Here is a 117,320-nt window from a genome sequence, read left to right on the forward strand (position 1 = left end):
GAGCTTTCAAACTCCAGAGAGCTCTTCTTCGGGTCTGGGAAAGGCACTCACAGTGTACCAGGGAAATACAAGGTGGAACAGAGTGTTAAGCATAGGTGGCAACACATATTTGCAAGGGACCATTCAAAATAAAGTGGGCTATTAACATTACTGCAGTCAGAGGTCAAAGGAGGGCTAGTGGGTTACAGATTGTGATAAAGAGACATAAAACCAGTACCCCTACTGAGTCCGTGATTTTTAGCATCTGGCAAAGTTATGAATTTGAGGTCGCAGGGGGAGGGATAGTTCAGTGGTTTGAGCATTGCCTTGCTAAACCCAGGGTTGTGAGTTCAATCCTTGACGGGGCCATTTAGGGATGTGAGGCAAAAATTGGGGGTTGGCCCTGCTTTGAGCAGCGGGTTGGACTAGATGACCTCCTGAGGTCCCTTCCAACCCTGATAGTCCATGTTTTGAAGGTGGTGCCTAGCGTCCTTTGGGGGCGAGGACTGAGGTCAGATATGGAGGGATCATTTGGAGATGCGCTGACATTTGACAGTCCTGGCTGAGGTGAGGTGTGGTGCAGACCCTGGATTTTAAAATAATTTCCCTTCGTGAGTTTATAAAGACAATATAAGCATTAACGCGGTTCGCGCTGGGGGATCTGCCCGGGGTACGAGCAGCCCGGGGGGCTCCGGCTGGGGGAGGAGGGGAGAAGTTCAAGTCCCCTCAGATCTCCCCGCAGCCGGCGGCCAACCCGCGAGGGGAGGGAGGAAGGTCGGCCCGGCCCCGGCCCCGCTCGGAGGCCCGCCCGGCCCCGTTGCTATGGCTGCGCTGGGTGGTGTCCGGTAATGGCGGCGGCGGGAGCAGCGTGGGGGCCGTGAAGCTGTCTGGCGCGTCGAGCCATGGTGCTGGGTGAGTGTCCCCCTGCGCCGCCCCGCTGATTGGGAGCGGGGCTGGGCCCTGCCCAGCCGCCTCATCCCCGCCCCCATGATCCCCCGCCACCGCCACCACTCATCGGCTCCCGCATCTCCAGCCACTATCCATCTCCCCCGCCACCGCCCATCGGCTGCCTCCCTCCCTGCCCTTCCCCCCAGCCCCCGCCCATCGGCTCCCCCGTCTCCCTCCCCTTCCCCCCCAGCCCCCGCCACCGCCCATCGGCAGCCCCCTCTCCCTCCCCTTCCCCCCAGCCCCCGCCACCGCCCATCGGCTGCCCCCTCTCCCTCCCCTTCCCCCCCAGCCCCCGCCACCGCCCATCGGCTCCCCCGTCTCCCTCCCCTTCCTCCCCAGCCCCAGCCACCGCCCATCGGCTCCCCCGTCTCCCTCCCCTTCCCCCCCAGCCCCCGCCACCGCCCATCGGCTGCCCCCTGTCCCTCCCCTTCCCCCCAGCTCCCGCCACCGCCCATCGGCTCCCCCGTCTCCCTCCCCTTCCCCCCAGCTCCCGCCACCGCCCATCGGCTCCCCCGTCTCCCTCCCCTTCCCCCCAGCCCCCGCCACCGCCCATCGGCTGCCCCCTGTCCCTCCCCTTCCCCTTCCCCCCCTGCCCCAGCCACCGCCCATCGGCTGACCCCTCTCCCTCCCCTTCCCCCCAGCCCCCGCCACCGCCCATCGGCTGCCCCATCTCTCTCCCCTACCCCCGCGGCCCCCGCCACCTCCCATCGGCTGCCCCCTCTCCCTCCCCTTCCCCTCCAGCCCCAGCCCCTGCCCATTGGCTCCCCCATCTCCCGCCCCTTCCCCAGCCACTATCCATCTCCCCAGCCACCTCCCATCGGCTCCCCCATGTCCCCTCCACTTCCCCAGCCACAGTCCATCTCCCTAGCCACCTCCCATCGGCTCCCCATCTCCCTCCCCTTTCCCAGCCACTATCCATCTCCCTAGCCACCTCCCTCAGCTCCCCCATCTCCCTCCCCTACGTTCCCATCCCCAGCCACTATCCGTCTCGCAGCCACCACCCATCGGCTCCCCCATCTCCCTCCCCAGCCACTACCCAGCTCTCCAGCCTTCCCCCCCATCTCCCCAACCTCGCTTTCCCTCCTGCAGCCTCCCCTACCCCTTAATCCCCAACCTTCTTTCCCCTCCCCCCCATCCCCAGCCACTACCCATCCCCAGACTCCCCTCCCTGTCCCCCCATCCCCAGCCACTACCCATCCCCAAGCTTTTCTCCCCTTCATCCACAGCTTCTCCCCTTCCCCCTCCTCCATCCCCAGACTCCCCCTTCCGGCCCCCCCATCCCCAGGCTCCCCCAGACTCCCATCCCCTCATCCCATCCCCAAACTTTCCTCCCCTTCCCCCTTCTCTATCCCCAGCCACTGCCCATCCCCAGGCTTCCCCATCTCCCCTCCTGCCCTCCTCATCCCCAGCCACTACACATCTCCATGTTCCCCCAGAGCCTGGGGAATCCTACTTGCAACATAATTGTGCACTGCTCGATGGAGGGAGTTTGTTTACCTTTTTAGCATTTTTTCCCCTATTGTTCAGCAAAAGTGGTCAGTTTCAGAAAATCAAACCCTGTCTCCACAAGGACATTTGCTAATGGAAGAACTTCAGTGTAGGGGAGAATGTACATGTTGTGGCCTAAAGATATGATACTGACTTTATAAACATCTCTTTTTCTTCTTCCAAACCAAAAAGAGACAGCACTACATCATAATTAAAAATCTTAAATAAAAGTAAGGAAAGAAAACTGTTATCATTAATTCATGGAAATAACCCGAAATAGGTTCCAGTCCATGTATTTAATGGCATTCAAAGTGACTGACATTAAAAGTGACTCTGTGTTATGAGATCATAATTTTTGAGGAGTAAAATGGTGCACTCTGAAAGGTGGTACCCTTGATTACTCCTGAGAGAATTCTGCACCAAAAATTTAAAAATTATGAACACAATATTTTAAAATTCTGCAAAATTCTGCAAATTTTATTTGTCAGTAAATAAATGTGGCTCCAGTATGGCAGTGGGGAGCACAGGACACTGACTGCATTGAAGTGGGAGATCACCCTGAAGCCCCCACCTCCTCCAGTACAGGGACTCGGTAGTGGGTCTGCCCCAGAAACACCCTGGGGCCCTGCCCCTCTGTGCCAGGTGCACCAGGTGTGCCTGGGCAGGCTCAGACCAGCAGGATTCAAGTGTGGAGTGGCTTAGTGTGGGGAGATCCAGGTGTGGGGTGAGAGGTTTCTGTGGGGGGCAATCTGGGTGCAGGTGACTCGGTGGGAGATCTGGATGCACAAGGGCTCGTGGGGTTCCGAGTACAGGGGTAATGGGACTCTGCAGGAGATGTTGTGCTCAGCGGGGGGGTCTGGGTGTGGGGAGATGGGGCTTGTTGGGGGGGGTCTGGGTGCAGGAGCTCAGTGTGTGTGGGGTGCTGGGGGAGTGCAGCTTGATGGGGTGGGGTCCAGGTGCAGCTGGTTGGGGCTTAGTGGGGTTCGGGGTCTGGGTGTGGGGAGCTTGTCGGTGGGGTCCAGGTGTAGGGGGGTAGGGCCATTTTCTGCAGGGAACCACAGGAATTCTGCTGGGCGGGGGGCATTTTCTGCAGGTGCGCAGTCCCGCAGAATTCCCCCAGGAGTAACTTGATCTAGACCAATTAGGAACAGGGACACTGGGAGATTCTAGACTTCCTGGCTTTCCCTTACTCTATGATTTTTCACTTTCTCTTAATCTATTTTAATTGTATATTGCCACTGCTGTTATCCTGCCAGTCCCCTGCTGGGCTAAACTAGTGCTTTGGAAATCAACATCTCAGCATGGCACATGCATGCTGAGACAAGACATTGCTGTGTGAAGTAGTGTGGCTTCATTTTCTGAACCTGTGGTATTTTCAGTCTTAAAATAATGTTTGAAAAGTTTACTGCTGCCTTAACTCTAGGCTTCTCATTGTCTTTTGATTTACCTGCAGCCCAACACCTGCTTCGATTTCTTTCAGCTTTCTCACAGCACTCCCTGATGTCTTCTCCTCTATGAATGAAAGCATCTCACTACTGGAACCCCACTCTCAACCACCTACAGGATAAATAGTCACCTGTTGTCACCAGTTGACATCAGCACTCACTAGCTCCAATGGATCTTTGTCTGGTGTCACCATTTTCAGAATAAAACCCTCACTTCCTAACTACCTTCCAGTTTCCAATCTCTCTGATATTATTAAAGTTCTGAGGGAAATGTTTCTGATCACTACTTTTACTGGTTTCAGTTGACTTTCAACTTTTTCACAATACCGAGACTGCTTTTTCTTGGGATGTTAGTGAACTAATTGCCTCTGGACAGAAGTCTCTCTCTTTTTGATCTCATCGTGATTTTTGACATTATCAATCTCTCCAAGCAAGATCAGGAAGCCAATAGGCCCAATTCGTCATTGACTTGCACTTTGTGTAGTCATGTACACTTGTGCAGTAAGCGTAAAATGCTACCAAGTTAAGAGTAACTATAAAATGTACAAGGCAGTGGAGAATCAAACTCTGTATCTCCAGAATTCACCTCTCTTGGTACCAATCTTTCTTTTTCGTTTTTTATTTCTCAAAGAGGCTTTATATCTTTCCCCTTTCTTAATTTGACCATACCTCTGCAGATATCTTTATCTGTGCCATAATCTTCTGATCTTGGCTATTATATTGCCTTTCCTTGGTTTTTCCAAATGTATACCCTTTAATCTTCAGGGTATCCTGTATGCCAGTGGTTCTCAAGGTGTGGTCTGCAGACTCCAACTGCTCTGCAGACTATGTCTAAGGCAGGGGTTCTCAAACTTCATTGCATCGTGATCCCCTTCTGACAACAAAAATTACTACATGACCCCAGGAGGGGGGACCAAAGCCTGAGCCTACCCGAGTCCCACCACCCTGAGTGTGTGTGGGGGGGGCAAAGCCCAAGCCCCACCGCCCTGGGCGGGGATGAGGGGGAAGCCGAATTCCCAGGGCTTCAGCCCAAGGCAGGGGGCCTGTAACCTGAGCCCCGACGCCCATGGCTGAAGCCCTTGGGCTTCAGTTTCGGCCCTGGACAGTGGGAGTCAGGCTTCAGCTTCAGCTCGGTGGGACTTGGGCTTCAGCAGGTCTAAGCCAGCCGTGGTGACCCCTTTAAAGTGGGGTCATGACCCACTTTGGGGTCCCTACCCACAGTTTGAGAACTACTGGTCTAAGGCGACCATGAAAGGTTGTCATTACCATAAAACAGTGGTTTTCAACCTGTGGTCCACAGACACTATGTCTAAGATTTCCAAAGGGGTCCCCACCTCCATTTGAAAATATTTAGAGGTCAACAAATGAAAAATGATTGAGACCCACTGCTGTATGCTACCGCCAGCATTCCACTCTTACTATAGGAATTGGACCCATATTGCCCTCCTCTTCTGTCATCTTCACTGGTTTTCTAGCCATGTCCAAACCCAATTCAAAATTACCCTACAAGTATTCAAATCTCAATTAGTTTGGTCTACCCTATCTCATGTCTACCTGCTGCCTCACTCAGTCTTCTCCAGTTTTGACCTCCTCTATGTTAGACTCAACATTATTATTTATTTATTTGTATTACAGTAGTTTCTAGGAGTCCCAGTCATGAACCAAAAGCCCATTGTGCTAGGTGCTGTACAAACACAGAACAAAAAGATGGTCCCTGCCCCAAAGAGTTTACAATCTTTAAGACAAGAGACAACAGATGGATACAGACAGTTGGTGGAGTACAAGGAAACAATGAGACACTATTGGTCAGCATGATTGGCAGTGGTCTCAGCACACTAGTAGACTAATCTTTATCAAGTTTTTTTTAGGAATCATGGAAAAAAAGAGTTTTATAACGAGTTAGTTTGCAGATGTTTATGGGGAGCACCTCCCAAGTGTAAGGGGTAGCGTGGTAGAAAGCACAAAGGTGCTTGTTTGAAAATGTAACAAGCGGGTGATGGAGACTGACATCTCAATAGTGAATGAGAGATGATTGGTAAGGTGAGCAGAGGCCATGGTGGGCCTTGAAAGTGAAATCAAGTAGCTTATATTTGATGCAATAGAGAGGGGTCAGCCAGTGGAGGGACGTGTAACCCTCAGTTTCTCAGCTTGCAGTGTGAAATTCTGACAAATGTTCCTTTAACATGTCACTCCCCTCTCCCTCCACTGCACTCCACTCACAGTTGCTGTACTTGGTCAGCGAAGACCAAGAGTTCAGAGCAAGCATACAACACCCCATTCCTCCTTTGCACTGCTGCACAAATCAGCCCACAGTCTGGCCTATATTGAAGACAATAGGACTTGTACCAGTTTATGACAGGATCAAATTTTGTCCCCAGGGAAGACCGCCAACTTCATTATTTCTCTTGTGTCAAAAATAATGTCAATTTGATTCCTACAGTGATAGCTATCATGGCAGAATTTGCTGAGGCATCATGTCTCTTGCTAATTTTGTAGTGGTAGGTATTATTATTGGTGTTTGTGTTGAATGTCTGTTTATTAAGGACAAAGAAAAGATTTAATTAACTTCCTTAGTAGATTACAAGTAGATTACCAGAAAATTCCCTCCATAAAATCAGTTTCCATTAAATGGTAATGTGTCTTGCAGTCACTGAAGAACTTCTTAGACAACGTGCAGAGCATAACAACCGTGAACTTTTTTCACTGGAAGAAATCTCCTTGCACCAGCAGGAAATAGAAAAACTAGAATACATTGACAAATTGTGTCGAGATTTAAAAATCCTCTATCTTCAAAATAACCTGATTCCAAAAATAGGTAAGTGTTTTATTCATAGTTGTTTTTTAAACTGAGTTACATGCATGTATCTGAGGTCAAGAAAATGGCCGCAAGATTTTGAGTTTAAGGGAGTGGAAAGAAATGAGCAACAAGGGAATCAGTAAATATCCCAATCCTGAAAGATTCTGAGCACCCTCAACTCCTATTGACTTAAGTGGGAGTTAAGGTGCTCAGCATCTCAGAGGATTGGGTCCTAATAGCTGAAAGAGAGAACATACAGTTAAGAATTATCAACAGTATATAGGTCTAAAATGATCTTATTTAAAAAAAAAGTTGATAGATAAAAAGGCATGGATCAGTTAACTTATTTTTCTAAAGATTTATTTTTTACATCTTTCTTGGAATGAATAAAGCAAACATTCTGATACACAGAATGAATTATGTTATCAGGGAACTAGCACACTCTATACCAGAGGTGGGCAAACTATGGCCCGTGGGCCACATCCGGCCTGCGGGACAGTTCTGCCTGGGCCCTGAGCTCCCGGCGGGGGAGGCTAGACCCCGGCCCCTCCCCTGCTGTCCCTCCTCCCCTGTAGCTACACCGCCACGTGGGCAGCGCAGCTGGCTCTATCTGGGCGGCAGGGCTGCGAGCTCCTGCTACTCTGAGCAGCATGGTAAGGGGGCAGGGAGAGGGGTGGGGGGGTTGGATAAGGGGCAGGGTTTCTGGGGGGCAGTCAGGGGACAGGGAGCAGGGGGCGGTTGGATAGGGGGTGGAGTCCCGGGGGGCCAGTCAGGGGGCAGGGGTGTGGATAGGGGTCGGGGGGGCAGTCAGGGGACAGGGAACATGAGTGGTTGGATGGGGGTGGGATCCCAGGGGGGGCAGTTTGGGGCATGGGGTCCCAGGAGGGAGCGGTCAGGGGACAAGGAGTAGGGAGGTTTGGATTGGTCGGAGGTTCTGAGGGGGGTAGCCAGGGGGCAGGAAGTGGGATGGGGCGGATAGGGAGCGGGATAGGGATAGACAGCCTTCCCTATCCAGCCCTCCACCCAGTTTTGCATCCCGATGTGGCCCTTGGGCCAAAAAGTTTGCCCACCCCTGCTCTATACTGATGCCAAGAAATCCTCCAGCTCAAGTACAATCCTAAAAATAATTGGTTTGACCCCACTTGTTTCTTCCCTAACTCATAAGAGATGTCAGAGGATGCTGATACTTAAAGGTGTACAAAAAGTTCACTTTTAGCATGTGTGAGTGAAAAATGTTATTTCATGAGTTCTTATAAGAATTCCTTTATATATTTTATAACGAAACTCACATTCATCAAGAAAAACAACTCTGCAAATGAGTGGCAAAATATTGCCCATAAGCATCCCACAGATGGATATGAAACTACACTAGGCCTGGGCTTTGTAGACCTGGACCTACTTAGAATCTGTTATAACTGAAATAGCTTCAAATGTTTACCAGGCCCTTTACAGCCAAATATAAGTCAAAGTTCTTGGCTAAAAAAGCTTAGAATCCAAATAGAAGGTATATCGGTGAAGGATGAGGGATAGACAGCAACAAAAGGAAGTCATTAATTAGAGGTGATTAGCATGTGTCTTATAAGTTTGTTTTTTTTAAATGAGGAAACAGCTCAAGATTACTTTAAGACAAACAGCTTTGTGCCCTCCTGATCCTGGGCTGCTCTGAGGGCTAGAGAGGCTCCCAGAGTAATTTGGACAGACCTGGGGCCTAAATTATAGTAGCTTTCCCAGGCTGCCCTGTGGGCTGCAGCACTGCATGAGATTTCTGCTGTGCTGTGTATTGTGGCCCTGCACCTGACACTCCCTTCCCACCCTCATCCCCCCAACCCTTAGCACATCCCCATGGGGTCTTCAGAGGGCCCTTTATGTGATTGTGTCTTCAGAGAGCATCCCTTACAGCTATCTTCTGCAGCACTTATGCTAGGATAATGATCCCCCAGTCAGAATCAGGCCTTTTGAGTCTCTGTTATATTGCTTTAGTGCATCAAAGGGCCAGAGCAGGGATAGTGAGGATCTCATCCTGGCTGTTGCTGTGTCCAACTCCTACAAGGATTTATCTTGTCCTTCTGATGGGCCTCGCATTTCTGGTAGGCTAGTGTGGGGTATCACAGTGCTCTTTCAATTAATTATCTTACAGAACGTCAGTTGCACAACAGCTCCTTGCATCTGATCTCACTTTTAATAAGATGCACATTTATTCTTTAATTATCTTAATGTAGACCAATAGTAGATGGGAGTGCATGTGATTTCCAGATAGAGTTTGCACTACTATGCAACTGATTCCCAAGAAAATCACATTGTTGGCAATGGTGGCTATCCCTTGATACAAGGATGATGTCTGCCAGGAGGAAAAAAGTCATTGATGAGACTTAAGATGGCTGAGGAGTCCAATCCATGCTTTACAGATTTTTCCACATATCTGACAGGTGGTTGCTTGGAGAAAGCACAACTGCTGGCCAGGATGCTGTACACTTTCCTTCCTCCTCTGTCATTTCTCAGCTTCTTGAGCAAGGTGATTTTCTTCAAAACGGGCTGAGGCTTGATGTATGATGCAACAGCATTGCAGTCTATTGCCAGCCAGCTCTTCTCAATTCATGGGGTCAATGCCTCCCTTAAGATATACTTTCAGGGTGTCCTTGTAGTATTTCCTCTCTCCCCTGCGAGTCCTCTTACCATTACTAAGTTGAGAAAAGAGGAATTGCTTCGGAAGACAAGTATCAGTCATCCACACACACTGGCCAGCCCAGTGAAGTTGATGTTTCATAATCTTCACCTCAACGCTGGTGATATTAGCTGCAAAGAGAGCACTGGCATTGGTGTGACGATCTTCCCATCTGATAAGGAGAATCTTCCTAAGGTAGCACTGGTGGTACCACTCCAGACGCTTAAGATGACTTCAGTATGTCATCCATGTCACACACCCTTAAAGAAGAGTGGGGATGACTACTGCATTGTAGACCAGGATCTTAGTTTCCTTCCACAGATCCACAACAAAGCAACTTTCCGGAGGATGCGCTGGCACAATGGATCCTATGTTCAATGTCCACATTAAGATTGGCTGTCTGGGAGAGGTGGCTAAGGGAAATGCTCAACATTTTCCAGGAGTTCACTACTGATGACAATTTGAGGGAGAAGGGGGGGAACTTGTGCTGGAGCAGGCTCGAGGAGCACCTTAGTCTTCCCAATGTTGAGGGAAAGTCCCAGGCTATGATAGGCGCCTGAGAAAAGATCTAGGGTGGATTGCAAGTCAGCCTCGGTGTGCGTGAGGATAGCACAGTTGTAGGCATACTGAAGGTTGGTAATAACAGTCCTGGTGACCTTAGTTTTAGAATGAAGAGGCTGAAGAGCTGTCCGTCCATACAATACTCAGTCCCAATTCCAGAAGAAAGGTGGTCATGAATAAGAATCAAGATCACAGCAAGATAGATGGAAAAAAGGGTTGGGGCAATAACACAGCCCTGTTTAACACCAGTACAGCTGGTGAATGGATCTGTCTCCAACCCATTACAGAGGACGGTGGTGGTCACCCCATCATGAACTAGCTTGAGAATGTGAACGAACGTCAATGAATAATGGAACCTAGACAGCACCTACCATAACACTTCACAATTGAAGGAATCAAAGACCTTAGGTCAATAAATGCCATAAACAATGGCTGGTGTTGTTCTCTACACTTCAGTTGGATCTGACATGCAACAAAAATCATGTCAGTGGTGCCCCAAGACAGTCTGAAACCACTCTGGGATTCCAGAAGGATGTCTTTGGCAAGAGGGAGGAGACGGTTCAAAAGGATGTGAATAAGAACCTTCCTGGCAACGGAGAGGCGGGCAATGCCTTGGTAATTCCTGTATATTCACTTGTCTCCCTTCTTAGAAATGGTCACAATATTGGCATTCTTTAGGTCGGGTAGAATTTCTTCATTAACCCAAATTCTAACAAGAAGTTGATGAAGTTTTTGCATGAGTGCTATTCCACCAGCTTTGAAGACTTCCATAGGGATGTCATCTGGGCCTGGTGCCTTGTTGTTTCTAGTCTGAGTGATGACATGCCAAACTTCCTCAGAAGATGGGGAGTCAACAAGAGGTTCTTTTACTGGATGTTAAGGAATGGACTCGGTGGCAGCTGAGACTTCAGATTCATGGTTCAATAGAGTCTCAAAGTAGTCCTTCCAATGTTGCTTGAGGGCTACATTGTCTTTAAGAAGGCTGGATCTTTCCTGAGATTGCAGAACGGTTGTGCCGCTTGTGCTTGGCCCGTATATGGCTTTCATTGCTTGAAAAAAGCTTCTCATATCATATTGATCAGCAAAGCTCTGGATCTCCATGGCTTTTGCTTGCCAACACTAATTCTTGATGTCATGCAGCCTCCTTTGAACTACAGTTTTAAGCCTTACTTACCTAGCACATGAAAGAGGTGAAACGTCCATGTGACTATGGACCAAAATCATCAGAGACACAACCTCTCCAGCACTGCAAAACACATCTAGTTGTTTCTCAAGAAACCAACGCTCTTGGCCAGTGAACTTGCCAGCTACCATACTGTTTCAAACCTCCCTTTCCTCAGTGAAAATCACCAATGTGGTGATGATTAAAGTCTAATACCTGACCTTGCTAACGTTCTGGACTCATCTCAAGTTTGGTCTACAATACAGAGTTAGTTGCCTTACTTCGATCTAACTCTGTAAATGTCTATATTACAGTGTTACTCCCACCTGTGTAAGTTGCCCACTACATCGACCTAATAACTTCACCTCCATGGGAGGCATAGCACTTAGGTCGATGTAGTTAGGGTGACACAGTGTCTGTGCAGACACTGCATTACTTACATTGCCTGTTGGCTGTCAGCTCCATCAGTGGGGATGGATAGCCAGGGATGTCAGCCCTGGAGAAGCAGAGGTGCTCTCCAGCTGTCAGTGCCCCAAAATGCCCCACACAGTTAAGTCAGTGAAATCGCTCCTGGTAAGAGAGGACCACCGACGGAGGGGATGTAGTGTGGATGTGAACCACCGTAGTAATTACTGCAGTGGCTGTATATTGACCTAACTTAGGTCGATTTAATTTTGTAGTGTAGACAAGGCCTTGTAAGTTAGGCTTTAGAACACGACATGAAGATAGCTGTGGTAGAGTTCATGAATAATTGTTTGATGGCTATGGACATAACCTTATTGCTTATACTGTTAGATCCATCTTCAACCTTAAGTAGAGTAAGGTGATAATGAGCAGCATGAAACACATAATAGGTTTGGTGGTGCAACTGGCCAATGATTCAGTGCTTCAGGGAACAGTCTTGTTTCTCTTGTCTTCAACACACATATATGGAAGAGTTCATGAGATGCCATGGGCTCCAACACCATTAATATGTTGATTACACCCAACTTCACATTTTCTCAGCAGATGCAATTAGTGCCATCACATAAATGTCTCAGTGCCTGAAAGACATAAGCAGCAGGCTGAAGCTGGTAGGACAAGGGAATTACTTCAAGAAGTAGCTGAAAAATTATCCTCATCCACTATGAATGGCATCTGAAATCACAACAAAGTAGTGTCTTCACAGGGTCCTATTAGACCTATTACTGCCTCAGCAGGGAAAATATGTATGACAATTAAATGGTTCAGCTTACATACATTTTTAGACATTACAGGGTGGATTTTATGACTTAATGGGATGCAACTTTCAGCCAGAGGTGCTCAAGATGTTGTAGACCTATGATACGTATGACATATATATTAAAAATCCATGGCTTTTGCCTTTTTCTTTCCCTCTTTCTGGGATTGGTGTGGTAAAGTTTATTTGCTGCTCTGTTTCTTTTCCTCTTTCCCTCTCTTGTATCTGAAATTATCACTATTAGTTTCCACAAGTAAGGATTGCCAGACAGTCTCATAGGACAAAGATGACCTCCTAATTGCAGTTGTTTGTGGAGAAAAGAACCATTTTCTGGGACCCAGGTTGTTGTTTTATCTTGATTAGTTATCTTGGAAGCTCATTTGGGGAATGCCCAGCAAGGGGGGAAAGGACTTATGGGACACTCTGTTGCTTGACTGGCTGTCTGTACTATCTTTGATTTGCTCAGCTGGTGGAACAACACATGAGTGGCAAAATTGCTGAATCTACTGAGTTAAATTCATCCCTGTTGTAACTGTTTTTTCCAGCAGAATTACACCTGGGATAAATTTGGCTTGGTATCTTGGAAAAAAATAAGTTAGAAAAAGTTATCCATTTCTGTCACATTGTCACAATCTATCAGGGATGATTCTTGGACACCATGTCCATGAAGTTTGTTTTTTGCCTCAAAGGAAACAACATAACACCTTCTCCTGTGCCCTTTGCACTATATAGGTTTAATAATCTTTCTGTCTAGTGCACTTCTTTGTAGGATTATTTTACAAAAAAACTCTCTGCTCCATTCTCTTCTGTGAACTCAGACAGAATCTCTCTCCTGCACATAGTATGCTCAGTGAAATGCAGTACTCTGCAGTTTGAAAAGGACATGCTAGGTAATACAAATGACCTACAGAGATTACACAGTACTTTTTCTGCAAAAAAAAGTCTCTAGAGTTTAGAGGGCTGTTACAATTTCTCTCACCTAAATGGGACTTCATTTGGAGTCAAGGAAAGATTCTCAGATATGGCCTTGAAATCTTGTTCAATATAAAACACACAGCAGGATGTGAACGCTTTTGACACAAACAATGATCATCTCCAGGTCAGCAGGAGGCTATAATTCTAACTCCTCCCTAGTTCTTCAGCATTTATACTTAAACTCATAAAGCTAAACTTCTTTCTGAGCACCATCTGTCTGGCCATGTGCTGGGAATCTATTGCCATCAGCATTACATGTCTGAGCTCCTTTCTCCACTTCCTGGGTAGCATCTCAGTTTCCTGATTCACTATCACATCAAACAGTTCTAGAAGTACTTATTCAAGCTAGTTCTCCAATAGATTCTAATAGAAACATTAGAATGAAATTGCTTCGTCTTGTTACTCCATGGAAGGTCCCCATATAATGTGTGAAATAAGCTGTCCTATTTCAAACTAGTTTTGCTAAATTACTTGAGAAGGTTTCGAAGCTAAATCTGCAACCACACAAGCATCCTGCATTATAAAAGCCAGCTAATGTACTGTGAGATGGAGAATTTTCTGTGGATAAACAATTAACTTACTTCAGTACATATTATATCAAATGATCAAGTACAGCAACTACAAAACACATTAGTGAAATGACTTGACATTTTGCTTACAAAATGACTGTGCTTTTTACAGGTTTAGTTTTCAGTCTCATGGTGGATAAGCAGTCTAGTTTGAAAATAATTGCTGTTGTGTTCACCATTGTTATTTTTAGCAAAATTGCATGTTCTCGTGACTGATTTGTTTCCAGGACATTGGTACATTCACGAAAGGAAATGGCCATTAGGTGTTTGTGAGTATCTGTAAATGGTCACTACTGTTTAGTTATGTACATGAACTTAATCCCAAGAGAAAATCTCGTTCCATGATTCCTAACTTCCTCACCCATAGCCCACAGCATCACAGATCTAAATAAAGAGCTTTGGAAGCATCAAATGTAGCCTGTTCAGAAAGTTGAGATACCACAAAAGAAATGGCAAAAGGCAGCTTCCCAGACCAGTTTCTTAGTAGTCTGTTGTCATGACGTTTTATGAACAAAACCTAAATGGGAAGGTAATCATGGTTACATGGGGCAGGCCTAGGAATTATTCACAAACAATCATAATTCTCTGGGTCTGGTATAATATGGACTTCTGTATTCCCAAAGTGGGTTATATTAATCTTTCAAAAACCTACAAACAAGAAATATCCTGAAAAGTATATACATATAGGTTAAGGAGGTCACTCTTGCGCCCATGGAAGTCAATGACAAAACTCCCACTAATTTCAGAGAGTAGGAGTGGGCAGTATGGGCCTGATCCATAGTTTATTGAAGTACGTGGGAATCTTTCCATTGCTTCAGTCGGCCTTTGGACCAAGCCTTTAATTTTTGAATGATTAAATAGCTGAATAGATGTCTGTGTTCATTGTCTTTGCCATTTGATTTTTATTACACTCTCCAGGATAAATGTTTTGTTTTCTGTCCAAAGGAATTACTTTCTGTGCATTAAAATGTTAATATTTGCTATCTTTTTATATTTATTCTGTTGTGAATCTCCCACTTTGCACATAATTTAATTTCTTTCAGAAATAAATTAAACAATCAGAGTAAAAAATGTTATGCCTTTCCTGGCAGATAGAATTGAAATAAAATATATATGTTTATTGCAGAAAATGTAAGCAAACTAAAGAAGCTTGAATATTTAAATTTAGCTTTGAACAACATTGAAAGAATTGAAAATTTGGAAGGTATGTTTTTTTTAATACAATTTTTCCCTTTTCATATTGAAGTATGAGTGTGGAGTATGAAAGTAAAGGATAATGTAGATTATCAAATATACCCACCAACTAAGGGAATTTGTAGTTACTCAGACGTGCATTTTGTGTATGTTGTTATAAGTAGTTATATCAAGGAACCAGAGCCAATGCCCTGTGACTTTTGTAACCAGTCTCAAGCAACCCATCTCTAAATGTGAGTCTGAATAAATACACCACAAAAAGATTTAATAGTAGTCCAACTAGCAATACTTTTTATAGTTTTTTTCATGAATTGTGAATTTTACTGAAACTTATGCCATTTCATACACATTTAAAACTTTTTTTTTAAAAAAAAAACTAAATGAAATATGAAAGAAACAAATGTAGACAAATCAAAATGATTAGTTATGAATTATTCTCCCAAATCTGGTTCTGAGAAGCAACGTATGGTGTGTGTATTTGTATAAATGAGATAGAGGTAACAAGTTTGTGCCCAAGTGTGTATGTGTATGATATGCAAGGTGAAATAAGAATATATTTTTCCATACAGGATGTGAAGAACTGAAGAAACTTGATCTGACAGCAAATTTCATTGGAGAACTGTCCAGTATTGAAATCCTAAAACACAACATACATCTTAAAGAACTCTTTCTGGTGGGGAATCCATGCACTGAGTTTGAGGGTTACAGACAGTTTGTGGTGGCAACTCTTCATCAATTAAAAGTATGGGTTTTTAAAAGTATGGGTTTTTTAAGATCCAAATGAGTATCTAAAAGTGATACATTCCTCCTTAATGCTTCGAGTCAGAATTGTTCACTGAACACACTAATACAAAACAAAATTATTGCTTCGATTATTATTGAATGCCCTACTTATTTTCCATAGGAAATTAAATTCTCCCATAAAGGAGAACTGATATTGATAAATAACAAGGTTATGATAATGGCTTAGCCAAAATATATTTTTGCTATCTTTTATGTTTTTTTATCAGAGATCTTTGAATGAAGTCTTGGTTTTTTTTTCAAATAATTCCAACTCTGAGGAGGGAAAATGTAGTCAAGGGGTTCTAATTTTTGTGTAAAAAAACCAGTATATTTTTAGCTGATTTTCATGCATGAGAAAAGTGCTGGATTGATAGTACCAGAAAATAACACTTCTGTAAAACCCTTTTGAAGTCAATAGAAAGATTATAACTGATGTAAACGGGAATTGGATCACACCATATATGAGATGGGTACTCTAAGCAACAGCAGAAATTACAGTATAGACTCCCAGATAGGATAACGTAAATATAAGCAGACCTCCCTACCCTCAACCACAGTTTCAGGGAGAAATGTCATTACAATCCACATATAAGCTCAGGATTTTATACACAAAAATACACAGTACCAGAAGACTTGCAGCAATCGGATGCTGGTCCCTTGTAATGTTTCTAGCTAACTCCCTAGATGGCTGAAGATGAAACTCATCCAGGCTTAAACTCTATTGACTGCAGAACTTGAGCACTTTTTCTGGCACCCTAGAGACCAGCATCTCTGGGGGCAATTCCCTTTTACAACATGGGGTTTGGGCACTCCAGGCCATACTGAATCATATATAAGTGGAGCCTTTAACCCTTCCTAAAATGTCAGAAATGGTCAGCACATATACAAGTGTTTACAGTATTTTCAATAGTATACTACAGATGTTGATCCAGTTTAAGGTACTCTGACAGCATGAACAATTTATTAATTACAATCTTAAATATTTCTGCTGTAACCTAACTTACATAATACTAAGAAGTTACTGGAAGTCTTGTAAAGTCTCTATTTGTATATTAAGATGATATAATCAAAACTAACCCAATGCTTGATGGATTTATTGATTTGTGTGTGAGGTTTTAAGTTTTTGCCAATTGTATATTTTTTTTATTGTTTTTTTGCTCTTTTGAGAAGTGGTTGGATAGTAAAGAAATAGAACGTTCCGAGAGGATTCAGGCATTGCAGAACTATCGACAGGTAGAGAAGCAAATTAGAGACCAGGAACAGGTTTACCTTCTCAAAAGGGCCAGAGAAAAAGAAGAGGCCCTAAAAAAAATACAAGAAAAGCAGGAGAAGAAGAAAGAAAAACAAATAAAACCTAAACCTGGATTTGACGGACGTTGGTACACAGACATCAACAACATCAAGTAAGTAAATTGACATCAGTACTCTTCTCTTTTCTGTGTTTGATAAGGGAATTTCTTTTCCTGAGGAAATAATAATTACCTGGTACCAGGGCCGGATTTCCCATTAGGCACAGTAGGCACATGCCTAGGGGTGCCAGCATTCTAGGAGTGCCTAAAAATTCATATTTTGCCACTTCTGGGTCCCGGCAGGGGCAGGGCTGGCTGAGGGGGAGATGGCCCCACGCAGCCCTGCTGGAGCACTTCTTGCTCAGCCCGGTTAACAGAGTGACCTCCTAGCTGGGCCGGAGAGTGCAGCCAGGGGCAGGGCTTGGGAGAGTGGGTCTCTGGGGGCATTTGTGGGGGGGTTCTGGGCAATGGGGGTTTGTGGGGGGTATTGGGGTGTAGGGGAGGTCTGTGTGTGTTGGGGCACTGGGCAGTGTAGGATCTGTGTGGGGCACTGGGAAGTGGTAGCGGGGGGCGCTGAGCAGTGGGGAGTCTGTGGACGGAGGGGTGCTGGGCGGTGGGATGCCTAAAAGTTAAAAGTGGCGGGGTACCCCCACCGTCCACAGTGATTAGGAGCTCTGAGCTGCTACAGGTGGTGGGGGTACCCCACAGCTCCCAGCCACTGCAAGCAGCGGGGTGAAAGCTGCAAGCTGCCGTGGGTGGCAGAGGCACCCTGCAGCTCCCAGCCTCTGTGGGGGCGGGAGGGCTCTGAGCCTCTGCACCTAGGGGCGCCCAAGGTGGAAATCCTGCCCTGCTTGGTACATTTACTTTTTTACATTCTGCTTTTAAAATTGTGTATGTTTATCTTCATTGCTGATCTCACTTCTAATAGTTTACCCTCTTCAGGCACTGATCCCCACAATAGGAGAGCAGAATTGATCAGAGAACAGAACAGAGGATTTGGGAATCTTTTTACTGGGAAACGCTGTAGATTTTTGTTTCCTGAACCCAGTCTACTTTGTGGCTCTAAAATTATTTGCACTGCGGAAGGAGTTTTCTTAGATTAGATGGATCCAGATGGTGGAATACCTGTTTAGAGTGAGAAACATTATAAAAGAACATTTGCAGTCCAGTTGCCATTCTTGTTTATGGATAGTAATGTAGTATCTTCTGTTCCACGGAGACGGTATTATGGACATTTGGGCTCATAAATGATAATTCAGTCAAAACTTCAGTGTTCACCGGTCATAGATCCAAAAGTCCTGAAGGTTATAGTGGTTTAGGCTCTAGAGAAGATTATCAGTGCTGAAGCCATAATAGATTGCTTGGCTACAGTTGCTATTCAGTAACTGGTCAGGTCTTGGAAGCATTATGGCTTCATTTTGCAAGTATTTGCTCTCCAGGAACACTTCCTGTCTCACACAATATCCCTATTTCTTCATATTGTTTTTATTCACGGTTCCCCTCCCCATTTCATTTTCCTAACTTTATTTTGAGTCTTCTCATGTGTCTTGTGTGTCTTCTCATGTGTCTCATCTTTCGGTGTCACACATAACACACACCCTTTCTTCTTATATTTACACATACTTCTCATCCCTCTCCTCAGACAACTGTTATTAGTAGGCTATTTAGGTTTTTATAAGGTCAGTGTGGAATCTGGGTGACCACTTCTTTCTTGGTGAATGAGACATATTCTAGCTGAGGATTTGCATTCCCAATGGAAATTTCCTGCTCTTCATTCTTTCTTTTGAGCTATTCTATTGTTTTAGCACTTTAATAAAGTTCTCTGCTTTTTTTTTTATACTGAAGAATTATGCTCCTCCAAGGTTATCTTTGCTGTAATGTCACATTTGTAGCTATCTGATGTAATTAGGGTTAGAAGATGGATATGGTTCAGGCTAGTGAGTCATTGATTCTCATCCAAGAAATCAGTCAACAAGACCCATCCAATGAATTACGAATGCAATATAGTGTGCTTATAGTTGTCTGATGTTTGTCTTTGACTTAATCGGTGTCTGTGCATATGTTGGCATTGTCATGCAGAAGAATTGAAGGAAATCTGAAGATCTAATGGTTTAAGCACAGGACTGCATGTTAGGAAAGCTGTGTTTTATTCCTTGGTCTGACATAGACTTGCTGTGTAGTCATGGGCAAAAGTCAAGATGACAAGAAGGAACCACATATTGCCATTATTGAGTCCAGCTACTTCAAAGAAAATTAACAAGAAAAGTAAATGAAACATTAAGGGAAAAACAGAACAGTTAGGTAAGCTACCCTGAGTCTTATGGAATATTCTGGTATTGGTAGAGTGATAATTAATTATACTACTATATAAATTGGTGTGAAGACAAAATTGCAGCAGGATCCATTGCCAAGCCCTGCTACTCTTTCCACATTTCAAGGAATACCATTCTGTGTACTCTTTTCTAGCCCAGATCCTCTAGAAGACAAAGAAAACCACCAGCAGAAAGAAACAGAAAAGGAATACCAAGAATGGAAAATAGATACAGATGATGAAGAGGACAGAGCTTTTTGGGAGGAGCCCACACCTTATACTCCAGAGTCTAGATTAGAAGCTCACAGACATCTTGAAGAAAAACGGAGAGTTAAAGAAAATATTAGGTATCTTAATTTTTACATAAACCCTAAATTGGTTAAGGGGTAGATTTTCAAAGGCATAAAGTCCAGGTAGTCACCCCAATCCTATTGAAAGTCCAGTGAAAGTTGGGTGCTTAATTCCCACTTATGCCAAAATGAAACGCTGCCTACTCTGTGCATTGTTCGCTTTTGTTTCTTTATATTATTCATGATACCTGATACTGTTTTTCTCCAAATAGTTTTTTTTTTATTTTAATTGGTTGTTTCTATATTCAGCCCCAGTTTATGTTTTAGAAAGTTCAGTGTTCAGTTATCTAAATGCTATCTTCATTGCACTTGAGTGCTTACTTCTGCTATTAAAGGCATTTACTATGAGGGCATGCAACAGAATTCTATAGAATTTTTTCAGAAGCAGCACTTCATACACCTTTTCCATATGACTTACAAAATTCCATGCATGTCTCAACATGAAAATTGGTTCTCGAGTAACAAGATCCTGCATGTTGTATGTGCTGTTCGGGTCAGGAGAACAGTCTTAATGCATAATCCCTGAAAAGTCATCCAAGGCTTGGTCTATACTATGGGGGGAGATCGACCTAAAATACGCAACTTCAGCTATGAGAATAGCGTAGCTGAAGTCGACGTATCTTAGGTCAACTTACCTCGCGTCCTCACGGCGTGGGGTTGACTACCGCCGCTCCCTCATCGACTGCGCTTCTGCCTCTCGCCGCGGTGGAGTACAGGAGTCAGTGGCCGAGCGATCGGGGATCGATTTATCGTGTCTACACTGGACGCGATAAATCAATCCCCAATAGATCACTACCCGCCGATCCGGCGGGTAGTGTAGATGTACCCTAAGTTTTTGTTTGTTTGTTTTTTAGGATGCCACTGGAACTCCACATAAACTGAAACCAATGCATGGATATTTTACTAGATTTTTTTTTATAGCTATAGGCCGCCATTTTCAAAGATGGTGGATGCCCAAAGTTAGTGTCCTAAATTCATATTTAGGTACCTGAATAAAAGTGACCTGCTTCTCAAATGAGCTGAGCACCTTAAGCTCCCTGTGATTTCCCTGGGGCCTGTGGGTACTTAGCTGTTCTGAAAATCGGGCCACTTATTTAGGTGTCTGTAAATGAATTTAGGAATCTAACTTTAGGCATCCAGGTTTGAAAATGTCAGCTACAGTATTTACACTAATATTCATTGAAAGATATCATAATCACTTATTTAAGACTTGAAACTATGCTACGTTGGGTTATGATTCCGTCACATCTAAAACACTAAAGATGTTTGGGTTTAGTCAGTACTAGGGAGATCTCCAAGGAAAATTTAGATTCTGTAGAAAGTGGTGTTGATGTTCATTAGATAATACTTTTCCTACTGCGCCAATATTAAATCAATGCCCCAAGATAGTGTTAGAAGCACTCTTCTGGTACTTTAAGTACTGTCTTTGGGATGAGAAGTAATAAGTTCTAACCACTTCTCATTAAAAATCCAGTGGCGTTTTTGAGTATTAACTCCAGTGTCTAGTCCAAATTCCAGTTTGAATAATTATATTCTGCCTTTCTTAATTTCTCATGGAATTTCAATGAGATGATGAATCCTTCCTGTCCTAAACTAATGTCATGTTTCATTTCACTAGTGGCTAGAGTCACTCATATATACACTGTGAGGGGAGATTCTTATAGCCAGGGAATATTGGGGGATATAGTGACTTCAAGGTATCTGGAAGCAGTTTAAACAACTTCCTACTTTCTTTTGGATTTTTACAAATTCATTACATTTTATATGTATACCACATCAACTAGGTGAATATTGACAAGTTGTGGACTAAGAGAAAAAATGTGATATTTACAACATGATATTTAAAAAAAAAAATCTAGTTAGATTTTTTTCCACTAGAGAGAAGCAAATTCTTCCCTGTTGTATTACTAAGATTTCTAGCTGAAAGCAATAAAAATATCCATTAAATATGTAGGCATCTTAAATTATCAAGCAAAATACTAATGACGGAGATTTGGACTCTTTTAGGATGAATTGGTTTGGTCAAAAGTACTCAAGGGGTGGCTTGTTCATTGCACTAATCAAAAGGCTAGGTGCAGTTTCACTACTAGTATGTGGGATTGGGAAGGGAAGGTTGTAGGAGACCTGATTTTATCGTAGATATGTATTATGATAACTTTGAAGGAAGAGGAGAACAGTAAACATGTGCCAAAAATACCCCAAACACAAACACCAGATAATTGTTTAAATATTTACATGGATTCACTTTGGTCATATTCATGCCCTTTTTATGTTTACTTCCTGCAAACATTTGAGTAGTCAAGTATGACTATCACAAAATATTCTCAGGAAGCATATTTCAAAGGTTCATGCATAAGTATTTGGGGAAACCAATTTTAAATTTACACACACTACTATTTGCATCAGAAATGCCTGCAGATAATAGTAATGAGACCACATAATTTATGTGAAAAATCATAACTAGCAGCGTACCTTACATTTCAAATATTTGAGATCCATCCATTAATTAAATTTTGGGGAAAATATATATACACGTCAGACAAAGCTGAGGAAATTGCAAGCTGCTCACAGATATTCTGTGAAAAGAAAAAGAAGTTAAGCTCAATGAATAAGGAAAATGTTTGCTGAAAATTATTTGCTCACCTTTACTGGCAAGTTAAAATAACTTTTCCAGAGCAAAAGACAACATTGTATAACCTGTGTTGTTGTTAGGGGAGCTTGTAATTTTAAAATCAAAAACTAAATCACATTGAACTTGCTGCCATGTTTCTCTTCATTCTTTCTTTGCTGCTTCACAAAAGGATAAGAATGTGATAATAAACCTTTGTTTCCTTTTCTTTCTCTCTTTTTTTTAATTAAAGAGGGCAAAAAGTGAAAGAGAAGCCACCTAGGACTTTGATCACTGCAGAAGGAAAAGTTCTGAATATGAATGAGCCAAAGTATGTGAGGAAAAATAATAACTTTAAATGAATGAACTAGTACTTTGCTTTTTATAATAGGTTTGTTGAAGGTATTAATGTAACAGGTCTGACAAATCCTAAAATCCAGTGCTGTATTTTGTTTCTGTTGAGGACGCAATGTTAATTATAGCAATATCTTGAAGTTAGGGAACTAATGAATTATCAGTCCATTCAAAAATATTTAGCCACTTGTTCTTTAACATTTACAGAACTATTTATCTATAAAGACATCAGATATTTTACTATTTTCCCTTCTAAGGTGTAGGGATCTTGCTAATTGTGGAAACGGGTTAATTATGTTTGACCATTGAAGGTAATTGTATGAACAGGTGCTTTAAATGTAGAAAAAATACATCAGAGTAATGTTTCTGGACCAAATATTTGCTTCCACTTGTAGGTGGGATGGAAACCTGGCCGATCTGGGTGATGGAAACCCCCTCTATTGGAATCAGGTTCAATAGCAGGGGAGAGAGTGGAGCTGGGGGAAAACTCACCTACATTTTATTGCTGACAAAGTTATTATGTGATATTGAAACTTTTCTGGAAGATGTTTCCAGAAACATCAGCAAGGTGGGGAGCCAGCAGCATGGTTCTATTGCAGCTGTGCTTCCTTTTCATTGGGAGAGGGGTAGGAAATAGAGTTGCGGCACAGAGGTTCCCTACAGATTGCCTTTGTCCCCAGCAGCTCCCATAAGATAGCAAGCATCTCTTTCTCCTCTCCTGCTGGAGGGAATGAAGAAGCCCTGTGAAGGAAACCTCATGATATTTCCTGACCCCTAGACAAGTTTTTCTCATGTTGGGGGTGAAATGACACTGTGTATTTTTCCTAAGACCAGGTCAGCTGCAAAAAGCAAAGCTAACGTAGCTTTTGATGATTAGTGTGGAGAGAATGTTGTTACATCTTTGGAAGGACAATCTAAAGCCATGCACATTTAAGGGCCTTGGAAACTGGCATTTTGATTTTGAGTGGTATGAATGGAATGAATAGTAGTGGCAGAAGTTTTGGTGTTTATTCCGAGTACATCAGAAGAAGCTCACCATTGTATTGATGTCTTCACTTTATTATAAAAATGTGTTGACAGCAATACAAAAAAGAGTAATTTTCTGTGCAAAGACAAGTCTATAATAGCTTAAAATTTTGTGTTGACAGTACTGAATTATGGTTCTGAGAGGTACAGACATTTAGAATAAAGCTCTAGCACTATTCCTTTAGAAATAATGTTGCCCAGAGTTTTGCGTTGTCAATAGTTACTAGTGGTATACTATTCATACAGGTCTTCTGCCTTGGAATTTATTCAGTGGATTTATGTATATAGGGCCAGATTATGATAGGCAGTTGCACAGGTGTGTGGGAAGCACACAAGGAGCTTCCACCCCCAAATTTCATGGTCTACACCAGGGCCTGTGACAGTTCCGGTGCTCATTGCACCCCTGGTAGTGAATGGTACCCAAAAGAGAACATAGGAAATACATTCACAGCAAAGCACCTGGAAGGCACATTCCCTCCCCAGCATGGCTTCCACATTGCATTGCAGAAGCCTAGTAGAGCAAAGTCAGACTTCCCTCAGTGTTGTCTTTGACTATCTACCAGGAAAATAGCTACATCCTGCATAGAAAGGAAGGATATTTCTTTGCTAGATAGGCTGCTATCAAGAGAATGTTGCACTTCATTTTTCAGCTCTCCATGTGTTGGGGAAATCTGCCTTATAGGAAAGAGACCTGGAAACATCTCTAGTGCTCATGGGGAAAAAAGGCATGGAGATTTGGAATCATTCTTTTGTAGTCGTCTTCTCTGCACCTTCCCTTCAAAAACACTCCTAATCTAGACAGCTCACTGCTTCATAAAGCCTCTTCAGTCTGACAGTACTGAAATAGAGAAGACTAAAAAGTAACAAATATTACTGGCGCATACATTTTATAGTTGAGAGACCCATTTATTAAAACTTTTAAGAGCTGAATTTTTCCCATCAATTACCTGAAACCCCGTGTATCCGAGCTAGCGTGAGTCTAGACAGCGGCGTAGCCACAGTAGCATGGCTACTGGCAGCAGAGGCACCGCTTAGTTGTGCCATGTATGTGCCCAATGTTTCACGTGGGTTTGTGCTCAGCCTCCGCCGCCACTACCCATGCCACTGTGACAACACTGCCATCGAACTAGTGCCAGCATGTGTACCGGAGCAAGGGATTACACTCCTAGCTCATAGTGTCGATGAAGCCACAGATGTACCCACATTTTCTACACCCACTAGAAAAGGTTTCACCAGCAGATGTCTCTGTTCCTACAGTGAGAGCTGGATTTTAATGAAACTGACCTTGTACTCTACTTTTAATTAGGTTTTCAGTTAAGAAGAAAAAAAACCCGAAAAATAAAACAGAGCCCAGTTCAAACATCAGTAGTGTACACATTCATGTAGCGAAGCTGTAGATGATTCTAAAAAGACCACATGAAGTATTTTCAAAATTATGTTGATATTAATCTAAAAAATGCTAGAAGTTGAATGTAAAGTTATGGAATTATATGCTCACACAAATCAGTTGTATTTATTCTGAAGGTTTTCTTTTATCATTGTTACTAGGCTTCATTTCTTTTTGAAAGATGATGAAGAAAACAACCAGTTCATCCTGGATCTTGCTGTTTATAGGTCAGAATTATTTATTATCCTGATATTTGGGAGCAGTTGTCACTGCTGTCATACACTGATATGCAGTATTCAAAATTCACCCTTCCCCACACACTGGGACTTTGTGAACGGAACAAAGCATGGGGGGAATGGAAGGAATGGAATCCACCCCTAAAACTGTGGGCAGGTGATGGGGTCCTTCATATCCTGAATAGCCATTGTCCTGTATACTTCTTTTATAGGCGTTCTGTATTGTTGGATCCATGTAAGCCCAGTTGCAATGGGCCTTTCCTGAGTCCACAACAGGGGTTCCTTCAGCACCAGCCTATTTAGAGTTATGCAAAATCTCCTCTGCCTTCCTCACCCCCGCAAAACCCCCACTCTTTAGCTCTTCTATTCACGATCACTACCCTCTGCACTGCAGTGGAAGAATTTTGCCCCATGTGAGCACCTGGTAGAGTAAAGCTTGTGCAGTTATTAGTTATACAATATGAACCAAGATACGCGCCAGGAATTATTTTGAGGAAGTACTCTGGTCTGTGTTATATAGGAGGTCAGACTAGATGATCACAGTGGTCCCTTCTGGCCTTGGAATCTATAAAATACTCTTGTTGTGTTGGAGGACTTTTTCCCCTTATACTCTGGTATTTCTGAGTTATCAGAATACAACTTTGTTTTAAGCTGTGGAAACGCTGTTCAAGTGTTGACGACAATAAGACTTTGAAGCTGGTATGTAGTACTATGTGCTCTTCAGTGAGGATTGCAAACTTCACAAAATTTGAAAAAGTTAGCCAAGAAGTAAAGAAGTTATAATAGAAGGAAGAAGAGAAAGTGATACATTGTACCGTCACTGATGGGCTGAAGAGTGTATAGATTGCTCAGTCAATAGCAGATGTTACTCGAAGTGGATTCTTTACAGCTTACAAACCTTATTTAACAATATTGAAACGCAAAAATGCTGACTCTTGTGTTGGTGTAGGCCATTACAGTTCATTGAGTTCCTGAAAATTGAATGAAAAAAGTTATTCTTCATATGGAAGTCAGTGTAGCCTAGTGGATAGAGCACTGGACTGGGACTCGAGAGACCTGGGTTGTATTGTGAGCTTGGCCACTGGCTTGCTGGGTGACTTTGGGCAAATCACTTCACTTCCCAGTGCCTTAGTTTCCCAATCTTAAAATGGGGATAATGATATTAACCTTGTTTGTAAAGCACTTTGAGATCTGCTCATGAATAGCGCTTCATAAGAGCTAGGTATTAATAATAACAATTATTAATAATAATTATATTACTAGCTTACAAATTAAACCTCTATAAAGGAGAGTGGCAAGATGGAAGATTTTCATTTGCAAATTAACTAACATCTATTAGGCATGAAACAGGGATAAAAAATATGAGATTAATACAAAAAGCATTCCCACTTTTCATTGTAATTTCCCCAATTATTGTTTATTATTTGTATTGCTATAACAATCCAATGTCCAAATAATAATCTGGGACCCATTATGCTGGCCACTGTAAAAACACTGTCCCAGTCCCAGAGAGCTTAAATTCTAAGATTCTCTCTAGGGCTGTCGATTAATTGCAGTTAACTCACGCGATTAACTCAAAAAAATTAATCGTGATTAATCGCAGTTTTAATCACACTGTTAAACAATCAAATACCAACTGAAATTTATTAAATATTTTGGATGTTTTTCTACATTTTCAAATATTTTATTTCAATTTACAACACAGAATACAAAGTGTACAGTGCTCACTTTATATTATTATTTTTATTACAAATATTTGCACTGTAAAAATGATAAAAGAAACAGTGACAGGTTTCAGAGTGGTAGCCGTGTTAGTCTGTATCAGCAAAAACAACGAGAAATACTTGTGGCACCTTATAGACTTACAGTATTTTTCATTTCACCTCATACAAGTACTGTAGTGCAATCTATCGTGAAAGTGCAACTTACAAATGTAGATTTTTTTCATTACATAATTGCACTCAAAACAAAACAATGTAAAACTTTAGCGCCTACAAGTCTACTCAGTCATAGAATCATAGAATATCATCTTTGGAAGGGACCTCAGGAGGTCATCTAGTCCAACCCCCTGCTCAAAGCAGGACCGATCCCCAATTAAATCATCCCAGCCAGGGCTTTGTCAAGCCTGACCTTAAAAACTTCTAAGGAAGGAGACTCTATCACCTCCCTAGGTAACACATTCCAGTGTTTCACCACCCTCCTAGTGAAAAAGTTTTTCCTAATATCCAACCTAAATCTCCCCCACTGCAACTTGAGACCATTACTCCATGTTCTGTCATCTGCTACCACTGAGAACAGTCTAGAGACATCCTCTTTGGAACCCCCTTTCAGGTAGTTGAAAGCAGCTATCAAATCCCCCCTCATTCTTCTCTTCCGCAGACTAAACATCCCCAGTTCCCTCAGCCTCTCCTCATAAGTCATGTGTTCCAGTCCCCTAATCATTTTTGTTGCCCTCCGCTGGACTCTTCCCAATTTTTCCACATCCTTCTTGTAGTGTGGGGCCCAAAACTGGACACAGTACTCCAGATGAGGCCTCACCATTGTCGAATAGAGGGGAACGATCACGTCCCTCGATCTGCTGGCAATGCCCCTACTTATACATCCCAAAATGCCATTGGCCTTCTTGGCAACAAGGGCACACTGTTGACTCATATCCAGCTTCTCGTCCACTGTAACCCCTAGGTCCTTTTCTGCAGAACTGCTGCCTAGCCATTCGGTCCCTAGTCTGTAGCGGTGCATTGGATTCTTCCGTCCTAAGTGCAGGACTCTGCACTTGTCCTTGTTGAACCTCATCAGATTTCTTTTGGCCCAATCCTCCAATTTGTCTAGGTCCCTCTGTATCCTATCCCTACCCTCCAGCATATTTACCTCTCCTCCCAGTCCTACTTCTTGTTCAGCCAATGGCTGAGAGAGTCAAGTTTGTTTACATTTATGGGAGATAATGCTGCCCGCTTCTTATTTACAATGTCACCTGAAAATGAGAACGGGTGTTTGCATGGCACTGTTGTAGCTGGTGTCGCAAGATATTTACATGCCAGGTGTGCTAAAGTTTCATATGCCTCTTCATGCTTCGTCCATTGTTCCAGAGGACGTGCTTCAATGCTGATGCCGCTTGTTAAAAAAATAATGCATTAATTAAATTTGTGACTGAACTCCTTGGGAGGGGATTTATGTCTCCTGCTCTGTTTTAACTGTATTCTGCCATATATTTCATGTTACGGTAGTCTCAGATGACGACCCAGCACATGTTGTTCAATTTAAGAACATTTTCACTGCAGATTTGACAAAATGCAAAAAAGGTGCCAATGTGAGATTTCTAAAGATAACTACACCACTTGACCAAGGTTTAAGAATCTGAAGTGCCTTCCAAAATCTGTGTGGGATGAGGTGTGGAGCATGTTTTCAGAAGTCTTAAAAGAGCAACACTCTGATGCGGAAACTACAGAACCTGAACCACCAAATAAGAAAATCAACCTTCTGCTGGTGGTATCTTACTCAGATGATGAAAATGAACGTGCGGCGGTCTGCTCTGCTTTGGATCGTTATCGAGCAGACCCCGTCATCAGCATGGACACATGTCCTCTGGAATCGTGGTTGAAACATGAAGGGACATATGAATCTTTAGCACATCTGGCTCGTAAATATCTTGCCACGCTGGCTACAACAGTGCCATGCAAATGCCTGTTCTCACTTTCAGGTGATATTGTAAATAAGAAACGGGCAGCATTATCTCCTGCAAATGTAAACAACCTTGTTTGTCTGAGCGATTGGCTGAACAAGAAGTAGGACTGAGTGGACTTGTAGGCTCTAAAGTTTTACATTGTTTTATTTTTGAATGCAGTATTTTTTTTACATAATTCTACATTTGTAAGTTCAACTTTCATGATAAAGAGATTGCAGTACAGTACTTGTATTAGGTAAATTGAAAAAGACTATTTTTTCTTTTTTACAGTGCAAATATTTGTAATAAAAAATAAATATAAAGTGAGCACTGTACACTTTATATTCTGTGTTGTAATTGAAAAGCAATATATTTGAAAATGTAGAAAAATATCCAAAAATATTTAAGTAAATGGTATTCTATTATTGTTTAACAGAGTGATTAATCGCGCGATTAATCACGAATAATTTTTTTAATCTCTTGAGAGCCCTAATTCTCTCACATAACTTAATTACATTAGAGGAATCAAATGGAATTTTTTCAAATTGCAAACTCGTAATTAATGAGATGCATAGTCTTAACTGCTTTCCCCTGAACAATGATGGTAACTTACTGAAACTAAATTCACTTTTATTTCATTCTGAAGACATCTGGACAGCTCTCTAATTGATGTTGATGTCCAGCCAACTTATCTCCGCGTAATGGTGAAGGATAAGGTTAGTATTTTCTTGTTACATTCATTTAAAATTGAGAATTCTACTTTTCACGTCTGTTGTTACTCATTTTCTGGGTTTACCTTTGGCTACTGTAGGGCCTAAATCTTTTCCCATTGAAATCAAGACAAAGCTCTTTCTTACATTAATAGAAGCAAGACTAGACTCTTAGGAACTGATCCAGTGCTTGGTAAAGTTAATTGGAATCCTGCCATTGACTTCAATGGGCACTCAGATCCTCAAAAGTATTTAGGTGCCTATCTCCCATTGAAATCAATCAATTAATTTCAATGGAACTTAGGCACCTAAATATCTTTGAGGATTTGGGCCTTTCTGGCTTGTAACTTCAGTTAGACCAAAAAAAAAAAAAGGCATAGGTCTAACTGATTGGTAACCACATAGGTCTGAATAGAAATCAATAGTGTCATTAGGTTAGGAAATAAACATAAAAGTTCAAAAATACTCACAAATCCTTTTTAAAATGTATTACTCCAAGTGGTGTGTAACCACACAGAAAAAAGCCACTTTACCACACTGATGCTATTTGTGACTAAGACGTGAACTGGGGAGGTATGAACAGTGAAATATACTGGATTCTCCTCTCACAACTTTTTTACACCAAAATAACTTCACCGTTATTCAAGTAGAGATACTGCTTGTTTATGCCAGGTAAAGTGAGACTAGAATTATGCCTACAATTTGTAATTTACAGTGGACAGAGAAAACTGGATGTATATTCTGCTGAAAGTCCCTCTTAAGAGAGCTTCCATTTTCTGTCTTTTTTGGTGATTTTCAATTTAAATTGAAAACCAGAATTCCTATTTATAATTAAACCAATTGCACAAGCACAAATTTCAAAATTACTAAGACTAACAATCTGTTCACAAAAAGAAAAGGAGTACTTGTGGCACCTTAGAGACTAACCAGTTTATTTGAGCATGAGCTTTCGTGAGCTACAGCTCACTTCATCGGATGCATAGCATATCGTGGAAACTGCAGAAGACATTATATACACACAGAGACCATGAAACAAAACTTCCTCCCACCCCACTCTCCTGCTGGTAACAGCTTATCTAAAGTGATCATCAAGTAGGGCCATTTCCAGCACAAATCCAGAGGGTGAGAAAACCTGGATTTGTGCTGGAAATGGCCCTACTTGATGATCACTTTAGATAAGCTGTTACCAGCAGGAGAGTGGGGTGGGAGGAAGTTTTGTTTCATGGTCTCTGTGTGTATATAATGTCTTCTGCAGTTTCCACGATATGCTATGCATCCGATGAAGTGAGCTGTAGCTCACGAAAGCTCATGCTCAAATAAACTGGTTAGTCTCTAAGGTGCCACAAGTACTCCTTTTCTTTTTACGAATACAGACTAACACGGCTGTTACTCTGAAATCTGTTCACACATTCTCATTTAATTGCTAGTATAACTCAAACATCATTTCATATCTTTCTTAAAAGTGTTACTTTTCTATTACAGCAATTCAGGTATGCATATTATATATATTATGCACACACATATATTGTAAATGAAGGTTGTTTAACATGCAAATCAGTCATTTGGAATAGTATTATAGAATATATATTACATGATAGGATTCAGAGCTATTCTACCCTTCAGATCAAAGTATATGTTAATAGTATTTCTGTATGTTGTCTATCTGGGTAAACAAATATTTTAATATGATATATTCTATCCTATTTTCCTTTAGCCATTTCAACTTGTGCTTCCTGCAGAGGTGAAGCCAGATAGCAGCTCTGCTAAAAGATCTCAGACAACTGGACATTTAGTTATCAGCATGCCAAAGGTATGTAAATTCATTTGGACAGACACCATACAAAGCTACTTATATATCAACAGTACTTAGAGAAACATTTATAGATTGTACCTGAAATATGTTACTAGCTAATGGAATAAGGTCAACATTTACTGTCAGAACTCATATCTATTAGAAAGAGCTTTACATACACACAGAATAAATCATGTGGTTCAGACCTAAGATTGATTGATTGATTCCTTCCTTCCTTCCTTCCTTCCTTCCTTCCTTCCTTCCTTCCAAGTTTTAGAAAAAATAATCCTATTAGAACTGTTGAACTATTCATTTAAAACAAAAACTGCAGTATTTAGTATTTAAATATTTCATGAAGAATTTGCAATCCACACAGAGAGGAGTTGTGATCGCTCATGAGGACCAGAAAATTAAAAAAACAACAACGAGGAGTCCTTGTGGCACCTTAGAGATGAACAAATTTATTTGGGCATAAGCTTATGGGCTTATGCCCAAATAAATTTGTTAGTCTCTAAGGTGCCACAAGGACTCCTCGTTGTTTTTGCTGATAAAGACTAACACAGCTACCTCTCAGAAAATTTAAACTGACTATAGATAGACAAGTCTGCTTTCTACTCTAAGCTGAGTGAAATGAGAAAAATACTTTAAAACGTATGAATGCTTCACATATATATGATGCAGACTACGTTACGGCCCAAGTATGCTGGTCCAGCCAACCTTTGTTTGGCACAGGACTGCTGGGGTGGGGCAGAGTTACCTTTGTGCTCCCCTATCCTTTTAGCATAAATTAGAGCATCCCTGAAGCTGCTGTGACTTACAATAGCCAGGATTGAAGGATGACTGGAGAACTAGGTGCTCTGGCCACACCTCTTGCATCATATGACATGCTCTTATGCTGTGCAGCCAGTAAAAGATGGTGTTCGAACTGGCTATGCCAGCTATTCACTGTCCTGGGCATCCTCTTACACAAGAGGAATCCCCAGCTGCCCAACTAGGGCAGTTTTCCCTTTCCCATGATTCATTGCTAAGGGGATGCAAGTAGGGGTTGAGGATCTGGCCCTATATTTAAAATTCTTTCAGGAACCATAAGGTATGATGGTAGCCGTAGGATAAAAACTGTATTTTTTTAAATGTCTTTTATTCTAACGAAGTTCTTCTTAAATTTTTATTTCTCTTACTCTAGTTCCATGTCTTAGATCTAGTCTGTTTCCCTCAAGTTGCACGCCATCTGTCCTCCCCTGCCTGGAGAGCCCCTCTTTAACTCATATACTGTAGCTCTAACAACAAGCTTGCAGCTTCACCAATAGCTGGAAGTATGCCTATGATTTCACTCCCTTGATCAAGATTCACATCTTGGTAATGTTCAAAATGCACTTAGATGAAAGCCTGATAAATTTGTGCTTTTCTTAAATTGATTTCTTTGGAACTTGGGCTCTGACATTAGGCATCTTGGTTGATGCACCTTCTGAATGTTTGTTTGAACAGTATGACTTCTGCATAGATATTCACTTATCCTTTCAATTTTTTAAAATACTAATACATGCCTATCCTATGCCCTTGGTCTCCTTACAATATATTAAAAGGTACAATATCCCAGATAGTCTCTAAATATATTCAAATATACTGTCTAAAATTACCTGCCAAGAAAGCCAGTCCTACATATGCTATGTGAATATTCCCTCTTTAATATTACAGTTTGGATTGTATTTACCCTATGATTCGCTTTGTGTTTTAGCCAAGTTATTTAGATGAGGGTTTGGAATTACTAAGTGCCTTGATCATTAAGGGTGAAATTCAAGCTGCCAGATCACAGCAGAATTATGAAGAATGGGGAAGTCTGCTGAATAGAGGGCCAGAGAACAGGGAAGCTGCACGGCCCCCTCCACATTTCTGTGCCATGCTTATGCATTTGTCCGCTCCACACATGTGCATGTGAAACAGGAGCAGGATGCTGTAAGGCATGCTGACCCCTGTTGCCAGTGGGTCCAGAAACTGCATGGATCCACTGGCCTGAAAATGCATATATGATAGGAGCAGCTTCTCTGCCCATACCTTGCAGCAGTGGCTGCTCAGCAGATACACACTGGCTACTCTATGTTGCAGTGACAGATTTCATTCTTCATCCTATGCACATGTAGCAGAGCACATAGCTTGTTTAGCTGGGATGTAGACTATTTTCCAGAATTGCAGGAGCCCTACTGACACTATGGAGACATACCCCAGGAAGGCATCTCTGGGCTTTTTCAGGTGTTTTAAAAGCATAATTAATAAAGGTTAGCAACACTATGGAGAACACCAGCTAGGCTCATTTAGGCTAGTATAGCTGAGATCATCAGCATTACTTGTGAGTATTCATTTGGTAATATCTAGCTTAATATGCATTCCCAGAATAAAGATTGAGAGTTTATGCAGAGTTCTCTCAGAATGTGTCAGTGATAAGGCAAGCCTAATAATTATCCTGCACTATGTTTAACCTTTGTATTCTAGATTTACAATTATTTCCAAAAGAAAATGATTTGCAACTAGATTAAATGAGCTAGCAAATTCTTTACATTACTGAAACTTAAAACATATTATATAATCTAAGTAAATAGACTTCCTCCCTGTAGGCTTTCTGTAATACTCGGGAAAGGCCAATCACTTCTCAGTAGTGACCTGATCCAAAGCCATTTAAGTCAATAAGAATCTCTTCATTATCTTCAATGGGCTTTGAATCAGGCCCTAACACCTTTCAACACTCATCATCCTCCATTCTGTTCATAGCTTTCAGTTCTTTTAAAAGCAAAAATAAATGAGCCTTTGTCTTTCTCCTCTGTGACCTTGGTGTAACTCAGATTCTGGAGAGAATAAATTCCACATGAAGTAAAAGAAAACATTTCATGTTTCCAGTCACATTGCTGTTAATTCTGAGAATTATTATCCTTGCTTCTCTTGCAGCAAGGATAATAATTTTCAGTATATTTTCAGCTTGTACTTAGCAGATCCCTTTCTACATCCCTCTGAACAATTATATTAAAATAGCTCTCTTTTCTATTCCCTTGCAAAGTCCTCCGGCTGTCTGAATAGTCCAAATAATAGCAATAACAATTAACAGAAATCTCCTCTTTCAGAATCAATGTTGATAAAGTACAATAGTTAAGAATTAATTTTTAAAATTTGTGTGTGGTTATTTACAAACATCATAATATTTTTCCTCAAGTGATTGTCCACGTGTATTCCATAACTGGTGCACATGCGCCACATGCATGTAAGATTGGATTCTTTTCAAATAACAGCATCCGGTCGGACCGTGCCTTTGTTTTGAATACTCTCACTCTTCATAGCTGAGGGCATAGAGGACTGAGTGGCTGGACTGCCCTCCAAGTCTTTCTTACCACCTGTGGCAGAGAAACAGAACGCTTACAGAGTCCACATCTCTGCCCAATGTGTGATTGTTTATGTTTTCTGCTTGTTAGGAGTGTTCCATAGTAAAGTTAGTTTAGTTTAATTAAACTAGTTGGCCGAAAAGAAGACAAAATCTTCAACTTTGGGGATGCCTTTTATACCTGACCCTGGTGGACATGGCAGAGACGAAACCCCCAGCATTCAAATCCTGTCCTTCCTGTGAGGCAGCTGTTCCCATTGATGATGAACGCTCAAAGTTCCTCTTCTCTCTCAGTGAAGCACAGATTCCAGATAAGTGCTTGATATGTGCTTTTTTCAAAGAGGGCACACAAAGCGAGGGAATCCTGCCTAAAATTCTTCCACTTGGAGAGATTCATGCGGTCATCCTCTGAGCCCAAGGGGAAGAAGACTGACAAACAGACCCCGACCGTCTCTGTGAGTGCTTTGGTAAACCATGGGTCCACTCTGATCTTCAGGGCTTATTTCTCATGAAGAGAATCTCACCTATCTCAACCCTATCTTCTAAGAAGAGAGAAAAGAAAAATCACTTCTCCTAGGGTGGCCATCCACTTCAAGCACACCCAAAGATATCGGTCAGAACGTGCTCAAACTCATGGGTCATCTGGCCTCCTGCAACTATGTGAAGCAGTTTGCCCAATTTTACCTATGATGCATGCAAGGGTGGTTGAGATCAGTGTATCTACCCAACAGACACGACATAGACATGATGGTTGTGGTTCCATATGAAGTCCTCTCTTAGTTAAACTGCTAAAAGGATACTCTACACTTGTGCAGTAGAGTACCATTCTCCCCACCCCTACCTACCAAGCTGTTGGTGACAGACACTTCCTCTCTCAAATGGGGAACTCATCTGGACTACCTTCTGAATCAAAGCCTGTGGTCCTCCCAGGACATACATCTCCATGTAAGTTCCTGGAGCTAAGAGCCATTTGATTACGATACACGGTGTATCAGCCCATGCTTCAAGGACCTGCAGCAGTGTAGTACATCTACAAGCAGGGAGGGCGTGGACATCCCCACTCTGCCAACAAGCAGTCTGTCTATAGAAGTAATAAATTCATCATCGCATCACACCAGTGGCTCTGCAACTCTCAGGCTTACAAAACTCCCTAGCCAACAAGCTCAGCAGGCAATACTCAGACAATGACAGGTGTCCTGCGGAACATCTTTTGCAAGTGGACTATCCAAGAATCTGGCTGTATTTTAAAGAATCTTTATTGAGGTTACAGGGACAAACCATCCCGATGTGTAGAAAGAATAGTAAATATGGCAGGCGACCAGCTTGGCTTAACAGTGAAATCCTTGCTGATCTTGAACACGAAAAAGAAGCTTACAAGAAGTGGAAGATTGGACAAATGACCAGGGAAGAGTATAAAAATATTGCTCGGGCATGCAGGAGTGAAATCAGGAAGGCCAAATCACACCTGGAATTGCAGCTAGCAAGAGATGTTAAGAGTAACAAGAAGGGCTTCTTCAGGTATGTTAGCAACAAGAAGAAAGTCAAGGAAAGTGTGGGCCCCTTACTGAATGATGGAGGCAACCTAGTGAGAGAGGATGTGGAAAAAGCTAATGTACTCAATGCTTTTTTTGCCTCTGTCTTCACGAACAAGGTCAGCTCCCAGACTACTGCAATGGGCTGGATGAAAAGCTGAAAAGCTGGACGAGCACAAGTCCATGGGGCCAGATGCGCTGCATCCGAGAGTGCTAAAGGAGTTGGCGGATGTGATTGCAGAGCCAATGGCCGTTATCTTTGAAAACTCATGGCGATCAGGGGAAGTCCCGGACTACTGGAAAAAGGCTAATGCTAATGTGCCCATCTTTAAAAAAGGGAAGGAGGAGGATCCTGGAAACTACAGGCCAGTCAGCCTCACCTCAGTCCCTGGAAAAATCATGGAGCAGGTCCTCAAGGAATCAATTCTGAAGCACTTACAGGAGAGGAAAGTGATCAGGAAGAGTCAGCATGGATTCGCCAAGGGCAAGTCATGCCTGACTAATCTAATTGCCTTCTATGACGAGATAACTGGCTCTGTGGATGAGGGGAAAGCGGTGGGCATGTTATTCCTTGACTTTAGCAAAGCTTTTGAAACGGTCTCCCACAGTATTCTTGCCAGCAAGTTAAAGAAGTATGGGCTGGATGAATGGACTATAAGGTGGATAGAAAGTTGGCTAGATTGTCGGGCTCAACGGGTAGTGATCAATGGCTCCATGTCTAGTTGGCAGCCGGTATCAAGTGGAGTGCCCCAAGGGTTGGTCCTGGGGCCGGTTTTGTTCAATATCTTCATAAATGATCTGGAGGATGGTGTGGATTGCACCCTCTGCAAGTTTGCAAATGACACTAAACTGGGAGGAGAGGTAGATACGCTGGAGAGTAGGGATAGGATACAGAGGGCCCTAGACAAATTAAAGGATTGGGCCAAAAGAAATCTGATGAGGTTCAACAAGGACAAGGGCAGAGTCCTGCACTTAGGACAGAAGAACCCCATGCACCGCTACAGACTAGGGACCGAATGGCTCGGCAGCAGTTCTGCAGAAAAGGACCTAGGGGTTACAGTGGACGAGAAGCTGGATATGAGTCAACAGTGTGCCCTTGTTGCCAAGAAGGCCAATGGCATTTTGGGGTGAAAAATAGGGACATTGCCAGCAGATTGAGGGATGTGATCGTTCCCCTCTATTCAACATTGGTGAGGCCTCATCTGGAGTACTGTGTCCAGTTTTGGGCCCCACACTACAAGAAGGATGTGGAAAAATTGGGAAGAGTCCAGCGGAGGGCAACAAAAATGATTAGGGGACTGGAACACATGACTTATGAGGAGCGGCTGAGGGAACTGGGATTGTTTAGTCTGCGGAAGAGAAGAATGAGGGGGGATTTGATAACTGCTTTCAACTACCTGAAAGGGGGTTCCAAAGAGGATGGCTCTAGACTGTTCTCAGTGGTAGCTGATGACAGAACATGGAGTAATGGTCTCAAGTTGCAGTGGGGGAGGTTTAGGTTGGATATTAGGAAAAACTTTTTCACTAGGAGGGGGGTGAAACACTGGAATGCGTTACCTAGGGAGGTGGTGGAATCTCCTTCCTTAGATATTTTTAAGGTCAGGCTTGACAAAGCCCTGGCTGGGATGATTTAATTGGGGATTGGTCCTGCTTTGAGCACGGGGTTGGACTAGATGACCTCCTGAGGTCCCTTCCAACGATGATATTCTATGATTCTATGAATAGACTTATTTGTCATGAACCAGAACAACAAGTGTCAGATGTTCTGCTACTGAAGGGGTCCAATCCAGGCTCACTATTTGATGCCTTCCTCATTCCTTGGGCATCAGACTTCATTGTATGCATACCCACCTATTCCATTAATACTGAGAGTCCTGAGGAAGGTCAGACATGCTGTAGCATGATGATATTGGTAGCTCCTGCATGACCCACACAGTTTTGATATTCAGACATGATGAATCTATGAACACAGCCCCCAGCCACACTTCCAGAGCCACCTGATGTGATAATGCAGAGCAAAGGCCAGATTGGTTGCTGGCTGGCTGACGGCCATGGTCAGATCCTGCTCCATGGATGTCCATATCCATTCTTGTTTGTACTAGAAAAGATTCCACTAGACTGACTTGTGTAACAAAATAGAAAAAGTTCTCTATTTGGGAACACAAAAACACGTACTCCAGCTACAAACCTCAATACCAGCTAGTTTGGATTAAAGTCTTAAAGCATCTGAGACTTTCCATCCATTCCAGAAGAGTCCAGTCCACTTGGCAGCTATTTGTGTTCCTCCTCTTCCTATTGAAGGTCACACAGTCTTCTCACACCCCACAGTTGCTACATCTCTTAATTGTCTAATTCATGTCTTTCTTCCAATCAGAGAGACTCCACCTTCTGGAACTTCAACACTGTGTTATTGGCATTCATGTCAGCCATCTTTTCATCCTAAGACAACCTGTTCTTTATGTCACCTGTCTATGAAACCCACCCTCTTAGTGGATATCTCTTCAGCCCAAAGAATAGGAGAGTCCCAAACCCTCATGGCAGGACTTCCTTGTACAGTATTCCGGAAGGACAAGGTGACACAAAAGCCTCACCCGAAGTTCTTGCCTAAAGTTGTCTCTGACTTTTTCACCTGAATCAAGACATCCATCTGCCAGTTTTCTTTCCCAAGCCTCATACTAGTCAAGGGGAGGTGAAGCTTCACATTTTGGATGTTGTCCAGTCCTGTTATCTGGACAGGATAAAACTATTCAGGAGTTCCCTAGACTGTTTCTGGCCTTTGCTGACAGGATGAAAGGTCAGTCAGTATCTACCCAAAGACTATCTAAATGGGTTTCTGACTGAATCAGAACTTGTTATGTGATAGTTCACTTGAAACCACTGTAGATTAGAACCTACTTTTGCTCAAGCAGCCTCTGCAGCTTCCTAAGGGGCACCTTAGAGATTTGTAGAGCAGCTACTTGGAGTTCAAGTCGTACCTTCATCCAGCACTACTTGGTAGGTGGCTCCAAATCCAATGCTCAGTTTGGCAAAGCTGTCTTTATTTCAGTAGATTCTGAGCACTCGCTTCCAAACAGAGGTCACTGCTTGTGAGCCACCAGAAATTGAAATACACGTGGGCAATCACTCAAAGAAGAAAGAATGGATTACTTACTCTACAGTAACTGTAGTTCTTATAGAGATGTGTTGTCTACATTTATTCCATGATCTGCCCTCCTTCTCTGCTCTTATAGATTCTAGATCATCTGGATTCCATTTTAGTGAAGGAATTGGTTCAGATGTGATCACGTTGTTAAAAGCTCAAGACAGTCAGAAAAATATTACATAAAATGTTCGTGTTTCCACCGTTCTTTATTTAAAAGATTGTTTAAATGCTTTTGCGCATAAATCCCAGGATATGTTGTGACAGCTCTGGTTATGTATTTTTATTCCAGGTTCAAGAAATAATTATGGCTAACCGAAAAACACCCACTTTGGTCAAACCTTCTGACAGCAACAAACTGCAGACAAATATAAAAAGGTAACTTTGTTTTTTCTTTCTTTACAGCCTATGTGTTTTTGCACATTAGTTATTTACTCATCAGACTATTGCTGCCCAGTGAGTATATAATCGTTCAAAGTATGAAAATATTGATTTGTACAAAGTAACACTTTACATAAAAGCTTTAGACTAATGGTCTGTCCAGAACTGTTTATAAAGTGATCTGTTCCAAAAACAGAGCCAAAAAAGAGCTTATTACTACAGAGCAGTTGTGTTCCATCAACTGTCATTCAGACTATTAGAATGCAGTATGCTAGAATGCAGTAAAACCAAAATCTTTTCTCAAGAATTGCCTCTATAGATCCTCTACTCTGCAGCACAAGTCCTAGAACTACCCAGAAAGCAATTACTTTTGGGACTGTATCACAAATCCAAATGATCAGTGGAAAATTATGTAGGCAGTACAGTTGACCTACTGCACCAATCTCCACTTTTTTCCCCCTCCATCACCATAGGCAGTGGTTCTGGGAACCAATGCATCATACCAGCCCATTCTATGTTGTAATAAAAGCAGTGTTTGGTAGCAGTTCAAAAGTTCATTTTTAAGATTAAAAATAACTTGTTAGTTTGTAGTAGATGTTGTTTTGAGTTTAATTGCGCTATTGCTTGGTTTCATTCTGTTTTAACATGGTACATCCAGATAAAAAGTCTAGGTGTAAATAGTGTCTGTCATGATAATAGGATGTCTATCATGGACCTGCACACCCAGGTTTCTGAATAGTCTTACATAGGGGCATTCCCTATGATAATCTCATTTTGCACTGGATTTACCCCTTGGCTTGTATTACTGCTGGTAATGCGGGAAACCTTTAGTACCCAGCTGTCTTTCTTCTGTTCAAATTATCTCAACGGAATGAACTCCCTCCCAATCTGGGACAGCTGTGCTCTAGAATCCAAGAAGCCAGTGCTCTTACTTAGAAACCCAAGGGTTCAAATCTATTAGCAAAACCAATTAACAGACCTTCTGTTCTAAATTCGTGTGAAAAAGCAGCAGCATGGATCCTGGGCACTCTTCTTGAGACCAGCGTATGGAACCAGTGGCCAAATAGTACTGTAAGGGCAATGAATGTTTAATTGTCAAGTAGTAGTGGTGAGGTACAGCTGCAAAGGCACGTCTTTTTTTAGATTACATGCATAACGAGCAGAAGATAGAATCATTACAGAGAAGCTAAATACATCTAGACATTCCTTGTGAGCTGCAAGCTATGCACTTAGCAATCAAGCAAAAGTGTGGCAGTGGCTAGGACAATCTGTTAGCATTGATGACTGAGGACTTCTAATCTCTTTCAGGAGGTCCATAGCAAAGTGTATAGGACTTCCCTTTTTAGAAGCAATAGATCTTTTCAGCAGAAAGACAAATGAGACCCTAGAGACACTCAAGGAGCCCAGTCAACAGCCAAGTTTCTTCTTCAGGAAGAAATATACCATCCTTCTTTAGACACCTGCTAGCACAGTCATCTCAGTTCCAAGTGTTTCAAACCAGTCTTCCTAAGCACCATGTGAGCTTTCAACAGGTGGGTGATCCTCTTTAGCTCCTTTGGTTCTACCTGCATAGTAGAGCATTAGACAACAGTTGAAGTGGACATCCCTGAGGGCCTGCACTAAATCTGGGTATAGAATCCAGTCATTTTTCATTTGGAAACCATCTTTTTTTTCCTCACAGCATTAATTGAAAGAAGGTTCGTCGGTGGTATGGGAAGGAGGCATATAGTGTGGCCTTTCTATAATTTCTGATACCTGATGATCCAAAGATACTCCATGCCACAAGGATAACAAGTTGTGCCCACAAAAAGGGAATCTGGGACTCAATCCAATTCATAATATTCTCCTAAATCCCCACAATACTTTTTGTAAACATGCCTTTTCTGAGTGCAGATATTGATTTACTTTGTTGGAAGCAAACTACACATTTACAATCAAAACGGAAATAGGAAAGAGATACTTTGAATGTACAGAGCTTATCAAGAAAAGAAAAAGTTTTGACCCCTGTAGCTGACAAGTAGCTACAGTAACTATCCAGACATTAAAGAAATCCTGAATAGCTGTCTCTTAGATTACAGGAGAGCATTCATTACAACAATTACACTTGAGGATTACAGAACTCTCAGCTAAATTCTTCCTCACAAACATACAATCTGTTAGACCACAGTGTTTGAAAACCTCTTTAACTCTGCTATCTTGAATACATGATAATACAGTCATCACTTCTGCTACCTACACAAGATCTATTCTGAGATTTTATACAAAACTACTATTTTTAAAGGGAACATAACATTTTCAGCAATTAAAGAGACAACTTTTCCTTTTTGGTGGGAGGAGTCAGAGGGTCAGGTTGGAGGTAAGGCAAAAATAAGTTTTAACTCCCCTCTCCCCCCAAAAAACACCTTTGAACATACAAGCATGCACACCCTTGAATCTCCTTCAATATCCCATGGGAGGATTTATTTAGCTTGTTTCCCTGGAATTCAGGAAAATCCTGCGACTGTTTCTATTGGACTTTGGGTCAGTAACATTTTGCTTTTAAACATCCAAAAACCTTAATTTGGGGCCACATTTGACATGATACCATCTCTTTAATCAGAAGAGCAGATTGGGCAGGGGAAACCATAAAATGCTGCTTCAGCACACGAATTCCTCGGGGCAGAAAGCTTGCAGATGAGGCCTCATAGTAGCAGAGGAGCTGTGCACCACCAGCCACTTACTGAGTATTTGGAGAAGTATATTTCAGTCCAAGTGTGCTTGTTCCAGCCTCAACTGTGGAATGGTAAAGACTCCTAGAGCTGGGTCAGGGCCTTTTAAACAACAGGGTTACTGTTACAAAGTGATTACTTACCAGGTATATGAACTTGGACTCCTGGAGCGCCGGTCGGGCAGAGTGGGGCAAGCCCCTGTGTCCCGACCCTGTTCCCCAGGTGGAGCACCAGGCGGAGCAGAGCAAGCCCCTGCATCCTGACCCCGCTCCCCGACTGGAGCACCTGGCAGACAGGTGGAGCAGGGCAAGCCCCCTGCGCCCTGATCCCGCTCCTCAGCTGGAGTGCCAGGCAGGTGGGCAAAGTGTGCAAACCCCTGTGCCCTGACCCCGCTCCCTGGCAGGAGCATTGGGCAGAGCGGGTTGGGGCACTAGGGCGCCTAAATTTGCTGGGGCCATTGGGCACAGGCCCCATTTTCCCAGCGGCTAATCCACTACTGATCTCTGAAGGACTATATTAGAAGAAAATGGTTTATGAATCATCTGCCAAAATATGGAATACATACCATGCTTTGTTGAGTGGGACAATGAGAAGCCAGAAAGACTCAATGGTATAGAGTTGGTTTGTGTAACAATTTAAATACCTTGGTTCATTGTTGAGCCATAATGGGAATGTGGATGCAGATGTTAGGGGCTGCTTTGAAGAGCGCTTGGTGTAAATGTAGGGAATTGACAGAATAAGAGTATGCCAAGTAAACTAAGGAACAAAGTGTATAAGGTCACAATAAGGCGAATCATGACATGTGGGTTGGAATTCTGGCCAGTGAGGAACAGAGAAGAACAACTATTTCACACAGACAAACTGAGAATGCTCAAGTGGACGCTGACTAAGATTAGAGTTGAGAGGCTACACAATGAAATGGTATGATCCATGATTCAGTAGCCCCCCCCCATCACAGAGAAGCTGAGGGAGTAATGACTGAGATGGCTAGGTCATGTGAGACAATGAGGCGTGGGACATGTTGGCCAGAGACTACAAGAACTAGTAGTCATGGGACAAAAACCACTAGGAGCATCTAGAAAAAGGTGGTTCAAGATGCTCAAGGAGGACCTGAAGAAGGTTGGTATCAGCTTTGAAGACACACTTGGCAAGAACACTTGGAGATGAAGTACACAGAGCCTCTGATCCCAGTTAATGGGACTAGGTGAAGAAGAATCAATCACAAATTATTGGGAATGGGTTAGAGTTTTTCTGTTTTTTCTAACTGAGGGTGCCCCCTGCTCCCTCTAGCCCTCCCACACAGGAGGCATCCAGAATGTAGATGTAGTGCTCCTTTAAAGTTATAATAGGAATTAATTTACATCACACATCTTCTAAACATTTTCAGATGATTAATCCATAAAATAGTCTTCTTCTTAACCAATGTGCTCCAGTCCACTGATGTTTATTCAAAGGAAGAGATTTATTTCTATGCATGCCAACAAATTAGCTGTTTAATTTAATTAATTATTTTTAAAATGCTAGGTCTAAATACGACACTGCAGAAAGTATAAGAACACTTAATCTCTGCTGATGGAGTGATAATGATATCAATGGGTTCATTAAGAAAACAACAAATTATGCTAAGCGTTATTTCAAAAACATCCCTAACACGGATTGAATGAATGTATTATGCATTCTAGTTTTTACTGTGCTTTGAATAATGGCTTGCTATAAAGTTCCAACGCCCGTCAAAAATCGTTAAGAATCATATTGTCAAAAGTAATAAGCACCAGACATACACAGAACACTCAGTTTAAATATAATGTATTTGCTTGCTAAAAAAATGTTCTCTTCATTTCTGCTTTCCAGGGACTGCATTCCTGATCTGTTCCTGGCAAAAGCATCACACAGACAGACGAACCCTTTATTCCCCCCCCTCCCAATTTGAAAGTATCTTGTCTCCTCATTGGTCATTTTGGTCAGGTGCCAGCGAGGTTATCTTAGCTTCTTAACCCTTTACAGGTGAAAGGGTTTTGCCTCTGGCCAGGAGGGATTTTATAGCACTGTATACAGAAAGGTGGTTACCCTTCCCATTATTTTTATGACAGGTACCAATGTCTCTTCTGGTACCTGAATAGCTGGTGTGGACAAGATCTATGTCCTCTCAGCACTGCCAGTGGCACTGAGCCGGTTGGCACCACCGGATTTCTGGCACTCAAAGGACCTCTGCGTAACTGATGTTCTGGAATCTCCTCTCCTCGGTACCAGGACCTCCGCATCGAGTCTCCACCCGGCACAGGAGTCTGTCCTGCTTCCTTGCCATGCTCCCCCAGTCTCCAGTTCAGACTCAGATAGTGAACCAGAGAACGCGATATCACAGTACTCCTCCCAAGCCCTTTATGGTGCCCGATTCCAGCAGAGGCCCCGGGCATATCTTCAGATGGCACCAATGCTGCTGTCCTGGTACGGCCATCCATGGGCACCACCACCAGGCTCCGTGCCATACTAGGAGCCCTGGCCTGCATACTGCACCCAGGCCTCTCAGGCTTCTAGTCCCACCCATGAGTCCATGAGACACATTTCCTCGGCCCCAGCAACCAAGGCTTTGGAGTCCCTAGAAGGAATCTTGGAGAAGTGTGAGGGTGATGTTCAGAATGAGGGGAACCCAAAAACTATATCCTCCTCTTCCCCAGACGAGGCTGTCGTGCCTCTTCCACCATCCCTCTTCCACCATTCCTCTTCAGAAGTAGCCCTCCCTATGAATGAAGCCCTTCTTGACCCCGTGAGAACAATATGGCAGACCCCAGCATCGGTCGCACCAACTTACAAGCAAACAGACAAAAAGTACTATGTCCCAGTGAGAGAAACAGGGTTCCTCTTCTCCCACCCTCCACCCAACTCCATCATGGTGGACGCTGTCAATTCTTGTGGCCATCAACACCACATGAGGTCCACTCCCTATGATAGGTGCTGAAAGCATCTGGACCTATTTGGTAAGAGGGCGTAACTCCTCGGCCACACTTCAGTTTCAAATTGCCAACTACCAAGCACTTACAGTGAAATACCATTATATGAATTACTCGAAATAGAACAACTTTATTGAGCAGCTGCCCAAGACACATTGCGAACAATTTAAGGCCATCATCCAAGAAGGGCAGCTAGTAGCAAAGACAATGCCATAGTCTGCCCTCAACATGGCTGATACTGCAGCCAGATCCATCTCCACAGTAGTGGTGATGTGACATGCCTCTTGGCTCCGGCTGTCAGGTTGCCCAAAGGAGGTGCAGGCAACTGTCAAAGATCTTCTTCCCTTTGAGGACACTAAGCTCTTTGCGGAGAAAACTGATGTTTCCCTTCACACTTTGAAGGATTCTCAGGCCACTCGCCATTCGCTGGGCATCTACGGGACAAAAGAGAAAATTTAGTCTGCAGCCCCAGCATAAGCCCCGCACTTCCCAATATCCGGCTCAACAATACTACAAGCCACGGAGAAAGAAAACTAAATTCTCCAGATGTAAACCATCTGGCTAGCAATCCTTCTCGTCCCAGCCTTCCACATCTAAACACCAGTTTTGATGTGTTGGTCGAAGTGCTGATAGACCACTCCCCACAACTACTACAACCGACCATCACTATCCACCCATTTGACCACTGTCTGGCAGTGTTCTGCAGCACCTGGGAGCATATAACATCAGACCGATGGCTCCTAGAGATCATTTGCCATGGATACTCTATCCATTTTACCTCCCTGCATCTTCTACAACACCCTTCCCCGTCCCTCTTCAGGGAGCCTTCTCACGAGAGTTTACTATGTCAAGAGGTAGACTGTCTCCTCCAGTTAGAACCAGAGAACCAGTACCTCAACATCTATAAAGCAAAGAGTTCTACGCTAATACCCAGGAAGGAGAAAGGCTGGAGACTCATATTAGACCTTAGCGCTCTCAACAAGTTTGTCAAAGCTTAGAAATTCAGGATGGTCACATTAGCAACGATCATTCCAGCGTTGGAACAGGGAGACTGGTTTTTGGCCCTCGACCTCCAGGATGCATATTTTCACATCTCAGTCTTATCGACTCTCAGACGATTTCTCAGATTCACCCTGGGACAAGATCACTACCAGTACAGGGCATTCCCCCTCAGGTTATCTTCGGCCCCGAGAGTATTTCCAAAGTTCTCTCAGTAGTGGCAACCCACTTATGCTCACAAGGGATCATGATTTTCCCTTACCTGGATGATTGCCTCAGCCCCCCAGAGGCAATACTGCTTGGGAGTCACCTACAGTGAAGCACCCATAGAGACACTACTCAAAGAAGAATACCCGCCCCCAGTGGAGACAGTGCTATGTCAATGGGAAGGCTGCTCCCGTTGACAATAGCCACTACTTCTCAGGGAGGTGGTGTATCTATGCCAAGGAGAGAAGCTCTCTCTTCAGCATAGATAGTGTCTTCACTAAGCACTACAGCAGTGCAGCTTCACCAGTGCACGTGTGCTGCTGCAGCGCTGTAAGCATACACAAGCCCTGAGACTCCCTTTTGAATGAACAATCAATTCACAATAATGACATTTCTTAATCCTCCTCAAAACTCCTGGTGACTTCTATGGGAATTGGGGAATTTGGGAAGCAGTCCCAAATTTCTGTTGCTATATGTGATGTTGAAATGAAGTTTTATTTATTACCATCTGATCTCCTTTGTTACAGGGAACGAGTTGAGAAACTAGAAGTGGATCCCAGCAAATATTCATTCCCTGATGTGGCAAACATAATCCAAGAAAAGGAGCGAATTGGGCAAGGACCTATTAATCTGCAGCAACAAAAGGTTATAGACACTGAGAATAGTTGTGTTGACTTTGAAGATAACCAAGATGTTCCACCCTTAATATGAAATGTTACTGTAGGGTTCCATTGTTTGTTACCCATGTGACCCACAGATTACGTGAACAGTTTTCTTGACTCAAATTTTGCAGCAGCATCTTCTGAAGTTACAAAATATTATTTCAGCTCTTACTGTAAACTGACTTTTGTTATACTTGTGCTTTATCTTGCTGCTGCCTTTTGTTATATTAGGAACAATATGCCTTTAATAAACTGTTTTCCAATTATTTATTTATATAGTGGTATGGCTCAAATGCCCCGATCAGTACTGGGGTCCCATTACATTTGGCACTGTACAAACCCACAGTCCAATTTCAGATGAGATGTCAAATGAGTGTGACAATCAGTGAGAAGAAAGAGGAGGGCAACAGTAATAAGATCATTATAGGCTGAGCCACAGGGTGCTTAGAAGTCCCCAAGTGTTCTTCCACTTTCTTCCTTCTTGTGCAGAGAAGCAGCAAAGAAAGTCCATCAGTCGGCTATGAAGCATATAACCCTTCTGGATCTGGATCCAGGATCTGTTACTCAGCCATCAGCATGCAGAGGCACACCCAGCAAAGTTAAGTGAATGCTCTCCCAAGCCGCTCATTAACTGCATACAAGGAAACCCCAGCAAATCCCCCGCAGCCCCGGTCTTGCACCCCAGTGCGTCTTACCCTGCTCAAGACCTTCTTGATCAATGCAAGCTCATTAATTAGTTCGCCACTCCTTCAAAGGGTAGTGGACATGCACCAGCCTCTGTAATCTGAGCAGATCCCCTCTCCAAGCACTTTAATCTAAACCAATTAGTTTGTCTAAACCTCAAAATAAGTTTATTAACTAGAGAAAGATAGATTTTACATGATTATAAGTGGTAGGCATAAAGGTCAGAGTTGGTTACATAAGAAATAAAGCAAACACTCATTCTAAATCCTAAACTTTATCAGGCTAAGCAAGATCTGAATCAACCAGTTTCTTTCATCTTACTGGACGTTGCAGACACTTTTCAGTTCAGTTTATACTAACTAGAAAGCATTCTAGTTAGGATCATCCCTTCACCCCAGTTCAAGGAGACTTCTGTTTGTCTTCCAAACTATCTTGCTTCCAGGTGGGGAGGAGAGAGAGGCCCTGTGGTGATGTCACTGTCCCTCATTTATACTTTTTACCAGGTGCTGGAAAAATCCATGCTGTGTCATGGGCTTAGACAGTACCCAGGGTATATGTGAGCTGCTGACCATCCTTCATTATGAATGGTAAATTTTTGCTTGTAGCTTTTGTCTACATGAGGTTTGGCATGTAAGGTCTCTGTGTTCGCAGTTTCTTCGTCCTCTCTGAGGGGCTAGTCTGTGGGCATTTCCTAGACTCACAACATGTTTCAATAACTGTGACATTCTATACCTGGGGGAATGTCCTGTAACCCCCATATTCCTCATTTTCATATAATCATGGTCTTACATATAAAGCATGCCTTGTAAGGTATCAGGGGAAAGGTTATGATTTGCTGAAAGTTATTTCTCTATCCATATATGTATATCATTAATGCATATGAAATTATGAGAATTGTGTTGTTTGGTTGTCACTAAAACATGCTGTAAGTTGGGGAATCAGCCAGAGGCAACAGAAAGTAACCAACACCCGGGCAGGGTGTCAAACAACTCATCAAAAACCATTGTCCAGCAAGGGAGCTTCAAATCAATGACTCACCTGCATGAGGCCACACCAGAGGAATTGCTCAACCTGGCCTGGAGACTCAGCAATGTCCCCAGACATGCCTGGACTTGTGCTCCCCAAGCACATGGGACTGAGGTTATAGAACAGAACACAATGGCCATATGCGGGGCCTTTCTCCTGCCTCCACCTATGCTGCAAGCAACAAAGACACTGAGAAGAAGACAAGACTCCAACAGAGGAGACTGGCTCAGGTTTAAGGGACAGACCTGTATATTAAGGACTGCAATATCCAGTGGGGGGAGAAAAATTGCTTAAGCTAGATATTGCCCAGTCTAATAGGGTTGAGAGTTTAGACTGCGTGCTTATATTTTATTTTATTTTGGTAACTAACTCTGACTTTTTGCCTATCACTTAATATCACTTAAAATCTATCTTTTGTAGTCAGTAAATTTGTTTAACTGTTTATCTTTACCAGTGAGTTTGCCTAAAGTGTGTGGCAAATGTGCTCAGGTTAGCAAAGGCTGGTGTATATTCACTTTCCATTGATGAAGTGGTGAACCAATTAATAAATTTGCGCTGCTCGTCTTGAGCAGTGTAAGACGGTATATTCCTGGGGAACTGTGCTGGGAGCTGGTCGGATTTGGCTTGTGCCTTTCCCCGTGTGATTCATGAGTGGCTCTGGGAGCATTCATGAATCTAGCTGGGTGTGGGGCTCCACATGCTGTTGTGCTGAGTGATCACAGCGCCTGGAGGGGCTTGCTGCTAGTCACTAGCAAAGCATTGTGAGAGACAGCCCAGGCTGAAGAGAGTTAAGGGGGCACAGAGGTCCCACAGTCCCAGGCTGCACCCCGGGGATCCTGTCACAGTAACAAACATAGAAAAATGTCATAACTTCATATGGTGATACATAAATTTCAACAGGTTCATCAAATCAGAACTTTTCAAATATACCTCACAAGGCATACTTTGTATAAAACATATCAAAATCATATAATGGTGGTGAATGTGGTTACAGGAGGTTACATGGGGTACAGTATGTCACAATAGTATGATGTGACTGCCTACAATGGCATATAACTGATCTGTGACTGCCAGCAGCAAATATCTCCAGTGGCCGGGGATGGAACTCTAGATGGGGAAGGCTCTGAGTTACTTCAGAGAATTCTTTCACTGTTGTCTGGCTGGTGGGTCTTGGCCACATACTCGGGGCCCAACTGAGTGCCATATTTGGGGTCAGGAAGGAATTTTCCCCCAGGTCAGATTGGCAGAGACTCGCGGGGAGGGAGGTTCTCCTTCCTCTGCAGAATGGGGCACGGGTCACTTGCATGTTTAAACTAGTGTAAATGGTAGACTCTCTGTAACTTGAAGTCTTTAAATCATGATTTGAGGACTTCAGTAACTCAGCCAAAAGTTAGGGGTCTATTACAGGAGTGGGAGGGTGAGGTTCTGTGGCTGCAACGTGCAGGAGGTCAGACTAGATGATCATGATAGTCCCTTCTGACGATAAAATCTGAATGTATGAGAACAGTAACTCTACCAACACAACAAACAGCATTCCAGAGCTCGTGACATCAGTGGGGTTCCTGAGTCCTGTAAGAGTGCCACCTATTGTAATGATGGGAGGGGTCACTGCTGGGCAATGTGTCCCCAAAGATCTGGCAGTGTGGAAGGATGGGAAGAAATCAGCTAAACGCTTCCCCTAACCCCTGTTACTGCTATTCTCCCCTAGCTTCCCACAACTGCAGGATTCAAATAGGGGAAGGTGGAATTCTCCCCTGTGAATGGACTTGTGGAGGGAGTCAGGTTGGGGCAGCAGGAGTGAGTTGCTCCCACCCTGCCTTCCCGCAGTGTTCCAGTGACCATGGGATCCTGCCAATAGGTTTTCTTCAGCCAGTGGATTGCACCCAATGGGTTGGAACAGGCTGCATTTAAAAAATAATGCATTCTGGGAGATCATATCAGAATGAAGCTAGCTGCTGAAACTTGGCAAGACCAATTTAGTCATTTAAGGTACATTTACATTTGTGTTCTGAATGTCTCTCCTGGCCTTTTAGTTAAGGCATTGCGCATATATACCTGTAGTACCAGGCATTTACCATTTTTAAAATGTGCAGGTGTCCTCTACTTTAAAAGCTCCAAAAAGAATATAAATTGAGGACAGAGACGGATCTATATAAGCTTGTCACTAATTATCTCATAAAATAAATAATGTTGCTATGTAAAAGAAACCCTAACGATTTGCTCCATATAAACTGGAACTTGCTTCCTCTTGCACTGAAATTGCTTCTTCTCCAAAGCAGTGCAAAAACAAATGAAAATGGCTCTTGGTCCTTTCAAAATGAGATACTGTGAGCAAATTAAACAAAACCAGAAGAAATCAAAGAAGGTTTGTGTTTAGATGCTGCTTTGATCTTTAAGACTGAAAATTAAAAGATTAGCTGCATTCACAACTGAACCATCAAAGAAATCCTTTAAATTGATATACATATTTCCTTAAAATAGCAACTAGGTTTGCATAGCTCCCCTAATACCATCAGCAATCAAAGTGAATTTCTTGATCCCATAGTTTGAAACAAAAGTTTTGCTTTGAGCTTCTGAATGTACAGCACATCCTTACCCAAAAGGACAGTAAACGATAAATTCACATTTGGCTTTCCAGTTCGCAGGAAAGCATCGATTTATTTTCATTTATTTTCATGAATGGTGATAAACTGGATTCTGCTCTCAGATTTGTGGATGCAGCTTTCATTGAAGTCAATTTCTGGACATGGAATGCATGTTGGCAGCGTCTACTAAGTTCAATGTGAGCCTCTCAGCCAAGGGCAAAATTTGGCTTAGAAATATACCATATATACTGATATCAGCCTCACCTTTTAAGTAATGATTACTAGTCTAATCCACAGGGACAAATGTTAATTAATTACATTCTTATTAGATAACTGTAGTACTTTTTCCTCCCATGGAAACTCAGAAATTATAGGTTTCAGAGTAGCAGCCGTGTTACTGCTGCTGTTCATGCATCCGATGAAGTCAGCTGTAGCTCACGAAAGCTCATGCTCAAATAAATTTGTTAGTCTCTAAGGTGCCACAAGTCCTCCTTTTCTTTTTTCAGGAATTATACTATCACAGTCACAACCATGACAGAAACAGAGGAGTTTTTAGCATATCATCTGGATATGTTTTGTTAAACCTCAACATCCTAATTTTAGCCACTGGGTACTGCATACATATTTTACTGAAGTTAAGGACAGCCATGTTTCATTACCTTTCATTATTTTCAGAGATTCTCACCAAAGCCACTCTTCCCTTCATAGTTTGTTACAGCTGTGCAACCAGCACAGTCATCAAAATAGTAGATGGACTCGTGGTGGTATTATAACCTGATGACTCGTGAAATTGCACTGCATGCAGAAAAACCACTGATTTATGGTCAACTTTAACAAAGAGAGCTCCCCTGCCTCTCCACAGAGAAAATTCAAGAGCAAACCGACCCACTCACATGCCCTCTTTGTACTCGTACATACTTTTCTAATAGCCCAGGATGTCAATAATGAACAAATAATGATCACAATTTTGATAGTATAAAGTCCTTGATCATCCAAAAAGCTCAGACGATGGAAAGTAAATGTTGCCTCTGTCTGTGCGTAGGCTCTGATTATAAATAAAAATGCATTCTATCCTCCATAAAGTGCTTTCCAGTTTTGCATAGACTATAGATAATTTATGGATAGATGGTCTTTCTCAAATTGCTGTTTATCAACGAGAAACTGCGAGACTGTCCAGTCATCTTGGTTTGTGGGATGTAAATTGATATTTTTTTCCTCAGTTTTATTTGAAATGGATATAGGATGTAAGAAAAGGAGTTTCATACTTGTGCTCTGTACACTATTAGCTGAAAGGGAAATATAAGGATCACAAAGACATTAAGCCAAATTATTGGTGGTGTCAGTCCCTGGCCTATAACCAGCCTTGAATTTGCACACCATATAATCTATTGCAATCTCCTTTAGGATTTTTCCATTTCAGCCCTTAATTGACTTGATTTTTTCCAGTCTTAGATTTGTGTTATGTAACCCCCTCAACCCTAAAATCTCCTTAATCTGCTCTAATCTAAAAAATTAAGGCATAAAAATGGCACTTTCTTGTTCAATAAACCTCCTGTATCCTCTCTGTACATTCAGAGTCATATTTGCTGACTTTACTACCTAAAATAAGATTGTACTATATTTTACTCCAGGTACGTCTCTAATGAGAGAGCTGGATTTTTCTGGCTCACACATCAAAACAGTTCATGTTGTAGAATCTCTATTGTTGATGTGTGAGCTAGGAAGAACAGTTTACTCTCAGATTCTAGGCTGAGTAGTATGCAGATGGCAGGGTCGTTCACCATTCAGTATGTAGAGTGTGGGTGGAGATGATGATCGATTGCCATACTGGAAATATAGATGACATACGATGGGTAAGGTAAGGCATGGTTTTTGTTCTATAAAGTGGGGTTATTCCATGGCCCTGGAATTTGCCATGAAAGCTACCTCTTGCTCCAGAACTGTGCAATAGAATCTAAGCTTTCATTAAAAAATAATAATAATTCTGTTGATACATTACACAAAAAAATGTCCTGTTTGCTTTTCCAGAGCTATGTTGGTTCTGTTGGGCTGATAAGAATAGAAAGCAGAAAAGAATCTTATTTCCTAAACAAATTTGAAGTAAAGCTGCATATTAAGTGTTTCCTTTATTACAATTATATTGTAAAGTATTGTGGCAAATTGCCGGTATGATTATGATGGGTCCCGTGCTTCCTCTTCTTGAGAGTGGGGAGGGGGGGTTCAGGGTGCAATTTCTTGCCCCTGAGCTAGGGTATCTACTGTCCCACTATTAACCTAGGAAGGGTAGTGGAGAGGGAGGGACCCGGGCCCGCCCTCTACTCTGGGTCCCAGCCCAGGGGCCCTAGGGATAGTGGTAAACCACTTGAACTAGTGCTTCCTTCCCCTGGGCTACTTCCCTCTCCTGCTCTTCAGCTTGTGGGGCTTCCTGCCCTCTCTCTCTCTGCACAAGCCGGGTGTTTCTTTACATAGGGTCTTGGTCTTCTAGCCAGCCACGGCACTTCTCCAAACTGCACTCTGCTCCTGCTCCACTTCCTTCCCCTGGCTGATTGAAGCAGGGGGTTTTTTACCAGGTGACTAGCTTCAGGTGCTCTAATTGGCTTCAGGTGCTTTTAATTAATCTATAGAAACCTTTCTTCCCTCTACAGGGAATAAGGCTTCTCCTCATCCTGGGACTTACATATCTCTCCTCTATCACTCTCCTGCTGCCTTCTGGCCATGCTGTATCACATTATATACTAAAATATCAATTGACCTATCAAAATTTTCTGTTGTCTATAGTCTTAGAAGTTAGGCCATTGCGTCACTGAATCTATTTTAGGACACAAGGTGTCTGCTCATCCGTTTGTTTCTGACATGGCTTTCCTCAGGAACAAGCCTGTCAATAGCAAACAAACTTTTTGTTGGTTAATGAATTGTAAAAAGAAGCCTCAAGGTATCCAGACCATTCCTCTTTGTCGGAACACCCGCTGAAGACCAGCTGTTTGCTTTCAAAGCTATGCCAGGTTTGAAGCTGTAATCTCACTTCTACATTCCTGTTTACCCAAAACTTTTCTATTGATGTTTTCAAAGAGCAGTGTTTAGTACTTCTAAGTTTTGGACAGGTTCTTTTTCCAGGTTCTTTTTCGTACATTCTGCTTTATCGATATCATGCTCTGCCCAGAGATCTGAAGTCTAGTGTGTGCGAAGCAAGACACCAAAATAAACTCACCAAGATTGCTGTAATCCCAACTGAATCACAATGAGGGCCAAAGTCTGGCTTCCCAACCAGAGGTGAGCAGGGGGAGGAGGTGGCAGTTGCAATGTAGTGCTTGTGTGGTGGTGATCAGAAGTGCTTGGCCTGGACGGAGCAAATGCAGTCAGACTACACTGGGGGCTGAGTGGAGCATGCTGAGCAGCAGAAGCATTTCACAGAACTGTGTAGCCTGAGTTTGGTCACCAGCAGGTGCACAGGTGCACTGCCCCCGGGCCACCAATCTAATTAGCTGCCCCCCTTTGCAATAAAGAGCACTGCTATGTGTATCAACTGGCCATAGATCCTCAAATTCAAGACCACTGTGTCTGTATTCTGGAGTCCTCCTGTGTGAGTGGGCTAGGAGTGGGGACTTGAGGAGAGCTGAATATCTGGGCCTTACAGAGAGTGGGTAGTTGGTTCACTAGTTAGGATGTAGAGGTTACTGTATCTTCCTCCTCTCAATCCTCCGAACACACACACACACACACGGCCAGTCATTATTTATCCATAAATGATTTGGAAGTAAATGGATTTCTTCCTGTATTGCATCATCTCATGTACATTGGGCCTGATTATTTCCTCATTCTCACTAGCTGTACAGTGGTGGTTTAGTCGTATTTATCATTGCGTGCTCCCAGGACCAAGATACTCAGTCACTGTTAAACCACAGTGAAGTAAAAACCAGCAAAACATAGTATAAATTATTAAATGTGACCTCATTTTAAAAAATGTAGGCAAGGACCTACACAGAGGCTGATAGAACTGGAAATATATACTATATATATGTTTTAAATGGGGAGAGAATGAGATAAGCTTTTATTATTATTTGTAATAGAGCACCTAGGAGCCCTAGTCATGGACCAGGACCCCATTATGCTAGGTGCTGTACAAACACCAAGCAAAATGACAGTCCCTGCCCCAGAGAGCTTACAGTCTAAGACCATGAGACAATAGATAGATACAAACAGACGGGGAACTACCAGGAAACAACTGACAAAGTTGTTGTCTCAGCATATCAGCAGACTAACAGTTGTCAAGTTTTTTTCTAGGCATTACGGCAAAGGAGAGTTGTAAGGAGGGATTTCAAGGAAGATAATGCATTAGTTTTGCAGACGTTTTCAGGGAGCTCCTCCCAAACATGAGGGACAGCATGTGAGAAAGCCCAAAGGTGCTTGTTTGAAAATTTAACAAGTTGCTGAAAGAGGCTGGCATTGTGGGGCTGATCGGAGGTGTGAGTCGACATTTCAGTAGGGACTCATAGTGTATAACTGAATGATTGGTAGGGTGGGGATAGGCCCTGAGAGTGAAGAGAAGCAGCTTATGTTTGTTTTATACAATAGGGAAGAGGGGTCCAGGGAGGGATGCAAAGAAAGAGATGAAATAGTCAAAGTGATGGGCTAGGAAAATGACCTTTGCAGCTACATTATGAATGGATATCAGCAAGGCAAGATTTCATTTCTTGAGGGCAGAGAAAAAGATGTAACTGAGATGTGAGAGGATGAGAGCCCGAATGAGGGTTTTAGGTGTGTGGATGGGCAGGAGAAGTTGCATCTTACAGATATTATGCACAAAGAATCAATATTAGACATAGCCTAGATGTAAAGATCTAGAGAGATGTTTCAATCAAAGATTACGCTCAGATTATGGGTCTGAGTAGCACTGTTCACAGTGATCAAGAAAGGATGTAGCAGGGAGGATTTGGGAGAGAAGATTAAGAGTTCTGTTTTAGCCATTTTGCGCATGAGCTGACGGCTACATATCCACAAGGAGAGGTTAGAGGGACAAGCCAAGATTTTGATTTGGACAGAAGGACAGGTCTGGAGTAGAGAGGTAGATCTGTGAATCATCAATGTAAGAACATAAGAACAGCCATACAGAGTCAGAGCAGTGGTCCATCTATCCCAGTATCCTGTCTTCGAATAGTGGCCAATGCCAAGTACTTTGGAAGGAATTAACAGAATAGGCAATCATCGAGTGATCCACCCCCTGTCGTCCACTCCTAGCTTCTGGCAATCAGAGGCTAGGGACACCCAGAGCATGGGGTTGTATCACTGACCATCTTTGCTAATAGCCATTGATAGACCTATCCTTCATGAACATATCTAGTTCTTTTTTGAACCCAGTTATACTTTTGGCCTTCCCAACATCCCCTGGCAACGAGTTCTCCAGGTTGACTGTGTGTTGTGTGAAGAAGTACTTCCTTTTGTTTGTTTTAAACATGCTGCCTATTAATTTCATTGGGTAACCCCTGCTTCTTGTATTATGGGAAGAGGAAATAACACTTCCTATTTCACTTTCTCCACACCAGTCATGATTTTATAGACCTCTATCATATCCTCTCTTAGTCGTCCCTTTTCCAAGCTAAAAAGTCCCAGTCTTTTTAATTTCTCCTCATATGGAAGCTGTTCCATACCCTTAATCATTTTTGTTGCCCTTCTCTGTACCTTTTCCAATTCTAATATATCATCTTTTTTGAGATGGGGTGACCAGAACTGCATGCAGTATTCAAGGTATGGGTGTACCAGGGGTTTATAGAGTGGCATTATGATATTTTCTGTCTTATCATCTATCCCTTTTGTAATGGTTCCTAATATTCTGTTGGCTTTTTTGACTCCCACTGCACATTGATCAGATGTTTTCAGAGAACTATCCATAACTCCAAGATCTCTTTCTTGTGGCAACAGCTAATTTAGATTCTATCATTTTGTATGCTTAGTTGGGATTATGTTTTCCAATGTGCATTACTTTGCATTTATCAACATTGAATTTCATCTGCCATTTTGTTGCCCAGTCATTCAGTTTGGTGAAATCACCTTGCTAACCCTGCACAGTCTGCTTTGGACTTAACTATCTTGAATAACTTTGTATCATCTTCAAATTTTGCAACCTCACTTTTTATTCCCTTTCCCAGATCATTTATGAGTATTATGAACAGCACTGGTCCCAGTACAGATCCCTGGGGGACACCACTAGATATGACAGCTGAATTTGTGTATGCAAATGAGATTACACAGAGATAGAGTGTAGAGGGAGAGGAGAAGAGGACCAATGACAGCCCTGTGGAACTCCCACGGAAAGTTGGAGAGAGGATGAGGAGGTCCCTCCAAAAGACATGTTCAGTGAGCAACTAGACACATAGGAGAAGAACCAGGCAAGGCCAGAGTCATCAAAGCCAAGAGAGGACAAGATTTCAAGAAAAGCATGGTTGAGAGTATTGAAGGAGGCTGACAGTGTCCAAGGATGATGAGGATGGAGTAATGGTTCTGAGTTTTGGCTAGGAAGCATTCATTAGAGACTTTGGCAAAAGTAATTTCAATGGAGGGCAAGGGGCAGAAGCTGGAATGGAGAAGGTCTAAAATGGAACTGGAGGAGAGGAACTCCAGACAATGATTGCAGATAGTGCATTCATTGAGCAGAGATTTGTAAGTGAGATGAGGCAGTAGCTGGAGAAGCAAATGGTGTCAAAGGTGGGTTTATTTAATATTGAATCAATGGAAGTTACAAGCCTAACTACCTTTGTGGATCTGAACCTCAGATAGTACAGCAGTGAGGACTGTATAATACCTAACAGAATAGATGTCTGTCAACTGATTTTCAAAAGTTTCATCAGAAATCCTCACTGAGTGTTAACCTTGACCTTCATTTTGAGAAAAACTAGGAAATGCCTCCAGCATCAAGGGTCTTATGGGATTTTCCCAGAGGGATGATAGAAGTTTATCTCCCATAATTCCTCTGAACTCCCAGAAGGCCTTTCAAAATATCCCAGAAGCCAGTGCTTCAGGGAACTGTGGTATAAATACCTAGAGTATAACAGTTATAGTGTATACACAAGGTAAAATGTGAACTAACCTACACCCTAAACAGCATGTCTAGTGTATACACTTAGCATAATTGGTGCTGACAGTGGGGTTAATTTGCCAGTTCAAAGCACAATGGTTCAGTTCTTTAGTGATTGAGTCACTCTCACTCTTCTCACATGAGACCTGTCTAGAAGGGGGAAATTCCCCCCAGAATTCTAACCAGATTTAAAACCAGGTTGGAGCTATAGCATGCACCAAGCTAAAGGTGGCCTGAGAACCTTTTACTGACCTGGTTTGAAAACCACCAGAAATGTAATTAAAATGTTGGTCTGTGCTACAGCTCCAAATTTAGCTGAACTGGTTTTAAAACCAGTTCAAATTTTGGAGAAAATTTCCCTACTGTTGACCCATGGATTTATATAGTGGCTTTATATAATGGCTTTGTGATATTTTCTGTCTCATTATCTCTCTCTTTTCTCATGGTTCCAAACATTCTGTTCACTTTTTTGACTGCCACTTCACATTGAGCAGATGGTTTCAGAGAACTATCCACAGTGACTCTAAGATCTTTATTGAGTGGCAAAAGCTAATGTAGACCCCTTCATTTTGTATGTACACTTGGGATTATTTTTTCCAATGTGCATTACTTTGCACTTAACGTTGTATTTCATCTGCCATTTTGTTGCGGTCACTCAGTTTAGCAAGATCCCTTTGTAACTCTTCACAGTCAGCTTTGGACTTAACTACCTTGAGTAATTTTTTATCCTCTGAAAACTTTGCCACCTCACAGTTTACCCCTTTTTCTAGATCATTTATGAATATGTTGAACAGCACTGGGCCCAGTATAGGTCTGTGGGGGACGCTGCTATTTACCTCTTTCCATTGTGAAAATTGACCATTTTATTCCTACTGTTTGTTTCCTGTCTTTTAACCAGTTGCTGATCCATAAGAGCACCTTTTCTCTTATACTATGATTGCTCAATTTGCTTAAGAACCTTTAGCCTTGTCAGAGGCTTTCTGAAAGTCCAAGTACACTATATCAACTGGATCCCCCTTGTCCACATGCTTGTTGACCCTCTCAAAGAATTCTAACAGATTGGTGAGGCATGATTTCCCTTTACAAAATCCGTGTTGACTCTTCCCCAACAAATTATGTTCATCTGTGTGTCTGACAATTTTATTCTTTACTATAGTTTCAACCAGCTTGCCCGGTACTGTTTTAGTTAGATTAAACTGGTGCAATTTTCCAATGGAGCCAGTGCAAGAGACAGGATTTGAATGCTCCTGAAGTGCTAGAGAGGTGTGAAAGGCTCCTGAATATAGTTAATTTCTATCTTGTAGATGTGACTCTAATACTGGATTACTACCTGCTAACTGCATTCAAGTGACTGCTGTGCTGCGGAGGGTAATATCTCAGACTTTATCAGCTCTGATGAGGTGCTTTTACCACCTCTATGACATGAAAGGCAAATTCTCCTTCCTTATCAGTGTTTGACAGTGGACGCTTACCAAAACCCAGATTATGCTATCAGAATGAATGAGAATTAATTGAAAAAGTTTAATGACTAATGGAATCTTATCATGTAGGAGTTATTTAATTGAATAGTTGCCAGTGGTAGCAGAGGAAAATGTAGTACTATTGTTGTGGTTATTCATTTGAGTGGTTTTCTCTGGCTTGAGTCCACTGTGGTGCTTTGTACAATGGGGTTTACAAACCACACACTGGCCAAGAAAGGGTTAACAAACGGCTACAGGCTCAATCTGCCCCTCCCTGCTACATCTGCAGTAGGTGTCAGGCTTGGAGGGTGGAGTTAAAAGAGGGAGAGCACAAGTCAGTCGGGGGCTGGCCGGGAAGGAGATTAGATCTCTAGTGCTCACTCTGAGAGAAAGGTCTGACTAGGCTAGCTTGAGGACTGCTGATGGCTAGAGCCTCCCAGAGGGAAGGTAGGCCCGATGTGGGACTATTGTCTGGTTTGTCACCAGTGACCTACCTGCTGGTGCTAAGTAAGTCTGCTCGATAGGTAGTGGCCTCCTGGAAGGGGGTGACAGCTGAATAAAAGATCTGTTTCCTTATGTAAGCAGAGTCAGGATGAGCTCCACCCTGACATCTGGTGGTGAGTTGTGGCAAGTTGTGGAAAAGAACTTCAAGGGCTGATCTCATTTGCATAGGCACACCCACCCCGCCTAGCATGAGCCCATAGCTGCCCAAATGGTCACTTTGGCTGCTGTGGGATCCCCAGTTTCTCTGTTATTGGGGCAGGAAGAATAAATTGTTATTATCCTGATTATGTGAATCAAGGATAGTGGAACTGTACTTGGCCTTTTGTTATGATGGAGGGACTCGCCATCAACTAAGTAGCACTCGCTAGGAAAGGGACATGGGTTCCAAAATGCAGTTAATTAAGAAAGGTTGGGGACAGGTATTAATACCTGGTAGTATGGGCCCTCTGGTGAGGGTCCCATATGCTAATCGTATTCCCCCCACCCTTGTAGAATGGCAGAGCTAGTTTTGATTCTATTAAGAATCTAGTTACAAGCTGCTGAGCTGAATTCACTTTGGGCCAATAGTGTACTAGCACTGAGGCTCCCCTACTACAAGCTGAAATCACAAAAGAGCTGAAATTACTAAGAGCTGAAATCACTGAGTGTTGTGTTAAGTAGTAGGGGAGCCTGAAAATATATTGTGGAGCACTTTGTGGAACAGCTGGAGTGGCTCATGGGATGGCTGGTAGAGTGGAGCGGAGCCTCATGGAGAGGTGGGGCAATTGGCTTCAGACCATGTAAGGTATCCCTTAACCCTCCCACCTCTGCCCAGGTTGGGAGGTAAAACTCTGCAGATAAATTTTTGAACTCTGGGGCTGCACTGACCAGGGACAGAGACTTTTGGGTTGTTGGACTTTTGGGACTTTGGGTGACTTTTGGGTTGCTGGACTCAAGAACCAAAGGGAAAGGACACGGCCCATTTTTCTTGGGATGGGTTTTTGCTCATGGGTTGTGTTATGAATCCTGTTGGTGGTGTTCCCCCAACATAATGCCACATTGTTTATCTCTGTTATTAAAAGGCTTTTGCTACACTCAGACTCTGTGCTTGCCAGAAGGGAAGTACTTCCTCTTATAGGCACCCAGTGGGGGTGGTATATATTTGTCCCAGGTCACTGGGTGGGAGCTTAAGCCAGTTTTGCATTGTGTTATTGGAATGGAAACCCTAGATACTGAACCCGGCCCTTGTTGCTGCCAACTCTGATGGGCAGAAGGGTTACACTTATAACTGACTGGGGACCTGGCAGTAGTTTGTCCTGAGCTCAGAAGTGACCTGGACATACCTGGCTGTTGAATAACTTAGATTGCCTGTTCTTTTAGTTAGACACAAGCTTTTCCTCCTCCCCAAAGCGTGTACATCTATTCCAGGCTGTTGGGTGATACTGGCATTCTAGAATGGCTGTAGATACCAGCCACATGAATCAGGTTGGAAATCAAGTGGAAGGAAGTTGGAAAGAGAAAACAGTATTCAGTGTGATTATAATATCTGATGTCTTGTGAATTGCCAGGGCTAGAATTAACTGTTATATGCCCTTGGAAAATGGGGATTTCTGCCTTCATATGGCATAGAGCATTTGTTTCAGTCACTGGTGGTTCTTGAGATATCAGACCTAAAATTTGTCATTGGTTACTTTGATCATGGGGAAAAAGAACACGACTGTTACTGGATGGGTCAGGAGTCCAGTCTCTCCACTTTCTAAATAAACATTTTATGCAGCATCAGTTGTCTGTGGTCTTTTGCCAGGAAGCCCTGTTCAGGTTTAGGGGGAGTAGGCCATCTTTCCCCACCCCCTATTCTCCAGGCCCAGGAGCAGCAGCTGCGAATCAGCCAGACGCTGGCTAACAGAGCCCACGCCTTCCTTGCAGGTCTTAGACAGAGGTCTCAGTGACAAAGGCCAACAGCTGAGGAACTGACTTCAGCCAAAGATTGGGCTGAGCCTGAGTGTAATGACCTTCCAAACATTGCGTCTTTGGGTAGGTGTTTTCATAACAATTAGGCCTCACTCCTTTGAGAGTAGGACCTTTCGTAACTGTTGGCCTGGCTTTTCTCAGAGCAGGATTTTTCCAGTTAAAGGTCCTGTGGGTGGGTGGAAGGAGAGAGGAACTGCATGGATTTCATGGATTTGTTGTAAGTAGTAATATCTGTAGAGAGGCTATGAGATTGAGTGCATAGGGCATAAAAGTGGGAGCCAGAAGATCTGAGTTCTATTCTTGTCTCTGCCATTAATTATGGACATTATTATGACAGAGCCCCAGATACTATAGTAATGGCTGCTTTAGAAATGTATACATATTCATTGATACTGCTACACTCCGAGGAGAAAGGATTTAAATATCTAAGTGTAGGATTTACCCAGTATCAGGTGATAGTAAAGGCTTGTTCATTTACTTCCCAACATATGGCTATGTGTTGTTGGTTCTGCATGTCCAGTCATATTTCTAGCTGTCAGTTTCCCCACAACGTTGGTGTTCCTTTGTCATGGTTGTACCTTTCTACCTCCTCAGTGCTGATTTTAGACTCATTGTAACTGCAGGAAATTAATTCCATTAACTTCTGTCAAAGGAGGGAAATAGATGAGTAAACAGCTCTGTAGAAAAGCGGTGCCTCTTGCTGGTCGTTTTGGGAGTTAGCTCAACTCTAAATACAGAGCACCCTCTGCTGGCTGGTGTCTCACCTGCCTTAGGGCCCCCGGGTCCCTCCCAGACCCCAGTGCCCCTTTACCTCAGGGTTCTGCCCCAGTAGTACCCCCACTCTCTGGGTCTCCCCATCTAGGGGAACCCCCAATCCTTTATCCCCACTTTGCCTCAGTGGCTACTGCTAGTCATCATATAGCCCTCACTCACTGGGCCAGTCATCATTGGCAAGGGGTTAGGACCTGCTGCCTCAGCCTATTCCCAGGCTACACCTCTATAGCCCCAGTACCTTTCCTGGCCTTTAGCAAGGCCTGCAGCCTAGGGGTTTACCAGGCTGGAGCTCCCCAGCTCCCTTCCCCCACACTGCTGTGTGCTGCTTCAGGTACCTTACTACTAAGCAGCTAGCCCTTCCCACTCCAGAGCTAGAATGAAACTCCTCTGTCTCCTGGCCTACAGCCCTTTTATCAGGGCCAGCTGGGCCCTAATTGAGCTGGCACCTGTGGCTGCTTCCCCAATCAGCCTAGCTTGGCTGCTTTTAACCTGTTATCCAGGAGTGGGGCAGCCACCCCACTACAAGCTCCCATACAAAATAGCTCCTAAACTCCATGTGTGTGGCTTTACTGGGAGAAACCAGGCTCAAATGAGTTGCTCAGAGTAAATATGCTGCCTTCCAGAAAGAAATCTGCAGTTGGTCTCAGCAACCATGTACTGTCTCCTTTAATTAGTTGCTGCTGCATCCCCTGGGCTTCTGCCCGCATGATTTCTTTACCTTTGCCTGTTAGGGTTACTATTATCAGGGCCTTGTTCTGCCAGGGCCAATAAATGCAGCCAGTCAAGCATCTTTTGATCAGAACAGAGCACCTTTCCTCACCCTTCTACTCCCAGCCAGGAAATGGCCTGCTCTGGCCCTGCAAGTTCTTTTATCTGAGCCAGCTGGCCTCTGATTGGCTGCTTCCAAACAGCCTTTCTAGGCAGGCCAGGAGAACCCACCTATGCTCCTGGGGGCAAGGTGAGTAGTACCACAGGGGCCCATGAAGGGCCGATATACCCCATCACAGTAATGCACAGATCATCCTCACCTGAGGTTAGGAAGAACCTAGCATTCTCTTGAATTCTGTCCCTTTTGGACTATTCAGAACATGACATCTAGATTCTTTCCCTGCAGTGACAATTCTTTCCCTGAGTGACAATTTTCATGTTGAGCTAGCATGTAGGTCATTTGCATGTATCTGATTCTGTGACAAGTGAGTATACGTCTGATGTCTTTTAGAGGAAGTTCTAACAGGTCAATGAGACTTTACCACATTAATCAAAACATTAATTCACACTTGTGGGAGAAGCAAATTACAATCTTCCCATTAGATTTATTACTGTAGTTGTCAGATGACTTAGAGCATGACAATTTGCCCTTGACAACTCTGAAAGGATAACATAGAAATACTGTGTCAAAAAAACCCAAGAGCTTTTTAGTGTGTGTTCAAGAAACTCAATGTGGTTTTTATTTTAAAGATTTTTTTTAAAAAATTAAGTATGACTGCAAATACTAAAAATAACCTTTTAATGTCTCTGGAGTGTTTGTCAATGTTCCTAGTGAGGACGATAAGCAAGAGGAAGAGGAGTGGACTGAATTTGAGATTTGGAAACAAATGCTAATCCCAACTCTGTTGGTTTCTCTAACCTTAGAATATTTTTCCATCAGAAAATGCTGATTTGTCAAAAGCTAAATGTTTTTTTACATACTGATTTGTACTGAAATTTGATTTAGAATAAACATTGGAATAGGTAGCATTCCAATATGATCAAAAGGCTCCATTTTGATCTTTTCTGAATGGAACATTTTGACTTCCTGTTTCAAAACAACTTTTTGTTTCAGTTTTTTATTTTATACCATATAATTGAAGTAGAGAACAAAACACAGCTTGTTGAATGACCTGTAATTTTGGGGGAGGATATCATTTCCAGGAAATCTTGAAAGTTTTTGTTCTCGTTCCATTTTGGAATGGAAAAATATTCAAAATCATGGAATTTCCCACAAAATAGAATATCCCATTCCTGCCTGGTTTTAGTCACAATCCCTGGCAGTGCCACAAAAGGTAATCAAAGGCTGAGGCACTGAACATTTTATTAAAATCTAAAGAAAAGAAAATCTCACTTCCCTTACTCGCCAAACACCAACACTTTACAGTTAATTGTCCTGTCTTGAAACGTACACAGATAACAGAGATAAGCTGATGTAATTTATCTTTTATACATTTTTTTACTCTTGCTCTTTTAATATGTTAAGAGGGTCACAGAAATGTCCCTGTGAATAAGGAGTCACCAATCTGAAAATGTTGAAACCAGTGCACTAAAGAAATTAATAGGTGTCCAGCCTGTGTCGTGGGAGGTAAAAATCTTTAGCTGAGGGTGAAGGAACCTCTCATTTGAAATGTATAGGACTCTCATTTGACTTACAGATTTAACAGATTAGATTTTGAATGAGTACCGAAGATTTGCTCTGTACCAATTTACAGGAACAGAGCCCAGACTTGATAAATTAATTCGTTCTTTATGCAGACAAGCAGATAAAGCCTTGCTGCAATGGTTTGAGTTCAACACTGCATCCCAAATGCTGGTGCAAATCAAGGGGAAAATTCTCAGCAAATGTGGGTATTATATTCTGAAAATGGCTGTCCTTTACTTCCATGCTCCAGGGATCCATCCAATGTTTGTGACAAACAAAGCCTTTGCTGGGAATAATTAATCCGTTAATTATATTTGAATGGGTTCACGCATTACCAATCAAGTGATTAATTTAATCCTTAAGAGGGACTGGGAGGGATCTGACTTTTTTTCTTTGATCTTTCTGTCAGGCAGGGCATCTGTCTCCCTGAAAATCTCAAAGCATGTACAGTATACATAAAACAGGTGAAGCTCTGACTCTGCAAGAAGTCAGACTAGAAAATCTAGATGGTCCCTTCTGGCCTTAATATCTATTAATCAAATTAGGAGGGCAAACTCCACAACTCTGTGGGGATCAGGCTTAGAAATGGGCAAGATCTATTGGGTCTCTGGATCACTCCCCTAGCAAGAGCACAATATAGTCCCCCAGATACAGGACGTGTTAGATACTAACATGTTGCTTTAGCCTTCTGTAGAGTTTTAAATACATTTAGTGCTGAGGTGGGGTTCCAGCCTGACATCTCCAGGGACTGGAGATCTTAGGCCAGGTAAGTCATGGACAATAGCACTGCAATAGCTTCCATTGCACCATCTCAAATCCCATCTCCCCAAAACTCACCTTTCCATCTTTCCTCCTAACCCCACTTCTCCCTCCATTGGAAACTCCACTCTCCATCCTCACCCTGCAGCTCCACACCCTCTTTCTCACTGATTAATGTATCCAGACACTTGCTACGTCCTGCTGATTCTTTCCACTTCCAAATGGTCTCCACTGATAAAACCTTTATCTGCGCACTGCCTCCTCTGTCCTTGACTGGGCGGGGTGAGGGGCATTCTGCCTCTCACCTCCTTAATCTGTGTAACTGCTGCTGCCTAAGGCCTCAGTTCTGCAATTAAGACTGCAGTTATACCACCAATGCACACAGACAGCTGGTACTTCTGCTCTTTGCTCTTTGACAGTAGGGACTACTAGAGTCTAGGCAAGTTGCTCATACAAAATGATAACTGTGCATGCAGAACGAACCATTGCAAATATGAAAGATGTTGATTGCCACGCAGAATGGTGAGTGTGCATGCTCAGTTTACACGGAATTAAAACAAATATCTTGGGGGGGTGGATTGCTTTAAATTCCAGTTTTGTCACCTTTTTTTAAACAAAATCATGTCATTTATGTGAAACCTCTTTGTGACGGTGAAGGTCCAAAATCCCAATAAAATGTATGTAAGATCTTGACCACAGTCTCTGTTAAGATCACATAGGCCCAAATTCCACAGCTTGGTCTGAGGCATAAGGCCTAATTAACAATGGACAACACATGGCTAAAGAAAGCTAGAATAAGCAGGAGACAACCTTGCTTGTTTCAACTATACATAAAATATGCTAAAGCAGCATAACTCCAGGCAGAGAGCAGTAACTGGGAGGTTTATCAGGAGTATAGGCACATACTCACTGAAAGAAGCCTTAAAGTCTGCTCCCTGGTTCAGGAAGAAATAACGGTACATACTCCCCGAATGCTGAATGGGTTGAGGAAGAGGCCTAACATGATAGCATGAGTTATGGCATCCTCCCTCGTGGATGCCAGTCCTAGTTCACAGAAACGTAGTGGTAAACCACACACAATTGTCATTGCTGTGTACTGTTTACTGTTCTTTTTGCTTTAAACCCTCCAGGAATGTACCCGTGGGCCAACCTGTCTGGAAAGAGCCACCGTCATTTCTATGGACCTGAAATCAGGATTTAACTTACACATTGCAAAAGAAGAATTTTAAGAACTAACACCTGTGTACTACCAAACATGTTAACCTGAGCCATGGGCGGAGCCATGATGTAATCTTTTAGACTATTGACTTATTGTGCTAATTTTGTCTTGCTGCTAAAACCTATCCAGGGGCTCGGGAACTCCCACCCCGTCACTTCTCTCCGCCCATTGGCACCCTATATAATCTATTGTAATCAATTGTTTAGCAGTGTCTCACTGAGCTTAATAAGCGAAGTGACACTCCGCCAGCGCTGTGTTTAATAAACCCTTGTGCTTAACTCTACACGGTGTTGAACTTTTGTTCCTTCAGATGGGTTCCCCCCAGGGTGCCACATGGAACTGGAGTACCACTGAGGCCTCTGACCCACCAGCCTGGGCTTCCTCTCACACTGCGTTGCTGTGACAAGCTGCAAAGCCCTCAAGCCTGCACTTTCACCAGCATTCACACAGGTAGGGACACACGCAGCTGCAGTTAAATGCAGGCTCTCTAACCACCAGCTGCCCAGCCTGGGACCCCAGAGGAGTACCATCCTGCCCTGGTCAAATCTGGCCAGTATATAAGTTTAATACCTGGTCCACGTCTCCCTCAATATGAAGAGAACAATGCACACTGGTGGTAACCAAGCAGAGATTTTCCCCAAGCTCTCCAGTCAAAGCTCACTGGTTTGGATTAAAACATAAAATAAATTTATTAACTACAAAAAGATAGATTTTAAGTGATTATAAGGGATAGCAAACAGATCAAAACAGGTTACCTAGCAAATAAACAAAGTGCAAACTAAGCTTAATATACTAGATAGATTGGATATGAATAGCAGATTCTCACCCTAACTGATGGTACAGGCAGACTTGTAGATTCTTAAGGCACAATTTGCATTAGTTTTACAGCTTGGGTTCTTCATACACAGGCTAAAAATCTCTTTAGCCTGGGTCCAGCACTTCCACCAGTTCAGTCTTTGTTCGTCAGGTGTTTCCAGGAGTCATCTTGTGTGGTAAGTGAAGAACCTCAGATGATGTCACTCCCTGCCTTATATAGCTTTAGAATATGGCGGGAACCCTTTGTTTCAAAGCTTGGTTCTCAGATCAATTTGTGGAAAAATACTGACATCCCAAGATGGAGTCCAGAATCATATGGCCTGGTCACACGTCCTTGCAGACTCATAGCGGCCATTACTTACAGGCTGTCTGGAGTGTTCTCAGGAAGGCTCACCCAGTGGGGGATAAGCTTCTCCTAAGGCCTATTGTTCTTTCTAATGGCCCATTACCCTGAATAGACCCTTTAGAACCACCTATTTAGACTAGTGGGTGTTACCCAGGTGTGACTACATGTGAAATGCAGATACATAGTCAATATTCATAACTTCAGATAAAAAATGATACATACAAATAGGATAATTACATTCAGCAAAGCATAACTTTTCCAAAGACACTTCACACGACCCGTCTTGTACAAAACGCATCATAATTATGCCATGATCATATCATAATAATATCACTGTGAATAGTATGGGGTGCAGTGTCACACTCTTATTATTAACAGGCGCCTGACTGTCACACAAAATATCATCTCCCTGAAACTGAGCTTTCTGGAATATATAAGACTCAGGATACATTTCCTCCAGCCTTGTAATGGAATAAGCTATGCAATTAGTTCAGTGAACAGTGGCTTTTTTAATAGCTCAGCATATTTAGTTGCTGAATAAACAGAAGTCTTTATTTTTACTGCCCTCCAGGGTGCAATGGTCCATGCTCTGATAGCAGTGGATTTCAGTATTAACATCTCACTATTTTATGACTGCATCCAAGTCTGGCCAACACCAGCTATGTTCAGCACAGATCCCCATTGCTAATTCAGAGTCCAAATCTGTGAGATGAAAGCGTGCAATCACTTTATTTTAATGGAAGCCCCACACTTTTAAATACAGCTTCCCAGTTTTGCCTAGTTGTACTTACATGAAGTACAGTCTCAACAACCAGCTCTTCACATATTGGTGAGTCTGTCTTACCACCTGCACTGTGCATTAAAAATGTACAGCTCTCGGTTACAAGCGGTTTATCCCATGTCCCTTAGGACATCTTGCATGATCTTTTCAGCTGTACATTCATTCAGTGTACCAAGTGTCTCTCTTCTGATTATCGACAGCAGGAAGATCTAATTAATATCTTAAAACTAGACCATGGACCAAGAAAATTAAAAGCAACAAAATTAAAGAAATTAATGCAACATTAAGCTTGAAACATCAAGGAGTCAAAAGTCAGGGGATGCTGAAAGTTAGCCCAATAAGGTTAACTCATTCCCATTGCACATGTCTAATATGTTCTATTATTAATAGAATATAAACTATTGTTAATATATACCATTAAAGTGATAAGATGTGCAACATGGCTGAATTTATGTGGAAGAAGCCCTCTTCACTCTAGGAACTTCCTGATTTTATGCACTTGTCATATTATCCTTGAATTAATACTAGCTTTTAAAAAAATTAATTTGAAAGATAGCTTAAACTCGAACAATACCATAGAATAAGTAACAGCCGGTTATCTGCCTAGTGTTTGACATCCAGAAGAAACAGAAAAGAAGCCATTGAAACTAACTATGGACTGTGCCAAGGCTTCAAATGCCATCTCTAAAAACTAATTAAATCGTGGCATATGGAGCCCCTGGCACAATTGTTCCAATAAAAATGAAGGACAAGAAAAAAATAATTTGCTGTATTTAAAAAAATAACTTATAGAGCAAAACTCCTTGGTCTCATGCTGTTTGCAAGCTGTTGATATAAAGCATAGAAGGGAGTTTCCTAATTTAGCATCTTGGACTATCTTCCAAGGACTATCAATGTTTTTTGAAGCTATACAAAGAAAAAGGAAGTGCTACTGTCCAGGACAACAGAATAGGAATTGCTTTTGTCAGCCTCCAGTGAGTACCAGAAAACTACTCACAAAAATTAAAAGTAAAGCAGACATTCCTTTTTCGGAGTCTTAACATCTATGGTAATGTCCTGGCCTCATTGATATCAATGGGAGCTTTGTTATTGATTTCACTGGAGCCAGGATTCAAACCTAGGCCCTAATTCAGAAGTCATCCATATTCAGGAAGGGTGCTCAAGTACCTTCTTAACTTTAAGCATGTGCTTAATTACCATTCACTTCAAATCAGGGCCTGAATACTGGAAATATTACCTTCTGACACTTTTAATTAACAGTACATAAGACTGTTTGTTATATATGTAATTTTTCTGCTATAAAAATAGTTAAAGTTATGAGATTATCCATATCTATGAGATGAATCATATATAACAAATGGAAGATGGGGAAGTTGACAGTAATTAAAATAAATTAGACGTTAGGTACGTTAGCAAATTGATCAGGGAAGCTAAAGGACACAAGGAGAAATGTATGGCCAGCAGAGTTAGACAATAAGGAGTTTTTTTCAAATATATTTGGAACAAATGAAATTGTCAATAATGCAGAAAAGGCAGAGGTATTCAATAAATATTTCTGTTCTATATTCAGGGAAAAAGCCAGATGATTTAGTTACATCATATGATGATGACTGATGATGATAATACACTTTCCATTCCAACAGTAATTAAGGAGGATGTTAAACAGCAGCTACTAAAGCCAGACATTTCAAAACCAGCAGATCCAGATAACTTGCATCCAAGAGTTTAAAAAAGAGCTGGCAGAAGAGCTCTCTGGACCATTAATGTTGATTTTTCAATTAGTCTTGGAGCAGTGGGGACATTCCAGAGGACTGGAAGAAAGCTAATGTAGTGCCAATATTTTTAAACGGTAAATGAGATGACCCAGGTAATCATGGGCCTGTCAGCCTGGTATCGATACCAGGCATAATAATGGAAGAGCTGACGCAGGACTCGATTAATAAAGAATTAGAGGAGGGTAATGCAATTCATGCCAGTCAAAATTGGTTTATACAAAATAGATCTTGTCAAACTAACTTGATATCTTTGAGATAACAAGTTTGTTCAATAAAGGTAATAGTTAGGGCCCTGTGAAAATCACAATTTCATGGACTGCATAGAAATTGTGAAATTTGCCCAATACCACGATTTTTCCAACACCAGTCAGTCAAAAGCAGGCATTCACATGTGCTGGTCTCACGCTCCATGTCGTCATGCTGGAGCATCAGTTCAGGGGGGCAACTCAGCTTGGAACCCACGTTATGAGCCACACCGAGCACAAGCCTGGTATGCATGGATGCCTACTTCTGCCTCCCTGCTGAGGCCACAGCTACTCACATTCCAAGCAGCGGTAGCAGCACTGGCTACTGCCCCTCACATAAAAGCAGCTGCGGAGTACACCTCTCCCTCCCCAAAACACCCTGCTGCTCTGACATGATACTGCCATGGTTCCTGCTTCTGCCTCCCCAGTGTTGGAAAAATTGCAGCACTAAAGGCGGGTGGGGTGGGGAAGGGAGCAATCAGCAGCTGGTTTGAGGCAAAGGAATGCAGCAGTGACCTTTCACTGACTACATTCCATGCATACGTTGTTAAATTCAATACTTTATCCATGACACTGCAGTGAATTTTCTAAAACAAATCTGTGAATTTCACAGCGCCTTAGTAATAGAGTTGTAACATACTTGAACTTCTGTAAGGCATTTGACTTGCTAACACGTCATTTTGATCAACAAACTAGAATGGTACAAAATTAACATGACCCACATTATAAATGGTTTTAAAATCCAGCTGATAGGTCTTAAAATGTAACTAAATGGGGAGTCATCATAAAGCGGGTGTGTTTCTAGTAGAGTCTTGCAGGGATCAGACCTTGGTCATAAGCTATTTAAAGTTTTCATTAGTGAACTTGAAGAAAACATAAAATCATCAGTGACAAAGTTTGCAGATGACACAAAAATTGGACGGAGGTGGTAAATAATGAAGAGGACACATCACCGATACAGAGCAACCTGGATGCAAGCAGACAAATTAACTTTCATACAGCCAAATATAAATGCATGCATCTAGGAACAAGAAGCATGGGCCATGGAGGCTCTCTACTGTGAATTGTTTAAATCAAGATTGGAAGTTTTTCTAAAAGATCTGCTGTAGTGCAAACAGGAGTGAATCCAGGGTAGTCCTATGGCCTGTGTTATACAGGAGGTCAAACTAGATGGCCGTAGTGCTCCCTTCTGACTTTATAATTGATGAAATCTCAGGACTAACCCAGGGATCAGAAAATACCATCTCCTTGCGTTAAAACACAAGGTGGTGGTGAAATGCCAGCAACACAGCCACAGAGCTAGGACTGAAATTTGATAGAATTCTAATTACTATAAGTTATCATATTACCCAGACAAATGCAAAATCCGTATCCCAAGTTCAGTACATCACAGCCAACTGTGCAATCTGTGACGGGGCAAGGCCAGCTGGCTATAGAAAAGCAGTGGGAGATAGATATATTAGCTCCAGGCTAAACAAATCCCTGGTACCAGGTTAAGTGAAACGGAAACTGCTCCAGGTCAATTAAGACACCTGGGGCCAATTAAGAACTTTCCAGAAGCCAGGGAGAATGCTAGGTTGATTGGGACACCTGAAGCCAATCAGGGGCTGGCTGAAACTAGTTAAAAGCCTCCCAGTTAGTCAGTCAGGTGGGTGTGCATGTCAGGAGCTGTGGGAGGAAGTTGTGCTGTTGGAGAGACTGAGTAGTACACACTATATCAGGCACAAGGAAGGAGGCCCTGAGGTAAGGGTGAAGTAGAGCTTGAGGAAGTGAGGGCTGCTGTGGCGGGAAGTAGCCCAGGGAATTGTACATGTCATGTTTCTAAAAAAGAAAAGGAGTACTCGTGGCACCTTAGAGACTAACCAATTTATTTGAGCATAAGCTTTCGTGAGCTACAGCTCACTTCCATCGGATGCATCCAATGGAAGTGAGCTGTAGCTCACGAAAGCTTATGCTCAAATAAATTGGTTAGTCTGTAAGGTGCCACGAGTACTCCTTTTCTTTTTGCGAATACAGACTAACACAGCTGTTACTCTGAAACATGTTTCTAAAAGGCCAGCTACCATAGCTGATGCTATTAGGTTGGAGCCCGGAGTAGAGGGTGGGCCTGGGCTCCCCCCCCACACACCTTTGCCCCCTGATTAATCACTGAGACTGGGAAACAACAGAGACTGTGCAAGGAAGGATAACTTCTCCTCACCTCCCTCGCTGGCTTATGATGAAAATGGCTCAGTAGACTGTGACCCCTGTCTCTAGAGGGTGGGGAGACACGTGGAGGGTCACAGTGAGCCTCTGAGGCTAGCCAAATCCACCAGGAAATGTGGGACCCACGGAGGCAAGGACAGAACTTTGTCACAAATCCCACTGGGGGACACAATGTAACTGAGAGCAAAAAGGTCCATTCTGGCCTTAAAATAAATTTCAGATATAAAATTGAACTGCTTGTGAACAATCTTCAGACCCAGAATTATTTGAAGAAATTCTTTGGTGAATAATTCTGAACAATGGATACATTTAAACAAATCATAAGCAGCTCATAGACAATACGTGAACAGGGAAAGAGTCTGCATTCACTGTATAAATTATTTCCTACAAACTATTTGCTCAGCTCGATGTAAAAATATAATTAGTATTTCACTGCAATGCCTTTGAAACCATTTGACATCTTCCAGCCAATGTATTCCTCAAGTAAAAACAGAGCTGTCTTACAGACAGTCACCTGACGTGTCTTCGCTCCTGATATCCATCAAAGTGACGAGCATCCGCATATTACATTCTGTAGTTGTAACATCTACTTACATAATATTAATGCAGAAACTAGACTTATCTTAGGGGATGCCTGACTCTGAGGTCTCCATGGGAGTAGGAAGCTGAAACCTTTCTCTTTGCATAGTGCCAGGGGCTGGGCTTGCCAGGTTCATGCTCCTCTCTCACTGTGGATGAAACTAGTTTACTACCTCTGCAGCTGGCACCATATGTGCTGAGTTTCATGCGATGACTAGGTCGCTAGCTATCAGATGTGTTGTTCTTCAGTTTCTCTCCATCTCCATATTTTGATGACTTTTAAATAGAGATGGTTGTCATCCGTTTATGATGTGGGCTGGTCTTTATTCCCTGCAACCTGATTCTCCCACCAGAGGGTACAAGCGATTCCTGTTGAAGTCCATGGGCTCAGGGGTAGGCTCTTATATTGCTGGTCAGGCAATCCCCCTTGCTACCCTGCAGGGTTTGCCCACATTGCTGGAGCCTAAACAGCAGAGAGTGTAGCTGCTGCTAAGCTTCTACTCCCCATCCCACCAGGTGGGTAGGGAGTGGCAGGCGCAGGCAAGGAAATGGCACCCTGTCCCCCCATCAACATGCCAGCTTGCAACCCAGAGCCAGCCCGGAGGAAGCACCTGCAGAAAGCTGGTATAGCTTACTTCCCCATGGGAGCAAGAGTGCAGCACCAGATAGTGTCCCCTGGGGTCAGCGTATAGTGCCTGCCCTACTCCTGGGGCAGCACTGGTATGTTCTGCCTCGTCTTCTGGCTGGATTGCCAGGTGAGAGAGCTGCTTCCACCCTGAGGAGGGAGAATGAGGAGCCTGGAGGTCAAGGCTTCCACCTCATACTAAAGAGTCCCCTGAGCTATCGAGTCTCCCAAGGGAACTCTCTCATAGTTCACCCACCTCTGGTGATAGAACCCAGTGACCATGGCACAGGGCGGCTCCTCCTGGAGCTGGATTGGTGGCCTCGTAGGGATTGCGGTCTGTAACTCTTGCTTACCAGCCACCACAAAGCCCTTCCCAGGGGTCCTCACCACCGCTCCAAGGGCTTTGAGCCCACTCCATAGGGTGTGAAATGAAAACACAGGCAATTGAGAAGAGTAATCTCGAGGTGATAATTACGTGTATCTGGGATAGGAAGCTGTAAAGGAGCACACATAATATCATGTGGTAGGAGTCACATCATGGAGCTGGGAATTAAATAACAGCAGTTCAGAGAGACTGCAGGTCCAACAATGAAGTCCTAATTTGCCAGCAATATAAGGCGGGGGGGGGGGGGGGGGGGGGGTAGAAATCCTTTCTTCTCCACATACAGAGTGTGACAGAGGCTTTTACCTCCCCTTAGCCTGCCTGCCAGTAAAATCCAGGTATGTAAGTCAGCCTCCACTATTTACGGCTCAGGCCTTTGCCAAGGAGGAAATGCTGTACTGTGGTGAGAAGAAACAAAAGCACAGTTTGAAATAATGTCTGATTTAGATGAGAGACTGCAGCCTTATGCTGTGATCGCCTCGAATCGTGACTTCTCAGCTCCCACCAGGGAAAGCCGGCTGTGGAGCTGGGATTCAGTAGATGGTGCTTTTCACTCTGAGTCATGGCGCCAGAGCGTGCGGGCAGTGCTGTCTTTCTGAGACCTATCTATGGATGAAAAGTGCTATGTAGGAGTTTAAATAAAAGATGATTATTTTGACGAAATGGTTGGAATATCTAACTCAGGGAACAGCCCCGGGGTACCTTATTAAAGAAGCCATAATGAATGTGGCCATCTCTGGCCAGGGTGAATAACTTGAAATGATTAGAGTCAGAGACAGTGGTGCACCCACAGGATGATTATTTTCTCTGATAATGTCCTTTGAATCCTGGTGTCAGCCGTAAAAGTCTTTTAATAAATATTTTCACTATAACCCATTACAAACATAGCTGCATCTCGTGGTCTTCAAGCATGGATCTCTAGTGTCTATGCCTTAATGTAGCCCTGGCCTTGCTCCCTTTAAAGGAGAAAGAAACAAGGACCCCTCTTAAAGGGGCCTACAGATGATCCGAGCAGGATCTTACTATGACTTTCTTATGAAAATATGAGAATGAAATCTGTTTGAGGATTAATTTCATTAATTAGAATCATAGAACCATAGGGCTAGAAGGGTCATCTCGTCTAATCCCCTGCCAAGATGCAGGAATGAAACAATACATACTCTGTGTGTATATGTGGAATATACCTGGGGGACATGAAGAATAAGAAACAAATGTCAGGAATGGACGCTTACACTTTATGATACCTGAACAGCTTCAGTCAGAGGGAAATCAAGATGTTTCCAAACTCTGGATGAGGAGCAATGCATTGAAATGTGAACTGCGCAACTGCCAGTGTAGCGCAAAGAGAGCACACTGAGAAGGTGTCAGTGTTGTTATAATGGTCTGTCATAAATATAAAGGGAAGGGTAAACCCCTTTAAAATCCCTCCTGGCCAGAGGAAAAATCCTCTCACCTGTAAAGGGTTAAGAAGCTAAAGGTAACCTCGCTGGCACCTGACCAAAATGACCAATGAGGAGATAAAATACTTTCAAAAGCTGGGAGGAGGGAGAGAAACAAAGGGTCTGTCTATATGCTGCTTTTGCTGGGGATAGACCAGGAATGGAGTCTTAGAACTTTTAGTAAGTAATCTAGCTAGGTATGTGTTAGATTATGATTTCTTTAAATGGCTGAGAAAAGAATTGTGCTGAATAGAATGACTATTTCTGTCTGTGTGTCTTTTTTGTAACTTAAGGTTTTGCCTAGAGGGATTCTCTATGTTTTTTAATCTAATTACCCTGTAAGGTATCTACCATCCTGAGTTTACAGGGGTGATTCCTTTACTTCTATTTCTATTAAAAGTCTTCTTGTAAGAAAACTGAATGCTTTTTCATTGTTCTCAGATCCAAGGGTTTGGGTCTGTGGTCACCTATGCAAATTGGTGAGGATTTTTACTAAACCTTTCCCAGGAAGTGGGGTGCAAGGGTTGGGAGGATTTTGGGGGGAAAGACGTGTCCAAACGACGTTTCCCAGTAAACCCAGTTAGAGTTTGGTGGTGGCAGTGGATACTCCAAGGACAAAGGATAAAATTAACTTGTACCTTGGGGAAGTATTAACCTAAGCTGGTAAAAGTAAGCTTAGGAGGTTTTCATGCAGGTCCCCACATCTGTACCCTAGAGTTCAGAGTGGGGGAGGAACCTTGACATGGTCCACTACAGACTATAAGCATATAGACTTGAATGAAACATGCTCAGTTTTAAAAGCATTTTGATCCAGCAATTCTACATTCATTGCACACAGCTTAGCAAATATTACGAGAGCAAGTGCAAATACAAGAGAGGTTTGAGAGAGAGCACAAGAAGATTTAGGGTTGGCTTGCTAAACCCAGGGTTGTGAGTTCAATCCTTGAGGGGGCCATTTAGGGATCTGGGGCAAAAATTGGGGATTGGTCCTGCTTTGAGCAGGGGGTTGGACTAGATGACCTCCTGCGGTCCCTTCCAACCCTGATATTCTATGAAAATGGGATTCAAACTGGGAAATGCAAGTGAATATGCAGCCCACATGCGTTATGCTGCAGCATTGTCTGTGTTTCTCCTGGGGAGGGAGAGAGAAGCAGTGGGAGGAGACAGGGATCTTAGTTGGATTCTCTGAGTTGCTGCTCAGGTGCAGAGAGCAGGGGAGAGCAACTCAGTTAGAAAGACCCAGAAACTTCCAGTTCCAGAACAGGGTGTGGTAGTTACCAGACATGCCCTGTTATTGGTCTGAGGCTGTATAGACATTTTCACTGTGTGTAACCCTGGAGATGCCAACTTTCTATTTGCAGAAAACCAAACACCCTTTCCCCACCCCGCCCCTTTTCTGAGCCACGCCCCTGCTCACTCCATCCCCCTCCTTCCAACACTCGCTCTCCCCGACCCTAGCTCACTTGCTCATTTTCAGCGGTCTGGAGCAAGGGGTTGGGATGTAGGAGGGAGGCCTCTGGGCTGAGGCAGGGGGTTGGGGGTGTGGGAGGAGGTACGGGCTCTGGGCTGGGCATGTGGGTTCCAGGATAGGGCCAGAAATGAGCTGTTCAGGGTGCAGGAGAGGGATCCAGATTGGGCCAGGGGGCTCTGGCTGGGGGTGTGGGCTCTGGGGTGGGGCCAGGGTTTAGGGTGCAGGAGGGGGCTCCGGGCTGGGGCAGAGGTTTGGGGGTTCAGAGTGCGGGCTCCAGGTGGTGCTTACCTCAAGCAGCTCCCGAGAAGCTGCCGGCATCTCCCTCCAGTTCCTAAGTGAGGGCGCGACCACATGGCTCTCCGCGTTGCCTGCGCCTGCAGGCACCACCCCCTCAGAGTGGCAGAACAGCACATGCAGGGTTATGGCGCTGACACAAATGATTGTGGCCAACTTCCAACAGGGATTATAAAGAATCAAAATTTTATAAGGGTGTTCCTAAAACAGTGACTTATTTCATCGAGACAAAGTGGGTGAGGTAATATTTTTTATTGTACCCAACTTCTTATTTTATAGAAACAGTATTATAAAACTCTCTTTAGCCGAGTCTCCTCTTCTTAAAAATGAGTATTTCGTGTAATTTAGATGAGAACACCCTACCTACCACAGCTGATGGAGTCTGGTGTTTATATTTGTACTAGAAATGTTTCAAAAATGGTACTGTGTTTAACATGGCAAGGTATGTTCCTATGTATAGCTTGGCTCTGGTGGAGACAATAGGTCTAGGATATGCCCTTTGGGACACAGTAGGAAACACATACCTGTGATTACTCAACCAGCCACTGAGTGTCATGTTTGCTCCACTGTCCTGGCTGAAAGAGCACCTGTAAAACAGAAAAAATGGTTTTGACCCTTGGAGAAAGCTTGGATATAACAACTGCCAGGTGTTAGGAATGTAGTTGTAGCTGTGTCGGTCCCAGGATATTAGAGAGACCAGCAGGAGTCCAGAAAAAGTCATGAGTTAGGCACATTCCTAGCTGCAAGTCAGATGGCTCTAACTCCACCACCTTGACCATCTATGGCACAGCCTCTCTGACCTGCAGATTACCCCCTGACACACAATAGGCATCCAAACCTGAACAGTTGAGAACATGCTATTCCTGGATATTTAAAGGGCTAAATTAATCTCTGATGTGACTCCATTAACATCAATGGTGTTACATTAGGGCTGGATTTGACACAAGAGCTGACAGAGCTGGTATGAAACCAGATGGTCTTATTTCCCCTCCCCCACACCTGCTTATTTAACTGCTGCCTCAGACACAGTAGTTGGTCCATTTCTTCCCCCAGTAATTGATTCAATATGTTAATTACCATGTAAAGGTATTCCAACTATGCTAATTTAGAGTGCTTTGGTTCACGGCCCTTTGTGCTTGCAGCTGACACAGTCTCAGATAGCATTACTGTCTTATTTTCCAACAAATGCTGACCTATTTTCTCGAGCTTTTCTCTGCCAAGGCCAGATCATAGGCCATACTGGGCTATTGATTTTTTTAGGTAGAATTCCCATTAAACTCAGGGGCACAACAGGGCCCTGGAGAGCTGTGGAGCACCCCATGAATATCTCATTGACTTGAGTGGGAATTTGCACGCTCAGCACCTCTCAGATTTTGGCCACGTCGCCTTCCGATACAGGAAGGTAAATGACCACATGCCTACATTCAATGCTACGAGTAGTCCCATTGACTCTAATGCCTTCTCTGGAACTACTCAAATGCTTACGTACCTTCCTGAATTGGGGCTTCAGTAAACAGAGGTTTCCCCCAGGATTTTAGGTCAAGCAAGAGTGGTGGGATGTGTTCCTTTTACTGTGATTGGCTGATGTGGATTAGATTCTTACATTGTTTAATTTGACAATGCCTTAAGCCGGAGTGCTCCCAGGAAAGAAATAGAAAGATCTCCAAAGGCTTTGTGTGGACTTCCCCATCTTGTAGGGTGCTAGAGCACAGGTTGCAGCCTGAACCCAAACATCTACACTGCAGTTAAACAGTCCCTTAGCCCAAGCCCCACGAGCCTGAGTCAGCTGGCATGGGCCAGCCGTGGGTGTTTTAATTGCAGTGTAGACATACTTTGAGCACCTTGAGTGTCTCTTTAAAGCATCCCAGTTACCTCCCACTCTCTCTAGAACAGCCTTGTGTCTTTTACCCTTTAGACAACAGTACTAGTATGAAGAAGCCACACTGTATGTAAGGGTCCAAATAACCACGTTTACAAAATATATACAAGATGCAAACCTGGTGAGAAATTGGCAGTGTTTTACAGTGTTATTATGTTTCAGAGTAGCAGCCGTGTTAGTCTGTATTCGCAAAAAGAAAAGGAGTACTTGTGGCACCTTAGAGACTAACCAATTTATTTGAGCATAAGCTTTCATGAGCTACAGTTCACTTCATCGGATGCATTCAGTGGAAAATACAGGGAGGAGATTTATATACACACAGAACATGAAAAAATGGGTGTTTATCATGCACACTGTAAGGAGAGTGATCACTTAAGATAAGCTATTACCAGCGGGGGGGGGGGAGAAAACCTTTTGTAGTGATAATCAAGGTGGGCCATTTCCAGCAGTTAACAAGAACGTCTGAGGAACAGTGGGGGCGGGGGGGGGGGGCGGATTAAACAGGGGGAAATAGTTTTACTTTGTGTAATGACTCAACCACTCCCAGTCTCTATTCAAGCCTAAGTTAATTGTATCCAATTTGCAAATTAATTCCAATTCAGCAGTTTCTCGTTGGAGTCTGTTTTTGAAGTCTTTTTGTTGAAGAATTGCCACCTTTAGAATCATAGAATATCAGGGTTGGAAGGGACCTCAGGAGGTCATCTAGTCCAACCCCCTGCTCAAAGCAGGACCAATCCCCAATTAAATCATCCCAGCCAGGGCTTTGTCAAGCCTGACTTTAAAAACTTCTAAGGAAGGAGATTCTACCACCTCCCTAGGTAATGCATTCCAGTGTTTCACCACCCTCCTAGTGAAAAAGTTTTTCCTAATATCCAACCTAAACCTCCCCCACTGCAACTTGAGACCATTACTCCTTGTCCTGTCCTCTTCTACCACTGAGAATAGTCTAGAACCATCCTCTTTGGAACCACCTCTCAGGTAGTTGAAAGCAGCTATCAAATCCCCCATCATTCTTCTCTTCTGCAGTCTAAACAATCCCAGTTCCCTCAGCCTCTCCTCAAAAGTCATGTGTTCCAGACCCCTAATCATTTTTGTTGCCCTTCGCTGGACTCTCTCCAATTTATCCATATCCTTCTTGTAGTGTGGGGCCCCAAACTGGACACACTACTCCAGATGAGGCCTCACCAATGTCGAATAGAGGGGAACGATCACGTCCCTCGATCTGCTGGCTATGCCCCTACTTATACATCCCAAAATGCCATTGGCCTTCTTGGCAATAACGGCACACTGTTGACTCATATCCAGCTTCTCGTCCACTGTCACCCCTAGGTCCTTTTCCGCAGAACTGCTGCCTAACCATTCGGTCCCTAGTCTGTAGCGGTGCATTGGGTTCTTCCACCCTAAGTGCAGGACCCTGCACTTATCCTTGTTGAACCTCATCAGATTTCTTTTGGCCCAATCCTCCAATTTGTCTAGGTCCCTCTGTATCCTATCCCTGCCCTCCAGCGTATCTACCACTCCTCCTAATTTAGTATCATCCGCAAATTTGCTGAGAGTGCAATCCATACCATCCTCCAGATCATTTATGAAGATATTGAACAAAACCGGCCCCAGGACCGACCCTTGGGGCACTCCACTTGATACAGTCTGCCAACTAGACATGGAGCCATTGATCACTACCCGTTGAGCCCGACAATCTAGCCAACTTTCTACCCACCTTATAGTGCATTCATCCAGCCCATACTTCTTTAACTTGCTGACAAGAATACTGTGGGAGACTGTGTCAAAAGCTTTGCTAAAGTCAAGAAACAATACAGCCACTGCTTTCCCTTCATCCACAGAACCAGTAATCTCATCACAGAAGGTGATTAGATTAGTCAGGCATGACTTGCCCTTGGTGAATCCGTGCTGACTGTTCCTGATCACTTTCCTCTCGTGTAAGTGCTTCAGGATTGATTCCTTGAGGACCTGCTCCATGATTTTTCCATGATTTTCTTTAGGTTATTTAGGAGTCTGTAACTCATTTAAACACCAACCAAGAACCAATATATATGTTTTACACTGATTGTCCTTCATCACCATAATATCTGAGAACCTCATCAGTCGCTGGATGTATTGGGTTATTTTTGTGTTTACCAGGCTTTCCACTGGATTTTCCTTGCTTTAAAGTACCACAACGGACATGGGCAGCTCTCTCACATACACTAATATCTTCCTTTCATCCCTTGATGATATTTGCCAAGTTACAGATACTCTCCTGGGTGTTGCTGGGCTAAGAAATATTGAGGAGATATGGAGGAACTGAAAACATGGAGTGCTGAAGGACCAGGAAAAACAGAAAGAATTAATGTTGTTATACTGAAAGGTGCTACTGGGCTGCCATCAGGTGAATCCAAACACAGAGTTCATCTGAGCCCCTGGGTGTGTGGAGCACTCTTTCAGGCACAACGGAAGGAGCAATCAAGCCCCTTTATGTGGTTAAAAAAAGCTGCAGATAATGGTAGCAGCTACCCAAAGCAATAGCCTTCATGGCATGCCTGAGCTAACTCAGATTAAAATGGATTTTCCTTGTTGCAAAGGCAAGTGCTAAGATATTGGTGGGAGCTGCTTGTATGTCTGCACTGCGGTTGGAAGGTGCGATTGCAGCACGTGTAGATGGACATAGCCGAGCTACTTAGATCTAGTTAGATCAAGCTTGAGTAATAATAGCAGCGAAACCCTGGGCAGCACAGGCTAGCTAGCCCCACCCAACACCCTAGGTACATACTCAAGCAGCTAGCCAGAGCTGCCACGACTTCACTGCTATCGTGCCTCAGGTTAGCTTCATTGTAGCTAGATCGACGCCAGCTCAGGTGTGTCTACATATATTGCAATCACACCTCCTGACAGCAGTGAAGATAAACCCTGTGTGTGCTGGAGGCAGAAAGCCAAAAGAAGCAACTGTGAGTATGACCCTGAGAGGAAGCAGAGGGACAGAGCTTCTGGGGCACTGAGGATGCTGAAAAGGCAGACTTAGGGATTTCTGACCAGGGAAACTGCTTGCTCTTGGTTGTTGCTACTATATTCAGGAAACAGAATTTCCAGGGTTTCGGGGGAAGAGGGTTGTAAATAAGATTACACTGAGAATACATTTGACTTGTACCATCAATTTCTTTTCCTAATGGGAACAACCCTACAAGGCCCCAGAGGTTGCACAGGGAAGAGTTTCTGAGCTCAGGGGCTCCCCTGGCCATACACCTCCTGAACACCTATCAGCAAGTGCGCGGCCACCGCCCATGCCCACAGGAAGGGGGAACCTAGGGGCTGGCCCTCTGGCTCTGCAGGGGCAAGCCTCCTGCCTGCGCCTTCCTGCCAGGCTGGCAGCTCCGGGCAGCATTGCCCGTCTCCCGCCTGGCTGGTCAGGGGCTCCAGCCCCCAGCTCACTCACACTCCCCCCCGCTCTGGCAGCCAAAGCCCACCAGATTGCAGCACTCAGAAGTTGACCCCCTGACCACGGCACCCTGGGCGGTCGCCCACATTGCCCACCTGTAAGGCTGGCCCTAGCTCAGGCCAAAGGGGCAACAATATGCATTCAAAACATGCATATTCTAGAGAAAAAGCGCATGTGCGAGTGTGCGTGGGCTGTCTTGTCACCAGTTGACCATCTTCCATATACTGCCATCACAGGAAGTTTTACTTTGTATATATGTGTGTCTGGAGTGGGAACCCATACATAGCATTCTGCAGCCATGGAGATGAGACATTTTTGTCTCTCTTATTTTAGAATCAGTCAGAAATACAGAAACCTTCAAAATTTTTGTAACCCAGCATCCACAGAGCTGGGTTTTCTATGTAATGTCAATGGATAGATGGCTTGTGTCACTGTGAGAACTATAGCAGGATTACTAAATACAATCCCACTTCTTAATTATGATACTGAACAAAACTAAATACTAGTTCTTCTCAAATCATAAATACCATACAGACATGTTGGATTTTCTTTTGTTTGGACTCAAGCTAACTTATGTTGTATGTGTTTTTCCCTTATTCTTAACTTCACTTGAGTTGGCAAGAATTTCTTTGCTCATGTATTTGCTGTAATTGTTCTCATGCAGCAGAGATAGAAATCATTAGGTTTATGCTTGTAAAAATACTGAAGTGAAGCAGTTTTAACCCCATGAGCCAAAAGCTTGGATTTCATGACAGTGCCCTAATGAAAAGTGCATTAGCATGTCCAGCAAGAGCTTTGAATTTATAGGCACCAAGGCCCAGATCCTCAATGGTATTTAACAAGGAGTCCAGTGGCACCTTAAAGACTAACAGACATATTTGGGCATAAGCTTTCATGGGTAAAAAACCCCACTTCTTCCAATGCATGGAGTGAAAATTACAAATGCAGGCATAAATATACTGACACATGAAGAGAAGGTAGTTATTTTACAAGTGGAGAACCAGTGTTGACAAGGCCAATGGTATTTAGGCCTCTAACTCCCATTGAAATCAGTGGGAGTTTGATGCTTAAATACCATTGAGGATCTTGGCCCAAAGGACTACAAGAAAAAGTACAAATCCTTCTCGTTGTCTTATCAATAGAAATAGTGAGAGGGTATTTTTCAAAAGTTCAGTGGTTTATATTCTATAGAGTCCAATCCTGCTCCCACTGAAATCAGAATTTCTCCAGAGACTTAATTGAAACCAGAACCAGGCTACTAATGAGCCTGATCTGAAAGCACATCAAAGTCAGTGAGAGTCTTTCCACTGAGTTACATGCTTTGAACCTGATCCAAAGCCCATGGATCTCTCTGGTGAAAATAGAACTGGCTATAATTTGGCTATCAACATTTGAGAGGAACTTTTGAATGCATGGAAGGAACAGCAGGAGGAAGGGGATTAGGAGTAAGTGAGACTTGGATGCCTACATCATTCAGGTATCAGAGGGGTAGCCGTGTTAGTCTGGATCTGTAAAAGCGGCAGAGAGTCCTGTGGCACCTTATAGACTAACAGACTCATTGGAGCATAAGCTTTTGTGGGTAAATACCCACTTCGTCGGATGCATGTAGTGGAAATTTCCAGAGGCAGGTGTGCTCCAATACGTCTGTTAGTCTATAAGGTGCCACAGGACTCTTTGCCACTTTTACATCATTCAGAAATTTCCTAAGGGGCTTTTCCCCTTCATTTGGGGACTGAGGAACTGGTATCATAAGCAATAGTCTGTCCTTGCTCAGCGCACAAATTTGCCTTGGGTGTCAATGGGAGTTTTGAGCATCTATCATAGGTAGGTGCAGCGTATCCAGTATTTTCTTGCCAGGAATCTGATCCAAAGGCCATTGAAGTCAATGGAAAGACTCTCGCTGATTTCAGTGCGTTTTGGATTAGGCCCTAGGCCTGTTAATGTTTATATATGTCATGTATTACCATAGCTGTATCATAAAAACTCAAGTTAATACACTGTGGCCTATTATTCAGGTTTGCCCTGGAGAAACGTCAAATGGAGGATGATTTACTAGCACTGGCTCATCCATCCACTGTCACTTACACTGCAGTCAATAGTCTCAGACATTTATGAGAGTCACAAACACTTTGGGACAGCATGGTTCCAGTCCATTCTTGCTAATGGCACTGTAGATGCACTTTGCACCCATTCTATATACAAAATGTTGTAGTTGTCCTATTCAAGTCATTTGTCAGTTTCTGCTTTGCCTTTCAAGTGTTTCAAAAGCACAAGATATAAGATCAGCAGAAGGTCAGGTTTTAGTCAGACAAATTTGTGAGCTGTATTTATTCTTTTTTTTTCTTCCCCAAAGAAACCCCTAACTACACTAAAGGCCACTTTCTACTCGGGTTTATCCCTGACATTAATGGGGTCACACGGGGTGGGAAGCCAGGGAACAATTAGACCCTAATATGCTTCATGGAAAAATCAGACGTTGATCCCTGAATCCCCAGATGTGTATTTTTCAAAATGTCTTTTTATTATTGGTGCACTTAAAAACAGAACAGAAACATCTTTACTTTCCACACAGTGGCAGCAAGATAAAAACAAGAACAGTCTGCAAGTTAATATGGCAAATAAGTCTATTGTTTTTTTGTTGAAATACAATACTGGTGTCCAGGTCTTACAGATATCTTTTTTTAGTGTTGTGTGGTAGGCAAGGTGCTTCAGGGAACTGGATCTCTTCTCCCTTCCCCAAAGATATTTTGTTGAAGGTTTATGTGATAGGGTGTACCAGACCCTTTGAGGACCTTCGGAAGACTCTGCGGTCCTGCCACACCCAGTCCCAGAGAGGAGCAGAAGAGAAGTCCTCCAAGTGGCCTAGAGTAGTTGCAGGACAGCTGCCAATGAGGGAGGCCACAGGGAGCAGCCAATCAGGGCCCAGAGTGGAGAATCAGCCTTAACACCCTTTATGTAGACCGGAACTTCTGGACCATAGGGGATGATTGATGACCATCTGTGTTTACTGCACTGGAAAAGTGCATGATGCCAGGATTGTCTGATAATCAGGCATCTACGTTCCTGGGCAGGCTGGGGCACTAATCACAACGTGTGATGTCACAAACAATTAGTTTCTGTCCCCACTGTTATTGTGGGGGACCCTGCATACCCCCTTTTGCCTTGACTTATGAAACCATACCCAGATCAGTGAGGCCCTGGCAAAAGAAGGTTTAATTACACTCCCAGCAGGGGTAGCAGGGGGGTTGAATGGGCATTTGGCAGATGGAAATCCTGTTGGCAATGTCTACAGACCTGTCTGGATTCCAATACGATAATGCTGTCCTCAGTACTGTGGCTTGCTGTGCTGTTCACAATCTCTGTGAAGCCAGAGGTGAGCCATTTCCCCTGAATGGGCCTATGACAGTGAGGGGCTGCTGAACCAGTCCACTCAGCCAGAAAGAGCACCTGCCACAGGTGAAGCTGGATGCACCCAGGCAACAGAAATCAGGGATGCTCTGTGCTCCCACATTATGGACTTGCATGGCCAATGGAAAAGGAAGAATAGTGCCTTTCTGAATGTGCTTGTGTGTCGGGGGGAGGAAAAAGGGGTTGTTGATTGCTTGGGGGCTGTGTCTGCAGTGCAAAATGATAAGGCTTGAACCCTGGGTTCCACCTTGGCTCAGGCTTGGACCCTCCACCCTCACAAGGTCCTAGAACTCTGGGTCTAAGAGATTTGTGTATAGATGGAAGTGAGGTGTAGGGCTTGAGTCTGAGTCTGGTGGCAATGTAGACATATTCTATATGGCTAAACCTCCTAGTTGGATTTGAAAATCACAACCAGGGGAAGGGACATTTTGAAAATCACCTAAGTAGGTTCCCAAAAGTCAATGGACTCATGCTCTTACACATGCACATTTATAAATTCTGGGCTAAGTGACTTGCCCAGTGCCACATTGTAAGGGTAGTGGGATTAGAACTCAGGAATTCCAGGTTCCGAGCCCTAGGCTCAATCCATTACACTTGCAGTCAATGCAGTTTACAGCTACTCTACTTCAGAATCATTATGCTGCAGATGGAAACTATGAAGCACAACTGAAGCAATTAGACTAGCTCAAGTTTCTCTGACTTGCATATAAATGTGCAATGTGTCCCATTAAGGGTTTTACATTAATGCTCATGCAGTTTCATGATTAGAACAATTTATTGTGCAGACATTCCACTTTTAATGAATAGTGGTGGTTATAAAGAATGAAGGCTTAACAGGGAGAGAGATGGAAATCTTTTTTAAAAAAAGTCTAGTACAGTCAAATGAGCTGCTCTGAGAGTATCTTTAAACTGCCCTGCCACTTACCTCCATGATGAATTGCTGGGAGCACCATATCTAGGTCCAGAATTATTTTAGACTCTGATGGCTCAGTCCCTTGAGGCCTTATGCTAAGTTATGGGCAGTGGTTCGGAGGCTGTCTACGCTGTGATAAAGTACCCGCGGGGCCAAATCTCAGAGTCCAGGTCAATTGACTTGGGCTCAGGCTGCGGGGCTAACAATATCAGTATAGATGATCCTGCTCAAGCTGGAGCCTGGGCTCTGAGACCCTCTCCCTCCTTGCCAGCTCTCAGAGCCTGGGCTCCAGCCCAGGCAGGCATGTCCACACTGCTATTTTTAGCCCCAGTCTATGCCCTGCAAGCCCAAGTCATTTGACCCTGGCTCTGAGACTTGGCACCATGGGTCTCAAAAGCACTGCCCCTAACTTGACTGCAGGGTTTTCTTTGCTGTGTAGACACCCATGGAGGCTGGACCAGCTAGTGCTTGAGCTTAAAGCCATTTCACTTGTGAGTTCATGATGGCCTCAGAGGACTAAGAGCACCCGTTCAGCAAAGGGAGTAAGTCACAGAAGAATCATAGAATATCAGGGTTGTAAGAGACCTCAGGTGGTCATCTAGTCCAACCCTCTGCTCAAGGCAGGACCAACCCAACTAAATCAAAAGTCCTATTGAAGTTAGTGGGATTTAAGCATGTGCTTCCGTGATCTGCTGAACTGGCATCCAAAATCTCATTTTGCTCTACAGCAAAACATCTGGGCTTGGGATTTGGCTTCCAGTCTAGTCCAGAAAGGCAAAGATTTTATCCTGGAGGGGGTCATAGGGTAATTTAAACAACCTCAGTCTGAGATAACATGGAGTTAAAGAGCTTTAAAGAAAATGATTTTAAAGATGACCCACAAATATCTTTTGAAATGAACTAAATATATATTTTAGCTGCAGAATGTTCCAAGTGGTCAAGGACATGAGGGAGCATCCAGGATCTACATGGGTTTAAAGTTACCCACTGGCTTTCATTTCAAGTCCTATCAGAGCTTCAGACAGCTAACCCCTGCTTCACTTGATGTCCCAGCATGCATCAAGATTTTTATAAGTATTGTAGATCCCAAAGACCTAAATTGTTATGGCTCACCAGATTCTCTGGTCTATCAAGGCTGCTGTCTGCGCTCAGCAGCCTTAAAGCCATTTGAACTGGCCCGTGGAGCTTTCTTCCTTTTTTAATGAACCCTCTGCTAGCATAGGGCAGCCATAATGGTTCCCATGCCACCCACCCAGAGTAGGGGTGCAGACAGAGAAAAGAGGCATGGCCAGGGCAAACCTATGCCCTCAGTGTTCTCTGGCTGTGAGAATGGTCCTTTGGGGCCATAGGAAGTCGAGCAGAAGGTAGTGCAGCCCACAGGTTGTTCTACTTTATGCTGCAGGATGGCCCAGGAGCCGGATGGGCTCCAAAATCAGGGGCCTGCAAGAAAATTGGGGGCTAAAGGAAATCAGATCTTCAAAAGTGCACCATATACTTAAAAATAAAGCAAGCAAACAAAAACCTGGCCAATTCCTTGACTGTTGCGGCTATGGAGCCCCCTGGATCATGGTGCTGGCCTAGAGGCAATGTCATAGCATGGCGCGTGCAGCGACCACAGCCCCCAAAGAATGCGGAGTCCCAGCTGTGGGGGATGTGAAGGGGGGCGGGGGGAAGAGGTTGATTTTAAAATCCTTCATATCAATTTTATCAAATCAATAAATGTCAAATCCCTCCCCCAGGTATATCTCCTCTCCCTTTCAGCAGCAGATATTCAGCAGCCAAAAGATGTATTTAGTTCATTTAAAAATATTTAAGTCCCGCCCCTTACCACTTAACTATATAGGAAAGCTGTATTTTCCCCATGCCCTTCATAAAGAGAGAAGAACAAGGAATCAACAGCAGCTGTTCAGTACAGCGGTATGTGATCACTGCATTGAATCGGCTGCAGCAAAGAAATTAAACTAATAATTTTATTGTAATAAAATAATGGATGCGGGATGAGGAAGGATCATCGGCTACTGCAGCTGTACCCAATGCAGTACCATTAACAGGAGCTCTGGAGAGATTCCTGAACAGCCCTTGCCGCTAATAGTGCTTTGAAGAATGGAGAACAATGAAGAAACAAGGGCTTCTTGTTCCTCCTCCGCTGAGCGTGGATACTGTAGAGAGGCTACCTGTAGTACAGCGCCATCTAATGGAAACTTTGTATAACTGCAATGTGACCTCAAGCAAACTCAAAAGGAGGCTAGGTAGGGGCTTTGGAATCCCATAGGAGCCCTAGTATTGTCTGAAACTTGGTCTACCCTTAAAACTTACACCAGGGTAGCTTTGTCAGTCAGGAGTATGAAAAGCCACACCCCCTGCTTGACACAGCTTTGCTGACAACACCCCCACCCCACCCCACCCCCATCCCGTAGATGCAGCTATGCTGGCAGAGGCAGGCTTATGGTGTAATATAAAAGGCACTTACACAGATGTGGGACCGTCGTCTTTGTCAGAAAAACAGCAGGCTGCCTCTTCCGCCACTTCATTGTCAGAAAGCTTTGCCAGAAAGCTTTACACCTGGGAATAGTTAAAAAGCAAGCCTGGAAAGGAAGATGTTAGCTCTCGGTAATCAGAGCTCTGCTACTTAAGCTTTCTGTACTGAAGATTCAACTGAAAAGTCGAGGCGCTCATCGTCACAGCGTGATAAAAATGTGCTAAGATGGCAGTGGCGGCTCAGGACATGGAAAAACGTGCTAAAACAAGGGCTTGGGTACATTGGAGTATAGAACCAACTGTGCCCTGAACATTTCAGAAGCCAAAAGGGGGAAGTTCATCTTCAGCTGATGGCTATTGTAGAAAATAAGATTCCCCTTCCTGCTGAATCAGTGTGTCAAGGATGATGCTGTATAAGATGAAAGACCAGGCTGGGAGGGGAAATATGTGGTGGTACTCCCTCAAACTTCACCCACAACCCAAGCTCTGGTCACAAACAAAGCTCCATCCTCTCTCGTTGGCAAAATGAGATGGCACTCACAGCAAATTGAACAGATGTTCATCATGGTTGTCCCGGTCCTTTGATCAGCAGTTAATGACAGTGAAGTTTAACTTGTCATACACTGCGGAGGTAATGTCCCATTCAAATGAATGGAGGGATTTCACTCTGCTCTGAGCTGAGTTTCAGACTGTCTGCAGACTCCATCAGGTGTCACAGTATCAGTTTACATTTCAGTGATGTTTTAAAATTCATCTGCACAGCTGTAAAGGTTAGATTTTTATTTTTTAGGGAATGAAAGTCTAGCTTCTGAAGCCCCAAGATGGAAGCGCTCTAGGAGAAAGCACCTGCTTGCCACTCTTTGCCGTGAATGATCTTAACCTAGCCCTGCAAAAGAGCCTTCCAGAGTCTGCAAAACACCTGCACCAGTTCTGCTGCCAGAGGTACTGTGATCGTTAGAGCTGATTGAAAAATGCCCATAAGAATTTTTTTAAATGTCCCACAATTTTTTTGAAATCTGAAAATTCCAGTTTTTGAAAATTCAAAAAATTCTTTCCAGCATATTTATATATACACACAAAGTTGAGGGTCTCAGTTTGTATTTTTTTATTGAAAAACCAGAAAAAATCAGAGCAGAAAGAAAATTGTTTTTGGCCAAAAAGCCATTTTCGGGGATGGGGGAGGGGATGTTTTGGTAGAAAAAGTTTCTCAAGCATCTCTAGTAATTGTTGCTCATATTAATTCTCATTTTCAGTGTAGTCTATGGGCAGCAACAGTCTCGGGCAGGATATGCTACAGAGGGTGGCTCCTGCCTTTTTAAAACTTCCCTCCCACCACACAGAGTCCTAGCTGGACTACACCGATGTGAATCTTCAGCTCTGCTAAGGAGGAAAACATTGAAAGCCTGACATTTTAAGGGTATGTCTACACTGCAACATAAGCCCAAAACCAGTGGGACTTGAGCCCACTGGCTCAGTGTTTGTAAACCTGGGCTTGAGTATCCACACTGAATATTGATTCCAGACTTATTATTTCAGAATCTGGGTCTCTCAGGTGTCTACACTGCATTGCACAGACCAGAGTCAAACCAGCCTATCCCAGGTTTCCTAGCACCCTCGCCAGCTGTAGCTGCTCTAGTTCCGTGTGCTGCAGTGTGGGAAAACTTGACTGTCTGCCCCGCACGCTTCAGAAAGTTGTCTCAGCCAACCAACGCATTCTGCTGAGCCATCTTTTGGGTCTGCATGCTCCTGGCAACCAAAGACAGCAACATGGGGGAGTCACGATATGAAGAACTTGTCTTGCTTGGGCTTTCACTCCTGTCTTAGGAAATGGGCAGAGCATCCATGAGACACTGGTGGACATTTCAGCAGCATTTTCTGACCTACTGAAGTCCTGGAGGAAGAGGAGGACAATGATACAGACATGGCAGACTCGCATTGGCTGATGCAGCTCACAACTCTCGGTATATCCACTGATGCCCCCTATGTAGACCAGCAATTTGGGAGCACGGCCGCAGGCATGGACTGGTGGGATCGTGTCGTCATGAGGACCTGGGATGACCAGCAGTGGGTCCAGAACTTTCACAAGAAGAACACTACATTTCTGTTCTGGAGCTCTGTGAGCAGCTTTCCCTGACCCTCCAGTGTCATGACACACCCATGAGGGTGGTCCAGAAGCAGGTTGCTGTAACCATCTGGAAGCTGGTTACTCCAGACTGCTACAGATCAGTTGCTAACCATTTTGCTGTTGGAAAGTCAACTGAGTAAGGTGGTGGTGGAGGTATCTGAGGCAGGCAGGCAGACGTGTGATTTACCCAAAGGTGGTGGGGATACACAAGATCCCTTAAGTAATTGCTGGTTTTGCGACAATGGAGTTTCCAAACTGCGTCAGGGACCATTGATGGGACTCATGTGCCCAAGGAGCACATGGGTACATAAACTGCAGAGAGTACGTTATGCAGGCTCTTGTGGACAGAGGCCAATTTATGAATGCCTGTGAGAGACAGTAGCAGGTTAAGCACTCACAGCCACGGTGCCTCCTGCTGGTCATTCCGGGAATTAGCTCTTTCCAGCCTTGGAGCACCTACTCCTGGCCAGTGTCTCACCTGCCGCAGGCCCTGTGTCCCTCCCCGACCCTGGTGCCCCTTTCCCTTGGGGTTCTGCCCACAGCAGTCCCCCCACACTCTGGGTCTCTCCTCCCAGGGGAACCCCAACCCCTATGTTCACCCTGCCTCAGTGGCAACTGCCAGTCGTCATCTAGCCCCCTTTCTCTGTGGCAGACTGCAGTCTGTAATGGCCACTCATTGGTGAGGGGGTTGGACCAGCTGCCTCTGCCTATCACCAGGCTACACCTCTGCAGCCCCAGTACCTCCTTAAGCCTTTAACAAGGCCTCAGCCTGGGGAGTTGCTAGCCTGGAGCGCCCTCACTCCTCTTGCCCTTCCCCAGCTCCGCTCCGCTCCAGGTACCCTGTGCTCCCAGGCAACCAGGTCCTTCCCCCTCCAACACTGGAGTGAGACTGACCCAGCTCCTCCTCTAGCCCTTATATCTGGGCCAGGTGTGGCCTGATTGGTTGGGGAGGCAGCCACAGCTGTGGCCACAATCCGCCTACCCTTCTCCCCAGGAGCAGGGTAACTGTCCCGCTAAAGGGATGAACTGAACAATTCAAGACGCCAGGATTTTCTGCTGATCAGGAGTCTACCTTCATGGGTAGGCCAGGACACTATTACCACCAAATGACATTATCATAAATGGAGTACCTGTCCCCACTGTTCATAGGGACCTTCTGTACAAACTTTTGCCATGGCTTATAGACCCATAGCCTCATCTCAGAGGCCCGGGCAAAAGGTGGTTTAATTATGCTCTCAGCAGGTGCAGAATGCTGATCGAATGTGCATTTGGCAGATTGAAATCCCCCTAGTGCTATTTACAGAACCATTTGGATTCCAGTTTAATCAATGCTGTCCACACTACCATAGCTTGCTGTGCTCTTCACAACCTTTGTGCAGCCAGAGGTGAGCCATTGGCCCCTGAATAAACCTATGGCAGCAATGGATTGCTGAACCGGTACACTTAGCCAGACAGTGCCCATGTGACAGCTGGAGCAGGGTGCACACATGCGACAGAAATCGGTCTGTGTTGCCACATTCTGGCCTTGTGTGGACCTATGGATGAACATGAATACATTTATGAATGTGTTTTTACAGCAATGATAATAGTAAGTGAGGAGCTCTCTCTGTATGCAATGAATGGGGGGGGGGGGCTGATTGTCATGAACTTTAATTATGGATGAGATGACTGAGTTTTGAAATGGGGCGTGGTCCGCTGTTGGACAAGACCTGTGGGGTTTCATTATGGATGGATGTAAGTACATGTACTGAAAAACTGTGTTTGCATACAGCTCCCCAGTTGTGCCTTATGTGTTTATCTTTACTTAAAAATCACACATATGAAGTGATGCACTGATGGTGTAAGAGGGTTCACCCCCCACTCTGGCACCTCCTGCTGACTGTCTTGGAAATTAGTTCTGCATGTTAGTGCACCCTCTTTGAGTGGTGCCTCACCACCATCACTCCTGCTCTAGGACCCACATTTCTCCAAGAACCATTGTCCTCATCAGCAACACAGCCCTCCATCCATGCCACACATTGTGCTCCCCCTTCTGGGCACTTGCTTCAGTGGCAACCACAGTCTGTTTAGCCACTTCCCCAGTGGCAAGAAGCTGGGGGCACAGGACCCTGTAGATAGCAGCCACTTGCTGCATCCCCTCCAGCCACTCAGTAGATCTCTCTGGACCACTGCCCTGTGGCCCCAGCACCCTCTTTGCCCAGGCCTCAGTGTGCAAACCTCAGCAGCCAACCAGGAGCTGTCTCTCACTCCCCAGTACCTGCTAGCAGCACTGCTCTGTCCAGGGTGCCGGCAGTTTTCTCAGCCCTCCAGAGACACAGTTCTTCCTCCTTGGGCTCCCAGCACAGAACTGCTTCTTTGCTATTTCCTGGGACAACACATGGTCATTCCTGGTACTCTGACTGAAGTTGAATGTCTTGCTCACCTCACACCTGAGCTTTACCAGAATCTGGCTGTCATCCCATGACCAGGGAGCAGTGAGCTCTAAAAAAGCACTTAGTCTTGTTGGCGGTCACTATCAACATATGTAAATGTTGACTCTGTTTGCTGCCTAGCAGTCAGAATAAATGGAATGTTTAAACACCAAGCAGCTGTCCTTGAAGTAGGGGGTGGGGGGTGGGAGAGGGTTGCTTTTGTTTTCTGGGAGTCGATTGGCTAGTCTTGAGATAGAAAGGACAAGGAACACCAGCCCAGGAGATTGTGGGATAGCATTGGTGCACTCTCAGGATATGAGTCTGGGGGACCTGGGCCCAAGTTGTGTCCATATGGGAAAATTATGGCGCTTGGACCCGTGTCCTAGTGGGTCTCGGTCTCAAACCTAACCTTTGTCAGGTCCTGGGGCGCAGGCTTGGAAGATGCAGTGGCTCAAGTCAGACAGAATTGTGTGTAGAAGGAAAGGGGCTTTGAGCTCGAGCCTGAGTCTGAGTCTGGGCTTAAAGTGCAGTGTAGACATACCCTAAGTGTTACTAATGAAGGGATCTTTTGCTCCTAACCTATTCCCAGTGAAGCTCCAAGGAATAGATGATAAGATTTGGTTGTTTTAGGATGTGTCCTCTTCACATCTACTTCTGAATGAGATTTACTGATGAAATCAAGGAAATTAATGTCAGGCTCGGAAAAGGAGCCATCTGGTGAAGATGAAACTAACGGATGTGCTTTCATTCCATATAGCTTGATCAGCATTTTTGCAGGAACTGCATTGTTCTATATTTTCCTCTGAATGTGACTATAACTTGCTTTTGCTGACTTGTTCACCATTACCCCAGACACTATTAATTGCTTATTTCTATTACAGTAGCATCTAGAGACCACAATCAGGATCAACACTTATTGTGCTATGTGTTGAAGAAAATGGGGCCTGCCACAGGTAGCTGTGCAGAGCTCATTGCAGGACTGAGATCTAAATTGGCAAGACAAACACCTAAGCAGGTAAGACAGACGGGGAGCAGAGAGATGAAGTGACTTTCCCAAGGTCACACAGGAAATCGGTGGCAGTGGTAGGAACTGCAACCAGATCACCTGAGTCCCAATCCAGTGCCTTAATCACAAGTCCCTCTTACCTCCCCAGTAAATGATAGACAGATTATTCCTTCCCTCCATATTTCCTAGATGCCTGCTCTTGTAGGAGAGGGAGAGAGAGCCTGGAGCACTGGGCCTGGTGCAAGACCTGAGGCCTGAACCAGAGGCCATGTATTAAAGTAGATGTTTACAAATTCACTGTCCAATATTTGGCCTTGGCAAAAGTCATGCTAGTGTTGTTAAAACACAGAGACTCCTAACAAGCAACAGATACTGGATAGGTGTGAGAACACACTCCGGGAAGATGAGCCCAGGAACATCCTGACCTAACACCACATAAGAGGATGTTTGCCTGAGACAGCCGGAGTGTGATATAAGGGGAAGTAACAAGCAGATGTCATGAAACATGTAAAGTGGTACGTAAGTTTTGTCTGTCTATAAATGTCAGGGCTTTGAGTGGTGGAGGGAACAGCAGAGACTGAGCTGCTCCTTGCCACAGGGAACTCATGTATTAGGGTACTTGTAACCATAGAGTCAGAGCACTAGGACTGCCTTGAGGGCAATAAACCTGGCTTAGTGCCTTTGTCACCAGACTGAGTCTGTGGTCTTTCTAGGTAGGATTATCGAGGTCTGCTGAGCCAGCTATCTGTGCAGGGCTGGGACAGCATATGGAGGGAGCACACGCCATCTACCTGGCAACAGCTCACTGTTCCTTTCCTACTGGATGCTTCATTTATCATTCTGCGATGCAGACAATTAACAATCCTGACTGAATTGTACCAGTATGAATCGAATTGTAATTTGCTGTGTAATGATTAGAAGCTAAAGGAAGCAGAGGGTACAAGCAGATCAGTATTTAACTGGAAATGTGATACTTCAAAACAATAAAACCCATCCCTCTAGAAAGCCACCAGAAAGGTGTGCGGGGAGAAAATGCACTCTGCCTGACCAGCTACAAACAAAGGGCAAAAACTCAGCTCTTAGAGCCTCCAGCCCTAGTTCACCTTAGCTATTCTTAAGAGAGTTTACATCAGTAGGAGATCCACACAAGGAGAGGAAGAAGAATATCTGCGCTGCGATAAAACATGTGGAACTGAGAGCAGAGCTTTGACCTAAAAAGGCTAGATGGTGTCAGCATTAAGCTACAGTGTTTAGAAAAAGCCATGTGCAAAGGTGCTGATAGTGGATGGATTCTGGCAACAGGTGAGGTCTGTGACAGACCTCAAGCAGCATTAGAGAGAGAATTTGTTTTCTGAATGGAGGAAAGTGGATCTCTTTATTAACCACCAGCCCGTGGTCTTCCTGGTCTTGCACTATGTGGGACCTGACTGATGCTTCCAGACCACATAAGCCCAAGGAGAGGTGAAGGAGTTTGAGACACAAACTCAGGGGATTAACTAGCTAGCACCACAATAGATTTTTGCATGAGGTTCATTAGGCTGTTCAGAGCTCACGTACAGAGCTTGTGTAACTCATACAGGCCACATCCTATCACACAACTAGCTGCCACTGCAAAGAGGTTAGGTGAAGAGATCCCTTCCTCAGTTACACTTAAAGTATGTCTACTCTGCACTGTAAACCCAGGCTCAGACTCAAGCCCAGAGCATAAGGACCTATGTCCTAGAGCACGGGTCCGTAGAGCCTGGGATGGCTGATGTTTCCACAACTACCACCAGGAGGGAATGCAGTGTACTCTCCAGGGACCATAGTGTGTGTATGGTTGGGGGTGGTGGTGGTGTACGTCCCTTTTATGGACACTCAGCCAGCCATTTAGCTATAAAGTCCCTCTTGGTGGCTGTTCTCTGCTTGCTTTACCTGTAAAGGGTTAAAAAGGTAAAGGAAAGGGTGTGGGCACCTGACCAAAAAAACCAATGGGAAGGCTAGAACTTTTTAAATTGAGAAAAAAATAACTACCCTTTGTCTGTTGTTGTTGTTCTCCAGAGAGAGGGGACAGAGCAGGACAGGGCTGGAGTTATGCTGTAAAAAGCTTTTAAACCAGGTATGAAAAAGCATCAAATCATACCTCAACCCTACCTATCTGAAACCCCAAATATGTAAGTAATCAGGGAATGTCTAGGAAGATGAGCTTAGGGGTTATTTCTTTTATTTCTTATTGGCTTGTGGACGCCTCTGTGCTAACCCCAGGTGCTTTTGTTTTGCTTGTAACCTTTAAGATGAACCTCAAGAGAGCTATCTTGATGCTTAATTTTTGTCATGGTTTCTTTTAAGATCTAGCAAAAGCCTAAATTCCAAATGTATTTCCTTTCTTTTTTGTTTTCAATAAAATTTACCTTTTTTAATAACAGAATTGGATTTTTGGTGTCCTAAGAGGTTTGTGCACGTTGTTTAATTAGCTGGTGGCAACAGCTAATTTCCTTTGTTTTCTTTCTCAGCTCTTCCCCAGAGGTGGGGTGTGTGTGTGTGAAAGGGCTTGAGGGTACCCAACAGGAAGGAATTCCCAAGTATGCCTTCTGGGATTCCAAAAAGGGATTTTGCATTTGGGTGGTGGCAGCATTTACCAAGCCAAGGTCAGAAAAAGCTGTAATCTTGGGAGTTTAATAAAAGCCTGGAGTAGCCAGTATTAATTTTTTGAATCCTTGTGGGCCCCACCTTCTGCACTCAAAGGGCGAGAGTGGGGAATCAGCCCTGACAGCAGTTCACTTGGTTTGCAGAGTGCACCCTATCATGCGTTTGCTGTAGCCACCTTTGTTGAGCTCACTGCTATGTGGTCACGGGATCATAGCCAGAGTATGGTAAATCTCTGGTGCGAGGTAAGCAAGACATTCAGCTTCAGTAAGAGTACCAGGAATGATCAAGCATCTTAGTAACTTTAGGCTGTGCCTTTTCATCACTGAATCCATAACATGATCAGATTTCCTGTACTGATGCTTCAATTTATTATCCTGGTGTTACAGGAAGGGAAATTAATAAGAACATAAGAATGGTCATACTGGCTCAGACCAAAGGTCCATCTAGCCCAGTATCCTGTCTTCTGATGGTGGCCAATGCCAGGTGTTCCAGAGGGAATGAACAGAACAGGTAATCATCAATTGATGCATCCCCTGTCGTCCATTCCCAGCTTCTGGCAAACAGAGGCTAGGGACACCATCCCTGCCCATCCTGGCTAATAGCCATTGATGGACCTATCCTCCATGAATTTATCTAGGTTTTTTTTTTAACCTTGTTATAGTTTTGGCCTTCACAACATCCTCTGGCAAAGAGTTCCACAGGTTGACTGTGCATTGTGTGAAGAAATACTTCCTTTTGTTTGTTTTATACCTGATGCCTATTAATTTCATTTGGTAACCCCCTAGATCGTATGTTATGAGGAGTAAATAACACTTCCTTTTTTACTTTCTCCACATCAGTCATGATTTTATAGACCTCTATCATATCCCCCCTTAGTCATCTCTTTTCCAAGCTGAAAAGTGCCAATCTTATTAATCTCTCCTCATATGGAAGCCATTCCATGCCCCTAATCATTTTTGGTGCCCTTTTCTGAACCTTTTCCAATTCCAATATATCTTTTTTGAGATGATGCAGTATTCAAAATGTGGGCGTACCATAGATTTATATAGAGGCACAATGATATTTTCTGTCTTATTGTCTATCGCTTTCTTAATGATTCCCAACATACTGTTCACTTTTTTGACTGCTGCTGCACATTGAAGGGATGTTTTCAGAGAACAATCCACAATGACTCCAAGATCTTTCTTGAGTGGTAACAGCTAATTTAGATTCTATCATTTTGTATGCTTAGTTGGGATTTATCAACATTGAATTTCATCTGCCATTTTGTTGCCCAGTCACCCAGTTTTGTGAGTTCCCTTTGTAGCTCTTCGCAGTCTACCTGGGACTTAACCATCTTGAGTACTTTTGTATTATCTGCAAATTTTGCCACCTCACTGTTTACCCCCTTTTCAAGATCATTTATGAATATGTTGATTAAGACTGGCCCCAGTACAAACCCCTGGGGGATACCACTATTTTACCTCTCTCCACTCTGAAACCTGGCCATTTATTCCTACCCTTTGTTTCTTATGGGTCAGAATGATGTACTGACTCCAGTCAGAAAGCTGACCCTTTGCTCTGTCACACTAAGAACCACTCAGCAGCTTCAAAAGTGGTTGATAATGTGTGGAAAATCATTCTGGGTAGAAGCAATTCTGGTACATGTTCTTCCCTTCCTTAGTGTTACCAACGCTCGCAAGTTGATCATAAGTCTTGTGATATTAAGAGTTGGGGTTTTTTAAAGCTGTAACTTCTAGGATCAAAATAGTGCATGAGCATCTCAGCTTGAGTTATTTATTTTAAAAGTAAGTTTCCAACTTCTTAGTTGCTGACGAAAGCTTTAAAAAGTGAAGCAAGTGCATCCAAAAAGTTCAGAAACGAAAGGACAAAAAACCCTCTCCAAAATTATTCATTTTAAAATGTCTTAATTTAAAGGCAGTCATCTGATTTTTGAACGTTTGAGGCTGGCGATACTGCTTCCTGTCACTGGGTAAGTTTGCCTGAATATGGCATTGTGACAAGGTAGACACAACAGCCTGGAAAAAGTCAAGTTTCCTGCATATCACATGGCTGGTCAGCATATATATAAGGAAGAGGAAGCTAGGGCCAAGGAGGTTACAGGTGGTGGGTGTGTGGTTGAGCCTGGGAAAAGCCTCTTGGGAATATGACCAACACTTGCAGTTAAGGTGTTGTATTTTGTGTTGTTTGTGGCCCTTTTGTTGTAGCAACCAGGCAAGGTACTAACAAACTTCAACAGGACTTTATTTTCAAAGTGGAAACCTCTTTACCAAGCTGCTGCTGCACCCTCTGTAGCTCTCACTCCGCCTCCTCAACTTCCCCCCCTCCTTCCTGTTTCCTATACTTCCAGACTCCCAATAGCCAGTGCTCCCAGTTCTAATAATTATAAGCAGCATCTAAACACCACATTCCCTCCTCTCTTAAGAAACTCTCCCAATTAAAATACACATTATTGTTCGAACCATAGGAACAAATATGAAACAAGACACTATACTGTTGGCAGAAATATTACACTGAAAACACTGTAGATACTATACAACATAGTCTCTAGTCCAGACAGGTGGTCATCTGGGTCTGACAGGCCGTCTCTCAAGCCCCGGTTCCAGAGCAATATCTTGTTGTGTTGGTACTATGGTAAAGTCATCCAGTGCAGACTGGGTGTTGGCATAATCTCCTCTTGGTGCATAGGCAGGTGCAAGATAAGAAGCATTCCATACCTGCCCATCAGAAAGTCGATAGCTGTAAGGTCCCTTCTTCTCTATGATTTTAAGAGAAGCTGTGAATTTATGGTCCCCTTTGCGTAAAATTCTATGTTTTTGTATTCTAACAAAGGAACCACACTCAAACTTTGGTTCCTTAGCACCCCGCCGCTCGTCTGTGAAAGCCTTAGACTTTGCTTGCTTCTGTTCAACTGTTTTTCTCACATCATCCTCATTTGGGGCATCAGGTCATGCCTTTAACAATCCAGCAATGTTCAGTTCAGTTTCCAATGCAGTAACTCTGCGGGCGATCGTGTAGCCTGGTATGCTTGCAAGAAATCAGCAGTGAAGGTTATCCACAATCGCCCTTCCAGTTTAGCCTTTTGCAAACTCTCTTTCAAACTTCTGTTAAACCGTTCGATTTCCCCATTGGCTTGAGGGTAATATAGGGATAACCTTCTGTGTAAAATGTTCCTCTGTGCTAGAAAAGTTTCAAACTCCAGGGAAGTAAATTGACTCCCATTATCTCAAACCAGTTCTTTGGGGTTACCTTCCCTGCTAAAAACTGAAGAGAGGAACTTACTTACTGTAGCAGAAGAGATTTGCGATGTAAACGCTACCTCAGGCCGTTTACTGAAATAGTCTATTAAAGTGATGGCATAACGGCAGTCACTTGGAGCAGTATCAAAGGGTCCTACAATGTCAATCACCACTTTTTCCCATGCAGATTCAGGAAGAGGAACAGGCTGTAATGGAGGGGTACACATGACTGCTGTCTTATCATGCATTTGGCAAGTCACACAGGATTTTAGGCCAGCCTGTGAAATTGTATGCCCCAGAAAGGAGAGTTCAGTTTGTCTAAATTTGCATTTGGACCTATTGAGCTGGAGGCCTGCTGTGCTGATGCAGTTTAGTACAGACTGCAGTTTATTGTCATGCTCCTCACAAGTATTTCCAAACACGATAATATCATCCAGATAGCACTGAACTCCATGTTGATTCTTCAGAATCATGACATCATTTTTTGGAAGGCACTTGGGGCAGATGCGAAACCATATGGAACACATTTAAAACGAAATAGTCCCTCATGTATAATAAATGCTGTGAAGTCTCTGCTATCTTCATGCAACATAACCTGGTGGTATGCGGTCTGCAAATCAAGAGTGGAAAACATCTTTGCTCCATGGAGTTTTGCAGATACTTCTTCTATGTGAGGAAGAGGATGGCTGTCAATCACAATAGCTTTATTTGGCTCCCTTAAGTCCACACAAAGGCGAATGCCTCCATCATTCTTCTGCGTCACTACTATAGGTGAAACCCATTCCGAGGAGTCGATCTCTTCAATAATGTCCTCTTGAACAAGTTTTCTAAGTTCCTCTGAAACAGCTTCCCTGACTGAAAATGGTAAGTGCCGTAACTTCTGTCGTACAGGCATCACATTATTCCGCATTTTAACTTTATGCAGAAACCCATAAGCACAGCCGAGTTTCTCCTCAACCTGGTGTTGGGTCCCAGCTGAAACTGGTGTGTGTACCGCAAGAGTGCTTTGCTGAGGAAGATTAATTCATCCATTAACTACCCTGAGATTTAAAGCAGCCAATAAATCTCTGCCAAGGATAGGAGTGCCTTTGTGGACAATGTAGAACTCTGCAGTTACACAGCAATCACCAAAAGTAACTATTACTGGCAGGCAGCCACGTACTGGAATATGGATTTTCAAATAGCACACCAAGTGAAGTTTGGGTTCAGTAAGAGGCACATCTTTAAAGTAATGCAAATAGATGGAATCAGGTAGTATAGATACTGCTGAGCCAGTGTCCAACAGTAGCTTAATAGAGTGGGATTTGCCTGAGGGTATGGCGGAAATGTTTACAGTGCACCTTATTTGTTCTGGAATATGTGCAGTAGTGATTTTGTCTATGCTCAGCACAGTAACATCTGGTATTGTGACTGCATGTACCTGTTGATTGAACTGGCTGTTGCGACATACTTTAGCAAAATGCCCAATCTTTCTGCAATGATTGCACTGAGGTACTTTTGCTGGACATCCTGTGTAGCTTGCAAGGTGTTGTGGGGATCCACAGCAAAAGCATGCTGTGCCCGGCCAACGGGGCTGCGGGAAGCGGCGCAGGCCGAGGGACGTACTCACCGCCACTTCCCGCAGCCCCCATTGGCCTGCAGCGGCGAACCGCGGGCAGTGGGAGCTGCGATCGGCCAAACCTGCAGACGCGGCAGGTAAACAAACTGGACGGGCCTGCCAGGGGCTTTCCCTGAACAAGCGGCATCTGAAGTTTGGGAAACACTGCCCTAAAGAAAGAGCCTTAAAAAGGGCATGAGCATTATGTGCACATCTCTTTCCTGGCTGGTGAAACAGCCCACCAGCCAATGGGCATCTTTGTTTGATAAGAGGTCCGCAGTAGAGCTGGGCAAAATTTTTGGGGCAAAGCCCTCTTTTTGGCTGAAAAATGCAGAGTCAGGTCAACTGAAACAATTTGGGTCAATTTTGGTGAATGGTTTTGGTAAAAAAAAAAAAACAGCAATTTTTGAAATGTCAGAACGGTTAATTTTGTTTCACCTTTTTGTTTGGAAAGATATTTGTTTGGAATTGCCCTCAATGTTATTTACAAATCGTTTAGAAAAAGTAAAAAAAAAAAAAATTAAAATATTTTGTTTGACCCAAAATGACATTTTTTTCCACGTTTTTTGGTTTGCTGAAAAAAATAGATTTTTTTTGTTTCAGGTTGACCCAAAACAATTTCTTTTATTTGGCCAGTGAACTGTAAAACTGAGGATCTGCACAGCTCTAGTCAGCAGTTTCTGTTTCATATTCCCCATCTGAAGTCATGATTCTCTGTGATATCCTAGCTATTTCTGCATTATGGTCCAAATTACCTGAATCCACTGGAGTCATGGATTAATTTGGCCCCATGACTTCCAGTTGCTTATTCTCTATCTGATCACAAACTCCTAAGAATCAAGGATGTTCCTGTAATGCAGATATCCCTAATAATAAAAAACAAGGGAAGAAGAATGATGACGGTGGAGTTTTTAAATTGTAGACTATTTGTCAACTATTTCCATGTGGCATCAATAGCTCTTAAAACAAATCTGCCACTCCATTGTTGGTATACAGGGACATTAGTACAGGAAAAGAGATGTGTCAGTAAAATGCAAGAATTTTAAGCTTTAGTGATCAAGGTTACAAGAGGGAACTGAATAGGGCTAGAGAAAGTGTAATAAATTACAACAGGAAGAAATTAAAAGGAACAAAGACTTTTTCAATTTCCTTCAAATGAGTATAAGCCCTTCTCACATGAAATGAATGCCATTAAACTGAGATACTAGTTCATTGTAGCCACCTATGAGGAACTGGGCCTGAATTCACATTCTTCAATGAAGTCTTAATGTGAGAGATGCTTTAGAACATTGTGATTCTTGCAGCTGGAACATTGTACACCGTTCCATTTGCATCACATTCCTGGTAACTTCCTTTGCGTCAGCATAATAACACCTACAAGAACCAGAAAGACATGGGGACAGGGATATGACATCATGATTGGCACAGTCTTGTTACTGAACTGTCTTATTGTGTTCTGTTTTTTTTATTTAGTTACCACAAAAATAATATATAAAACTAACCCCAACAATCCTAGGGGCAGAGCTAAGGTGGTCGGTTTGAAGTATGTGTTTCTTCATTTGGGGAAAGAATAATGGTGTTTGTTTGTTATGTGGCACTGTAATATTTATGATGTCATTAGCTGTTCTGGTACCTGATGTGATAGGTAACTACACTGAAGATAACTACATGGTCACTCGGCAGCTTTAACTTCTATTTTTAAACAAGGTCTAGAGTGATATATAGTAGAACCTCAGAGTTACGAACACCAGAGTTATTAACTGACCCAGTCAACCACACATCTCATTTGGAACCGGAAGTACACAATCAGGCAGCAGTAGAGAAAAGAAAAAAAAAAGCAAATACAGTACAGTATTGTGTTAAATGTAAAATACTACAAAATAAAGAGAAAGCAGCATTTTTCTTCTTCATACTAAAGTTTCAAAGTTGTATAAAGGCATTGTTCAGTTGAAAACTTTTGAAAGAACAACCATATCATTTTGTTCAGAGTTATGAACATTTCAGAGTTACAAACATTTCAGAGTTACAGACAACCTCTGTCCTCCTCCCGCTGCACCAGAGACTTCTGTATCACAGGGCTCTCCAAAACCGCAGCAGCGAAAGGAGCAGAATGTGGGGTCACTGGGCGCTGCTGTACTGGCCCCAACCCTGTCCTCCAGTGGGGCTGCTGTATGGACCCCAGACAGGAGACGCAGCTGCATGGAAGCGCTGGAGGCGGGGCTTGGGGTAGTACAGTTGTGCCAGAGGAGCTGCCGGCTCCTGTTCTGCTCCTCCTGTGTCTTTCCAGAACGGAGTACCAGCTATAAATATCTTACTGGTACGGCATATCGTACCATACCACTGTACTTGCACCACTGTCCATGGGCCAGGGTGCTCTCTCCCACCATCGGTCACAGTCAGAGCAAGGAGAGCCCACTGAATGGGCCAGGCCTCCTTGTCATTGTAGCTCCATGACAGCTGTGGGCATTTTGGTGAACCTTCAGTAACAGTTTGAGTTCGGGGGCCATACATCGCAATCGACTTTGTTAGAAAATACAAGGACAAAACATCTGCCCTAAATGTGCTTGGGACTGCGACTGCTGTCAGGCTCAGTTGGGAAAGGGAGTCTGCCCAGAGCTCGAGGAAGGCAAGAGAGGGAGAAAAGGCTGCTGCTTGCAGTTGGAAGTGTCTCTGTGGTGGGGAGGACTCTGTCAAAAGTCCTAGATTCCACTGATCAGTTGCTGCTGTCGCCACCTGGCAGAAGGGTTACGCAAATGAAAGCTGGGAATCTCTTCCGAGGGTCCATAGTCCTCTTTATTTACATGGGGCTCACATGACTCCCATCCCCAGCTCGCTTGTGGTAGCTACTAATAAATTCAGCCTATGCCATGTGCAGCTCCCATTGACCTCAAGGACTGCAGGATGGGGCGCGGGCCAAGCGCTATGCAGAATGGCTGTGCAAGGCTGAGAATGCACAAGCTCAGTGCATGGTGTGCCACCACAGTCTGTGGATCCGGTCAGGAAAGCAGGACTGAATTATTGAGGATCCTCCAACTGGCTCATGGTGATCTTTTAATGACACTGAGATTTTGTATAGAGGTTAAGATTTATTTTCCCCTCTGTTCCTAAAGGAGCTTGAAAACAGGGAGCCAGCACAATCTGGCAGTAGATATCCCAGCCTTACTGATGGCATGATGTGGGAGGATCACCCTTGTGCATGGAGAGGATCCTGTGATGGATTAAACCTGGCATAGAGGCTCTTATGCTACCTCCACCTTTGCTGGCGGAGGGCAATTTAGGGATTCCAAATTTTCAGCCAGTCCCTGGTTGCTGTTGGCAACCAGCATACATTAAAGCAGCCTTCAGCCTATGCCCAGGATAATAGTAATAGAGCAAGCTTTATGCCAGCCACTTTTGCACTGTGTGTTTATCAGATAGAGACAAGAATCTGAGCTAGTAGTTCTTTGCCTTCAAGTAGAGTCTTTTTCTATTTAGCAAAGGAGTTATTTCTTGTGTTTATGAGTAACCTCAAATTAACATGGCTATTCTTGCTCTGCATCAGCAGGAAGAACACCAGCTTTCAGTATAGAGGCCTGCAGGCACCCGTCCTGCTTATAAAAGAGCATAGGGCCAAAAACCAATCCCTGCGTGACCTCAGTACAAACATACCCATTCAATGGATTCCTCATTTACAATTACATTTTGAGACTTATCAGTTATCCAGCTTTTAATTCATTTAACGTGTTCCATGTTCATTTTATAGAGACAAGGTGGGTGAGGTAATATCTTTTATTGGACCAACTTCTGTTGGTGAGAGAGACAAGCTTTCCAGCTTACATAGAGCTCTTCTTCACATCAGATGCCTTCCAGAAGTCTATTACATCCACACTATTACCTTTATCAGAAAATTTGTAATCTCATCCACAAAAGAGACCAAGTTAGTTTGACCGTATCTATTTCTCATAAACTCATGTTGATAGGCATTAATTATATTACCCTCCTTTAATTCATCAAGTACCATACCACCCACTCCATTATCTTGCCCTGCATCAATGTCAAACTGACAGGTCTATGATTACTCAAGTCATCCCATTTACCCTCTTTAAGTGTTGGCACAATATTCAGATAATCTAGTCTGACCTCCTCCATAACCTGGACCATAACTTCTGGTTAAACAAGAGCATATCTTTCAGAAAGACATGCAACCTTGATGTAAAGACTTGAAGTATTGTAGAATCTATCACATCCCTTGGTAGATTGTTCCAGTGATTGATTACTTTCTCTTTTTAAAATGGCATCTTCATTTTCGGTTTGAAGTTGTCTAGATTCCACCTCCTGACATTGGATCTTGTTTATACCTTTGTGTGCTAGGGTAAAGACCTCTCTAGTATCAAATCTTCTCCCTGTCTGTGAATCATTCTTGTGGCTCTTCACCATAATTTCAGCAGCACTTTTTAAAGTGTGGACACTGGAAATGGATGCAGCATTTCAGTGCTGGTCTCAATACAGTTAATGCCACCTCCCTAGTCCTCAGTATTCCTCTGTTTATTCATCCAAGGATCACACTTAGTCCTCCTAGCTACAGCATCATACTGGGAGCTCATGTTCAGTTATTTGTCCACTATGGCCCCTAAATCCTTTCCTGAGTATGGTGTTTAGATGTTGCTTGTAATTATTAGAATTGGGAGCACTGGCTGTTGGGAGTCTGAAAGGACAGGAAACAGGAAGGAAGGGGGAGGAGTTGAGAGGCTGGGAGAGAGCTACCGAGGGTGCAGCAGCAGATGGGTAAAGAGGTTTCCACTTTGAAAATAAAGTCCTGTTGAAGCTTGTTAGTACCTTTCCTGGTTGATACAACATTTTGGCGACGAGGATGGATCTTCTGCCTCTGAACCCACCTGCACCCTTTCTGCAAAGCCCAGGTGAGCCTCCAGTTGCTTTTACTACCTGGATCCATATGTTTGAGACTTATCTGCTTGCAATCAGTGCTACAGAGATTTCTGAAATAAGAAAGCGTGCTCTGATCCACTGCCTTGGAGCAGAAGGGCAGCGTATATTTTACACTTTTCCCCTTGCAGACGATAAATATGAGACCGCACTCACTGCATTAAAGAATTTTTTTGTGCCAAAAGTGAATGTAGTAGCTAATCGCTACAGATTTCACCAGCGTGAGCAGAGGGGAAACCTATAAAGCAATATATTGCTTCCCTGAGGAGTCTGATTGTAACTTGTGACTTTGGGAATATAGCAGATGAGATTATTAGAGACCAGCTCATTGAGAAAACAACCATGCTTCATGTAAGAGAACGCTAACTTCTAGATCCACAACTTACACTAGAAAAAGCAATAACCATTGCTACTCAGATTGAGTCAGCTACAGCTGAAGCCAAAATAATGAGCATGGATACAGGAGGCACATTCCAGGCTGTGACTCCTCTGCAGAAAAGTTCACTACTTCTGCAGACACACAATTGCAAGAGGAAAACAAATGAAACCCCACCGAATCAGCAAATTCAAAATACAGTAAAAGCATGCTTTCACTGTGGATCCCCACAACACCTTGCAAGCTACACAGGATGTCTGGCAAAAGTAGCTCAGTGCAATCTTTGCAAAAAGATTGGACATTTTGCTAAAGTATGTCGCAGCAGCCAGTTCAATCAACAGGTGCATGCAGTTACAATACCAGATGTTACTGTGCTGAGCGTAGACAAAATCACTACTGCACATATTCCAGAACAGATAAAGTGCACTGTAAATGTTTCTGCCATACCCTCAGGCAAACCACACTCTATTCAGCTACTGTTGGACACTGGCTCAGCAGTATTTATACTACCTGATTCCATCTATCTACATTACTTTAAAGATGTGCCTCTTACTGAACCCAAACTTCACTTGGTGTGCTATCTGAAGAACCATATTCCAGTACGTGGCTGCCTGCCAGTAATAGTTACTTTTGGTGATTGCTGTGTAACTGCAGAGTTCTACATTGTCCACAAAGGCACTCCTATCCTTGGCAGAGATTTATTGGCTGCTTTAAATCTCAGGGTAGTTAATGGATGAATTGATCTTCCTCAGCAAAGCACTCTTGTGGTACACACCCCAGTTTCAGCTGGGACCCAACACCAGGTTGAAGAGAAACTCGGCTGTGCTTATGGGTTTCTGCATAAAGTTAAAATGCGGAATAATGTGATGCCTGTACGACAGAAGTTACGGCGCTTACCATTTTCAGTCAGGGAAGTTGTTTCAGAGGAACTTAGAAAACTTGTTCAAGAGGACATTATTGAAGAGATCAACTCCTCGGAATGGGTTTCACCTATAATAGTGACGCAGAAGAAGGATAGATGCATTCGCCTTTGTGTGGACTTAAGGGAGCCAAATAAAGCTATTGTGATTGACAGATCCTGTTCCTCACATAGAAGAAGTATCTGCAAAACTCCATGGAGCAAATATGTTTTCTACTCTTGATTTGCAGACTGCATACCACCAGGTTATGTTGCATGAAGATAGCAGAGACTTCACAGCATTTATTACACATGAGGGACTATTTCGTTTTAAACGTGTTCCATATGGTCTCGCATCTTCCCCAAGTGCCTTCCAAAAAATGATGTCATGATTCTGAAGAATCAACATAGAGTTCAGTGCTATCTGGATGATATTATCGTGTTTGGAAATACTTCTGAGGAGAATGACAATAAATTGCAGTCTGTACTAAACTGCATCAGCACAGCAGGCCTCCAGCTCAATAGGTCCAAATGCAAATTTAGACAAACCGAACTCTCCTTTCTGGGGCACACAATTTCACAGGCTGGACTAAAACCTGATCCAGATCATATCCTGGCAATTTCAAATGCTCCTCCTCCAACAGATTTGCAAACCTTACGTTCCTTCTTGGGTCTTACCTCCTGGTATGGAAAATTCATTCCCAATTATGCTTCTGTCATTGAACCATTATGGGAATTACTTTGGAGAAGTTCAACCTTAGTGTGGACAACAGATGCACAAGCTAGTTTCGAAACGGTGAAAGACTTGATTGTACATGGTCCAGTACTTGCACTATTCAGTCCTGCATTGCCCACAATTGTAACTACTGATGCTTTTGATTATGGACTTGGGGCTGTTCTTTCACAACTGCATGAGGACAACACAGAAAGGACTGTTGCATTTGTTTCAAGGACACTAAGTAATGCTGAGAGAAAATATTCTACAGTCAAAAAAGAAACACTTGCTTGTGTCTGGGCTACTGAAAAATGGAGAACTTACCTGTGGGGCCGCACATTCAAGTTGCGCACAGACCACAGCCCTTTGATGACGTTGCTCACCATGAAAGGACTGGGAAGAACAGGATACTGTATTGCTCGATGGTCTGCAAGACTACTCTCTTTCAATTATGAAGTGGAATATAAACTTGGAAACCAAAATGTGGTCGCTGATTGACTTTCTCGCCTGCCTTTGCCTTCACCAGATGGTCCACCGGAGGATGAGGATGTTGTAGTTGCGCTTATTAGAAGCGCTCTCACTGCAGTTACAAGAGAAGAATTTCAAGCTGCTTGTTCAGCGTGTCCAATTCAACAAAAACTATGGGAATTTCTGACAAAGAGATGGCCCAGTCACCCTAAAAACCTTGACCCAGTTTTGATGCCTTACTTTAGAGTTCGGGATGAACTTTCTTTGCTCGATGGCTGTGTGCTACGAGGTACACACCGGCTCCTTGTGCCAGAAGAATTACAGTCAAAACTCATACACCTGGCACACGATACTCATCAAGGAATGGTCCGAACCAAACAACGACTACAGGATCTGTATTGGTGGCCAGGGATGGACTCTCACACTGAAGGACTCATAAAATCCTGTGTGACTTGCCAAAAGCATGATAAGACAGCAGTGACGTGTACCCCTCCATTACAGCCTGTTCCTCTTCCTGAATCTGCATGGGAAAAAGTGGTGATTGACATTGTAGGACCCTTTGATACTGCTCCAAGTGACTGCCGTTATGCCATCACTTTAATAGACTATTTCAGTAAATGGCCTGAGGTAGCATTTACATCGCAAATCTCTTCTGCTACAGTAAGTAAGTTCCTCTCTTCAGTTTTTAGCAGGGAAGGTAACCCCAAAGAACTGGTTTGAGATAATGGTAGTCAATTTACTTCCCTGGAGTTTGAAACTTTTCTAGCACAGAGGAACATTTTACACAGAAGGTTATCCCTATATTATCCTCAAGCCAATGGGGAAATTGAACGGTTTAACAGAAGTTTGAAAGAGAGTTTGCAAACGGCTAAACTGAAAGGGCGATTGTGGATAACCTTCACTGCTGATTTCTTGAAAGCATGCTAGGCTACACGATCGCCCACAGAGTTACTGCACGGGAAACAGATGAATACTAAACTGAACATTGCTGGATTGTTAAAGGCATGACTTGATGCCCCAAATGAGGATGATTTGAGAAAAACAGTTGAACAGAAGCAAGCAAAGTCTAAGGCTTTCACAGACAAGCGGCGGGGTGCTAAGGAACCAAAGTTTGAGTGTAGTTCCTTCGTTAGAATACAAAAGCATGGAATTTTATGCAAAGGGGACCATAAATTCACAGCTCCTCTTAAAATCATAGAGAAGAAGGGACCTTACAGCTATCGACTTTCTGATGGGCGGGTATGGAATGCTTCTTATCTTGCACCTTCCTGTGCACCAAGAGGAGATTATGCCAACACCCAGTCTGCACTGGATGACTTCACTGTAGTACCAACACAACAAGACATTGCACTGGAACCGGGGCTTGAGAGATGGCTTGTCAGACCCAGATGACCACCTTTCTGGACTAGAGACTATGTTATGTAGTATGTACAGTGTAATATTTCTGCCAACACTATAGTGTCTTGTTTCGTATTTGTTCCTGTGGTTAGAACAATAATGTTTATTTTAATTGGGAGAGTTTCTTAAGAGAGGAGGGAATGTGGTGTTTAGATGTTGCTTGTAATTATTAGAACTGGGAGCACTGGCTGTTGGGAGTCTGAAAGGACAGGAAACAGGAAGGAAGGGGGAGGAGTTGAGAGGCTGGGAGAGAGCTACAGAGGGTGCAGCAGCAGCTGGGAAAAGAGGTTTCCACTTTGAAAATAAAGTCCTGTTGAAGCTTGTTAGTACCTTGCCTGGTTAATACAACACCGAGTCACTGTTTTTTCAAGGTGCAGTCCCCCATCCTGTAAGCATGAGCTGCATTCTGTGTTCCTAAATGTATGGCCTTTCATTTGACTCTACTAAAATGCATGTTGTTTGTTTGTGTACAGTTTCCCAAGTGATCCAGAGTGCTCTACGGTTGATTTGTCCTCACCGTTACTTACCAGTCCACCAAACTGTGTGTACTCTGCAAACTTTACCAGCAAATGATTTTATCTTTTCTTTCAGATCATTGATAATACAGTGCTTCTCTGTAGTCAAGTCCCTCTTCAAAACCCACTTCTGCCAGGCTAACCACAAGGAATCTGGAAGATTTGTAATGACTAGCCCAAGATGCAGCCAAGCATCATCTCGACCTACTTAAGTCATATGCCTTTCCCTTAACCTCTGACTGTTCCTCAGTCTGACTTTAGAGTGTAAGCTCCTTACAATCCTTATTTCTGTTTGGAAAGAGCATGGTGTAACCCACTGGTCAGTGCATGGCACATGTCCCTCTCTGTGCCTAATCCACAGAGGACATGAATCTGTTACAGCCCCCCAGCTACAAAGCCTGGCTCTGTAGCTTCAGCTGTGGAAACATATGTATTTGATTCTGAAAATCCCCGTTGTCAGCCAAAGTGCTAGCTGTTACGCTAGCATGCGTTAGGTGCTGCCAGAAACACATAATAAATAATAATGATGGAGCATAATGCCTCATCCGGCCAAAACACATAATAGCGCTTACCCTGGAGTGCTTCATCAGGCAAACTTCCCCCTGACATCAAACGAGTTTTGCCAGAAGATATACTGAAGAATCAGACCTTTTGCATCAGCACCCTCAGAAGAACAGCACAGTCCCATTGGGCCTGATACAAAGCCTGCGGAAATCAGAGGATTACCCTCTTTGCTACTTCACTGCTTCGCAGTGAGCACAAATGAGTGTTTGTGGCAGTTCCCACACAGTAACGACTCCATGTGTACATGCATGCAGCAGGGCAATTCTAAACATTTTTATGAACACAGTGATGGTTTTTTAAACTGGATAATGAGAATCTGGAAGTTAGTGCTGGTCAGCTTTAGGGCTTAAACTGCTTGAGCAGTTGTAACTGAAACGAAATTATTAATTTCTCTCGCTATTGTATTGGGTAGAAAAGCCAAAGGAGCTGGTACACTTGACTATCATCCATTGCTATTTGACATTTGTACATCCCTTTGACAGTAGGGTGAGTGGATAGCAAGATTACACTTTTTTTCGGGGTGGTTGTGGTTATAGATGCTTACATAAGACAAAACCCCTAATATCAGGATGGTCCCCAATAGTATCGGGATGTCTGGTCACTCTATTTGGCAGGGAAAGATAAATTAGCGCCCCTTAGTCTGCATCTGGGTTTGAACATTCGCTGTCGCAATTTGAAATTGTGATGCACTGTTCATTTTTCTCCACTTCCTATGTAAGGATGTGATGCACATTCAGATTTAGCACTTAGGGTTTTGACAGTGTGGGCTATGTACACTGTACAGGTTTAGCTAATCCTGAGATTAGGATTTAGAAGCACACCTTGATGCAAAACAGGCATTAGGGCAGTGGAAGCACTTCCTAGGCCAGAGCCAAGTTTGGCTTGGTGGAAGCAATATGTGGCTGGACAGAACACCTTTCGGGGGAAATCATGTATGGAGACAGTAGCAGCAGCCCCTAGTTCAGAACTGGGTCTGGGAGAGGGGGCAGGCACATCCTCCTACAGACACAGAACCGGGTCTGGCCTGGGGTGGGGAGGTTTGAGTGGGTGGGGGGCAGGCACCTCCTCATACAGAGACAGAACCGGGTCTGGCCCGGGATGGTGGGATTGGAGGGGGGCAGGCACCTCCTGGTACAGGGGCAGAACCAGATCTGGCCTGGGATGGGGGGGATTGGGGTTGGGCAGGCACCTCCTCATACAGAGACAGAACAGGGTCCGGCCTGGGAGGTGGGATTAGAGGGGGGGCAGACACTTCTTCGCGTAGGGACAGAACCGGGTCTGGCCTTGGATGGGGGGGGGGATTGGGGTTGGGCAGGCAGCTCCTCGTACAGAGACAGAACCGGGTCTGGCCCGGGGTGGTGGGATTGGATGGGGGCAGGCACCTCCTGGTACGGGGGCAGAACCGGGTCTGTCCTGGGATTGGGGGGATTGGGGTTGGGCAGGCACCTCCTCGTACAGAGACAGAACAGGGTCCGGCCTGGGATGGAGGGGATGCGGGGGGGGCAGGCACCTCCTCGTACAGAGACAGAACCGGGTCTGGCCTGTGATGGGGGGGATTGGAGGGGGGCAGGCACCTCCTCGTACAGAGACAGAACTGGGTCTGGCCCGGGGTGGTGGGATTGGAGGGGGGCAGGCAGCTCCTCGTACAGAGACAGAACCGGGTCTGGTCCGGGGTGGTGGGATTGGAGGGGGACAGGCACCTCCTCGTACAGAGACAGAACCAGGTCCGGCCGAGGGGGGGGGGGTGGGATTGGAGGGGGGCAGGCACCTCCTCGTACAGAGACAGAACTGGGTCTGGCCCGGGGGGGGTGGGATTGGAGGGGGGCAGGCACCTCCTCGTACAGAGACAGAACCGGGTCCGGCCGGGGGAGGGGTGGGATTGGAGGGGGGCAGGCACCTCCTCGGCCAGAGACAGAACCGGGTCCGGCCCGGGGCGGGGGGTGGGATTGGAGGGGGGCAGGCACCTCCTCGTACAGAGACAGAACCGGGTCTGGCCCGGGGGGGGGGGATTGGAGGGGGGCAGGCACCTCCTCATACAGAGACAGAACCGGGTCTGGCCTGGGATGGGGTGGTGGGATTGGGGTTGGGCAGGCAGCTCCTCGTACAGAGACAGAACCGGGTCTGGCCTGTGATGGGGGGGATTGGAGGGGGGCAGGCACCTCCTCGTACAGAGACAGAACTGGGTCTGGCCCGGGGTGGTGGGATTGGAGGGGGGCAGGCAGCTCCTCGTACAGAGACAGAACCGGGTCCGGCCCGGGGCGGGGGGTGGGATTGGAGGGGGACAGGCACCTCCTCGTACAGAGACAGAACCAGGTCCGGCCGAGGGGGGGGGTGGGATTGGAGGGGGGCAGGCACCTCCTCGTACAGAGACAGAACTGGGTCTGGCCCGGGGGGGTGGGATTGGAGGGGGGCAGGCACCTCCTCGTACAGAGACAGAACCGGGTCCGGCCGGGGGAGGGGTGGGATTGGAGGGGGGCAGGCACCTCCTCGTACAGAGACAGAACCGGGTCCGGCCCGGGGCGGGGGGTGGGATTGGAGGGGGGCAGGCACCTCCTCGTACAGAGACAGAACTGGGTCCGGCCCGGGGGGGGGGATTGGAGGGGGGCAGGCACCTCCTCGTACAGAGACAGAACCGGGTCTGGCCTGGGATGGGGTGGTGGGATTGGAGGGGGGCAGGCACCTCCTCGTACAGAGACAGAACCGGGTCTGGCCTGTGATGGGGGGGTTTGGAGGGGGGCAGGCACCTCCTCGCACAGAGACAGAACCGGGTCCGGCCCGGGGGGGGATTGGAGGGGGGCAGGCACCTCCTCGTACAGAGACAGAACCGGGTCTGGCCTGGGATGGGGTGGTGGGATTGGAGGGGGGCAGGCACCTCCTCGTACAGAGACAGAACCGGGTCTGGCCTGTGATGGGGGGGTTTGGAGGGGGGCAGGCACCTCCTCGTACAGAGACAGAACCGGGTCCGGCCCGGGGGGGGATTGGAGGGGGGCAGGCACCTCCTCGTACAGAGACAGAACCGGGTCTGGCCTGGGATGGGGTGGTGGGATTGGAGGGGGGCAGGCACCTCCTCGTACAGAGACAGAACCGGGTCTGACCTGTGATGGGGGGGTTTGGAGGGGGGCAGGCACCTCCTCGTACAGAGACAGAACCGGGTCCGGCCCGGGGGGGGATTGGAGGGGGGCAGGCACCTCCTCGTACAGAGACAGAACCGGGTCCGGCCCGGGGGGGGGGGGTGGGATTGGAGGGGGGCAGGCAGGTCCTCCTACAGAGACAGAACCGGGTCTGGCCTGGGATGGGGGGGATTGGAGGGGGGCAGGCAGCTCCTCGTCCAGGGACAGAACCGGCTGTGGGCTCGGGGCAGGCATCGGCTACGGGGGCAGAAGCGGGTCCGGCCCCTGGCGCTAGGGACGCTGCTTGTTTAGCCGCCTCCCTGCCGCGGGGGGATCCGGAGGGCGGCGGCTGGGGGCTGGGCTCACCGCCCACCTGCCCTGAGCAGCCTCTGCGGGAGGCAGGCAGCGCCCGG

The 117,320-nt window shown here is 44.0% G+C and overlaps 1 protein-coding gene across 4 annotated transcripts; it reads left to right on the plus strand.

Moving 5' to 3' along the window:
• Nucleotides 1–770: 770 nt before the first annotated feature.
• DNAAF11 (dynein axonemal assembly factor 11) lies at nt 771–68,132 on the plus strand. Of its 4 annotated transcripts, none has more exons than XM_037891999.2 (13): nt 771–891; nt 6,508–6,675; nt 14,932–15,009; nt 15,569–15,672; nt 16,953–17,185; nt 19,538–19,729; nt 22,594–22,671; nt 25,269–25,334; nt 29,651–29,720; nt 31,429–31,524; nt 39,834–39,919; nt 47,312–47,429; nt 47,936–48,929. In XM_037891999.2, exons 1-13 carry the CDS (start codon nt 882–884, stop codon nt 48,047–48,049), a joined length of 1,413 nt encoding a protein of 470 aa, XP_037747927.1. In that variant the 5' UTR covers nt 771–881; the 3' UTR covers nt 48,050–48,929. The 4 variants fall into 4 exon arrangements, with proteins under 4 accessions (XP_037747927.1, XP_037747926.1, XP_043395019.1 ...); XM_037891998.2 differs by having other exon boundaries at nt 15,569–15,741; nt 47,936–48,927; XM_043539084.1 differs by lacking the exons at nt 771–891; nt 47,936–48,929 and adding an exon at nt 67,780–68,132 and having other exon boundaries at nt 6,489–6,675; nt 15,569–15,741.
• Nucleotides 68,133–117,320: the final 49,188 nt, after the last annotated feature.

The sequence above is a fragment of the Chelonia mydas genome, chromosome 2 (assembly GCF_015237465.2).
Source record: "Chelonia mydas isolate rCheMyd1 chromosome 2, rCheMyd1.pri.v2, whole genome shotgun sequence".
NCBI lineage: Eukaryota > Metazoa > Chordata > Testudines > Cheloniidae > Chelonia > Chelonia mydas.

What these genes read in the sequence shown, in the direction of transcription:
- DNAAF11 (XM_043539083.1), top strand. Translation starts at nt 6,489, where the DNA reads ATGGTAATGTGTCTTGCAGTCACTGAAGAACTTCTTAGACAACGTGCA. An exon ending in AAGAATTGAAAATTTGGAAG is followed by an intron (nt 15,010 to 15,568) that starts GTATGTTTTTTT and finishes TTTTCCATACAG; the next exon opens with GATGTGAAGAACTGAAGAAA. An exon ending in TTAATCTGCAGCAACAAAAG is followed by an intron (nt 47,430 to 47,935) that starts GTTATAGACACT and finishes CTTCTTGTGCAG; the next exon opens with AGAAGCAGCAAAGAAAGTCC.